This window comes from Macaca thibetana, chromosome 1, assembly GCF_024542745.1.
Source record: "Macaca thibetana thibetana isolate TM-01 chromosome 1, ASM2454274v1, whole genome shotgun sequence".
Classification (NCBI taxonomy): domain Eukaryota; kingdom Metazoa; phylum Chordata; class Mammalia; order Primates; family Cercopithecidae; genus Macaca; species Macaca thibetana.
Window position 1 is genome coordinate 130,536,678 of NC_065578.1, and position 142,834 is coordinate 130,679,511.

General features: G+C 48.8%; 2 protein-coding genes across 3 annotated transcripts; both read left to right on the top strand.

Moving 5' to 3' along the window:
• Positions 1–7,469: 7,469 nt before the first annotated feature.
• Positions 7,470–116,490, top strand: KIRREL1 (kirre like nephrin family adhesion molecule 1). Of its 2 annotated transcripts, none has more exons than XM_050779537.1 (15): positions 7,470–7,933; positions 92,307–92,456; positions 94,184–94,333; positions 100,452–100,609; positions 102,605–102,755; positions 103,749–103,854; positions 104,000–104,148; positions 104,862–104,989; positions 105,669–105,843; positions 105,933–106,033; positions 107,575–107,773; positions 109,570–109,677; positions 109,854–109,993; positions 110,551–110,628; positions 110,877–116,490. In XM_050779537.1, the coding sequence occupies exons 1-15, from the start codon at positions 7,882–7,884 to the stop codon at positions 111,351–111,353; spliced, it is 2,322 nt and encodes a 773-aa protein (XP_050635494.1). In that variant the 5' UTR covers positions 7,470–7,881; the 3' UTR covers positions 111,354–116,490. The 2 variants fall into 2 exon arrangements, with proteins under 2 accessions (XP_050635494.1, XP_050635502.1); XM_050779545.1 differs by having other exon boundaries at positions 7,820–7,933; positions 105,717–105,843.
• Positions 112,758–116,490, top strand: LOC126948302 (uncharacterized). Its single transcript, XM_050779903.1, is given in 3 exon segments — positions 112,758–113,199; positions 113,202–113,224; positions 113,226–116,490. Coding segments are annotated over 3 exon segments (624 nt in total). The 3' UTR covers positions 113,385–116,490.
• Positions 116,491–142,834: the final 26,344 nt, after the last annotated feature.

Sequence of the window (142,834 nt, forward strand, 5' to 3'; positions counted from 1 at the left end):
CATGGAGAAGTGGCATTTAGTGTGAGGTCTCAGGGATGAGTAGCACTTAGCTTAGGGGGCGAGGTTGGGGTAGAGCCCTCGGAGGAAAAGAACATTGCAGGCAAGGGAACCCCATGTGCCAAGACCCCAAACAATGAGAGAAATATGGCCAGTCCCTAAAACTTAGTGAAGCCTGGTGGAGTTGGAGTATAAAGGATAAGAAGGGGAGTGGAGAGCAGTGGGGTTGGGAGGGAAGGCAAACGTACTCCAGGCAGGCTCTAGGAACCAACGGGAAGTTGCTGTATCTGATCCTAAGGGCAATGAGAGCCCCGGTGAGTTTTAAAGAGTGGAGTCATGTGGTCAAATTTGAGCTTGAGAAAAATTATTAGGCTTGGGCTCATGCAGAAAGGCCTTGCTGGTGTTGAGGCAAGAGATAATACACATGGAGCAGGGTGGTGGCAATGAAGATGGAAGCAAATAGGCCACTACCTGGGAAAGCCAATCCACAGGATTTGGAGACTGTTTGAATGTGAATGGGGATGAAGAGAGTATGTACTCGCAGATGTCTGGTCTGAACAATAGAATGGAGGTTGGTGTCATTCTCGAAAGAGGACTGCTGAAGGAGTGGCCAGGGTTTGTTGTTGTTCTGTTTTGTTTTTTACTTGGGGGACAACATTTTCCTCTGAATTAGCTTTCCTCTGGATCTATTCCCAAATCCTAGACTAGGGCTTTGCATGAGGAAGACCTATGGATGTGGGAAGCATTGAGGCTCACGGCTAAGGGCTAGTAGAAAAGGGGAAAGTGCCAATACCTGGAAGAGAGGACTTGGTACCAGGTCCTGTTTGCTGGCTGTGTCTTGGAGGCTGGAATAGAAGCACTGGAGAGATATTAAACCAACATTCTCCATCTGTCCATTTAGGAAATGCCATCTGAGCCAGCAGCCAGACCCTGCCTGGCAGGTAGCATGAGGCCTGTTCCCTGGCACAGAAGCCGGAAAGCCAGTGGAAGTAGAGAGGAGTTCCACCGTCCTGGAGCTTGGCTGTCACAGGTAGGAAGGCACCAAGTCAGGTGAAAGGAGTAGGAGTCAGAAAATTGCTCCCCAACTCTGGACTTGGGGAAGAATCTTGGCTCTGGTTCCTTGAGAGGAAATGAGCCGAAAGTTTCCAGAAGTAGTTCTCAAACACAGAGAATTTGCAGAATGCCCTATGGGCCCTGATGGAACCCACTAAAAAGCATCCCCAGGGAATATCTCGTAATTCAATATTAGAGACAAATAATATTACAGTACCATGGGGGCATCAGAGTTAGCAGGAAACTGAGCCCAGAGAGGGGAGCCATCTAATCTAAAGCCACACTCAGACTCTGACTAAAGATCCTGAATCTCCATTTCTAGGAAACTTTTCTTGATGCCTGCAAGCTGAGTTGAGTGACTCCTGTTTTGCACTAAAAAACACAGGCATTTCTCTATCTGCACTTCCCAACTCTGTTGTAATTATCTGTCTGTCTTTCCCACTAGAGGACGAGGTTTTGGACAACAAGGGGGTGTGCTTCATTCTTCTTTATATCCCAAGTGCTTCTCCCAGTGCCTGGCATAGAGTGAGCTTTTAATACATGTTTGTGGGATGAATAGATGAATGAATGGGTGAATGGACTAATTACTTAATTAATCTCAACCCAAACCCTTAGCAAACCTCTACCAGGGGGTTATACGGGTTGGAGTGACATTGTTAAGAGTTGTGCTTTAAGTTAACGGGCTCTCTTATAGTTAGGGTTAAGTAAGCTTAGCCCTTATATTTCCACTCATATGAACCTTATTTAATTTCACTCTTCAACTGCCATGATGTTCAGTGTCCTTAATAGAACTTCAGGCCATAATCCTAGCTGCAAACTCAATCTCATTTCTAGCTTGGATGAAAACATAAAACATAACCCTCTAAACCAGTTCTGATACTAAATGGATCCAATGAGTGGGTGGTTTTAGGTCTTCAAGGAAGCACTGAGGAATGTTAAAGGCCAAGAAACTCTGGGCTTGGGGACAGAATCCAAGAAAACTAAAACCGAGAGCCAAAGGAAGATGAGAGACTTCTCCCTTTTCCTCAGTGTCCCTTGCTTCCTGCTCACTCGATTCTCTGCTTTCCAGACTCTTACAGAAGACTAGAGTCACATAATGGTCAGAGCCATTTAGGTATCAGGAGTGTCTTTGCTGAAAAAAGGCATTTGGAATGAGACTGGGGTACAGGGGTGGGAAAGATGGAGTTAGTGAGAAACACAGGTGAATCCTAACCTGAGTGGCCTGGGTTCTAGTCCCAGGTCTACTGTGCCTTCCCTTGCGACCTTTGACAGACCATTTTGCCACCTCTAAGGGGAATGGACTTCATGCTGTCTCCAGTTGTGCAGCTTCCCATCTGAGTTATTAATTCATTATTACTGTCTCCATTTTTTCCAAAAAGTCTATTTCCCACTGCCCTTCCCCCCCCCTCCCACATACCCACTCCCCATCTCAAGGCCTCTGCCTGAGTTGCTGAACGCTAACACTCTTCTCCTTTTATCTGAACAGGTCTCCTCAACCAGGCTACTCATTGGAAGCAGGGATCTTCCAATCCCCGTGATTCAGGCAATGAGATATTCATTAAACCTAATAAGAGATAACTGGTTCATTTAGTACAAATTGCCCTCCCCCTAACACTTCCCCTGCCATACTGGAGCTGGCATATGAAGCAATGGAAAGGGAAGGGCTGAAAATGGGTGGTGTGGAATGGATCCCAGTCATTCGCAGGCAATGCTGGCACACGGTATATATATACACTGGGAGCCTATCTTTGCCAAGGTCATTCTTTCTAAGTCCCTGCCTCTGAGCAGCTTCAACCCATCCAAAACATTTCTCCCTAAATATTTTGGATACTTCTCAGTAGACAGTCCTTTATGGTGGCTAGCGTCTAGTCTTTCTTGTTCAATAGCAGCACTGCTTCTTAAGTGTCCTCTGACACCCATGCCCCATCCATGCAGCCTGACCTCCTTCGTCTACCACCTTCCCCTTCTATAGGAGGCCTAAGATGGCCACTTAACCTCACTGCTGTCCCCGGTGCCTAGTCTCTGTTGCGCGTCTTACTGGCATCCTCATATCTTAATGTATCAGGGATCTGGGCCTCCTTGGAATATCTTCTTCACTCTGCACAGATGTCAGAGAGGGTGAACAACTATCATTTCAACCACTGAGATCCCTGTTCCTTGGCAAGATACCAAGCATAGGTGGCAAAACTGAGATGAGGAAACGCCAGTCCCCAGGCCCAGAATTCTTCTTCACTTTTTTTACAGGACCAGATACTCTTTACAGAGAGGCCAGCCTAGCCGGACCCAGGCTCAGGGCCCCCTGGCCACTAAGGAGAGGTCTGGGGCACTTTGACTGATGCTGTCTTTCCTCTTGCCCCACTCTCCCCTCACAGTGCAGATTGGAGACTTTTTTCACTGCCATATGGCAGTCCCTTACCCCTGCCCTTTTTCTTGTACGTCTCAAAAGCTGGGCATCTTAAGGAAAAGGAGCACAAGAGAAATAAACTGGTATAGCAGCAGGAAATCTCAAGGCTGAATATCTGGAAGGACTTACGCAGTTACCTGGGCTGGGAGATACAAAAGTGGAGAAGGGATGAAGAGCCCCCTTTGCTGGGAGGACTTCTGAACAAGGGGTACATCTCTCACTGTCACTTCTCTGGGCTATAGTCTGCAGCAGGGAAGAGACAAGGTGACCTCTGGTGATCCCTTACCCTTGGGACTCGAGGTTTCCTTTAGGGTCAGGATTATTTTCCAAGCTGAGAATAAGGATCTCACCCTTTCTCTCCTCTGTCTCTGGTAAGCAGCAGGGACACAATACTCCACCTCTCTAGGGGGAAAAAGGACAATTTATAGAATTGTTCTGCTGTTCTTAGCCCTCGTTGAGACAAAGAATACATTTCCGTCTCTCAAGGTGGCTTCTCCTGCTGATGGTCATAAATTGCCTTCCTGCTCACTCCCTGACCTCTTGATCTTTGTGCTTTTGTGCTCAAAAATTATTAATATTTCTCTTAACTCCATATATAACCTTTGGCTGTTTCTCTCCTTTTTTCCAGGTGAAGTAGCATCCTTAGGGATTACTTCCTCCGCCTCCGCGCCTGCCTGCTTCTGTTGGGGGCAGGGCTCTGTGCATGAGGATGAAGACAAATCCACAGGAGGAAGATTCAAAAGATCTCTGTTTGGGAAAGCTCCAAAACTGAAAAATAATCACAGCTAGCATTTACTGAGCATATGCTGTATGCCTAGTATTGTTCTAAGGGCTGTATGGATATGAACTCAATCCTCACAACTACTCCATAACATAAGTACTATTATTATCCCTGTTTTCATATCAAAGAAACAAGAGCTAGAGAGGTTAGCCACACAAAATGTCTAAGGTCACACAGAAAGGAAGGGGAAGAACCTAGATTTGAATCCCTGTCTGGTTTCAGGGCCCATGTGCTTTGCTGTCAACTACTCTGCCAGGTACCTCTCTGATAGGGAAAGGCTTACCCAGCTTTTGCTCTGCCCTCAGGGAGTTCCAGAACGGTGTGACATGCATGTGCCTTGCCCCACAAGAATCCCCAAGTTTGATAGGAGAGGCAGATATCCTGTCCTAGGAAGATATGTCCAGTCTGATGGAAAAGACACAAGCTTTATCTTTAGATCATCTGACTGATACTAGGGACTCAGTCCCAGGATGTCTACAGTTTGATGAGTTATGTTATTAGATTCTAAGAGACTCAGTTAATTTGACTAGACCAAATTGTGAGCATTAGTGTTAAAGAGATGAGGATGGAGCAAAGTTGGGGCAGCTTAATTGGGGTTGCCCCAGGAGGGGAGGGTGATACAAGATTGGCAATAAGCAGAAGAAATGCTAGTGGAGATAAGAGGGCAGGACACTTGTGTGGTGTGCAGGCTTGCTGAAGACAATGTCTGGAAAGCAGGCGTTTGCTTCGTTTAGCAGCTCTCTACTTTGGCTGTCTACTAGAATCACCTGGGGCTATGTCTAAAAATACTGATGCTTGAACTTCACCCCAGAACGATTAATCTTTAGGGATGAGGGAATGGCACTGGTGTTTTAAAAAAGCCCTCAGGGCAGGGCATGGTGGCTCATGCCTGTAACCCCAGCACTTTGGGAGGCCGAGGCGGGTGGATCACCTGAGGTCAGGAGTTCGAGACCAGCCTGGCCAAGATGGCAAAACGCTGTCTCTACTAAAAATGCAAAAACTAGCCAGGCATGGTGACACACACCTGTAATCTCAGCTACTTGGGAGGCTGAGGCAGGAGAATCTCTTGAACCCGGGAGGTGGAGGTTACAGTGAGCTGAGATCATGCCATGGCACTCCAGCCCAGGTGACAGATCTAAACACCAACTCAAAAAGTTAAAGAATACTAATAATAAAATTAAAGGCCCTCAGGAGATGCTGTGCACAACTGGTGTTGAGGACCACTAGCTGCGGATGAGGTCTATGGGGTCTTAAGCTCTGAGATCTGGGATGCTGGATGACTTATGTGGAAGAGATTCTAGAGACGTGAGTTTGCTATGGACTGAGCTGGTGAGGATTTGGAATTAAAGGAAAGGGGGAGAGAAAAGGGAAGCTAAAGGACCAGAGGAGACAGGCCAGATTGTTGTTTTGGCTCTTAGTGAGCCAGAGAAACTTGGCTCCTCTGTTTCTAGGAACCCTCAGTTCCTTCAGGTCTGTGCCCAAATGTGGCTTTAGCAGAACAGCTTTCTTTGACTACCTGTAAGAACAGTCATTCCTCCTTCTCTCCCTCTCCCTAATCTTTTATCCTGCTTTATTTGTCTCCCATAGCATTTACCATAACCTAGTGTATTTAATATTTTTTCTACTGCCTCTCACTTTCCTCCAGAATGGAACATTAATGAAGGACTTTGTCCTTTTTTTTTCATTATTGTCTCCCCAAAGCCTAGAATGGTGACTGGAAAATATCAGTCTGGAACTGAAGAAATATCTGTGGAATGTATGATTAATGAATGAACAAATGAAAAGCCCTATGTGTCTGTGTGTTGGTGTCTATCTGTGCACGTTCGGGATTGCAGTCCTATTTCTCTGGTCAAGGTATGGCTCTATTCTTAAACTGTGTTTGCCTGTGTTTTGGAACATATGAAGAATTCTCTGGGTCTGTGCATATGGGGCTTCCGCATATGAACTCGGGTGTTTTCCTGCCTTTCTCTGTCCTCTAGTTGTGTGTGGATGTGTCTGGACCACAGACTGATGTTAGGATCTGCGGAGGAAAGAGGAGCTGTGGCTGCTACACATCAACAGAGGGCACCAGAGAGCCACGCACCTACTTTCAGGGTCCGAAATTAAGAAATCTTGGCGGGGAGTGTTAGATACCCAGGAGATCTGGGATCTGAGAGGAAAGAAGTGGAGACCTCTTTGGACCAACACATTATCGTAAAATTGTGCAATTCCTGCAACTCCTCTGTTCATCCCCAGGGTCTAGACCTCTAGGCGCCCCCAGCCACCCTGTGAGCAGAAGTATCTGGTCACGGATGAGAGGAGGAACTGGTTGCCAAACTGGGCCCTTAAGAAAGCGGAGATCCCTCCTGAATGCTCTCACGATTCTCAAGAATTCCCTCCCTTCCTAGTTCCTCCATGTCCCTACCCTAAAAGATCTCAAACTCCAGAGTGCTTAGAGATCCTCTGGTGGCTGTCTTCTCCTCTGGCTTGCATTCAGGGAGGTGAGGCCAAGCCTTGGCCCTTCAAAGCCATCCAGTTGGCTACCTTCTCCTTCGGGGTGGGTGGGAGGCTAAGATGAACAAAGAAAGGAGTCAACTGTGCCTCTTCCAGGCCGTTAAGTCCTCCAACGCCTAGCCGTGCTAGACCTTGACTGGGTGAAGCCAAGGCAGGTCAAAGAGACAGCTCCCATTCACCAGCTCGGGCTTTTGTAGGTGGGGAGAGGCATGCATGCCTCTCCCCTCTCCAAGCATTCATTAGTCAATTGAGAATTCTTAATTTGGGGAATCTAGGGGTTAGGCTTTGGGTGTGGAATTTAAAAAGAAAGGTCTTTATGTTTATTTAACTCCCTGCCCCCCACCCCACTCCTAGACACACACACGGAAACACACACACACACACACACACACACACACACACACACACACTCTCTCTCTCTCTCTCTCTCTCTCTCTCCCCCCGCCCCCGTCACATCCTCTGAGCTAGAGGCTGATGTCCCTCAGCCCATGTTCCTCCTTCACTGCTTAGTTCCATAGCCTGCGACCAAGATTGCGTCTATAAATGGGAAGGGGTGGGGTGGCCAGGGGTCCTGTTGTGCCTGCCCCAGAACCCACGACGGTCACGTTTTTCACCCCCTTTTGCCTTTGCCCTCAATTCCTTTCTCTCTTTGCTCTCCTTCCATCTCAGTTCCAGCGAGGGGTGTGCATGTGTGCCCGCGCGTTGGGGGAGGCGGGGGCAGGGGGAGGGCTCGTGGAGGGAGGTGCCGTCGGAGGGAGAGTAGACGTCAGGCGGAGGGAGGGAGGGAGAGAGGCAGGCAGGGAGGCAGGGAGGGAGAGAGGGAAGGAAGAGAAGGGGAGAGAATGGGGGAGCAAAGACCGAAAGAGACCCAGAGAGATAAAGCTTGAGAGGAGAAATAATTAAACGGGGAGGGCGACCAGAACGAGAAAAAGGACGGGGAGGAAAGAGAGATAAAGAGAATCGGAGGGCAGGGAAGTGAGTTTGTGCGCGTGAGTGTGTGCGCGCGCGCGTGTGTGTGCAGGGGCGGGGGCGGGCGCGGGCGCGGGCGGGCGGGGGGCGGGCTCCAGGGCTCCCCTCCTCCCCAGCCCGCTCCTCTGGCTCGCTCGCCAACTCCGGGCCCCAGCCGCGGGCGGGCGCACGGCGGGCGGACAGCATGCTGAGCCTCCTCGTCTGGATCCTCACTCTCTCCGATACTTTCTCCCAAGGTAAGGGCCCCCAGCCCGCCCCCGGACGCTCGGCTTCCCCCCGGGGCCAGGGCACTGCTCCCCGCTAGGGGAGTGCTGGGGTGCCCGGCGGCCCGCGGCCAGTCCCTGGGTCCGGACGCCACGAGGCGGGGGCTCGGTCCGGGCTCAGAGCCCTGGGGGAGGGGGCGCTGAGTAACGGGGTCTGGGGAGAATGAGTTTGCCGTTGATTTGGCCAACTTGTTTCCTCTGGCTGCGCGGGAGAACCAAGCATTGGGGCCGCGAGGGCTGGAGGTCCGAGTGAAACCGGGAACCGAACGCTTTCTCTCACAGCCCTACAGTCCCTCGTCCTCTGAGGCCGGGGTTCCGGACGCTTGAGTCCAGGCTAAGGGGAAGGCTGGAATTTCGAATTTCGGGCTAGGGGGTGAGCGAAAAGCTGAGTCCCACCTCCCGAAGATGTTGCTAAGGGGATTCCCCCTACTCCAGCCCAGCCCCTCGGGGGTCTGAGTCTGAACCACGACTCCAGACTGCCTGGGGCTGCCCCCTCTAGAGGAAGGGAGGGGTGTCTCGGCGCCTCTAGTGGGGATTTGGAACCCCTGCCCGCGGAGGCTCTGGGTGGACAGTGGAGTTCCAAATACAGCTTCAGGCCCGCTTGATACAGTGGGGGGAACTCACGGGGGCGGGGGCGGGGGCGGAGGCGGTGGGGGGAGGGGGCTGACACTCTACTTGGGCTCAGGAAAGTGTTGCTGTCTGGGGCTTATTTGGAACTGGCAGGGGAGAGGCTGGGAGATGAGGGAGGTGGTTGAGAGAGATGAGGATGTCAGTGTATCCTGGGCAGGGCTGGGGTTGGGGGAGGGAAGAGGGCTGAGGGAACCAAGGGCCCAGACTGCAGCAGGGACTGGGGTCTGTGGGAGTTGGTTCTTGCCTCCCAGGTCTGACTCTAAGGAAGACTGAATCCTGCTGAACTCCCTCCCTCCCCAAAAATGGAGCTGACACACAGAAATTGACACACAAACACGGTAAAACATTCACAGACACTGAGACAGACTACTCACCTACTGAGACGGAGACATCCCCACAAACATCCTCCACACTGAGACAGACACATATACACAAAGACACTGAGACATCTGAGGAAGACAGATTCCTCCCCCAGATCGGCACACACTCACGCATTCATCCACCCGAACATTACAAGTATACACAGTACATGTATGCAGGCGTTTACAAGGACAGGACACACGCTCGCACGGAAACCAACCCTCTAGCAAACAAAGAAACTTGAACCGACATTCATATGGGCAGACACCTATGGAGATGTACAGACTGCAGATGGAGGAGGTGGTCTCTTTTAGGGGGTGTCTGGGAATGGATCTGGGTAGAACAGCCTCAGGCATGATTGCCCTGCTCTGTGTTCCCTTCCTGCATTTGTAGGTGGGGTGTTATGCTGGACCTTTCCTCTCCTTGCCAGGTCTCTTCCCAGCTCCGAAGGCAAAGCCTGGCTGAGTTGGTGGGGCCAGTCTTGATTCATCTCTCCGCACAGGGCACCCATGCCCGCCCCCCGGCACACACTATGATATAGGAAGGGCACACATCTGTGGTGTGAGCCAAGAGTGGGAGGTGGTGCTAAGGGAAAGGAGGAGGCCTGGCCCTGGGGTTGGCAGGCCAGGCCAGCCACTTGGCAGAAAGTTGGGAAGATGACTTAAGTTGACTGTTCAGCCAGGCTGTTGGCGTCGGGGAGGAAGTGGGTAGGCCATGGTGGTGGTGGAGGGGGGTCATGGTGGTGGTGGAGGAGGCCCCTGGGTCAGTATTGGTCTATGTTGGGGGCAAGCTTATGTCTGCCCCTTTCTTACAGCCTTACGTGTCAGCAACGTGGATACAAATGAGTGTTAAGGAACAAAAGGAGCAGTTAGCAAATAGGAGAGACATGTGGATTGAATTGGAGACAGAAAGAAGTGTGTGCTGTGTGCCTTTCTCTCTTTGGAAAGGAGTGAGTGGCTAGGGAATGCTGAGCTCCCACTTCTCAGCTCCAACAGGGGTGAAAGCAGGACCTGGTGAAAGTATCTGGGGTGGGGGGAGAGGATACCAGAGAAAAGAAAGGGAGAGACGAGACAGGAGGGGAGGGGAAATCACTAGTGAGTGTTGGGGGAAGCTTGGCAAGGGACTGGGGAGGAGGCAGAGAGGGAAGGAGAAGGGGTCTGGGGAGACTGGGACACACGTGGAGGTGGAGTGCTTGGCAGGACCCCCTTTCCTTAGCCTCCATCCTCAGAAAGGAGTTCTAGGTCAGGGACTGGGGCACGGAGAGAAGAAACAGAGGGGGGCGCTACAAGAGGGAGGAGGGATGATGGTGGGGAAATGGGGGTGGGGGAGTAGGTGTCAGCAGGAAGCCATAGAATTGAGGGGAGCAGAGAGGAGAGGGGAAGGGGAGATACAGCCTAGGCTGAGAAATAAAAATCGCATTTTAAAGAATTTCAATGGGCTTCATCAATTTTCATTTTTCACTAAATAATTTTCTGTATCTTATCTAAATGAAAACCATTATCCTTCCCCCCGTTTCCATCATGCGCCGGCTCCACAGACTGATTGCGCCGAAAATTGAAATATTTATTCATTTTCTGGGAGATTTTCTCGCTCCCTAGTCTCGGGGAGGAGAAATTGAAAAAGAAAGATTATAGCTAATCAGAGCAATGTGGGATGACAGGCCGGCTCGGGGCGGGAGCTGCCTCCAGAGGGGGGATGGATGTGGGGGCAGGAGAAAAATAAGCCCATCCAGCCCCCAGAGCTCCCCCTGGAATTCCTGCCACAGCTTTTGAGGGGAGTAAAGGGTAAAGGGAAGAGGCCCGAGGGCCTCCTAAATTCCCAGGATTCAACTCCCTGAGTACAGCTGAATCCTGGCAGAGAACAGCAGGTCTGGAGAGTAGCTGGGCTCTCCCCTCCCGGTGCTACACATACACACATAGACACATATACACACTTCAGATATTCCATTTCTGCCCAGAGCAGGGCACTGAGGTTGGGGAAGAGTCAGGGGAGACACGGCAGAAACCAGGACACTGGGTTCCTCTCCTTGACCTTGACTGGACTCCACTTTCTGCCATCTACTCACTTACACCCAAAGGGAGGGTGTGAACCAAGTACTCAGTGCCTCAGCCCTGGGCCCCAGAGCACCCGCTCAGGAGGAGGAGGAGGCGGCAGCACCCAGGCCTTCTCGCCTCCGCTCCTTCCCACAGGTGAGTGGTTGGTTGTTCTGGCTCTGCCTTTGGTGCTCCAGTGAGATGGGAGGAGGAAGCCCCACCTCTGCCCCCCTTACTCCTCTAGGACCTCTTTACATCCTTGCAGGGACTAAGTCTTAATTTCTTTTATTCTCTAGTTTCTGGCACAGTGCTAAGCATGTGGTAAGTGCCCCTTAAATATCTGATCAATTGATTGATTTGATGAGCGTGCTGCAGTGCTGGAAAGAGGCAGCATTCAATGGCGATTAAATCACAGACTCGCATCCAGCTCCCACCTCCACCATTTGGTAGTCGTAAGCTTGAACAAGTCATGTACCTTCTCTGTGCCTCAGCATGCTCTTCCAGAAGTGAGGATAGAAGTAATACCTCATAGGGTTGTGGTGGCACTTGAATATGTTAATCCACGTAAAGTACATGGAACTGTGTCTGGCACAGTGAGAAGTGCTCAGTAAATGCTTGCTATCTTGACTTTGAGGTGAGACATAGATAGATAGGCAACCGAATTGTCTGCGCTTCCTTTTCTTCTCCTTATGATTCTTTGTGGGGTGTGTGTGTGTGTGTGTGTGTGTGTGTGTGTGTGTGTGTGTTTTCTAGCCCCAGCTGCCCAGATTCTTGGTCCTGGGCTTAAGTAAGCGCCATCTTTGTATCTCTCATGGAAAGAACTGTGTTGTGGCAGACCCAGAAGGGGAAACTGACCCCCTCCTTGGAGACCTCAGAAAAGATCTGGGGAAGGGATTTGAGGGGAAGGGATTTGAGGAGAGAGAGCAAAAGTGGAGGAGGATGGCACTTGAATGAGAAGGAACCAGAACTCTTGTGTGAAATGAGGAGGGACACTAGCCCCGAGGTGGCAGCATTTCAGAGTCTGGAAACAATATGGATCATTTATTGAACCCTGTGTTAACTACTTCATATGCATTATCTAATTTAATCTATTCTATGGCCCACTGAGATTGGCTTTGTGAATTGTCCCCATTTCACGCATGAGAAACTGAGATTTATTTATTTCTTTTTAGATAGGGTCTTGCTTTGCCACCCAGGCTAGGGTGCAGTGGTGTGATTATGGCTCACTGCAACCTCTTCCTAGGCTCAAGCTATCCTCCTACCTCAGCCTCCTAAGTAGCTAGGACCACACACACCTGACTAATTTTTTTTTTTTCTTTTGGAGAGATGGGTCTTGCTAGATTGCACAAGCTAGTCTCAAACTCCAGGGCTCAAGCGCTCCTTCCACCTCGACCTCTCAAAGTGCTGGGATTATAGGTGTGAGCCACTGTACCTGGCCAAGAAACTGAGGTTTAGATACATTAAGTATATTATTGGTGGTTGTAGGAACCAGCTGATGCCACAGTCTGCACCCTTCTCCTTTGCCAGATCCTATATGCCAGCAGAGACTGATGCTGGGCTGGGACAGGGATTTTCCTGGTCCATAGCAGAATGAGAACTAGGAAGAAAAGGGAGTGAGTTTTTCATAAAGGTAAACTCATTCGAATTTGAAAAAACAATCTTTTATTCTGAGATTCTGCCCTACATTTTTTGGTGTTAAATTGTTTTTCTTTGATGATATGAGAAATCTAGTAAATGACTAGATTTTTTCAAGGGCTTGGCAAATAAAAAGGTTTGTTTCTAATATTAAACACAGCCTTACAGGTCCATGAACTACAAATTTGGAAATTACTCTTGTTCCATGCAAGGCTAGGGGATAATCCTGAGACCAAGATCTCTCCTAGTGTCAGCTTTCAAATTTGGTCCCTGGTAGGCTGCTAGGATTGGAGGCTAGGGTCTTAGATGGCTTGTTCTAACCTCCCTGGGGAGGTTGTCAACCCTCCTTCTTAGCCTGTGCCCTGGGGAACTGCCTGGCCTAGGGTGGTGAAAAGCAACTGTAGGAGGTCAACTCCATACCAAAGCATCAAAATTACCTTTTATTGAATTCCTACAGTGTGCTTTTCAGGTTAATGTTATTCCCATTTTACAGTTAAAGAAACCACAGTTGAGAGTTTAAGTAACTTGCTTAAGGGCATACCCGAGGTGTTAGATCCCAGATTCAACCCCTCTTTTGTCTCCCTACTAAGGGCCATGGGTGCCTTCAACCTGCCCAGAAGAGCCACACCCTGCCTCTCTTAGAGTTAAGGCAGCTGTGGAAGGATAGGAGGGAAGCCTAGGCCTTTTTTCCTCTCCCGGTGCCTCACTCAGCTCAGCCCCCTTCCCTAGTTCTCAGCCCAGAAATTCCAAGGCCACATCTATCTCCCTGCCTTGCTTTGATGATCATTTGTGAAGCAAAACTTAGATGTCGGGATACATGTTTTAATCAGTGGGGCTGGGACCAGTAAATAGTGCCCCTTGTCAGAAGGAGGTTTGGAAAGCCTCAATCCTTTTCCTCCTGCCTTTAGAGTCTTTAATCTTTGTACCTGTGTATGGTGCTTGTCAATTTTAGCAACTTTTTACATGTACCATTTGATAGATACAATCATCCTATGATGTAGGCAGGGTAGTTGTTTCTCCATTTAATAGATGAGAAGCAGAGACCTAGAGAAGTTAAAGAAATTGCAAAGGGGTGGCGGTTGGTATGGAGGGAAGAGATGGGGACAAATTCCTTAATCTCCCCAATTTCTGGGAGATGTTTCCATCTGAGGCTAGAGACATTTCTCTTCATATGTCCAGAGATGAGAAAGCTGTGCCCCTTCCCAACCTACCAGTTCCTGTCTGGTTTCTTCCCAGGGCCTCTGGATCAGTTTACTTGGCAATCTCCTGGAGCGTGCTTTGACCTGGAAAAGGATGGGGGTGTGGGGGTGGGTTGTCAGCAGTAGAGGAGAAAGAGGCTGTCATGTCCTTGATCCTCAAATGTGAAACCAGGGAGCAGGAAGAGGCAATTTCAGAAATCAGGAAAAATACTGGGCTCTGTCAGAGTTGGGGAGAAAGCTGTTCACTTTTGTGAAGGGCAGTTTTGTATTTTGCATATATTAGTAACTAATTTAATACTGACAATAATTGTTGAAGTTAGGTGTTATCCCCGTTTTACAGATGAACAAACAGGGATCCAAAGAAGTTAAGCAGATTGTCCAAGATGATCCAGCTAGTAAGTGACACAGCCAGAACTAGAACCCAAGCAGGGAAGTTGGGGTGGGGGCTGAGGATAACTCCTAGAAGGAAGACTGCACGTCTGCCTATTCTGCATTACTGCTGCATGCAAGGTGTGGATGCAGTCTCACTGCATGCGTACGCATATATATTTACACATGTCTTCATAGTGCAGCTATATATGCAACCACTTCTTATCCCCATCCCCGTACACATCTGGACAGATATCTCTCATCTGTACCCCAGCCCTTTCAGTCACCAGGGCACTAGTGTGCAACAGTAGTACATTTTTGTGAGTCATTTTTCTTCTAGCCATAGCAGCCCTCCTGTGTCTTTAAAGGCATTACTTTTTGCCTTGCCTTGCATGCTCTGCATCCTCTCTGATAGATGCACAAACTGAGATTATGGAAGTTGAGAAAGAAGCTTGGGGTTCCTCATTCTGTAACACTGGTGCCTCTCCATTCTGTAGCTCCAGCTCTTACATCTTCCCACATCTGACTGTCAGACAATGCGAACCTGATTAAGTTCTTGGAGCATCCAGGATAAAAGCTGCTCTAGCTCCCAGACACCACTGAAGATGACACTTTTCTTTCTTCTTTCTCTCCCACTTACTCTCCCTCTATCAGCTGACTCCATGCTCCCAGCTTGTCCTTCCCTCCATGTTTAATTTATTCAGCCACTTTTATTAACCTCTGTTGTCTCCAGGGATTGCAGTCCTCATCCCTCTCTGCCCTCCTTGAGCCCATTTAACAAAATAGGGATCGTATTGAAATAAATGAGCCTTGCAGCCAGCCAACCTTCTCAAGATTAAGGGTCTTAAATCCAGGGGTAGAAATCTCCAGAACTGTCTAGCAAATTCCATTAGTTTCCCAGGACAGAGTGCTGCCGCTTTATTCCTTTTGTGGTCTGGCTCTGGAAGGTGATGAGAGACTCACCCAGAATGCTGCGGGTCTTGGGTTTTGAGGCAGGGAAGGGATAACAGGAACCCGAGTGTCTGGAGGTATACACTGTGCCCAACAGGTTTATCCCAGGAGGCTGTCCTCTCCTAGGCCCACTTCGGAATTGACTAGGCCGTTGGATGCCTTTTATCTCTGCCCCTTCTTTCCTTCTGAGGCAGTCTGAGGAATATATCCTAACTGAAAGATGTGTGGAAAGAGGAAGGACTTTTGTTCCTTCATTCAGCGGAAGAGAATTGTGTGCTTACTGTGTGCCGGGCTCCAGTGTTGCAAAGTGAATAATGTACTAGATCTCTGCCCTTGAAGGTCTCATTTTGTGATTTCAGTGCAAATTACCTAATCTCAGAAGGCCTCAGTTTTCTCTTTCTCCAAGTGGGGAGAATTATTATTTTTTTAATCATAAACTGTACATTATTATATGCAAAACATACTGGTAGGCATTATGTGGACCAAAAAATATGACAGCAGGTGGTCCTTCCCTTTTAAGAAACTAAGATATACATACATGAAGACTGCTGGTGGTGCAAGGTGTGGAGTCATTGGTGCCATGATAGCAGTGTGCAGGTCAGAGCTGGAGAGTCCAGAGAAGGGAGTTTGCTGTGGACTGAAGTGAGCAGGAAGGGCTCCATGGAGGAAGTGGGGCCCAAGGATGGACAGGACACGCATGTGGCAGGAAGAGAGAGAGCCTTACCAGACAGGCCAGATTTCCTGAACCAAGATATTGTTGCTGGGATGTGTGGGGGACACTGAGGCCGTTTGGACTGAGGATTTGGGTTGGTTTGGGAGAAGTAGATGAGATGATCCAGAACGGTAGAATGGGGACAGACTGGAGGAGGCCTGGAAAAGCCAGGCTAAAGGCTTCTTACAAAGAATCCCCTGTAAGAACTAGAGAGCCATGGATTTCTGTTTTTTAAGCAGACAAAGCGTGTGTTAAAAACAGGTATAATCCCCATCTCGTTTCTCACCAAAGTCTCCCCTCCTCTTAAACACTTCCTCTACTGGAGACGCTATAGAAATTTGTAACCCCTCCAATTAAAAACATGAAAAAACAGATAACCAAGGTTTGGCCAGGCAGAAGTGAGCAGAAAACCTTAGAGAAACACCAGTTCTGCCTTGGGAAGTCTCAGATCTGTGACTTGAGCTAGAGAGACTTTGGAAGGATGAGGAAATCTTTTTCTCTGAGAATCCTTCGGTATAAGATAAAGATGCCTGGAGGCAGAGTTCAATGGCAATAACTGCGAGGAAACCTCTGAAGTCTGACTCTGAGGCCAGGCTCTTTGTTACCTGTCCCCGCCAAGCTTGGGCCATGTCTACACTGCCCAGAGTCAAGGGGAGCCATCTGGTTCCATCAGAGGGCCCATCCTGGTTTAGTCTCTTCAGGGTCAATTCTGGGCCATTTCCACTGGTCTGTGGCCTTAGATACATGTGCATTTAGGAGCTGAGCCTAAAGATTCTTAAAACCTCTGCTAGGAAGTGAGCTCTGGTTTTTCAAATGGAGTCCTTTGAAGAGGGTCCCACCAGGGGGGTGAGCGCATGTGTTCAACTTACAAGCATTGTTTTGTTAAATGGCTGTGCTGGGCCTAGGCCTGGGAATGAAAAGGTAGGTAAGATTTAGTCCCTGTTCTTGAGGCCCTCTCAGTATGGTGTGGGAGATGGATGTATAAACACATATTGACAATTTTATAAGATAAAGGTTGTGAGAGAGGTATGTGAAAAATGCTGAAGCCTAACTGTCCAGTGAGGGGGAGCGGAGTAGGGAGGGAGCGGGGGCGGGGAGGGGCCACAGATGTGAGGCTCAGGGGCTGCGGGGCCTCTGGAATGCGGTGCCACGAGATATCCAGGCTCTGGACAATCCTCAATTGTACCCCCTGCTCCTTGTACCCCCTGCTCTGGATGGAAGGAGCCGAGGAATCCGAAGGAGTGAACCCTGGTCCCTCCCAAGGATTATGATTTCCAGGAACAAAGGCAGTTTATATAAAGCACACTTCCCCCAAATCGAATCTCCCAACCTCTTGTGTCCAGTTCCGTACTCTCCACCCCCCACTCCCACCCAATAGAGCTGATTTCTAAATTAACTTTGTCCTTGTAATCAGCTTAGCTGAGTTTTTTTATTATTACTATTTTTCCTCCTCCTTCCTGAATTCTCCCAGGAGCAGCCCGGGGCCCTGCTCGCTCCATTACCCAGCATTGTCAAGCCATGAGGTGCTTTTAACTGCTTCTTCCCATTCGATTCGCTTAACTGGGAGGTTATTAAAAGGAAAGGAGCAGAGATGGGCAGGCAGGGCAGAGGAAGAGAGAACACAGTAGAGAGAGAAGGCTTTTCAAAGGAGCAGAAACCCAAGGCTAGGCAGGCTGGCAGAATGAAGCCTCTGAGAGAAGCTCAAGTTTTCATCTTGACTCCCGAGTCATCCAGAAGGACATTTCATCGAGACATTGGGACTCCTGGGTTTTAATCCAAAACCTTGAGGAACTGACTTGCTCCTCTTTGTCTCAGTCCTCCCCACTACTCCCCACTCTCCCTGGAAATCTACCAACTTGACACTGTGGGATGGGACAGGGGACTTCCAGAGGTCCCACACTCCCCTTGATGCCCGACCCTCCCACACACACACTCGTGGCTTGCTGTGCTGCCAGCGCCAGAACCCTCCAGCACTCACCCCCAGGGCAGCTACTTTGTGGTTGATGTTGGATCCCAGACTGACATGCCTATCACACAGCACACATCTGGGAAGTCTCCCTTCACCAGGCAGTGGGCGAAGTGAGAATGCAAGCTCATTTTAATGTCAGTTTGAGCCAAATATAATTAGAAAGGAAAATCTCTGACTTTGCAAAAAAAAAAACAAAAACAAAAACAAAAAAAAATCGAATGCATTTCAAAGCCAAGTTGAAATGACTTCTGGATTATCTGCACCGCTGCCGCTCTCCATTTATGCAGAAAATTGAGAGGGGAGCCTGTAAAACCTGTGCCTAAGGGATTTAGTTTGTGCACATTGCCTTCGGTTTCATGCCAGGGTCATGTTTTAAGACTGGCCTCTTTCAACACAACCCGGTTCCTGGAATTGGGAAGCACCTAGAGTGACCTCCTCACCAGGGGGCCTGTGGCAGAGTCAACCTCTTTCCCAGAGGGGCTGCTCCTGTGTAATCATGACCAAGTCACTTACTTGGAGCCTCAGTTTTCTCATCTCTAAAATGCAAATGATTACGTTTATCTTCGAGGGTTGTTGTGACGATTGAATGAGAGAATCTATATGAAGGAACAGTACCTGGAATACAGTAGGTACTCAATAAATTATAGTTGTTATTAATATTGTACAGTCCTTGCTTTTTACAGTTCAGTCCAAGGCAGATCTTGAGAAAACAGACAATAGAAATGAGAGATGAACAAAGAATAGGCCAAATACAGATCAGACTGTTAACTGGGCCAAGGAGGGTGACCAGTGATGTAGGTAATTCCTGAGCTCTGTTCTCTAGGGTTCAGTGCAGTGGGAACTTTGGGAGGCAGCACAGCGTAATGGAAAGCACTCTGGTTTAGAATTAGGTCTGTGTCTTAGATCTGGAAACTGAATGCCCTTTTGCCCTTTGCGAGTCTCAGTTTCCTTAACTGTAAAACAGAGTGATAGCACCCACTTTCCTCTTTTGTAAGTCCTGGAAAAGCACTCTCAGGACAGTGTACAGTAAGCTTAACCATCATTTTAAACCCTGTCTTTCAGCCAGGCACGGAGGCTCACACGTGTAATCCCAGCACTTTCGGAGGTCGAGACGGGCGGATCACTTTACATCAGGTGTTTGAGACCAGCCTTGCCAACAAAACACAAAAATTAGCCAGGCTACTTTTTGAGCCTGTAGTCCCAACTACTCTGGAGGCTGAGGTGGGAGGATCACTTGAACCCAGGAGGTGGAGGTTGCAGTGAGTGGAGATGGCATCAGTGCACTCCAGCCTGGGCCACAGAGCAAGACTCTGTCTCAAAAATAAATTAATTAATTTTTTAAAAAGCCCTTTCTTTCCAGGTTTCAACCCAGTATGTTAGAACAGTGATTCTCAAACTTTAACATGCTTACAAAACATCTGGGGATGTTGTTAAAATGCAGATTCTGACTCACACAGTCTGGGGTCAGATGGAAGTTCTGTATTTGCACCAAGCTCTCGGGTGATGCTGATGCTGCTTGTCCTAGGACCACACCTTGAGGTGTTAGGGGATGCTTTCCTTAGAGAAATAGATCTTCAGCGTTCTAATGAGAAACACAAGAAAATAGAATTCATTTAACTGAATTCACTTTTCAGCCCGCTTAGTTGTATAACAGCCCTGATGGATCATTGATTCGGCAGCATTGATATGTTTGTTTTCAGGAAGCAGCTGGTGGGACAAGAGAGTGCACAGAGCTTGCCAGCACGCCCATCCTTAGCCCCAAGATTGACCTATCCAAGCTCCTCCCTGCCACCTCACAAGCTCCATGCCATCCCACCCCACCCTGCCAAGTCTTCACTCAGGCTGCCAGCTGTGGAGTGGAAAAGCAACCTGCTAGTGTGCTGGTGGAAACTCATCCATACCGGAGCCAGTCATTTCCACTTTTTTTTTAAAGGAAAAAAGTCCTCATAATTCATCTCTCAATGGGAGATGTGGGGGAAAGCATTTGGACAGAGCTTCTGGTCTGGGCCTTCACCCTGTTGGCTTTGGCTTAAAAACTGGGTCATGAGCAAGTTGGGTGATTTGGGAAGGAAGGTAGGTCATAGACTTAATTGGGTGCATAATTTCGGGGAGCAGTGAGGAACTGTCTCTGGGCAGGACAGCATCTCACACTCACATAGACCTCATAATTGTTCAACCCACATGATGAGCAAACTCACTCTCTCCCGTGTGCAGAACCCCAGGCTGTAGAGGGAGATTCACAGGCCAAAGGAGAGAGACTGCCTGCCTTCAAGGTTCCCCTGATTCTGTGAGAGAAGCCTGGTCCTTATGCATAGTGAATCCTGGCCACTGGGGGAAACAGGAACTCCCATTAATTTTCCTTCACCTTCTCCTCTCCCCGAGAAAATCAACACACATTTAGCTATCTGCAAGTGTGAATGAGAACACAGGCAAAGTACAGATGGGGGTGAGATCAATAGATTGGGCTTCTTGGAACGCAGAACCTGCGGTGAGAAATGAAAGTGGAGTGATGATTCCTGAAACACCTCAAAATGGACTCTCAAAATGCCTCTCTTTAGGTAGGACTGATTTGAACCAACCCAGAGACATCAATGTTTGTCCTTTTTCTGAAGAGAAAGGAATTTCATTAGTACTCTCTGCTCACTCACTTTCATTTCAAATACTCCCCGGCAAGCAGGAAGTTCTTCTTTGTGTCTAATCTGAACCTTTCCTGCTCCCGCATGGAAATTGTCTAATGAGGTATTGTAACTGAATACGTCTCCAGTCTTCTGTATGTCTGGGTAAATAACATTTTCCCCAACAGGTTTATTTTCTCATACTTCAAGGCAAAGCTCCTTATAATAGAGAAGCAAGCCCAGAGAAGTCATAGGCAAGACTGCCTCCTGGGCCCACGTGAGCCCAAGAAGTTTTAGCTCATTAGGGGTCAGATTTGCTTTCCAGCAAACCACCAAAGCTGTCCTCCCACAGTATCCCCAGCCAGGGCCAGGAGAACGGTGTTCACAAGAACCTGGCTTAGTCACCGTGCCCTTACCTGTCTAGTGTCCCCTTCTCAGCCGCTCAGAGCAGCTGGGGGCTAGATGACTCCGGTGTCCTTCCCATCGTTTCTAGCCCATGACCTGAGGGCCCCTCCTCCTCTCTCCACGGGAGCCAGGCTGAGAGCAGTGCTGGCATCTGCTGCTGAAGCCAGCATGTAGGAAAGTGGGCATGGGCGTGATGGCAGAGGTAGGCCTGCCCCGCAGCCAGGGCCAGTTTTAGCTTAGGAGCAGGAACGTTTCCTCTTGGAATCACTCAGAGGTGTCCTTAGCCCTGCCTTGCCAGCTTGGATCCCAAGAGAAAGCAGTGTAAGCAGAGAGAGGAGGGGATGGGGTCTGTGGGATGGGGTGCCTGCCTTTGGGGATCTCCTAGTCTGATAAAGGAGTGTGGGTGTTTTCCTGGGATACTGGACCATATAAGTGCAAACTCAACTGTAAACTTGAACTTGAGGCAGGAGACTTGGTTTCTGTCACCAGCTAGCTAATTATAATGGGGGAACATGGGTTCCCATCTTCCCCAGTGTATAAACACCTATAAAGATCATTTAAATAAGGGACGATTTTGGACCCTGTTGTGCATCTGCACAGAAGAGGATAGAAATGACACTGGAGCTGGGTCATCAGTGAGGGAAGTTTCCTCAGAAGGGGTGGAGGGAAGGGAACCCGGGCCCAGGTGGAAGGAGGACACCCGGTGGAGCCCATGAGAGAAGTGAAGACTATTGTTATAGGCGGGCTCCTAGAAAGGGGTGGGGGTGGGGGCAGAAGGAGGTCCCCAGCGAGGGCTGTATGGGCTGGAGGATCTGGAGGCTGAGAGCTGCGGTATGGCTTTGTCAAATGTGGTCCCTGCTGCATTCACGCTGGCCGGGTGACATGCTTTCCACACGCACAGACAGAGCCCCTGCCAGCCCCGGCACCTCAGGAGAGGACTGGGGTGGAATGTAAGTCCTGTGAAGAAGAAGAGCTCATGTGTCTGGAAGGAGAGTGCAGCATGGGCAGCCTGTCCTGGAGTTAAACCGGGCTCCAGCTTGGAGCCTGCCTGTGGGCAGCCTGGGTTTGCTTGAGGGTAGTGCACCCTTCAAGGGTAGGAGGCTAGGACAGCCATGGCCCGGAGTCCTGGAAGTGCAGCTGGCCCTGCGGCTGGCGATCCACCAGCAGCCTCCGTGCCCTGGCTTCTCTCTGACCCCCAGCCAGATGCTCCCTGCTCCTGCTGTCCTTCCCTGTCTGTTGGTCTGTCACTCGGCGGGAGTGAAGTGCGCCCTGCTCCTGAAGCATTTGGAGCTTGATAATTTGTGGATTATAGCTAACTCTCGATAAAGATTCCCCTAATTGCTTGGCTCACCTCAGGTTCTATCATCAAAGCAAGGCCGGGAGGCCCCCCTCTCGCCCTCCTTTTCTTTTTATTATCTCTTAATTAATCATTCTGGCTTTCACACTTAGCAGATAATTACAGTCTCCTGGGCACGCAGCTCATTTTCATAACCTCCTGCTCCAAGCCGGCAGCTAGGGGGGTGGGGAGGAAGAGGGAGAGAAGGGGAGAGTGGGAAGAGACATGCTGGAGGAATGGGGGGGCCAGTGAGAAGAAAGGGACACTTGGGGTGGTGAGGCAGCATGGGAGCCAGGACCCCTGGGCTGCCCAGCAGGCCCCAGTGGACTCTGCCAGAAGGCAGGAGGCTCTGCCCCCTGGGGAGGCCTCACCTGATCCACAATGCCGGCTGCTGGCACAGGCTTTATCCCCTGAGCTCCCCCAACCTGCCCTAGGGGTACAGTAGGAGGTGTGTATAGGTTGGTGGCCAGAAAGCTTAGTGAAGAGCAGGAGATAGTCCCCAGTGAAGTTCAGTCAACTGTGTGCTGGGAAGTCGAGAATCGCTGTGATGGGGAAAGGAAGGGCAGGGCCACCATCACAACAGGACCTGGACCCTGGCCTGAGAACTTTTCTGTTTTGGGGGAGCAGGACACCTATCCTGAGGCCTGAGCCTGTGGAAATGACCAGGGAATGATCACTCAGTAGTATGGTCAGACGAAGAGGGAAAGGGCTCACCTTTACTCAGCACCATGTGGGAGCTGCGCCAAGTGCTTCCCAGTGTGCTCATCATGCCCGATGTAGAGATGAAGAAAACCGTGGCTCAGGGAGAGCCAGTCATCTGTTCGAGTCATAGCAAATTAAATCCAGGTCTGTCTGGTTAGTTGTAAAGGTCATGTTCATACCACCCAGTGGCCCTGTCTCCGTGGGGTCATAGCACAGGACAGGATGTGATGGAAAAAGGGAGGGAGGGGACACCATTCCTGCTGGGCCCTCCCCTCTGGACCCAGTAGACGGTCAGTTCTGCTGTCACCTTGGGGCTTTCCTTGGGCTTTCATCCCAGAGATAAACAGAAAGGACACCTGTCCAGATGACGAATCGAGAGGCCCACGACACAGAAACCTTTGCCCGTGAGTCGGACATAGAGTTGGACCAGGGACCCTAATCTCTAGTGTGTCTCGTGTCTGTCCCTCATTCCTGCTCCTCAGCAGTTGTTTGTAGCCTGAGCTTCTTCAGGTCCCTGAGAAGCGAATGGGGGACATGGAAAAGTCCTCCTTTCCCTGGACATACTGAATTTTCTTTCATGACCCTCGTCCAGTGTGCCTGGTTTTTAGAATTAAATGAGTTGGATCCTACTTCTTTGCCATTAACTAGCAGTGAGACCCTGGAATATAAACTTTGAGTCTCAATTTCTTCATCGGTAAATGGGAATCTTGACAAGACTGGGGACAGTATATGCAAAACAGAGCCTCTGACCCATGATAGGTGCTTCACAAATGGTGGCTGTTGTTACTGCTGCCATTATTATTACCACCATACATGAAAGCACCTTGCTTAGTAGAAAGCACAGAAAGCAAGTTAGTTTCTTAAAAAGTTGGTGAGGGAGGGAGGGTCCTTTTGTTCTACTTCCTTGAAAAAGGAGGGAGGGCACACAATTTCTGCCTTGTGCTACTTCAGGGGTGTGCCATTGAGAAAAGTCATGACAGCCTGTGCTAGTATAATTCTTCTTTCCACAAATAAATTGCCTGTTCAAGCTGGGGCTGCCTCTGGCTGAAAGCTCACTGGCACCCAGCTCCAAGCAAGGTTGATCTTGCCTCTGCCGCCTGCCAGACCTCAGATTGCCCATCTCAAGCCTGTGTGCCAAAGGGTTAAACATATGGAGTTAAACATAAAAGGGTTAAACATATCACATGGCTTGCAACTTCTGACTCAGCTTCTGGTTTCCTGGGCATTACAATGGGAACATCTATATTCAGGAGGCAGTATGGAAAGAGCACTGGATTAGAGGTCTAGATGTGGATTTTAGCCCCATGTGTGCCTGTACTAGAGAGACCTGACTCAGTGACCTGGGCCTGTTTTCTTATCATAAAATGAGAAGGTTAATTTCCAAGATTCTTTCTGGCTGCACAGTTTTCCAACTCTTTGCCATCCAGTGGGAGTTCATGAAAAGGACTGGCTCTTCCCAAGTGAGGCCCGGGATCTCTCTGATTTGGTTTGTGAGCCAAGGCCAGAGGCACTGATTTCAGAGGGCCGGAGCAGGGATATCCCAGGAGCAGCGTTTGCTCAGGAACCAGGGTGGAAGCAAACATTTCATGCATCTTCAGATCTAGTCTGAACTTGGGGTGAGGAGAGCAGCAGTCCCCACCACAAACACACACACACACACACACACATCACACACAACCACACCACACAGCCCTGAGAATGTCACACGCGCACACACACACACCCCACACAGCCCTGAGAATGTCACACACACACACACACACCACACGCAGCCCTGAGAATGTCACACACACACACCACACACACACACACCCACCACACACACACATCACACACACACACACCACACAGCCCTGAGAATGTCACACACGCACACACACACACCCCACACAGCCCTGAGAATGTCACACACACACACACCCCCCCCACATAGCCCTGAGAATGTCACACACACACACACACACTAACTACACAGCCCTGAGAATGTCACACACACACACACACCCCACACGCAGCCCTGAGAATGTCACATACACACACACACACACCTCACACAGCCCTGAGAATGTCACACACACTCACACACACACACCCCACACAGCCCTGAGAATGTCACACACACACACACCCCCCCCACATAGCCCTGAGAATGTCACACACATACACACCCCCCCACACAGCCCTGAGAATGTCACACACACACACACACCCCACACAGCCCTGAGAATGTCACACACACACACACCCCACACAGCCCTGAGAATGTCACACACACACACACACACACCCCCCCACACAGCCCTGAGAATGTCACACACACACACACCCCACACAGCCCTGAGAATGTCACACACACACACACACACCCCACACAGCCCTGAGAATGTCTCACACACACACACAGACACACGCACACCCCACACAGCCCTGAGAATGTCACACACACTGACACACACCCCACACAGCCCTGAGAATGTCACACACACTCACACACACCCCACACAGCCCTGAGAATGACACACACACACACCCCCCACACAGCCCTGAGAATGTCACACACACACACACCCCACACAGCCCTGAGAATGACACACACACACCCCCCACACAGCCCTGAGAATGTCACACACACACACACCCCACACAGCCCTGAGAATGACACACACACACCCCACACACAGCCCTGAGAATGTCACACACACACACACACCCCCCACACACAGCCCTGAGAATGTCACACACACACACACCACACAGCCCTGAGAATGTCACACACACACACACAACCCTGATAATGTCACACACACACACACACACACACTCCTGAGAATGTCCCAGCCTGCCCTGGAAGGTGGGGACCTGGACCAAGGGTGTGGGTGCTTGTGTATGCATGTCGATAAGAGTTTCTCCCTGAAGAAACATGCTCTGGCTTTGCCCTGAACTTTAGCTTTGGTCTATGAAAAGGTTTTGCAGAATCTTGTGGGAACATAAACATTCGGCAGATTTCTTTCCCTGAAAGCTATTTCTTCTCTTTTTCTGGGAACTTTTGCCAGCAAGATCAAGGGCCCTCCACCCTTCCCTCCTCCCTCCCTTTTGCCTGAGACACCCAACCCCCTTTCTCCTCCTCTCCAAAATGAAAACAAAGTTAACTGGTCTGTACTGGGAATCATTTCGGAGCAAACTGGGCCAGAAGAAAGGAGTAAAGCAAACAGATAGCTCTCCCAAGAGGAGAAATTATAAGAAGGGAAGGGAGGAGAGAGAGAGAGAATATAAGCCAATGGCATCAGTGGTGAAAAGTGAATTCCAGACATTTAAAATTCTTTTGGTTTTAATCATCTCAGAGGCTGACCAGAGCTGAGCTGGGGGGAAGGGAAAAAATGAAAACCAGGGCCCTCTGCTCGGAGCGGGCTGGAATCTCAGGCTGCCTGCAAAGACCCACAGTCTTCCTATGCAAGCTGCTCCCTCTTCTCAGCCCAGGCCCTCATGACCTCCCATGTCTGACCTCAGAAGGTTTACCTCCTCCAGAGAGCCCATCCTGACTAACCCTCTCTTTTTATCTCACTTTACACCGGTTTTCAAGCACTGACCTTTCAGTTTTCCAACCGGATTGCAAGTTCCCCAGGGCACTGGATTATGTTTTGTTAAAAGCAAAACTAACAGATGACAAACCAAAGCCTCTTTCATAATTATGCCTCAGTCCCCTGCGTGAGGGTCGGACCCTCCGAGAAGCCCCAAGACCTCTTCCTCATCTGTAAAATGGGCTGAAGAGCTGAGCCCAGCCTTGAAGAGACTCCAGAAGGAACCGAGAGCTGGGAGGAGCCTGGCGGCTGGTGCCTCCTCTGTGCTGTGCTCTATTGGCCACTTCAGGCTGCCCTGTGGGAGGGGTTGGAGGCATTTCGCTGAGGCATAGGGGAAGTAGAGGGTCTTATTGTCCCCTTTCTCAGGGGTAGGGCTGGTTGGCAGTGGGTGAAGCTCCTGGACACTGGTGGCTGGGAGATGGGATGAGGGATTCCAGGCTCTTTCCTTCCCTGGGTCACGGTGGGTTTTAAGGTGAAGGAGGGAACCAGGAAATCTTGCCAGCTGTGCAGGGGTGATCAGTGGGAGTTCCCAAGGGCAGCAGCGGGGGAAGGAGCCTGGAGGAGAAGCAGGAGGCCAGGCAGTGGCCACAAGGACATAGCCACACACAGAAGCCTCCTTTCCCTGGACTGGGTCCCCTCTGTGCTCAGCATCTTTCTTCCTTCCGAGCTCCCTGCCCCAGCTCTTCCCCCTCAATGTTGAGCTCTCAGTTTCTTTGTCCATCTGGAGGCAGCTCTCTTCATTCTCATGACTACCAGCTGTTTCTCCCACTTTCCCCCAAACTTTGATTCCTGGGCCTTTGGACTTTGGTCTGTTTTTTATAGTGTATCTCCCACCTCCTGCTTCCCTTCCCCAGTAAGATTAAAAAATGTAGAGCTTGAGGGTAGATTAGAGTTGACCTTAGAATGGGAGTCAGGTGACCTGGATTTTAATCTCAGCTCGTCTTCTTGGACTGCTTTCTCTTGGGCAAGACATGTGCTTTTTTTGGGCCTCGGTTTATTCAGTAGTAAAATGAGGAGCTCCGTAAATGATGCCTGAGGCCTCAAAAGTGCTTTTCAGCTTCTGGAAAGAAAGAGCAAGATCTGGAGTTCAGACTGCTCAGATTCAAGGACCTGTCATCTCCTACCCATGTGACCTTGTGTAAGTCACTTCACCTCTTTGTAGGAGAACAGTGGCATCTGCTTCATGGAGTGATGATAAAGACTGCATTAAATAACCTGCATAGAATGTGTGGCTTGGTACCCGAGACGCTGTCATCCAGTGGTATAAGTTAGCTCTTACTGTTTTAATCCTGACCTTTTTCTGGTGTGGTGTAATAAAGAGTCCTGGATTTGTAATCAGGGACCTGAATTCACATTCCGTCTTCCTTTCCAATTTTCTGTGTGACCTTGTGCAAGTCTGTTTCCTTAACACTTTATAACATGGAATTCATAAGTCCTGTTTTGCCCCTCGCTGGGAGTTGTGAATATAAGCTAATGTAAAGTCTATAGGGGCAAGGGCCTTCTTTGCCTCAGCCTCCCATTACCCCCCTAGTGCATGGGCACTCAGGAAATGTGAGATCAATGATAATTAGTGTAAAATACCAATCTATGAACAAAGAAACTGAGGCCCAGAATGGGGAAATGCCTTGCTTAAGCTGGACACAGCTAACCCTTTGTTGTGGGGGCCATCCTGTACATTGGAGGATGTTAAGCTGCATTCCTAACCTCTACCTACTGGAAGCCACTAGCACGCCAGTCTCCAGGTGTGACAATTTAAAATGTCTTCAGACATTTATTTCCACATGTCACCTGGGAAGTCAAATTGCCCCAAGTGAGAACCATTGAGCTAACCAGAGGAAAAGCTAGAACTGGAAATGAAGTCTTCTGACTCCCCTTCCATAGCTTTTTCTGAAATGCCACACTGTTGTCCATTTCTCCCTTTATCTCATACCCCATACAGTTAAGAGAGAGAGGTTTATGTTGTTGAGGATGAAGGATTGTATTTTGTCCTCTAGCCCATTTCAGAGGTAATTAATTTCCACATAAGCTACCACTGACCTGTCTGTCCAGAGTTGGGGCTAAGGAAGGAGAGGCAGGTGGCAAAGAGAGTCACCTGGGCAGTCCACTAAGCAGAGCAGACGGAGGACCTGACTTCCCCTAGAAGCATCTCATGTTTGTGTTGAGGATTGCTGCACGATCTACCACATCTCCACCCCAAGCAGATAAAAGCAGACTCCTTGTTATGCCAGACAGAACTGTTTTGGGTTTCAGGTGCCTACAGCTCCCTGTTTCTTCTCACCTTGCATAGCCCCCCATGCCCCACAGTAGCTCTGAGAGGACCTAGGGCATCTTAGAGTACAGTTTGAAAATTACAGACTTATTCAACCCTTGAATGTTACAAATGAAAACCCAGACTCAGAGGGTAAGTGACTCGCTGCCCCACAGCAGTGACCAGAGCCGCAAGTTCCACCTTAGTCCCCTGCCCTTGCTTTGCAACCAACACACACACCTCCCGCCAACTAGAAAACTGCCACTTCATCTAGGCTGTCTCCACAGACCTCCCTGCCTCCCCTACCATTCCCCACTGCACAGATCAAAAAGTCCTTTCTGAGGTGGGGTTGGGGATGGTGACTTAAGGAGCTTACTGTCCATTAATTGCTGGAGGAAGGTGGTGGTCCCTGGAGGATTTTAGGTGACACTGCTCCTGGGACTGTCAGTATATCCCCCACCTTCCCCAGAGATGCCCTTGTTTTTCAACCTCTGCCCCCATCCCTCCTAAGGGGCCTATTCTTGCTGTCATGGCAACCAGGGGATTAAGACCAGCTTGGAAGCCCAAAGATATGGGAGAGGGCTTAGTAAGAAGGCAGGTGGAAGGAGGAAATGAGAGAACGAGGTGATGATAAAAAAATAAAAAAAAACCAAAAAACAGAGCTAGGTGGGGGAAGTGGAGGGCAACGAGGAAGGCAGAGGGAAGGGGGAGATGAGAGAGACCTCACTAGAGTAAGAGAGAAAAATGAGGGAGGAGGGGGGGGGGAGAGAGAGAGAGAGAGAGAGAGAGAGAGAGAGAGAGAGAGAGAGAAACCTCAACTTTTATTTAAAATCAGAGAGCAGTTGTAAGCCTGGAGTTGTTGCCATGGCAACAGCAAAGAAAGAAGATAGAGAGCTTGTGAAGCCGTGAAAACCCAATAGGGGTAAATGTTTAAAGCCAGGAACAAAAACCATTCAGAGATAATTAAGTAACCGGCCGCAGGTTCCATACTCCTGCCCATTGTCCGGGACTCGGCCTGAGATCCTAGCCTCCTTCTCATCTTGCCTGCTTCTCCCACCCTTTACTCCTTCCCCTCACTCACAAGCATTTCAAACAGCAGCCAGGGAACACCCGACGACCCTCCCTGTAATCTTCTTTCCTTTAGCGAGGGACTGACCTGCTTACTCCGGTCCCAGCTCCTCAGACCGACACTGGGCAAGCTTTCTCTCCTTCACTATTAAGAGAAATATAGTCTTTATGGGGGGTGGAGGGGGGAAGGAGGTTTTAGTCAGATAAATGGAAGAACTCCTTGACGCTGAGTTACTAGATGAATAACTAAGATGTGGACTTTTCTTTCCTTCCTTGGATGCGACAGGCAAGGCCCACCTCTGTGTGAACTGCGGCCCTCCAGGTCTCTGAATTGCTGGAATTCTTGGGGTCCTCCTCAGAAGGGGAGGTGCGTACTCCTCCCGGTGCTTTACGGGGGCTGTTTAACTGTGTTTAATGCTACCACTAATTCCTCTTTGAATGCTTCTTAAGGATTTTTCCAGCAGGCTTAATCTTCCCAAGCCTCAGGATGGCCACAAGCTAAGCTGATATTTTAGGGGTTAGGTGTACTCTGAAGAAATTTTGTTTTAGTGCCAAAGTACTCTTTTCTTTTTTAAATGAGTTTCATAAAGTCACCTTACTCCTACCCCAGACATCACAACAGCTGGCTGGCCCTTCACCCCGTGTCCTCAGGGAAATAATCTTTTGAGTCCTGCCATACCTTCAGTGTCTCCTAAGAAACTGTGAATATCAGAGAGAGCTGTGATATCCTTTTCTTCCTCTCATCTCTGATGCAGCTCTGAACTGGGGGCCAAAATAGCTAAGTAGGAAGAGTCCTGTTTTGCACCTGCAGCACTCCCACACTCCTGCCCTCTGTTATCACCTACCTCCAGTCCCTTCCTGCAGACACTCTCAATTTTATCCTCAGACTAAGCCAGACCATTGGAGAGTTGAGAACCAAGATGGAATGGTTTTGGCCCCTTGAAGAATTGCTTTTACTGAACTGAGCATTTGGTGCTGTGCCACCAGCCCTCACTGAAGAATGCTTTAAGGAACAGCCCTGTGGGACTCCTTATTGCATTTATGGTAGGAATATTGTCCAGGACATGGTTCAACACATCACAGTGTCCTTTTATGAGGAGCCATGGGAGAAAGTTCCAGAGCTACTTTACCTAAGCCTCTGGTTCATTTTTATTTTATGGGTACTGTAAATTGTATCATGAATTTTGAACTTTTCCTCTTTGCACTGACTGCTTGGAAGCTCAGGGCTAAACCTCGTAGTGCATCTCTGATGAGGCATTTAGGATCTTACGGCATACATTTAGTATATTAGTTTTACTCCAGCCTCAATTTATTTCTCCTGTTTTTAGTCTCTTTCCCTGCTTCCCTAATCACCACCATCCCCATCCCAGTGTTAGTTTCTTCTCTTATTTTTAATATCATTGACCGAATCTATGTACACTGCTTCAGATTTTCTATGAAACAAGTAAACTAATTGAGTTAGATCTGTAAAACATAGAGCATAGTGCCTGACAAATATTAAGAAAGCAGGCTGGGCACGGTGGCTCACGCCTGTAATCCCAGCACTTTGGGAGGCTGAGGCAGGTGGATCACAAGGTCGGGAGTTTGAGACCAGCCTGGCCAACATGTTGAAACCCCATCTCTACTAAAAACACAAAAATTAGCCAGGCATGGTGGTGTGCGCATGTAGTCCCAGCTGCTCGGGAGGCCGGGGCAGAAGAATTGCTTGAACCCAGGGCACGGAGGTTGCAGTGAGCCGAAATTGCGCCACTGCGCTCCAGCCTGGGCGACAGAGCTAGACTCCATCTCAGAAAAAAAAAAAAAAAAAAAGAAAGAAAGAAAGATAGAAAAAAGAATAAGAGAAAAGAAAGCAAAGAAAATGTCAACTACTATTTTAAGTAAACAAATAATACAAATTGTTTCTAATCTTTATTTTAGAGATGTTGTAAATATGGACCAGAGACAGCAGAAAGCTAGCCATATCAAAAGTGGCCAGTTAAAGGCAGTAAATGTAGTTAACTCCCAGTTGACCCAATAGAAGGAAGAAACACCCAGCCACTGATTTTTTTTTAATCTTTTCTTTTTAACTTTGGGATGCATCATGGTGATAATAATGATGATAAATAATCAGATTTGCCTTGCTTATTAGAGTTGACTTGGTCTGCTATTTAAATGAGTTTCTAATTCCCTGCTCACATCAGACTGACAACCGAAACCTTCTGGGTGGCAAAGGGAATCAGCCTGCCTGGGATTAAGATTTTTCCATGGATAATCTCCAAACTGAGGAACCTATGTGTGAGTAATTGAGAGCTGACAGCATTTCGTTGGATCAGTTTTGCCTAGTCAGACAGGGAGAGAACTAAGCCTTGGAAAGACAATAGGGTAAGACAAGAGGAGGTTGACAGAGTGTGACTTCTATCTATTTCTCAGCCTTGCTTGCACAGCCTGCCCTAGCTCAGGTGAGGTTGGCCCTGCATTTTTTGTCTCTTATTTGCTCATTTCCAACCAACCTTTCATTTGGTCCAAGGGTAAAAGGAAAATGAAAAAAATTGCCATGACATCTCAGTTTTGTTCAACCCCACGTTCATGGCGCATTTACTGTATGTTAGGCACTGTTAGGTGCTCTGGATCTGTCAAGTCCCTGCAAGCTCCCTTTCCTGCGGAGGGCAGGTTCCGATGGAGACACTGCTTAGTGCACGCACAGCCCAGGAAATGGGCATCTCCCCGGGCAAGTGCTCCGCATTTTCCCCCTTTCCTGCTTCCTCCTGCATTTCTCAAGGGCCCTCTTCCTCTCACTCTTCTTTGTCATTCCCTCAAGGTCTTTCCAGCCCTTCTTTGTTTTCTCTCCTACCCTCTTTGCCTCTCCCTCCTTTTTAAGATCCTTCTTTTCCTTTTACATTTTCAAGGCCTTTCTCTTTTTTTTTTTTTTTTTCCTATTACAATAAATTTTTTGCCAAGCGCTGTGGCTCACGCCTTTAATCCCAGCACTTTGGGAAGCTGAGCAGGGCGGATCACCTGAGTACAGGAGTTCGAGACCAGTCTGGCCAATATGGGTGAAACCCTGTCTCTATTAAAAATAACACAAATTAGCTAGGCATGGCGGTGGCGCCTGTAATCCCAGCTACTTGGGAGGCTGAGGCAGGAGAATCGCTTCAATCCGGGAGGAGGAGGTTGCAGTGAGCCGAGACTGTGCTACTGCACTTCAGACTGGGTGACAGAGTGAGACTCCATTTCAAAAAAACAAAAATAATAAAAAATAAATTCCTGAGAAAGAAAATAGTTTCTTTTTTTAATATATTTTTTCTGTTTTTTTTTTTTTTTTAACTTCTTTCCTAATTACTTACAAGGAAAGAAAAGAAGGCAGCCCTCCCTCTCAATCTCTTAGTTCTTTTGCTTAGAAGACAAAAGATCCTTCAGAATTAGAGAGGAAGAGGGGAAAAGGGAAAAAAAAAAGATTCCAGTTAAAAATCTTAAAAATCTTCATCAGGGTCAAAAACCTGACAGAAAAGCTTTGTTTGAAGGGAATGTGAAAGGGGAGGAGGAGGGAACTGGCAACCGGCAACTCTCAACCTCAAAAGGCAAATATCTTGAGAGTTGAAGGAAATCTGGAGATAGTGAACACTCCCATTGAAGTAGTGGAATAGCTTTGATTTCCTTTTTAGCCAGAGAGTCTTGTCCTTTTGAGGCTGGTGGAATATGCTGAGAGGAAGAATTGGGGGGGTGGGAAGCATGGGGAAGCAGGAAACTGCCATTTTAATTTCACCCTGGGTCAGAATGGTCAGGAGTTAGGATGACTGCAAAGAAGCTGTAGGCCTGAAGCCTCAGGCCTTGGTGTGCCAGCATCTCAGGTCCCAGCCTAATATTTCCCAGAAAGGGAACCAAGCAGAGAGTAGGCAGAGTCAGGGTGCAGGGGAAGGGCCATGGGAACTGATGTAAAGAGCTGGTGATGGTGAAGCTGGTGAAGCCCCGGGAGAGACCTGTGGGAAGGTAGGAGGCAGCTGGCAGCCTAGCCATGGAGCCAGGAGACATCAGAGTGTGAGATGGTGCCAACCTGGTAATGCAGTGTGGCGTGTAGGGAAGCAAGGTTCTAACTGGTCAGCTGCTCTAGGACTTTGAGCAGAAAAGACTCAGAGATGTCCCTTGATTGAAGGAAGGGTGAAAGCAAAAAGTAGCATGAAGCATTATTGAAAGGGTGTCAAGAATGGGACTGCTAGAATGAGGAAGAAAACATAAAGCTGGAAACCCAGACAAGGAGGAACCCTGGAAAAAGAGGGGAAGGGGAAAGAGGAGGCCTCCTTCCCTGGAGGCCATCTGATGAGGGTCGATGGGCCAGTTTGAGAACCATTTGTGGCAAGCGTTTAAATCCCAGGCTGCTTTTTGCCCCAGCACCTGGTATCCAGCCATCGATTGATGTGCTATGAGAGAAGATGAACCAATTTTATTATTAGCCTGAACAAAACATAATTAGGAGGAGAAATTTGCTTCTGCTGTTGTAGTTGCTGCAGCAAAGAAGTTACATAAGGTTCATTTGGATGACCTGGGAACACCTTCCCTACTTCCCTATTCCTGTTCCCATTTATCTGGTTTGAACCAAGTAAATAGAGGCCCAGAGCCTCCACTCTGCCTTCTAGAAGTTCCCAAGACAGACGTGCGCTCAAGGAGCAGATCCAAGACCCTCAGCCTACAGCAGACACAGAGCAAGGGCAAAAATCAAATAAGTCAATGTATTGTCATGATGAACATGTGGATAAAGAGGAGAAAAGGGAGAAAGGACAAGAGAGAAGAGCAGACTGGAGGAGAAGGAATAAAGAGCTGAGGCATAGCTCGACTCCTGTGATGTTAGAGGAAGGGAAGGTGGAAAAAAAAAAGGCACTGAATTATTCTCAGACAATTTCAGAAGGACAAGATGGATTCTGAAAGGAATTAACTCTGTTATGTCCTGTACTAGTATCATTACTATACTCTAAGATGGGCAAACGAAAGGATTTGGAGCATTTTGGCAGACACTCTTTGAGTGATTGACAGGGGGAGGTAGGAGGGCATGACTGTTGGGGTGACTATATGGGGGTCACATTTGGGCTGAATGTTAAGGCCACAGACACATCCCAGGCTGAGCTCCATGCTGGACCCCCTAGACTGAGGCTTTCACTCAGGGCACTTAACTTGGGTGGAGGGAGGCAGGAGTGGAAACTCCAGGCCTAATTGCTAGGTCTCTCTCAGCTCTTCCAGGGAGCACGGGGCAGGAAATTCCTCAAATTCCAGGCTTGTAGGATCATTGCTGAGCTTAACCGCAGAGCAAGAGAAAGAGGCAGGAGAGGCAGAGAACTGCCTTCTCTCCATCTTTTTTTCCCTTGCAATTTTAAAGCTGCAGCAAATCAGAAGGGTTTGGAGGGGCTGATGGCTACGAGAGAGGCCCCAAACATAACACCCCCCGACCCTGGTAAAGAAAGTCCCAGGTCTGGGAATCCCAGAGAAATTAGCCCTGAATTGAGTAAGTTTGAAGTCAAAAATAGACTGCTGTGGCCCTGGATAAGCTTTTTTCCCAGGGTGAATTTTTTTTAGTTCTTCAGAATAGCCCGTGGAAAGGAACTTGGTTTAGGAGAACCTGAGCAAGAACTGTCTTGCTGAAATAAATGATGGCTGTGCAGGGAGCACATTGGAAGGGGTCTTGGGGTGGACAGGATTTCCTTTTGCTCTAAGGGTGAAACCAGTCAGGTCTCTCCCTTTCTGAGCTCTCCTCCCAGGGCACCTGGTCAGGATATCCCAGTCATCACCTCTGGGAAGATGATGTTCCCTGGACAGCCCGTACATTTTCTCACCTCCATACCTAGCTAACACTGCCGCGTCAGTCCCAACGACCCCACTTCCAGTCCTTTACTCTCTGAGGTCTGGATTTGCCTTCGAGATGCACCTCCCATGCCACTTTCTTACGGTAGTCTTCTCAACTCCCCCCAAAGAATGAACTATTCTTTCTGGGGGGCTTCCAAAGCAAATTGCTTTGAAATTCCAGAAGATCATACGTTCTGTTTTAATCATAATGGGTTGTTAAGCTCCTGCACTAGACCATAATGCTACTGGTGGATAGGGACTATGACTTGTTTATATCTGTAACTTTCATCTCTTGCCTCTTTTCCCCAGCATAGAGCAGAATGACAGAATGACTGCCACACAGTAAATAAAAAAAAAAAAAAAAAAAAAAAAAAAAAAAAAAAAAAAGCTGTTGAGTGAATATCCCAGTTATTTGAATGTGGATTATCCACTTGGTAGATCCCTATAATTAATGTTGAACTCAAAGTCTAGTTTCTCTCCCAGCTCAGCTCCTGGTACTATCACTTAATATGTGCTCAGAGAATGCAAACAGTTTTTAAATATTATCTTCAGTACAACATAATTAGGAGCTGCTAAAAATTCATTATCATGCTTTCCAAAGCCAAAAGAAATGACTTTTGTATTACCCACTCCACTGCCCTTCCTCAATGGTGTGGATAACTGAGACATAAACATTTTCATCATAATTGATGATGGGACCACCTTAAAGGGCAGTTGGATTTATTGGGTGCCAGGAGGAAGAAGCAGTGGCCCACATCCTCTGTAATTCTTTCTTCTCCAGTTGCTAAGCTCCTTGGATTTGCACAGAGCACTTAGAGTTGATGGTCCCACCCTCAGCAGCAACCTAAAAATGGCCAATGTGGGCTGGTATCGAGGAAGTATCTCGACCAAAACCTCAAACATTCACAGTAAAAAATGCTGTATCCTAGGGCTCTTAAATTTTTTTCTTGGAATTATAAAATCCTTTTGGTTGTTCTTCAGACCTATTTGTCCCTCTTTTGTTAACAGGATTATTTTCTGGTGACCCGGAGAGATTCTTTCACTGCACTACATTGCAGTTTCTCCACCAAAAACGCAGAACTCCGCTGGCTGCATGATGCCAAAATGACTCCCTGCTTTGGCTAATTCAGTTAGCTTGTGAAAGTATCATGGTATTATGGAAGGAGCCCTGTTCGAGGCATTACCCTCAGCTTAGTTTCATTCCCAATTCTGCTACTAATGAGCTGTGTGACTCTGAACAGGTTGCTTAACCTCTCTGAGCTTTGGTAATCATAATCCCTAACATGTAGAAGTTGGGCTAGGTAAAAGCAGAGGCTCTTTTTTAGCTATAACTCTTTGTGTAAGTCTGTAATTAAGGTTAAGAAGAAATGTGCACATACATGACTTTTGACTGAATACTATTTACTTTCTATAACAGGTTACAGGATATATATAAAATCATGTTTTCAGCCTCCCTCCCTTTCCTGGGGAAGACTGAATAGACCCTAGAGGTTCTGTGGGTGTGGCAGCTGTGGTGGGCTTTACAAAAGGGGTTTTTTTGGTCCCTTCTGTTCACTTGTAAGGTTTCAAAGAAAATTGTGCCTATACTTATCAGGATATATGTAAGCCACTGCAGAGAAATGTCATGCAACCTGAGGTGTTAAGTACTGAAGGGACAGGAAATAATACTGGGTGTGGTTATGGATAGTGCTAGTTTGGCCAGGCTTCCTTAAAGAGGTAAATCTGGAGCAGGGCTCAGCAGGAGGAGACATGGCATGGATTGCAAGGGGAGAAAGAAATCCACTCCAGGTGTGTGGGTGGGTGCGGTTGGGGTGGGGCTCGGTGGGTAGTTATTAAAGCCTTATGCACCTGGATTTTTAGTAGGCAGCTATTTTGGGTTCTGGAGAAGTGGGTCAACATAATGAAGTTTGAGAGGCTGCATTCTGATTTCTGGGCACATAAAAGTGGGGAAGGCATGAAGCAAGGAGGATACTGAAGGGCCATTATCATCCAAATGAGACCAGTGGTATGTAAAGGATAAGATCATTATAAACATCCCGAGAAAGAGAGTCTCAGAATTATTTCTATTTGAGCATTTAACTTGTGCTAAACACCTACTATGTTATGGGATGTCCGTTCTGGAAAGGACCTTAGCGGTGATCTGTTCTATGAATTATGAAACTGAAGATCAGAGAAGGGATGCAAACTGCCCAGTGCCACCCAGCGGATTCTGACAGAGGCAGGTCTAGAAGCCCTGATTCCTGACTCCCACTCTGCTGTTCTTTCTGCTACAGCTAAAAAACACTCATATTCTTTGACTTCACTTTCCCCATTGAATTTACATCTAGTGCCAAAGGGGCACCACTGGGTACATCCAGGACCCCTACTATAGATGTGCTTCCCACTATGGTTAAAAGTTAGGACTTGTCCCAGATCCTTTGCCAGCTGCCAAAATCCAGGCCCTGAGATTTAAACTCCCCAAACAGCCTCCAGAACAGATTGCATAATAACTTAATCGGAAGGGCAGGAGAGAGGGTCCAAGTGCTGCTCTGCCAGCTCCTCTCCACATCCGCATCTGTGGGCCTTCTGCTAAAGTGCCAGGGCCCTAGCCTGCTTCCAGCCTCTTCCTCCCACACACTCTTACCTGTGTATACTCAGTGTGGGTGCAAGTGAAGAGCGATCTGGGGTTGGGTGCAGGAGCAACCAGAGTGACCACCCTGGATGATGTGAGGGTCCACGGGTGTCTTCTGAAGTTCCTTTAGGAGCTGTATGTGGCCCCTGTTCTCCACAGGTTTTGCCTGCAGCCATGAAGCAAGCCAAACAAATGTAAAGGTCATGGCCTGGAAGGTTATGCCTTTTTCTTCAGGCCTTGGAAAGTGTAAAAAGTGCAAGTTGTGTCCCTAGGCATCATTCCAGGCCCCATTTTCCTTTGGGAGTGGTGGGGAGTGGCAGGAGAGAGAGCTGGCCCCCAGTGGACTGGGCCATGCCTTATCATTCTTGTCTACAAAAAACCTCCCTCACCCTCTTATTGATGGTGAGGGCTCTGTAGTTTTAGACAGTCAATAGTATGTTTTCATTTCAGTTAGTTTCAATTCAGCAAGCATTTACTGAGTGCCAGGCACTGTTCAGTCTGAGGAAACAGAGATGAATACAATATGGTTACTTGCCTTCCAGTTAAGTAAATTTTCACTTAAGAACAATAATATCAGTCTCAAATATAGCAAAGAGACAGACTACAGGGGAAAGTATTTTGAAGTAGAGAATAAGAGGCATAATTGCAGGAATCCCCACACCAGACAGGACCATCAATTCTCTATTCTGTTTAAAAGGCAGCTGGGTACCATGGAAAGAGCCCAAGCAGGGGGATCAGGAGACTTGTGTGTCTTCTACCAGCCTTGCCATTAATATCCTAGGTGCACTGGGCAAATCATTTTACTGCTCTAACATTCAGTGTCCTAACTCTGAATTGAGACAGGATTAAATAATTTCTTAGATCTCTTCCAGCTTTAAGATGAAGGACATCTTCCAGGACAGCTTCCTGAAAGAAATACAATTTCAGGAACTGTTTGGAACGTGGAAAGAAAACATTAAGTTAGTGTGCTGCGAAAGGTGTCCTGTTGTCAAACCTCTTGGGGAAATGGATATAGGAATGTGCGGTAGTGGGAAGGGCTGGAAGATACACAGGGTTTGTTTGTTTGTTTGTTTGTTTGTTTTCTTTTGATGAAATCTCACTCTGTCACCCAGGCTGGAGTGCAGTGGCATGATCTCGGCTAACCACAATCTCTGCCTTCCGGGTTCAAGTGATTCTCCTGCCTCAGCCTCCCGAGTAGCTGGGATTACAGGTACATGCCACTGTACCCGGCTAATTTTTTGTATTTTGGGAAGAGACCGGATTTCACCATGTTGGCCAGGCTAGTCTTGAACTCCTGACCTCAGGTAATCCGCCTGCCTGGGCCTCCCAAAGTGCTAGGATTACAGACATGAGCCACTGCGCCCAGCCTGGTGTTTGTTTGTTTGTTTGTTTGTTTTTGAGACAGAGTCTTGTTCTCTCAGGCTGGAGTGCAGTGGTGCGATCTCTGCTCACTGCAACCTCCACCTCCTGGCTATTTTCCTGCCTCAGCCTCCCTAGTAGCTGGGACTATAGGTGTGCACCACCACACCCGGCTAATTTTTGTATTTTTAGTAGAGACAGGGTTTTACCATGTTGGCCAGGCTGGTCTCGAACACCTGACCTCAGATGATCCACCCACCTCAGCCTCCCAAAGTGCTGGGATTACAGGTGTGAGCCACTGCGCCCAGCTGAGACACAGGGTTTTGAACAGGTACTGTGAACAGGTAGTGTAGGAAGTGGTAGACCCAGAGGATGAGGGTGGGAAGGCCCTTGGATCCAAATGTAGAAGGTCATACCTGAAAACATAACAGTTTATAGAGGAGAACTTGAAAGAAATCTGGCAAAGGGGATCCTGGTGTTTTCCCTGTGTCCCTTCCCCCACCCAGTTCCCCAGGGTCCACCCTGACCTCAGAATTGAAAGCAGCTCAGCACCAGTGGCATTTTTAGAAGGAGGGGAGGGGTGCGGCAAAACCAAATTAAGTAACTCCTCAGAGGTCGGCACTTCTTGCCCTAAGCTAAGGAAACCAGACCAAAAAAAGAGATCCTCCCTTCCGATTTCCTCAGCCACCACTGTCAGCAGCCCAGGTGTGGCTGGCAGACACCCTGTCCCTGAGGGACCCATGGACACTCAAAGCCTGTCCCTTTGTAGCTGTCTCCTCTGTGTGGAGAAAGCATCTTCAGTTTTCTTCTGACCCTGCAGACTGACCTGTCACCGGGTCTCACATTCTGGACTAACGCGTGGATTGAATGCAGGGGAGTGCTTTGGATGAGAACAGTCAGATGTGTCCTCCCCAGGTTCCCCCCATTCTCTCTTCCCGCCAGGAAAGGGAAAGAATGCACGCACAGATTTCTTTCAGGGTGGCGGAGACACCGACTAGAGCACCGACAGGCCCTGGTAGGCCCAGGAATGAAGAGGAATGGAGTAAGAAAAGGGGAAAGAGAAAACTCAGGGAACGACAGAGAAAGGGGAGCTGGGAATAAACAGAGCAGAGGCCAGAGTTGAAGCGAAAGGGCAGGAGAACTGAGGAACCGAAGACTCTGAGGAGGGACAAAGGCTAAGGGTGCCCCAGGGAGAAGGACTGCTGGAGACAGGATCTGAGAAAGGAAACAAAGGAGAGAGATGGGGGTGGAGGACTGCCGAAAAGTGGTCTAGAGAGGAAGGAGGAAGGAAAAGTCCAGAAGGAAAAACAGCCAGAGAAAGAAGAGAGGAAGGAGAGAGGATAAACAGAGCAAGACGAGGCCAGGCGGGAAGAGATACAGCCAAGAGCAGTACCGAAGAGGAGAAGCAGAGGCCAGAGGGTGACGAGATGGGAGAGGGAATGGAAGCAAAGGAGATGGAGAGGAGAGGGCAAGCAGAAGAGGCAGAACCCGGGGAGGGAGCAGCAGAAGAAGCACGCATGGCTAGTTTAATGAGCCACTCTTCTTTCCCACTCCCCAGGAGAGGCGGCTGCTAATTATGCCTTCATCCTCCCAGGCAGGAAGAGGTCAGGAGGCCTGAAGAAATGCCCTCCCCCAGCAGAAGGGCTGGGGGAGGTGGGGTGGAGAGAGGATGGGCTGGGGCAGGGGCAAGTAGGAGTGCTGAGCTGGCAGGACTGCAGATGGGGCCCTGCCCTGGTTGCTGTGGGCCTCTCTCCCTGCCAGCCCTGGTGGGGTGGTGGGAGGGGGCACACCTATTTAACTTGGCACTCTGGCACTGCCTTCCTCTTGGCTAAGTCATAAGAAGGCCAAAGGCTGAGTGGGAAGCACAGAAGGAGCTGCAGGCTGGGGTTTCTACTCCCCAGCACCTCCATGAGGCCTTTTTCTTTGCCCCATATTTCTGTCTGGTACTGATGCTTTGCCCTCTGAATCTCAGAGGCACAGAAAGCACACCAGGCGTAGGTGAAACTCTAGCCTCTGGCCAGTCTGGCTTTTTCCCTCTTCCTGTCCTGCCAGGTAATGTGTAGAAGCTAGGTCTAGTATATCTTCACTGTAGACTTGCTTATCTGGGCTCACTGACTGGACATCCTCTAGGCCCCCTGGAGGACACACCACTGTTAACCTAATGAGAACATGCGGGAGATGGGGACAGCATACTTAGAGAAATGCGAGGGAATGGGACGCTATGTGGAAAGGTGGAAACAACATGGTTTTGAAGGGAGACGTACTTGGTTATCATCCCAGCTATATCACTTACTAGGTCTTGGGCAAATGTCCAAGCATCAGTTGCTTTATTAACTAACCAAGTGCCAGATACCCTTATAAGTGATATTACTTTGTGTGATCTTCCCAATGATCCTACGAGGTAGATATTTTATCATCCCCATTTTACAGAACAGGAATCGGAGTCACAGAGAAGTAACTTGTCCAGTCTCACAGCTAAAATGTGACAGAGCAGCTGGGATTGGAGTCAGACAGTCTGGCCTGGAGACTGTGCTCCTAATCTCCATACTCCAAAGCTGAATGAAAAAAAGCGGCCGGGCACGGTGGCTCAAGCCTGTAATCCCAGCACTTTGGGAGGCCGAGACGGGCGGATCGCAAGGTCAGGAGATCGAGACCATCCTGGCTAACATGGTGAAACCCCGTCTCTACTAAAAAATAAAAAAAAAAAAATAGCCGGGCGAGGTGGCGGGCCCCTGTAGTCCCAGCTACTCGGGAGGCTGAGGCAGGAGAATGGCGTAAACCCGGGAGGCGGAGCTTGCAGTGAGCTGAGATCCGGCCACTGCACTCCAGCCTGGGCGACAGAGCGAGACTCCGTCTCAAAAAAAAAAAAAAAAAAAAAAAAAGAAAAAAAGCAAACTGTTTTCACAGTTTGGACCCCCCCGAACCCCAACAGTAGTCAACACAGAAGACTTCTGTGACCAAATGTGTGGGGTTTTCCCCACACTTCCAGCAAGCAGTCAGTCTTCCAGCAAGTGTTCTTCAATTCAACTCTGACACTGTCTACCTAGAGGTAGCATCAGATCCCCCAGGTTGAGGGCTCATTCCCACAAGACTGTCCCCCCCTTCCAATGTCAGTCGCAACCCCCACATTGTTTTACCTGTGTTTCTGACTGGCTGGCTATAAATTGGGGTTCCCAAGACCCCATCCTGAGGTTTTATTCCTTTTCTCTAGTGGCTCACAGAGGTAGGAAACACGTTTACCGGTTTTTTATAAAAGGACAGTAGAAAGGATATAGATAAAGAGATGCACGGGGCAAGGCACGTGGGAAGGAATGTGGAACTTCCATGCCTTCTCTGGGCGTGCTACCCTCCAGGGACCTCCCTGTGTTCAGCTACCTGGAAGATCTCAGAATCCTGTCCTTTTGGGGTTTTTGAAGGCTTCATTACATAGGCATGATTAATTAAACCATTGGTCATTGGTGATCCACTTAACCTTCAGCCCCTCTTCCCTCCCTAGAGGTTGGGGTATGGAGCTGAAGGTCCCAACTCACTACTCCTGCCTTGGTTTGTTGGGTGAACACCTCTCATACTGAAGCTACCAAGGGGCTGCCTGCCACCAGTCAATTCATTAGCATGCAGAAAGACACTTACCACTTGGGAGATTCCAAGGACTTTAGGAGTGTATGCCAAGAGCCAGGACCAAATATGTATTTCACAATATCACAAAAGCCTTTCTCAGAAATGAAGATAATACACAGGTATGTGGGGAAAATTAGATCAGCTGAAAGCACTTGGCACATAGTAGGTCCTCAATATGTTTGTGTTGTCTCAGAGCAAAGCAGTAGATGTTAAATTGCCTTGTGAGTAGCATAGCCAGGAAGCTCCCAGCAACAACAAATTACTTCTTATTAGGGTGCTTGGAGAAGGACTGACCTTCAGGAAGAATTAATAGGATTTCAGTCTTAGGGATAGTGCAGGGGCAGCCCCAGGGAAGGAATGATAATCTAGAGGCCACTTCAGAAAAGACCCACACCCCTCCCTCCCCATTATACTTCCCTGCAGGTTTTAATAATGCTGTTGCTCATCACCCCCTACACAACTCCTCCACTCCCCCACTCTACCATGTCCTGAGCTAGGGCCTGCTCATTCCTGCCCCCAGGCTTGGAACATGCCACTGTCTCTGCCAGAATGCCCTGTCTCTCTCCACAACTAACCTTGACCTTCACCTCTTGCCAAAGCAGCTGCAGCGGTCTGCAGGAACTGTGACTTTATTAGTCTTGTCTGCCTGCCCAGGAGCTGTTGGACACCGGGGTCCTCAAGGTGTACCTTTGCATGATAATTTGCACTAGCTGGTCTGTCACTTGAATAAACCCTCCTGAATGTTGCGGAGTGTGTAGCTGTGTGATGTGTCCCATCCACACAGTTAGAGAAGGGTTAATGCAACTTGAATGAAGTTTAGTGAGAATTTGGGTTGCTTCTTTCCTCTTAAGTTGTTCCCAAAGCTGGCTGTAAATTCTGCTTTTAATTGTAGCAACTAGCTTTTGCAAGGATCTCTGGAGTATTCATTCCATTTGCGATGATGTACCAGGCCTTATGCAAGGCATAGGGGCCATCGTTTCCACTGAGGCTGGAAAGCCCAGGAGGCATTTTCCTGGGATGCTTCCACATCTTAGGGGTTTGCTCAGTTGTTACTTTTTCATGTATTTCTTTCTACTTTTTCAACCTATGTAACTGAAAACTACATAGCACTTTTCAGTTTACTAGGGATTTCACAGTCTGTTTATTTAATTTTCACTACAGTCTTGTGAAGTAAGTATTATTATGTCCATTTCATAGGTGCACAAGCTAAACTGAGAACAAGATAAGGTCAGGATGCAGAACTTGACCTTCTCTAGGTATTAGTGTACATTTCACTGCACAACACTGTCTGGTGAAAATTACCCTACCTGGAGGGCTTATATCCCTTTAAGTTGAAATAAATGACCTTTATCTTTGTGGTCATCTGTTCAAACCTTTATTAAACACATAATTGTGTCTGACTCAGTATGGATGTAGTATAAAGAGATACATATGGTCCAGCCCCTGCCCTCTGGGGCCTGCAGTCTAAGTCAGAGGCATTGACATGGAAAAACCTGTACAGGGCATGTACAGCAGAATGAAAACAATAACCTATCATGAATCAACAGCAAAGTATTTACAAGACTGTGCAAGGCAAGGGTAAGCGCATTTCAGGCATAGACAGAAGGAATAACTCTTGCCAAGGTGCCTGGGCAGATCTCCACAGTGCCAGACCACAGAGTCCATCTTCAATAGCTGCCCTAATTCTTTCTCCCTGCTGCTGTAACAAAAGTCTATGTGTGTGTGTGCACGTGTGCACACATGCATGCATGTGCACATATGCACCTATGTATAATGCACATAAAATATGCATAATTTTTGAATATTATTCTTCAGGCTGCCAGTGCACAATTGGGTTGGTTAGAAGGTGAATAGTTATGGGAGTCTTATATTTAGATAATGATGGGGAAACTTTTAGCCCTCCTGTAGCAGTATAGTGAAATTTATTCTCTTCCAATGTACATCAAGTTTATCTCTTAACACTGAGCTTTTATGAGATGGAATGTAATATAGGGGAGAGAGAGAGAGAGAGAGAGAGAGAGAGAGAGAAGCAAATAGCAACTCTGAAATCAGAGAGATATGAACTTTAATCCTAGACCTGCTAATGTTCAGTCACAATTGTGACATTGCACAATTTATCTGAGCTTGCTGAGCCTCAGTTGCCTCACATGCAATTGGGAAAATTATCTCTACCTTGCAGGGCTGTTCAGAGAATTAAGTGAGATTGTATAAGTAAAGCACTCTATAACCTGATGGCTTAATGTATTTTTGTTAAATTTTTAATTTTATACTTTTAGTAGGTAATGTACATAGTACAAAGTATAAAAACTACAAAAAAAGAATAGTGAAAATAACTCTGTCTCCCGTCATTAGCTTCTAGCTACCATTTCTCTTAACCTTAAGTATTTTAGTCCTTACAAAATCCCTGTATATAAAGCAGGTCAGGGTTTTTGATTTTTATTTCTTGGGTATGGAAATTGATGCCCAGGGAGATTAAATGGTGACCTAAAGTTACCCATGAAAGTGGGTCACACATGAAAGTGGTGGGACTGGAACCCATGTCTTCTTGTTAGTACCCCAGCTTGTTGTATTTCATGTTTCACACTAGAAGATGTGGTTGGAGAATGATCCCAGCTGCTGAATCTTGTGACTTTGGGACCATAGACTCTTTCGAGAATCTTATGAAAGTTCTGGATCCTTTCTTTCTCACCCTCACATACACATGCCATTCAGACTTGCATATATTTTAGATGGTTTCTCAATCTCTAGAAGTTCAAAAGTGTAAACCATCCCAATACCTTTATATCATCACCAGGGTTTTAGCTCTATGGGACTTCTCTGGAGAGCAGTGGAGTGTGCTCAGTGACCTGCAAACCAAACCTGCTCCCCAGGGAGCCCAAGGTTCTGGAGTCAGAAGATCTGGGTTCTGCTCCAGGCCATGACATATCTTAGCTTTGTGACCTTGAGTGAGTCCTTCAATTTCTCTGAGCTTCATTTTCTTTGTCTGTTAAATGGGGTTGATATTCTGTGTCTCCAGGAGCTGTGAACTAACATTTATAAAGTCATTTTGCAAACTGTGAAATTACAAACAAATCTAAGATATTATTTCTCCCTGCTAGGCCTGGAGCAGGTGAGAAAACCGGAAAGAAGTAGTCTCATATACCTGGAATTTCATCCAGTAGCTGGAGTACCTGTCTTACGTGGTAGAGGCTGTCCAGCCACACACCCCCTCTGTGGATTTGGTACCCAGAGTCAAGATCCCCAGGACTAGGTGTGAATGCTGACTCATGTTGCATTGAACATCCAGTCATCAAATCTCAGCTCCATCTGCTCATCCTGGTCCAAAGTGGGCGATAATCCCATTGTTAAGACATGTCTCATTTAGACGTCTCTAAGATGGAGCCAACAAACAGCCCAGTAGCATCGAGGCTGCTGCCTGGGAAAGAGTCTCCTCCTCTCCCCTGTTCGTTAATGATTATGGGAGGTTTTATTCCCCCCAACAAAAGTGTTAATTAGACATCGTTTGGAACAGGGATATTACACAAATGAATTAAACTCAAACCAATCAACAAGCCGGCTGTGTGCTTCAGGTCCCCTGAACGAGAAGGGAATTGAAGGCTGTAATGGGAAACAAACGGTAAGATGTCTTCCCTAATATCAAATAATAAGTAGGAAGGCTGCCTTCACTTCTAGTACTTCTCTGTACTTATTCCTTTCTTTCTTCCCTCCACTACACACACACACACACACACACACACACACACACACACACACACACACACACGTACGTGCACACACGCACTACCATGAGACTTGGAGAGTTAGGGTTCCATTCTTGTGACTGAAACTGAAACTGGCTGGGACTGCCCAGTGGTACTTCTCAGCTGCCCTCTAGGCTCAGAGGCCCAGTGGGATGGAAGGAGTCAGAAGAGCCCAATTCTAGTCCCTCTCTGTCACTCACCACCTTCCTCATCAGAGAATAGTGTGTGTGATGCTCAGGAGTTCACAGGGATGCAGTAGGTACTCAATACTTACCTGTTGAGTCCAAATGGCTGGGTGACTTCTGGAAGCATTCTGCGTCCTGGCAGCAAATTCTTGAGGCTGATTTGCCCTGTGGGGAGAGTGGGAAGAACTGGAGGGAAAAGAGTTGTAGTCCTTGTATTTTGAGGGATCCCAGTTGCTTGGAGGGATAGATTAAAGAAGATTGAAAAGTCTTCTAAAAATGGACAGAAGAAGCCAGTGCAGTGGCTTATACCTGCAATCCCAGCACTTTGGGAGGCAGAAGTAGGAGGAGCACTTGAGCCCCAAAATTTGAGACTAGCCTGGGCAGTGTGGTTAGAAACCATTTCTACAAAAAAGAAAAAAAAAAATTAGCCTGGTGTGGTGGTGCACACCCTTGGCCCCAGCTACTTGGGAGACTAAGGTGGAAGGATTACTTGAGCCGAGGTGACTGAGTCTGCGGCTATGATCACACAACTGCACTCCAGCCTGGGCAACAGAGCCAGATCCTGTAAATGAGAAAAAGAAAAGAAAAGAAAAAAAGCCATGCAAATGAGAACAAGATAAGGCAAAATTAAGTATTAAGAACTTAATGTATGATGGGAACTGGGGACTGGCGTCTGTGGGGGAAACTAGAGCAGAGTTGAGAAGTCAGGGGCAGGGATTCTCATGGCTTCCCTAGGGCTGGGAGATGCTGGAGAGGATGAGGAGGAGCTGGGCCTGTCTGGCTGAATCAGGAAGTTCAGGCTTGGGAGCAGGGAGATGAGGTTGGGGTAATGAGAGGCGGGCTGTGCGTGGACTCCCTGAAGGCGGGGCTGACTTTCCCCTGTCGTCTCAATCTCGGGAACACAGTAGCTGCTTGAATGCATGTATGAAGTTGGCTTCTATGCAAATGGGCTGGAAGGGAACTTGTCTTTGGCATTAGTAGGAGTCAGAAGGCAATTGAAGGCAGAATTTTAAAACGATTTTTCTTGGGAACAGGATGCAGAGGGTGGAAGTGTGGAAAAGGAAGTCCGTTCAAAGGCCTCCCTGCAGGTCTGAGAAGAGATGAGCTCTGGATATCCCTCCCTTTAACTCCAGGCGTGTCCCAGTTGTAAGAACTGCCCCCCACCTCCTACCTTTCACTGCTTGTCCCCAGGCTCCTTATAAATTATCCCAGCCTGTGATGGGGAATCCCCACTTTTTCTTTTTGAGATAGAGTCTTGTTCTGTTGCCCAGGATGGATTGCAATGGCACAATCTTAGCTCACTGCAACCTCCGCCTCCCGGGTTCAAGCAATTCTCCTGTCTCAGCCTCCCAAGTAGCTGAGACCACAGGCATGTGCCACTGGCTAATTTTTGTATTTTTAGTAGAGACAGGGTTTCACCATGTTGGCCAGGCTGGTCTCAAACTCCTGACCCCAAGTGATCTGCCTGCCTTAGCCTCCCAAAGTGCTGGGATTACAGGCATGAGCCACTGCACCCGGCCGGGATCCTCACTTTCTTCTTTTTGAGATGGAGTTTCGCTGTTGTCACCCAGGTTGGAGTGCAATGGGGCGATCTCCCTGCAACCTCTGCCTTCCAGGTTCAAGCGATTCTCCTGCCTCAGCCTCCCCAGTAGCTGGAATCACAGGCGCCCATCACCATGCCCAGCTAATTTTGGTATTTTTAGTAAAGACGGGGTTTCGCCATGTTGACCAGGCTGGTCCCGGACTCCTGACCTCAGGTGATCCACTCGCCTCGGCCTCCCAAAGCTCTGGGATTACAGGCGTGAGCCGTTGTGCCCGGCCCCGAAAGGAAACATCAGGGCTTTCCGTGAGTGGCTGCCTTCCCTTTTGAGGAGCACCTTGAAGTTCTGGGCTGGATAGTGACTTTTTGGCATTAGCGCTCCACAGGGCCTTCTCTTCCTTGCTTTGCTGCTCATTTTACTGCTCCTTATGCCCCAATCAGGTTGTTTGATCCTTGTCTCAAAGCCTACTGCTGCAGAGTCCTCTTTCTTGTTTGGTCCTTGACCACATATCATGGAGCTAACATTTCAACGATAGAAAACGATGTTTTTGGCCGGGCACGGTGACTCACATCTGTAGTCCCAGCACTTTGGGAGGCCAAGGCAGGTGAATCACCTGAGATCAGGAGTTCAAGACCAGCCTGGCCAACATGGTGAAACCCCATCTGCACTAAAAATACAAAAATTAGCCAGGCATGGTGGTGCGTGCCTGTAATCCCAGCTACTAGGGAGGCTGAGGCAGGAGAATTGCTTGAACCTGAGAGGCAGAGGTTACAGTGAATGGAGATCGTGCCACTGCACTCCAGCCTGGGCAACAAAGTGAGACTCCATCGGAAAGAAAAAAAAAAGAAAATGAAATTTTTCTTTATCCTTCTCCTTTTTGATTTTAGATGCCTCAGTTTCCCATAGATTCCCCTTTCCCAATTTTCATTCCATTTTATATCCAAGTACTTGGCATTCTTTATATCCCTGAAACCCAAGCTTCAATAGGATTCTGAGCATGACCAAAATTGAAGGGTGTTGTTTTCTGGTCTCTGTTATCCAGTTACCTGGACCTTTTACTTTGTAATGTGACTTAGTGAAAGTGTGTATTAGGAGTCAGATGTGGGTTCAAGTTCAGAATCTCCTCCCGCCAGCTGTGAGACCTTAGGAAAGACATGAAACTCAGATTCAGCTTCCCAGAGCTGAGTTTTTTGTGGCTGAAGAAGTTAAATGAATATAAAAGTGATTTTTGAATTGTAAGCTGTTCATAGAACATAAGGGATTATTATTTGTTGCTAATTCCATCTTAGTGCAGTTACTTAGGCAATAGGGGTTGAGGGACGGGAGACCCTGGTGATCCACAACTTCGGTAGCTAGGGTAGATAATGTGGGGCCATCTAGTTATTATTGAAAAATCACACATTTGTTTCTCATGCTACCAGATATAAATGTGTATTTTTTTTTCAATAAAGAAATTGAGGCAAGCTAGAAAAAAAAAAACATTTAAATTATCTCTATATTTTCTGTCTAACAAACATCTATACTGAACTGGTCGTGTGTGTGTTCATGTGTGTGTGTGTGTGTGTGTGTGTGTGTGTATTTATTTTTGCCATTGTTCTGTTTTTCTTACCTCCTTTTCTTCCACCTCTTTGGTATGTATTTTATCTTGGAATCTGGGAATTGAAACAGGAACTGGTAGGAGCCATTCCCTTCACCCCCTGGCTAGGTAGCTATTCAGGCTCCCTCTCTGCCTCTTTTAAGAGATCAATTACTTACCATCCATCAGTTTCTTTTATCTTTTGGAAGGAAACCTGTTTAGAACAGCCCCCTTGGGACTAGGGCCCCAGGCAGTGAGTGTAGTAGAGAAGTGAGGTCCAGATGCTGTATGCTGATGGAAAGTTGCAACTGCACTCGTGGAGTCCGACAGCAAGGACTGCAGAGTTTTTCCCCATCATGGGAATCTTTCCTCCATCAGCAGAGGGTCCAGGGTATCAGGATAATGACAAGACCCTGCCCTGAACAGTAAAATGGTAGATGATACAAAGAAAGGAGAGAAATCAAGGGGGAGACAATTCATGTATAATGAGAACCTACTCTGCACAAGACACTGCTAGATATTCTACTTACTGTTGACCTATTTAATTTAATTCTCATGGAGCCCTGTTAAATAAGACTCATCCTATGTTCTGGATGAGGTGTTAAGGCTCAGAGAAGTGAAGGTGGAGCTGGGATTCAAACCCAGGCCTATCTGACCCCAAATCCTAGTATTTTTTTTTTTTTTTTTTTTTTTTTTTTTACCAGTCCATGATCTGTCAGGGCTTCAGAGAATCACTCTGATGGAGACAGGCCATGCCCCTGCTACCTGAGGACCATGTGGTTAATAACAGTGATTGGATGTTTGGGTGATTTTAGCCACAGTCTATGTTCTAGTAGCAGTAGTGTCAATAATTTGGGAGGAACATACCTTTACCCCTTAGAAAGGCATTTTACCACCCCAAAGTCCTAGAAACCTACAGAGTCCTACAGAACTACACAGAGCCGGGGGAACTGGTATTTAAGGGGGTGGATTTATGCATTGACAGAGTTTACCGTCATCCCTAAATTCTCATCAAATGCAGAGAGCCAGAGTGTGGACAGATACTTTCCTAAAGCAACAGTCAAAACCCAGGGATACTGGGGTTAACTAAAAGTGTTGTGGTCTGTTTATGTTTTGATATAGAAGGGACCTTGGGCCAATGCATATAGACTATGGTGCAAATGGCGCCCCCTGGAGCACAGAATTAGAATACAGAATTTCCATTCATTTATTCATTTATTCATTTCTTTCTTTATTACTGTTCCAGACTTATTTTCTGGTTGTAACTTATTCAGATAAATACTGCAGTGAACTTGTAGCACCAAGTGGACAGATCAGCTGGAGGCGCTGGGCAGTGATAGACAGTTTAGGTGGCTTAGGGAGCTAAACTCACGTGGAGAATATGCAGCTTTTTTGCAGACTAGGTAATAAGGGAAGGTGCATGATGCTTAGGTAATAGAAGGCAGTCCACTATGTAACCTGTATTTACAAATGGGGAAAGGACATGGAGAATGAGAGCAATTCGAGAGGGCTGCTAGACCTTTCCAGGTTTTGGCAGGACCTTCAAGGAGAGCGGCAAGGTTCATGGAGGAGGATGGCGTAAGTTCTCTCGAAGCAGTCACAACCCGGCAAAGAGAGGCAGCTTGATGGAGGAGATAAACATCCATGGACCGCGATGCTTGGTGCAGCGTCAGTCAGCTCACTGGGACTGATATCCTCGTCTACAGTGAAAGGCTTGGGCTGGATTATACCTGAGGCCTCCTGATGCTTATGGTTTTCATATTTTCTGGCCTGAAGTAGGGGATAGAGAGGGCAGTTTGAGGTGGACAGCAAGCTGTCTGGAGAAGAAAGACTGGGAGAGCAGATGAATGACGGTCGTCAGACAGAAGTGAGGACAGCCGATGATTGGGCTGTGGGCTTCAATCAGCCGGAGAAGCCTTGGCAGGCAGGTCTGGAGTGAACCACCAGGAGTCTTGGACTTCGATGGAGCCTGAGATGGGACAGTCTCAGCTGGGCCCTTCAGGGCCTCCCGTGTCTCCTTTGGTTCTCGTATGGTAAAGAAATCCCAGAGGCTGCTGTGGGCCCATGGGTGTCATGCAGCAGCGAGTCCAGATTTGGAGTCCTGGACACCTGGGTTCTAGTCCCACTGCTTCCACGACTAGCACTGGACCTTGGCCTAGTTGCTTCATCCCTCTGGGCTTGTTGAAAGGCATCAATCGGCCGGGCGCTGTGGCTCACGTCTGTAATCCCAACACTTTGGGAGGTTGAGGCTGGTGGATCACAAGGTCAGGAGTTTGAGACCAGCCTGGCCAATATGGTGAAATCCTGTCTCTACTAAAAATACCAAAATTAGCTGGACGTGGCGCACCCGTAGTCCCAGCTGCTCAGGAGGCTGAGGCAGGAGAATCGCTTGAACCTGGGAGGCAGAGGTTGCAGTGAGCTGAGATTGTGCCACTACACTCCAGTCTGGTGACACTACACTCCAGTCTGGTGACAGAGCAAGACTCTGGCAAAAAAAAAAAAAAAAAAAAAAAAAAAAAAGAAAGGGGTGAATCACACCTATTTCTCAGGAGTCATGAGCATTAAGTGAATCGATGTCTGTAAAATGGTTAGCAGCATGCCTGGCTTATATACATGTTCAATAAATGACCATTATTTTAATTATTATTACCTATCAAGTCCCATCTCTCCTTCCAAACCCTGTTTCTAGTTCCCTCCTCCAGGAAGCATCCTCTGATTAAGCTCACAGGACTCCAGTTGCTCCTACACACTGCACCCAGGCTCTTGCAGCCTCACTGTGGGGTTCCCAGGTGGCAGTTGGCTTGTTGTCCTGAGAGTCCTAGGAACATGGTCTTTAGGGTGGGGACCTGTCTCCTTTCCTCCCCAGATTCCTCATGGCCCATTGCAGATTTTGGCCCACAGGGCACTGGGCTGAGCCCAGGATGCCTGGCTGATGGACTTCCTGCGACTCATACCTATTTCCTCAACAGGAAACACCCCCAGGCCCAGTGTCAGCTAGACTTGGGGCAGGACCAGCCTGCCAGCGGCTCAGTGGCTCTAGCTAAGTTAGGGTCTGGCTCTGTGCCCACGAACCTTCCTGGGAAGCTCATCTCAGGCCTGCCACCCATCTGCCTGGCTGCTGAGGGAAGAAAGCCAGCTCTTTCTTCCTGCTGGAGGAATAGAGGTCTGTGTGGTGACTCCATCCATTCTCCTCATGTGTGAGCCGAGTCCTGTGCATTCATCTGTTTAGTTCTCAATTCAGCAAATGTTTATTGAGTCTTCCACTCTGTGACCCCGACTGCTCTGGTCCCTGGAGACCCGGTAGGGGTCGCTGTAACGAGGCATTGCCCTTATAGCTGCAGGGGGTCAGTCAGTGGTGGTGGGAGGGGACAGAGGACAATAGCAAGTAAACAAGAACATATGGACTGTGAATGAGTGTTGTGATGTTAAAGATAAAACAGAGTGGCATGAAAAAAACTGATGTCTTCCAGTCCTTTTACAGCTGGCTCTTCTTTTTTTTTTTTTTTTTTTTTTTTTTTGTGGAGGCAGGGTCTCTTTATGTTGTCTGGGCTGGTCTTAAACTCCTGGCCTCAAGCGATTCTTGCCTTGGCCCCCACAAAACACTGAGATTACAGACGTGATCCACTGTGCCCAGCCATTGTCTCTTCCTCTTTTAAGGAATGCTTCCTGGTGTGTGGTAGGAGTGATTATTCTTAGCCCTGGGGGATCTCACAAACTGACGACTGAACACAAATAGGGTTCCAAAGGGTCAGAGGAGATGTGAAAAATTCTGTGTCTTGTCAAAGAAACAGTAGACTTGCCCACGAGGGGCTTTGTTTTGTTCATGGCTGTAACTTCAGAATCCAGAGTAGTGGTACGTAGTAGGTCTTCAATAAACATTGATTGGCTCCAGAGGGCTAAACGAGGATGAATGGATGTGAATGTTACAGAAAGGCAGAGTTCCACAGACTGTAAAGAACGGCTTTTTAATAGCCGTAGCTCTCAGCAGATAGAAAGGGCTGCTTCATGAGGCAGTAAGCCCCGCAGCCCGGGAGGGTTCAGGAAGAGTCAGGCTGACCACATGCTGGGCACGCTGGACCGGAGACTTCTGATTGAGAGGAAGGTTGGACAAGGTGACCGCCATTGTCCCTTCCAACACTAAGGCTCTGCCATTTCAGCACCCCTCCTTCGCAGGCCCAGCCTGCCTAGGATTTTGCATCATAAATGCCTGGACTTTGCTGACAATGCCTGTGTCTTGCTTGCCATAGAATTGTCCACGAAGAGGAGCCCTGACTGCTCAGCAGTAAAAGGGAAAATCACTTGGAAATATACTTCCCTTTACTGACCCTGTAGCTCTGTCCTCATTTTATTTTTCTGTATCAAATTGCCAACAGTAAAATTGCTGGATGCAAGGCATGTGCTGTTTGCTTCCTTTATGGCCCCTCGTTCCCACCAGTTGGCCAGTGGAGAAAACAATTAGTGGTATTGGCTCGAGTCTCAAGCTGGAGGACATGAAAGCAGCAAAGGCTGAGCGGGATGTGAGAGCTGGGCAAGCTGGGGTGACCAGAGCCGGGATATGCGCCTGCACTCACATTACCATATGTCTAGAACCTCCCACCCCACACTTACTCATCAAGCCAGCTTTTTCCCCAATCATGCCAATTGTTCCTGAACCTACTGTCCTGCGGCGACATCTTTGCCTGAGCGCAGTTCTTTCCTTTTCCAACCCAGTCCTTCATGTCTCCTATCGGGCCTGTGATGTAAATACAGTCTGGTCATGTATTGATTGTCTATTTCTAGGCCTTCTTTGCAAATGGCCTAGATGTTGCTACCTGTGTTGGTGTACTGGTCTCTGAGGGAGGTCCCAGAAGGCAGAGAGCATGTCTGTCTTGTTCTTTATACGGAGCTGCTCTTGTCATCTCTGGGCGTTGTTGTTATGTTTTTCAGTTTGTTTTGATGTGTTTGGTTTTTTGTTTTTTGGCAACCATGCCATCTCCTTGTGGGCTGTTGATCTGCTCATAATGCAGAGCTCTGAGGAGAGGAGACGGTTGATGCACAAGGGGTTCTCCAGCAGAGAGCATGAGACTGGGCCTCCCATGTGTATTTTTCCTCTGGACAAATTGTTGCCTTCCTTCATTATTGCTCATGTCTAGGGAAATAACATAATCCTCAGTTTGTTCATTCATTCATTCATTCACTCATGCATTCACTCACTTGTTTGTTAAATTAACCACAGTTATTGAGACTCTTCTGTAAGACCATTCCTGGGCTTGACCTCCAGGATATAGATATAAGTAGGAACCAGCCTCTGACCACACATCTAACAGGGGAAACAGACATGTGGGCTGAGAAATGCCATAAAACATAGCAAGCAAGTCCCATAATAGAGGTCAGAGACATGGAGAAGAAAAAAACTAGGACTTTAGAGTCAGACAGACCAGGGTTGAAATTCTGACCCCAGCTTTTATTGGTTTTATACCTATTCCAGCAAAGGTTTGATGGAATAACATCTATCTTCCAAGATTGTTGTGAGGGAGAATTAAATTAGGTAATACATAGTCAGCATTCTATAAATATGGATTCTTCCTCTCCATTGTCTAGGAGAATATAAAAGGAGTTACTCACTTTGCCTAGGCAAGTTAGGAGGGCTTCACAGTGGAGGTGGTTTTTGAGCTTGATTTTATAACACAGAGAGCAGTTTTCTAGCTGAAAATGGAGGGAGAAAACATCTCAGAAAATGGGCACAGGCATTTCCTTAATACCAACCCTAGTAATGAAAAGGCTGGTCTATTCAGAGGAGGAGGGCTGGAGCATGTGCTAAGGTGGTGGTTGGTGGGGGGCTGAAGATAAGGTGGAAAGGAAGTTGGGAACCTGGTTATGAAGGGCCTTGGGTGTCCAGCTAAGGATTTTGAATTTTATTATCAACAACAAGGACATAATGAATCAATCTTGTGTTTTAGGATAACTCTGGGGGGTGGAGGGGGGGTGCTGGGTGAGTGTGGAAATAGGAATGGAACAGAGGAGAGAGAGCAGGTAGATGTGCATCCAGGAGAGACTACAAGCAGTCAAGCAACAAATGTTTATTGAGCAGCTGTTATGTGCCAGGCACTCCACTGAGCATTTGGAATACAAAGATGAATTGAATAGGATCCCTGGGGTAAACAGATAAACAGGGAACACAATAAACCGTGGTAAGAGTTGTGCTAGAGGGAAGAACAGGTCCTGTAGAGGCCTTGGGGAGGGTCAGCTAATAAAAGATGCCGTGGACAGGCCACTCATTTATCTGCATAGGTGTGCATAAATCACACAACTCTCGTGTGACACTCACAGACAACTTCGTAAGGTGGTCCTGGTCTTGAAATTATCCAGGAGAGAAAAAATGCAGGTTTGAACCAAGGGAGAGACAATTCGGGAGGGGAAGCATTTAATTCAAAAAGTGTTCTGGAGTTGAAATGGACAATCAATTGGAGATAAGGATTAAAGGAGAGGAAGGGATCCAGGCTTGTAACAGTCCCTCTGAAGCTGCTGCGGCTTGAGTGTCTAAGGGGAAAGGAAAACCAGCAGAGCAGCTAATGGGAATGACCAGAAACCTGAGGGAGCCCGCCCTCTGAGCCTCCTTCTCCTCATCTAAGAACCTAACCCAGAGGGAATGACTTCTCTCCAGGACCCTCCCTTGGGCTTTCCCACCTCTCCCTTCAGATTCCTATCTCAGTCCTCTCCCAGAAGAACCAGGTTCAACTCTCAGTTCCCTTACCTACTGTGCATGATGGTGAACAAGTCTCCCCTCTGGTTTGTGCGGTGGGAGAATGGGGGTGCTTTGTACTCTAAAGTCCTAGGCTGATGCTAGGATATTAACTGTCATCATTGCAGGCAGCAGGTTGGCTTGGGTGGAGTGGAAGGGCATGGATTTGGTGAGCTAGAGATGGCGAGGAGGGTTAGGCAGTTGGTCTGGTTCAGAGATTCTTTCTGGGGAAAGAGGTGAGAGGAACAAAGTGGACCTCAGAAGTTCAAGGACCTTCACAGGAACTCAGAGAACTTGTTACATTGCCGGAGCACTTCCAGAGCTCTCGATGTCAGAGGAGGCCTGGAGGGAGGGACAAGAGAGGAAGAGAGCTCCACCAACACCAGAATGGAGGAGGAGGCAGGCCCAGGGCCGTGAGTAGCTTCGTGATGTGGATCTTCTCCAGGGTGTGTGTGTGTGTGTGTGTGTGTGTGTTTGACTCAGACCTGGTAACTAAATAAGGTTTCCAGGTGAATGTGCAGGTAAGGGGGGCCCAGCCTAGATGCTCAGGGCACCAGTTGAGAGTGACCTTTGTGCCCTCCTATTGCTTCCGTTTTCTTTTTTCTTTTCTTTTCTTTTCTTTTTTTTTTTTTTTTTGAGACAGAGTCTCGCTCGGTCACCCCAGCTGGAGTGCAGTGGTGCATTCTCGGCTCACTGCAAGCTCCCCCTCCAGGGTTCACGCCATTCTCCTGCCTCAGCCTCCTGAGTAGCTGGGACTACAAGCACCCGCCACCACGCCCTGCTAGTTTTTTGTATTTTTAGTAGAGACGGGGTTTCACCATGTTAGCCAGGATGATCTCGATCTCCTGACCTTGTGATCCACCCGCCTCGGCCTCCCAAAGTGCTGGGATTACAGGCGTGAGCCACCGTGCCCGACCCCCTGCTTCGGTTTTCATTGGGGGACAGCTAAGATATTTGGAAGAATCTTTAACATGAGCCCAGAAGCATTTGCTTCTTTGGTTACGCTATTACCTCATTCTCTGTTACCTGAGCCTCAGTTTCCACGTGTGTAGTATGGGACCAGTGCCTCCCTTGCAGAGCTATTATGAGATGAGGTGAGATTATGGAAGCAGAGCTCCACACTGCTGTAACACTGGCTAGTGTTTATTGAGGCCAAGCACTGGTCTATGTACTTTGCAGATGCATATTGCCTCATTAAAACCTTCACGACAACCTGAGGTAGGTACAACTGTTCCACAGTTTTGTAGATGAGAAAATGGATGCAGACTGGCCGTGCCCTGGCCTGTGCTCTTAACCACCTGCTGCACCCTCTGTGATGGTATTATCTATGCCTTATAAATTAGCTTTGCCGGCCGGGTGCGGTGGCTCACACCTGTAATCCCAGCACTTTGAGAGGCCGAGGCGGGAGGATCACGAGGTCAGGAGATCAAGACCATCCTGGCTAACACGGTGAAACCCCATCTCTACTAAAAAAAAAAATACAAAAAAATTAGCCGGGTGTGGTGGTGGGTGCCTGTAGTCCCAGCTACTCGGGAGGCTAAGACAGGAGAATGGCACGAACTTGGGAGGTGGAGCTTGCAGTGAGCCGAGATCATGCCACTGCAATCCAGCCTGGGCAACAGAGTGAGACTCCATCTCAAAAAATAAAAAATAAAAAAAAATTAGCTTTGCCCTTCATCATGAGAGTGAGGACACTCCAACATCTACTGCGAGGAAGCAGTGATGGAGAGAGGGAGAAGTTGCTTTTTGAGTGGACCGTGAGATCCACACTGGGAGAGGCTACAGATGGGAAAAGAGAGTGGATGGAAAGCTCCTGAAAACTGAAAATGGTGACATAGGCATGGGATATTGTTGTCCCAGCCAGCACCTCATTCCCCCTTTATGGAAAGAGGGGAGTAAGAATGCTGACTCCAGGCCACCCCTCCTCCATTCCTGCTCAGATGTGCTCAACCCTCTCTTGGCCCCGCTGCACGCCTCCCTTCCCCCAACCTGTGGCCTCCACCCCAGGCGGGATCAGATATGGTCTTTGTCTTTCTGCCTGGCTGCTCCCTTTCAGGGGATAAAGGCCTCTGTGTCTGGGAACACTGATAGTTAGGGGAGCTTGAGGGACAGCTTTGGGAAGTCAGACAGGACTCCCTAAATAAACGCCTTTCCTCTCCATCCAGCGGCCATATCTCCCCATTACCTTCCCCTAGGCTGGGTACCCCATTACCATGAGTTCTAGGGGCTGTGGAGAAAGCCTTTGCTTTCTTGGGCCCCTGCTTAGGGGGAAAGAGGAAAACAGGAGAAAATGTGCCTGCCTGGAGAGGCACTGGGGGTGGGGGTGCGGCGGTGGTGGGCTGTGCCATGGCAGTGAGCCGTGAACAGCAGCATCATGGTGAGGCCCCCTCCCCGCTCTCTCCATGTGCTCCCACCAAGACCAGCCATGGCCTCAGCAGTGCCAAGAGGAGGTGGGGGCTCCTGACAGCCCATGCCGGGTTGAAAGGTAGCGGTTTCCATGAGGACGTCAGGCAGTCCCTGCCAGGGGAAGACAGGTACTAACTATTGCCTTGCTTAAGGTAAGCTGAGAATCATAGTGTGGAGGACAAAAAGGCCAATGCAATTTTATGTCATTTTATAATCATCATTGTTACTAATAGCTACTGTTTACATGACATTTACTATGGCTAAGCACTTTACATACTTTAAGTTCATCTAATCTTTACAGTCATATTTTACAGATGAAGAAACTGAGGCTCAGAGGGTTACTTCACTTATCCATGGCAACATTACAATAGTAATACCACAGTGAGCCAATACCACAGTGAGATCAGGGTCATGCCCTTTGACGCCAAAAAGGACCCCATGTTTAATCCTATTTTTCCAGCTTCACCCTGCAAATTACGAGCTTTGTGACATTAGGCAAATTACTTAATTTCTCTTAGCCTCCACATTTCCATCTGTAAAATGGGGTTAACAATAGGTATCTTAATGGTGGGTGTGGAGGATTCAGTGAGGCAATCCACATAAAAGAGCAAGCTCAGTGTTTTGGACACTCACTCATTCATTTAGATGTGAACTGGATGCCAGCCGCATACCAGGGACTGTGCTGCATGCTAGATATGCAAAAGTGAGCAGCTGGACATGGCCCCTGCCTTTATGAAAACAAGCAGTCTGCAAGGCATGGTGGGTGCCAGATATAAGAAGCATTACATAAAAGGCAGCCGTAAAAAATGGCAGAAGGAGGTGAGCCCCCTTCTGTCTGCCTCCAAAGCCAAGTCGGGCTTAATGCAAAATCCCGCATCTGGGAGGGGACAGTCATCTGTACTGACTGGGAGGTCCATGCCCAGAGAGAGCTTCCATCTTCTCTGGATACTCACTTTAATGAGAAGTGGACAAACTGGACTTCCCTAATGGAGGACAGTGGTGAAACTTCCAGAAATTATACCAGATTCATTTATTTATTCAATATTGTTAAAGTATTAGGCATTTTTTGTTTGTTCGCTTGTTTGTTTGTTTTGAGACGTCTTGCTCTGTCACCCAGGCTGGAGTGCAGTGGCACGAACTCGGCTTACGGCAATCTTTGCCTCCCGGGTTCAAGCGATTCTCATGCCTCAGCCTCCTGAGTCAATGGAATTACAAGCGTGCACCACCATGCCCTGCTAATTTTTGCATTTTTAGTTGAGATGGGGTTTAGCCATGTTGGCCAGGCTGGTCTCGAACTCCTGGCCTCAAGTGATCCGCCCATCCCAAAGTGCCAGGCACTTTTTCTAAGTGCTGAGTATACAACAGTGAACAAAATGAAAAAGGAAAATCTCTACCCTCATGGACCTTATATGGCTTCTGTCAGAGAGAGGGAGAATAAGCTATTTAATCGGTAAGATATCAGTTAGTTGGATATTGATAAAATGAAAAATAATTAAGTGAAGGGGAATCTGAAGTCTGGTGGGGCAGTGATCCAATTTTAAGTAGTGCAGTTAGTAAAGAACTTACTCAGAAGGTGGTAACAAGAAAAGAGTTGAAGGAGTTCAGGGAGTAGGCACGTTAAGGGGAAGAAGCATTCCAGGCAGAAGGAACAGCAGAGGCAGAGGTCCTGAGGGGCAAATGCACCTGGCGTGTTTGAGGAAAAGTCAGTGTGGATGGAGGGAAGTGAGCAGGGAACTGGTGATAGAAGTGAGGAGTGTGCCTACACATGTGCACAAATCATGAGGGGCTACAACACGGCCATATGACGCTAATGGGAACGCCCAGAATCCACAGGTTAGGTAAGGGCACAGTCCCCAACAAGATTGCCCTCGTTTCAGATGTCAGCTTCAAATTTGGGAGTCCCCAGGCCACCTGCACTTCTAACCAACTGGCTATAAATTCAGTGGTTCCCACAACCCCTTTGGGATCAATAATTTGACAGAATGACTCTCAGAACTCAGGAAAGTGCTGTACTGTTACAGTTTTATTATACAGGATATAAATCTGGACGAACCAAATGAAGAGACACACTGGACCAGCTGTGAGAGGGTCCCAAGCATGGAGCTTCCGTGCCCTCTCCCTTTGGAGTCAAGATGTTTCACCCACTCTGCACATCAATGTGTGCACCATCCAGGAGGTTCCATGACTCTAGGTGTCCAGAGTTTTTACTGCAGTTTTATTATTGAATCATTTGGCCATGTGATTGAATTCAGTCTCCAACCTCCCTCTCCTCTCTGGAAACTGGTGTCATGTGGCTCAGTGCCCTAACCTTCTAGTCACGTGGTTGATCTTTCCAGCATCCTCAGCCCTAATCTGGAGTCACCTCATTAGTATAAACCCAAGTGTGCAATGAATAACAAAGACATTCTTATCACTTGGAAAGTTCCACAAGTTTAGAACCTCTGTCCTGGGAATCTGGACCAAGGCCAGAAAAATTCTTCCTTATTGGACCAGAGCCTTGAAGGGATCATAGGACTTAGGCTTTTACTTTGAATGAAATCAGAAGTCATTGGTAGGTTTTGAGCACAGGAGTGACATGGTATAATTCATGTTTTCACAGAATTGCTTTGGGTACCGTGTCAAGAATAGATTGTGTGAGGAAAGGGCAGGAGCGGGAAGACCCGTTAAGCAGCTACTGCAGTAATCCAGGCACAAGATGATGGCTTGGGCACTGTTGGCACACCTAAAGGCCACAAAGAGTGGTCCATTTCCGGGATTATTTGGAAATTAGAACCAGCAGGACTTCCTTATGGATTGGACAAATGGTGAGAGCGAAAGATGAGTCAAGGATGACACTGAGGCTTTGTCTTACGGACCTGGAGGAATGAAGCTGGCTTTGACTGAGAAGACCAAGTTTGGGGGTGGAAGATCAGGAGCTCAGTTTTGGACACATTAACTATGAGAGGCCAATGAGACAGCCAAGTGGGGGTGTCCAGTAAGCAGTCTGAGCGATGCCACTGCGGCTGGAGGGAAAGGTCTGAGCTGGGATAGAACATCAAGTTAGAGATGATGTTTAAAGCTGTGCAACTGGTTGACTTCAACAAGGGAGCGAACCGAGAGGGAGGAGAGGGCCAGTCAGGACCCTTCAACAAGAAGAGGAGGAGGAGCTATCAAAGGAGGTTGTGGAGCAGGCAAGAGAGGAGGAGGAAAACCAAAAGACTGTGGGGTCCTGCAAGACCAGGTGGGGAAGGTCTTTGAGGAGGGAGGGATCATCCGTAACAAGTGCTGCTGATCCATTAAGCAAGATAAGGATGAAGATGAGGGCCAGTGTTGGATTTATCAACTTGTAGGTCATTGGTAACTCAGCACTAAAAGTTCTGGTGTGAGTTCATGAGCGAATGGGAGGAGAAGAATTGTGGGTACTACTGTGCTTCAGTACTTTTGCTCTAGAGGAGAACAGAGCGTGGAGGGGGTTGCTGGGCACAGGGTCAACAGAGGGGTTTTAAGAGAGGAGAGAATGCAGCCCCTTTGTATGCAGATGCTTGTGGAAACAGCAGGTTAAGAAACTAGGGATGTTTGGTCATGAGATGAGGAGACTCCAGGGACATGTCATAACTCTCCTCACGTGCTTAAAGGAGTGTCATATGGAAGAGAATTAGATTCATTTTATGTGACTCCAGAGAGAAGAACTAGGACCAATGGCTACAAGCTACAAAGAGGATGATTGTAGCACAGCCTAAGTAAGAATTTTGTGCATCCCTGTATTTCCTCATTCGAGAAGTCAGTATTGCTGCATGTCTGCATGTCTGACACTCACCTAGGCACCAGGGGTCGACATGATGAGGATTCAGCCCGTTCTGGCTAATGGAAGAGAGCAACATAGACAAACAATGGTTGTGCCATGTGGAAAGTGCTGACAAGGCCCCTGTGTCTGACTGGGGTGGGGAATGGGGGTTCAGGGGAAGGTCAGGCTGGGTGGAGAAGTCATCATTGTTGGCTGAGGATATTCCACCTTCTGATAACCGAGAACCTATTTGGCCTAAATAAATGAGGCTTAAAAAGGCACTTGAACCTCAGTGATCAGGTACATTTTCTGGATGGCTAGGCCATGTAGATATAGCCTTCATAAAAATGATGTCCGATAGATGGGCAGTGCTTTATCATTTACAGAGAATTTCTGATCCTTCCAACAGCCTGCCAGGATCATTCTGTTTTCCCTGTTTTATATTGGGTTAACCGAGGCTCAGAGCAGTGAGCCTTGCCTAAGGTCACATCATTATTACAAACAAGATGGAGCTGGGGCCAGAACCCGGTTCATGAGTCCTTGGTCCAATGAGCACATCCTCCTAGAGCTGTGAAATGCTGACCATAATTTACCATCTCCCTTCTCTGAGCCATGCACAAAAGTACGTTGGGGCCAGGATTTGGGTCTCAGCTGAAACATTTCCTAACCTCATACCCCTTCCCCTGATTTCTCGGAGCTTTCCCTAGTCTGGTTTCTGCAAAAGAATCTGCTCTGATGAAGCCACTTTCCTGTCCTCTCCCTGGAGCTTTCTCCCCTGCTCTTTCTCTTTGGTTCCAACCCTTCTCTTTTGCTTGATCTTACATCACATTCTCTTACTTTAAGAAGATCTCTGGACTTCATTGTGGTCTAAAATTGTGAGATTCCTCATACTTCCTAGGCCAGCAGTCCTTGGGTTCCTCTGATGTTGGTGAGACCTACTGCGTCCAAATATTAGGGGAGTTAGATATGTAAACACTGTAAATAAGAAGGATGGAAGGAAGGAGGATAGGGCAAAAATAATAGTGATTATTAAAACTTATGTCAGCACTTTGGGAGGCCGAGGCAGGCAGATCACGAGGTCAGGAGATCAAGACCATCCTGGCTAACACGGTGAAACCCCGTCTCTACTGAAAAATACAAAAAAATAGCCAGGCTGGTGGCGGGCACCTGTAGTCCCAGCTACTCGGGAGGCTGAGGCAGGAGAATGGTGTGAACCCGGGAGGCGGAGCTTGCAGTGAGCTGAGATCGCGCCACTGCACTCCAGCCTGGGTGACAGAGCGAGACTCCATCTCAAAAAACAAAACAAAACAAAGCAAAAACTTACGTCAGGCTTACTACCTATGAAGAATTATTTATGTTATCTCCACTTTACAGTTGAGGAAACTGAGGCACAGAGAGCTAAAGCAGGTTGCTCCAGGTTGAGTAGCAGAGCTGGTTACCAAATGGCCAGGCTTAGCTGCTGTGCTCCACTGCTTCCCTTAAGAAGGAAAGGAGGAGAGAAACAAGACTAGGAAAGGCTTTTTTTCAGCCTGATTGTTTTGAGCCGGCAGTGTGCTGAAGCTGTGGGGGAAGAAATAGATCTAGTCCTTGCCCACAGTGAACTCACAGCTACAGAATTACAGAACATCAAAGTTGGAAGAGACCATGGAGATGTCATCCAAATTGGGACACAGGGAGGTGAAGTGAAACACCTACGAAGGAAAAGGGAACACATACTTTTGCACACATACAAAAATAGCATAAAACATACAAGTCAGTGGTTCAAGGCAGGCCATTAAAAACTGAAGTTGAGCACCTGTTACAGTAAATACATGTCTGGGTGCTGCAGCAGGAGTGAAGTAAAGTCTTTGCCCTCCAGCTGAGGGGAAATTGCAAGAGTAGGAAATAGGATGACATTGACCGAGAGAGTGTAAAGTATTTAAAGGGTTTGAAAAATAACGAGCAGTCCAATTTGGTAGGAGTTGAGCTCACTTTTGAGAGAGAATTGAAAGGTAAGGTGGAGATGCTAAGGGAGGTAGTACAAACTGAGCTCAGAGATTTCTGAGAAGCAGTCAGGTGGGGCTTATCAGGAAAAGCTTTCTGGAAGAGGGAGCATTTGGATTGCACTAAAGAAGAAAAACTTGCATTTGCAAGTGTGGAGATGGAATGAATAAGGTATTTGCAGAAGATGGTGTGGGAAGCAGAAAAGGAGCTTTTGCTGCAAATGTAAGTTGAGTGTCTACTAAGAGCCAGACATCCTTGATCAGTACAAAAATGAATTTAAAAAGTAGTGCCTATCTTCAAGGAGCTTATAGTTCAGGCCTTCACAGAGTTAGAGGATGCACAAGTACTATGGGAATTCACGTGGGGCCCTTGGCTTAGACTGTGGGTTTAAGGGAGGTTCTGGGGCCCTAAGCTGGAACTGTGTCTTGAAGGATGGAGAGGAGTGAGCCAAGTGATGGGAGCACGGGAGCATCCTGAGGGGGAGCACTGAGAGGATGGTTTGGCATGTGCACACACCTCTGATAGTCTGGGATTTCTAGAAGGTAAAGTGCACGTTGGAGAGAGCAAAAGAGGATGCTAAACCAGGTAAACAGCAGCTAGATTGACCAGGGTCTAACCCAATTTGAACTTCATCTGAAGTCAATGGAGAGCCATTGAAGAATTTTTCACAGGGCAATGTTATCATTAGATTTGTGTTTCAGAAAGATCATTCTGGCAACTTTGTTGGGAGTGGACTTAAAGGAAGCAGTGCTGCTGGTGACAGGGGAACCCATTAGGAGGTTATTGCAATAGTTCAGGGGAGTGAGGATAAAGACCTGAAACAAAGTGGTAGGGTGGAGAGGGAGGGATAGAATCCAGACCTATTTAGGGGGGATATTCAGTGGTGCCTGCTATGAGGTAAGAGAAGAAAGTCTGGGATGAGTACCAGGTTTAAACGAGGGTAGGGAGGTAGCAGCGTTGGTGAGCAGAAAGACTTACAAAAATGCAGCTGAAAAGACCCATATCACAGCAGCCATGGCCCCTCAGTGAGTCGGGGAGGGTCATCAGAGCCAGAGTCCACAAGTTTTGTGGACTGAGCTGGTCTTCGAGTGATGGTGAGCAATTCCTGGAAATCCCTGGGTGAGGACCAAGGACTTGGCAGTTTTTCAGGTTTAAAATAAAAAATCAGTGTCTGGAAGTGGAGAGTGGAGGAGAGAGGGGTATGTGTGTGCACACGCGTGTGAGATGCGGTTGGAGATTATCTACAACATTTGGCAAGGAATTTCCGGGTTCCAGGGACTACTGCACTTCTGAAGTCCCAGGCAGCAGTACCGCCTCACCCCGACAGCCTCCGAGTGAACATAGACTCGGTCCAATTCTCCCCATCCCAGAGTTCTGCAAGGGGCCAAGGAAATTTCCTTGACTCCTTGATTTAATCCAGTCCTCTTATTTCACAGATGAAATACCTGAGGCCCAGAGAGGTGAAGTCAGTTCCCTGAGGTCACACAACTGGTCAACAGTAAAGCCAGAATCGTAACTCTGGTCTCTCTGGACTTCTACTCAAGTGCTATTTTCACTCCGCCCTTTCCTCCTCAGTTCCCATTCACGATAAACATCCCTGGAACACTGAACATTGGAAACTTCCTTGACTCCTTACAGAACTGTGGGATGGGGGGGGAATTAGATTCTGCCCATTAAAGCCAGAAGCCACTTGTTTAAGGGACCACTGAGCACTGCAGTACAGTGTGTGTTCAGTGTTCCGGGGACCTGAACTGTGAAGGGGAACTGGGGAGGGAAGTGGGGAGTGGAGATGACACCTGATTAGAAGTCCAGAGAGACCACAGTTATCCTTCTGGCTTTACTATTGACCAGCTGTGTGACCTCAGGAGATTCACTTCATCTCTCTGGGCCTCAGGTATTTCATCTGTGAAATAAGAGGATTGGATTAAATAACCTCACGTAGGTTTCTTCCAGGTCTAAGATTCCATTATTCTGAAGAATGCAGTCAGATATTTGCCCTAAGATTAGTCCGTTTGATCCTTCCCTGGTCTCACTATCTACCCTTTACCAAAATCCTACTTTTTCTGGATTCTTGAAAACTTAAGAGCAAGAAGTTCTTCCTCATGTCTACCTTCCATTTCTCCTGCTTCAGCATAAACCTTACTGGGGAGAAAAGACATCTGTCCACTGTTGCTCAGAACGAAGGTCTCCTCCTCATACTTCAGTGCTGGCTCCATTGAATGGACTATTCTGATGGCGGACGTGGTGCATGGAGGCCGAGAAGCAATGGGCAGCCCGGTGTAGTTGCAAGGTTTTCTCACACTCAGTCCATACTCGGTGCCTTCCCCTGTCCCCTTGCCTTTGTGCCTGTGCTTATGCTGTTCCCTGGAAGATCTTCCTTTCCTTCCTGTGGTCTTTCCTGAAGCAAGGGGAGATACAAGAACCCTGACTCCCAGATCCTACTTCTAGTTCTATCATCTATAATGACAGATGATCAGTTATTATTATTAGGGGTTCATGGTCACACAACGAATACCTATAGATGACAGAAGTGGCATTATTGAAATAATAACAGTGGCTAATATTTTAAAATACTTGCTACATATATATTTCATTTAGTCAACACTACCAATAACCAGCATGTAGCCACATCAACATCAACACTAGAGTAACTATCACTATATTTAACTTCTTGTTTCCTACTTTTTGTAGAGACATAGTGAATGGATACCTGATCTGTTCTCCCTTCCACTCTCTTCCTTCTTCCAACTTAATTCTCCTCTCTTGCTTACTCTATTCTGGGGAAAAATGCAAGAATAATTTTTCTAAAATCTTCTCTTCAGTGGGTCCCCATCATCTACAGGATGAAGTTCATACTCCTTGGAATGACCTTAGATGGCCACCAGGCCACTTGCCATTGACTTTTGCCTCCCCATCACCACACCCTTTTCTCCAGGATTCCTGTACATGCCTTCACCTCCTCTCTGGTTACACAAACTGAAAATGACCCCCCTTCCTCTCAGCTTCCACATTCTAATCATTAAATCCTGTTGATTCTACCTCTTCATTTATTTTATACCTATTTCATTTCTCTTTATCCACCGTCTTAGTTTTATATCCTTATAATTTTTCTCCAGGAGCAGTACAGTAGCTCCCTGCTGTGCCTACCCTCCCTCTAACTACTGGCGGAGTGTTCTGCCTAATCACTTCTCTTAACTACTCTGATAAAATCCAAACTCCTGATCCAGCTTATAAAACTCTACATCATCTGGCCCCAACCTACCTCCATTGCCCCATCTCTCTTCCCTCTCTTCTCTTGAACTCTAGCTAATCAGAGCCACTTGCATATGCAGCAGTCCACAAACGTCCATGGCCCCTGAGCCCTTGCTAACATTTATCTCCTGCCTGGAGGAACTGCCCCGCTCCCAGCCAACTCACCCAAAATTCCCCTTATCTGTTTGGTTAACACCTATTATACTTCAAATCTTAGTCTAAGTAATATGTTCTCTATGAAGCCTACCTGACCACCAAGCTTCCTTACTTTTATCATTGTACCGTGTATTAGTCCGTTTTGTGTTTCTATAAAGGAATACCGGAGGCTGGATAATTTATAAAGAAAAGAGATTTATGCAGGGTGCGGTGGCTCACGCCTGTAATCTCAGCACTTTGGGAGGGCGGGCGGATCACGACGTCAGGAGATCGAGACCATCCTGGCTAACACAGTGAAACCCCGTCTCTACTAAAAATACAAAAAAAAAAAAAAAATTAGCTGGGCATGGTGGCGGGCCCCTGTAGTCCCAGCAACTCTGGAGGCTGAGGCAGGAAAATGGCATGAGCCCGAGAGGCGGAGCTTGCAGTGAGCCAAGATCGCGCCACTGCACTCCAGCCTGGGTGACAGAGCTAGACTCCGTTTCAAAACAAAAGAGAGAGAGATTTATTTGGCTCACCGTTCTGCAGGCACCAATATCCACTCAGCTTCTGGTGAGGCCTCAGGAAGCTTTTACTCATGGCAGAAGGCAGAGTGGGGAGCTGGTGTGTCACATGACGAGAGAGGGAGCAAGAGAGAGAGGAGGAGGTGCCAGTTCCTTTCAACAACCAGCTCATGTGTGAACTAACAGAGAGAGAACTCACTCATTACCTTGGGGAGGGCACCAAATCATTCATGGAGATGGAGATCTGCCCCCATTACCCAAACACCTCCCACTAGGCCCTCCTCCAACAATGAGGATCACATTTCCACAGGAGATTTGGAGGGGACAAACTTCCAAACCATATCACACCTATAACTGCATGTTTTGTTTATGTGTGTAAGTCTGTACTCACCTGTACGTTCCTTGAGAGCAGGAGGCGTGTGGGATTCTACTTCCTGTCTCCATCCCCCAGCACAGCCCCTGACACACAGTAGGGTAAAGGTGCATTAAATATTGAGTGGATAAATGAATGAATGACATTCAGGATCTGGCACAATCTGGTCAGAGTCTAGCTGTCCTTTCTTATCTTTCATAAACAATAAAAATGCAGCATCTTAAGGTTGCCATGCACAAGTAGCTTGCAAGTGTATTTAAGGGGATTATCACTTTTAATCCTTACAACCCTGGCCTTCCACAAATACCCAGTGACTCAGCCACACCAGACTCTTCCCCAGACACACCACAGGCTTCTCTGCCCATGTCTTTTCTGTTCTTTGTGCCCAGAATCCCTTTACTGCCACATTTCCTGGTTTGAGGCTTAATTTTGCCCTTTACACAGACCCTTCTCAGATTCACCCTCTCCTCTTTTCCCATTGTTGGAATTGATCATTTTTCTCCTAAACACCACAGCTGATGGTTGACCTGAGCCTCATATTTCGCTGAAGCTATTTAATATAAATTCCTCAAGGACACAGCTATTCCTTATTAATCCCCCTTATTCTATGGCACTCAGCATAAACTCTGGCACAGAGTAGGTCCCCAGTGCTTGTTTGCTAGTTAGAATAGAATGGAATCAAACTGAATCGATTGTTTAGGTTTCAGAGTTCTTCCAGTTTTTGCTGGAACCACAGGACAGAAGAAATCAAGAAAGTGGTGGGGATGGGCCAGGCGCAGTGGCTCACACCTGTAATCCCAGTACTTTGGGAGGCCGAGGCGGGTGGATCACGAGGTCAGGAGTTCGAGACCAGCCTGACCAACTTGGAGAAACCCCGTATCTACTAAAAATACAAAAATTAGCCAGGTGTGGTGGTACATGCTTGTAATCCTAGCTACTCAGGAGGCTGAGGCAAGAGAATCGCTTGAAGCTGGGAGGCGGAGGTTGCAGTGAGCCGAGATCGTACCACTGTACTCCAGCCTGGGTGACAGAGCAAGACTCCATCTCAAAAATAAATAAATAAGTAAAAGAAAGTGGTGGGGCTGGGTTGAGACTGAGGGTGGTAAGGGCAGGACCAAAGGGGAGGCTGCTTAACCGTGATGGGATCTCTTTCGTAGAAGTTATATAAACAAAATTTCTTGCCAACAAGTTGCCTGTGGATATTTATGGAAGCATCATCATTACTATTATTTAATTTTTTATTATCCCAAACAGCATGCTGAGCTTTGAGTAAAGTGCTGATGGCCAACCTATGCCTGTGCCAGGAACTTGTCAGGACATTTTCTCAAAATGGTTCTCCAAGCCCTCTCCCTGTCCTCAAAGAACTCACACCATCTTGAGATTCGGAAGGCCTCTTCCATGTCTTCTGTCCAACCATTCACTTTACAGATGGGGAGCCGGGCCTACAGCCGTGTGCCTCACCCATGGTCTCCCTGGCAGTAAGCGGCAGAGCTGGAGTTCAGATCCAGTTCTGATTACCAGCTGGTATGTTTTCTGTTGCTCTCTCTAGCAAAACCTGCCTCTACCAAAATGTCATTAGAATCCCTCATATTCTATCTTCCTCGGTTCTGTTCAGTTCAACAGATATTTATTTTATCGAGTACCTACTCCAGCAGAGAGACCTGTGCTGGGGGATATTGAAACAATAGAGCGACAGGGAAGATGGAAGTTCCTGATCTTGACAAATTTACTACCTACACTGTGGGTGGAGGTGGGAGGTGACTGGGGGGTGCGTTTTTATTGAGCACGGCACCAAGCATCTTCAGACTCATTTCTTTGGGCTTTCTTGCTTCTCCCTTTTTTGGGTCATCCACCATCAGTCACCATTTTACTGTGGATGAAACTGGGACTCCGAGAGGCTGCACTGGCACCTGATTGACACTAAGCACCTGCACTTGTGACTCTGCTGCCTGCCTTCCCCTGTGAATGAATGAGAACAAAGAAGCCTGGGGTTGCCTAGCCTATTCTTGGCCCACCTGAAGAAGGTGGGAGCACAGAAAGAGATTAAACCAAGGAAGGGGAGGCGGCCTCTCCAGAGTTCCTAGAGCCTGACTTTCCCTGTCATCACTAACAGCTGTTTGCATCTTGCCAGCTCCACTCTCTTTGGTCCCTCTGGCCCCCTCCACTCCCTTCTGGACTAAACACAGGTTAAGTCCTTTACTTTTGCAGCTGTCACTGAGCAGGGGGTTTAAGAGAGAGAAGTTGGCAGGTCTGGGGGACCTGAATATGGGATATCTTTGTTAAGAAACAGGAGAATTATGTATCAGTAGCCTCAGTTTCCCCAACCTCATGGGCAAGAGCGGCAGCCCCCCTTCCTGTGCTCTGGCCATCCAAGTGCCATCTCTGGAATGCCAACACATTGTTAATTTGTGTGCCTTGCAAACGCTTTATTGGCATCTCGTGGTGTTGAAAGTCATGTAATTATGAGCAGAATTTATATGTCGCCAGGGCTGCCTGGGCGCCCTCCCTGCGTCTCCTTCCAGGCACTGCAAATATTGAAGGCTGGCTTAGAAAAGAATCAAACCTACCCGCCTTGATATCTATGCACCCCGTAGATAAGGTTTTAATTGAAAATCGGTTCATCTGTTCCCCATGCCTAATTACAAGGTGCTTGCACTGCCAATGGAGCATAAGGACAGGAGCCCAGCACCCTCCAGGAAGGCCTGGGGTTGGGGTCCCACATGGGGACAGCAGTGACTTTGGCAGTTTTACCTCTTCCACATCTACCACCTGAGGCCTTCTGGTTTCTTACCCATGAGCAGGCACTGGTGTTTGCAGGGAGGACTCTCCCTCAACCCCATCCCCCTCCCTCTCTGGCTGGTGCTTCTGCAGTGAGGACAGGATGCAGCTCACTGCCTGCTTCCTCCCTTCTGCCCTGCCAGGGATATACTCCTCGCCCCCCCTCATCCTGCCCACTCCTTTCCTTTCACCTAAATGGGCAAAACCAGTCCCTGTTTGTCAACACCATTCCCTTTCACACCTCTGGGCCTGCCTGGAGGCCACTTGCTCCCTTCCAGGGCACTCCTTCCCCATCCTGCTTTGTACCCTCCTCTCCCGAGAAGCCCCTGCAGTGGTGATGACAGATCTTCTGCCCTTGGGTCTGTCTCCCAAGGACTTGCCTTTCCCATCAGGCTGGAGCATCCACCACCGTCTGCAATTCCTCCTCACAGGGCAGGACAAGGCTCTGCACCTGGGGAGTGATCAACAGGGGTCTAGGGGTGAGGGAGCAGGCCAAAGAGCCCCCGAAGGCTGATGCTCATGACCGGGAGAGGCAGGGGTCAGGTTGGCTGTCTTGCCCGGTTGGGGCTCTAGGAAGAAGAGGAGCACCCAGCACCTGCCTCAGGTGTGTACCTATGGCCTTCGCCCTCAGCCACCCCTCCCTTGGCCCTGGTCACATGTCACTGCTGTCACATTTGGCTCCAACGATAATTCCCCTGTTGGAGAGCAGGAGGAAGAATTCATTTTCCAGCTCCAGCCGGGCGGCTGTGAAATATGATTTCTAAAGTGTTAATAATGCATCACGTTTAGATAGCGCTTTACATCTTCCAGAGCAGCTGGCTGGGCGGGGGTGCTGGCAGCCTGGGTGTGGAGCTGTGGGGCTGACTCTTGGGTTTCATTTCTGAACTTCTCATGTGGAACTTGTGCCTACTCCTTGGTGCCTTAGTTTCTCCTTCTAAAACGGGGACAGAATCATTCCGTCTTGGCCTTCTGCCAGGATATGGAGGTGCCATATCCCGGCATCTTTGCCACTCCCATCTCCTTCTTCCAAACCTTCATTTATCCTTTTTTCATCTTCATCTAGAAGGATCCCAGCATTCCTTCCTTCATTCATTCATCAAACCCTAATTAAGTGCCTGTTGTGTGCCAGGACCTGAGGTGCAGAGATGTTACTGCTTTTGGGGACTCTCGGGAGTAGATAGGATAGAGGTGTGAGTCCCCTGTCCCCAGCACTGTGGCCTAACGTGAAGAGAGCTGAGGGTTGACACCTCCACTCAGCTTTATTTGGGGTTTGGGGACACGTGGGATGGTCTCTGCAGGATGCCAGAGCTTCCAGGAAATCCCAGCCAGCTCGTTCTGTTATCCCAGAAAGGAACCCCTGCCTTGTCTTTGGTGGTCTGCTCAGAGCCACTAACCCTTTAGGGCCCTTGACTTCCTAAGACCTGAAATCTTTCTCAGTCCTCTCTCCTGTGCCTTCACTTGTGTGCAAGATACGTACTCCTGTCTTTTAATTTGTCTCCAGGGCTTTTCACAGACATAGAATATTCCTCTCTATTCATGCCACTGAGCTCTTTCCCACCATCACCTAAAGGCTTGGGAACTACTTCTCCATTAGTCAGTTCATATCCATAGCCACTGCTTCCAGGAAGGCCACCTAGGATGATCTGAGGAAAAGAGAAGATGTGTAATAGTTTTTTGGGGTCACCCTAGTTCTCCCCATTGCTCTCACTCAAAAGACAGTTGCCCTTGAAATGCCAGAGTACCCAGGTACTCCACTCTTTGCAGCAATCAGTCCCCTGAAAAGTACATGGAAATTCTGTTTTTGTTGGTAAAATCATATTAATTTCCAAAAGACCTGGATTTCTAGTTTCTAGCAGTCCTGGTTCTGCCACCAACTGTTTGCAATGTCGTTGGACCTCATTGTCCTTATCTGAAAAACGAGGCCATTGAAAAGGTAGTCACTAGGGGCTTTCTCTAACCTTCCTTGATGACACTGCTACTTCAAACAAATCCTTGGTGAATTATTAGGTAAAGAGAAGAAGCCCTTTGATAAGCATTTAATTGCCTTTCAGTTGATTGATTTCACAGGGTGAGTTGGGGGCTTGTGATTTTCCGGAGGGGCAGCTTGGCTGTGCTCAGTAATGTCCTCATAGATTGCTTGTGTCTTCAGCTGCGTCTGTGGCCTGCGGGTCTGGCCAGAGTGGAAGCTCCCAGAGGGCCAAGCCTTGGGTTCTGTAATTCTGTTTGCACTCTGTCCTGCACCACCAGCTGGAGGCTGACTCAAAGTTTTGAGGCGCCTGGGATGAGGAAGACACTTCCTCCCTGCCCTCAGCCCCTCTGACTCCTCTCACTTCCTAGGAAGACAATTCCTCACCGAGTTTTCCCAACGGGTTGCACCGCCACTGCTGTTCAGCTGACACCATAGCTGACGAGTTATTAAAAATCCTTCATTATTATTCTGTGCTGTCTCTCTCCCTCCTCCCTCCCTGCCCTGCCCCAGGCTTCCAAGGCCCATGGCTGTCACTGAGAAATGCCTGGAGGCCCCTAGCCAAGAGCTGAGGCAAGCTTTTCCACCCCCTCCTTCAAAGTGGCCCCCATGGATGTTGGCAGCCAGCCAGAAGCAATGGGTCTCACCCAGGGTTAGGGATTCTGACACCTAGGTTTCTGATCCTGCTTTCTGCAGGTCTCGAGGAGCTAGTGCAGGTACTCTGAAGCTCGAAGGTCTTTATATCAAGAAATAGTTGGAAGCCAGAGAGGGATGTTCAGTCCCTCAGGGATCTTGGTTAGGGAGACATCTCTTAGGTATGCACATTGCAGACGACATCTGGGACCCGATGCTTCATCCCCTGGGGAGAGAGTGACAGGCCAACTCCATCATCCCATTCCTGAGCTGGGGGTCCAAACCCAGCTCATCCATCACCCGTCCTGATAATCAGATTTGGCTGCGGCAAGAACAGAACATAATACTCAGCTCCTCGCCCAGACACCACAGCCGACATGTCCTGAGAGATGTGGAGGGCCTTGCTCTTTGGAGATGCAGGGAGGGAGTGGCAGGGCCCAGGGGAGAGATCCCTGCTCCTGAGTTGTGGGGCAGATAGGAAGTGTCTCCAGAGCAGTTCCACACCCTTCTCAGCACCCTTCCTGCTGCGTGTTTCCCATGGGCACCCGACGGAGCACTCCTGCACCCTGTGTCTGGGCAAGGGATCCCAGGGTCAGGGCTGTGGATGGGGAGATGTTTTCGTTCTGCCTTCCTTCCAAACTGGAGTCTTTTCACTTACTCCCTGTCAGATTTCTCTCTGCAAGAACGCGCCTCTTCAGATCTAACTCATTCTTATTGTTGTCTAAAGCATCAAGTCCCTTTTTCCGGAGCCTCACAGCCTTGGCCCAGCCCTCAAACCCATGTTCAGCCCCAGTTTCTAGCACCCAGCCCCTGGGACAAGAATAGGATTGTAGGGGAGAACGCGCTGGGTGTCTGGGTTAGAGACAAGGGTAAGCGTCCACAATTAGCTTGAGAATTCAGGGGCCAACATATCCACCTTGGCTTGGCCTCCAGGTTGAGTTGACACTTTGTTTGTCTCTACCTTTGTTTGCCTAGATGAATTCTAACTGAGGACCCGCATCTATCCAGAGGTGGGGGCAGAAAAAAACTGGGATTAGAGTTAGGCCAACTGAGATTGGGGTTGGGAAAGTGGCCTTTAGGATTAGGGTAGGGAATACTCAGGTGGGGTGTGGGACTTACTAGTGCTCAGTATAAGCGTCGGGGTAGGCAGGGGTGGGGGCTCAGGCTTTAAGCAGTGACTACTGTTAAGGACAGAGGTAAAGTTTGGCTTATTATGTTCTCATTTATTCATTAAGCACCTATTGACCACTTATGCTGTAACTGGCTCTGAGGAGACTTGAGATGCTGTGCCTCTTTAAAAGAGCTCATGTTCCAGTTAGGATTTGGGGTTAGAGTGATTGCTAGGATTAGGTTTGGATTGAAATTCGTGTTGAGGTGGAGGCTGGGTTCGGGGTTACTGTTTGGGGTTAGGGTTGAAGTGGGAATACGTTTCGATTATATGTAAACACACAGGTTGGTGTGAGGTTTCTGTGTAAGTTCCTTCCTCCAAGTCTGTGCTCCTTAATTCTCTCCTCCCACTGCTTACCCAAGCTTGTCTGTGCTGTCTAAGGCTTCCTGGACTTACTGGAATCCGTTTAATGACAGCGACCATCTGCCACCCCTCCTAGTGATCAGCCCCTTCCCCTTTCCTCCCTGCTCCTCCTTAGCCTTTCCCAGCAGGGACTCTGCATCCTGCATTCCTGGGCAGGGTTCTGATGATGTCTGTCCTGTTTCACAGCTCACATTCTGGGGGTCTTTGACCTTTGCCCCTCCTTCTCAATCTCCCTGTCTGTAACCACCAGGATGAGCCATTTGCACCCATTCCCACCCTCCTTCCCTTCTACCATTGCCCAGCACAGCTTAAGGCCCTCACACTTCTATCTTTCGTGCATGGGACACTTCTGTCTTTAGCTGAGGTCTGCTTATTACTCTGTCTCTCTTCCTTTGATCCCTTTCCCATGTCCTTCCAGAAGTCCCCTGGTCTCTTACTTCAATCTGCCTGTTCTCCCTCCGCTTCACCTTTCTGCAGCGCCTTCCTTCTCCGTTAACTCCCTTCTGAAAAGACTCCCAACCCATCCCTCCAACAGCCTCTGCTTGCCTCTTGGGCTGGAGAAATTTCTTCTCATCTCCCCTCATGAGTCATATGGGGCAGATCCCTCAGAATTCCTGCTATTCCTGGCAGCGCAGCCAGGAGCCAGTGATTTTGTAGGAAGAGTCCACTTCCATGGGATACAAGGTATTGAGGAACGCTGGAGTGGGGACTTGAAGCAGGGAAGTGTCTCTGCTGCTCACATCTTATTCCAGGGTGAAATAGCATGACTCCAGTGCTATCTCCTAGCCCAGAGTTTAGGGCGAGTTTAAGGGGTGGCTGGATTAAATACCCACATTTCAGGAGTGGTTTGGGAAGGAAGTTCCAAAACTACCTAAGCAGAGGTTAAACTGCTCCTGTCCCCACCTTCCATTTCAGAGAATTCTGCCCGTAAACCCACTGAGGGATGGGTTTTCGGAGGCTTCCCTGTGCCCTGCTCCGTCCTCTACCTCTTCCTTGTTCTTGGAGCCCTCCTGTGCCCCCCTGAGAACCTAACCCCCCATCCATCTATCCATCAGAGGGCTGTGAGCTTGATTGATTCTGATATCAGGAAGCAAAGGCTGCTCGTTAGAATGCATGGCACCCTGTCCCTCTTGCTGGGAGATAATCGAGGAGGAATATTGCCTCGTCCAGGAAACGAGGTGCTAAATTTGTTGTGAGATAGGTGTCACAAGCAATCAAAACGAGCCTTTCTGCATCCAGCCCTGGACAACTAAATGAGAAATCATTAGGTTATTGCAGAGACCAGGGACAACAGAGGCAGAGGAATGAGAGATCCCCTCCCTATTCCTTGGGGGTGGGCAACACAGGGAGATCAAAAAGGGAAAGGAAGAATCAGAGATGGAGTGAAAGAGTGTGAGGGAAGAGGCAGGCTGCTTTCTCAAGGTTTCTCCTTCACCTGGATGCGGGGTATCCTCTTTGCCACACCTGCATCCAGCTCCTCTCTAGGCAGTTTTGTGTGAAGCTTTAGTGGGCACCTTCATCAGTCACATGCTTCTGGCCCCTCCTCTGGCATCTGGGGTGGTTCTGAGGCTGAGATGTACTGACACAGGACAGAGAGACAAGTGAGCAGAGTTGGGTGCCCCCAGATCAGCAGAATTTGGGGTGAGTAGAAAAGCTGAGACAGGCTCACGTGGGAGGCTGATGAGGGCACAGTTCAGGGTGGCTGGTTTTGGTAGGATGGGAAAGGCAACTGAATACTCCTTTACAGCCCCTCTGGGAAGACTGCCTGGAGGACGGGGATTTGAAGGTTGTATCGCAGGCTGTGGATGGATGTAGGTCTGCTAGGAGATGGTGGAGTGGCTGGCATGTGGACACGTAGGTTGCTCTCTCTTTCTGCTAAATATTTGCCTCCTTCATGGAAATGAGGGCACAGAGCTGCCCTGGTGTTCACATGCTTTGGGGTCCCAGGAACAATCATTAGTGTGCATGCCCTAAAGAGAGTCTCTCTGTGTGCCCACACCGCAGGCTTGCAACTGGTCACTAAAATCATGCCCCCATCAATACCCTGTAAATTTCTGAGAGTGGTAAGATGAGTGGTTTTGGCTTCCTTGGCCTCCTCTGCTCTTGGGGCGTTTGTTTTCTGCCTGATGAGGAAACTGAGCCAGGCAGAGGAGGGAAGAACAAGAGTTCCAGCGTCATCAACCCTGAAGTTCTACCTCTGGATGCTCCCTCCTCTATGCAAGTCTCTGCCTATTGAATGCTGCCATATTGAGACCTGCTCCTACAGCTCTTAATTATGGAGCCTCCACTCCAGGCTTCCTCAGCTCCCTGCGCAAATTAACATTCTGTGCCCCTTGCACGTGTAGAATGAACCGAGTTAGATGGATCGATTCAGCAGCCGGTTGGAACTGCTTTTACTTTACGCAGAATTGATCCAGATGACCCCAACCTGGGGATTCTAGGAGCGCCTTTGCAGGAAATATTTTTAATGGAGATTAATTGGAAAACTCTAGCATGTCCTGCTTATGTGCAGAAAGTGCCTCGTTCTCCCTTTTGGTGGCTGTATACTGACACTAGTATGTCGACGTGTGCTAACACATGCACGCTTACCTAGACAGGTGAATGCAAACAAGGACACATGTGTCCCCCCTTGCACGCAGATACAAAACACACTCACATCACCATAGGCAGCCTCTTCCTTTTCTGATTCTTCTCAAGCCTGTCCCCAAACCTTATCAGCTGACACACATGGCCCAGTGCAGCTTAGATGTGCCACAGCTTCCACTTTCGTCTTTCTGAATCTGGACCTCTTTCTTTGTCTGTGTCCATTCTCTCCATAGCCCAGAAGTTTCTGGAGTGCAGAGCCAGAGAAATGTCCAGAAAGAGAAGGTGTTGGGTTTTTAAAGATGCCTGATTTACGTGCACTTTATTTATGTGCCTGAAACCCAGCCACTTCTAACTGCTCACTGGACTTTTATGTTTCTGTGTCTTGGCTCATGCTGTTCCCTTTGTTTGAAATACTTTTCCCCTAGTTCTCTGGCTGTTGAAATATTTCTTGTCTTCAAGGCTCACTGCCATTCTTGCCCATAAATGTGCATTTATTGAATACCTACTCTGTGCCAAGCAAGACCACCCATGTCCAACTTACGAGGCTATAGTAAGGACCCAGAGCTATAAAAGGCTAACATGAGTCTCAACCCAAGGGAAGACCAGTTTGGAAGTCAGATATGAAAAAAAATGCAACGTATTTCTTCATTCAACAAACATCAATTAAGATATTCATTCAACAAGCATCTATTAAGGCTGTAAGCTCCTGAGTGGAATAAGACCCCCATGTCCATGTCCTCAGGAGTATTCAGATGCACTGGTTCCAGATCATTGCCCCCCACCAAGTCGGCCCTGATTTCATCTCATCAGCATGGGCTACTACTGCATGACACTGGTAGAGTCTCTCAGCACTTAATTATTTGTTAACTAATTTGTCTCCCCTGATAGAATGTGAGAGCAGGCAACTTCCCATTTTCCAGCTTGCGCATCCCATCAAGCACACTGTTTGGCTTCCAGAAGAGCTGTGCTCAATATACCAGCCAGGCTGAACTGTTTCTAGGATCCTAAAAGGCCTCGCTTTCCCAGCTTCACACTGCTGTCTATGCCCTCTGCCTTCCCAGGACAGTTTCTTCTCCCTTCTCTCTCTGCTTACCAGGAAAACTCTTATTCATCCCTCAGAGCTTGTCATAGACATCACTTCCTACAGGATTTCTTCCTGCACCTTAGGTACTTTCCTCCATGTTGCCCCATCATGGCCACCATCACACTGTATGGACTTGGTGCTTGAGTATGTCTACTGGACTTGAAGCTGGATGACGGCAGGACTAGATCTGTCGTGTTTACCTTGGCATTCCAGGGTCCAGGACAGTGCACAGTATGTGAGGCATTCAATAAGTATTACATGAATAAATGTATATTGAATTGAGTTTCTTTTCCCTGGAGGATGGTGTTTTATACATTCATCCTCAATTCAGATAAACAAACAATAAGCATTTACTGAGCACCTATGGTGTGCATGGATGATGCGTGACTAAGATTACATTTATTGCTTCAAGAAGTTTGCCATCTATTCATCTGGAAAAGGAGCCAGAATAAAATAAGGTATAGCTGCAGACTAAACTCCAGGTCTAAATCCATATGATTATGTTCAAGTCCCATTACCATGTCTTTGGCATCATGGTTAACCGCCATGGGGAAAAGGTTTTACTTATTCCTTTGACTTCCATCCTAGACTGTTTTTTTGACCTGTTATTTCCCCTTCAGATGGCCCTGTTTAAAGAATTCCTTCCTTTAAACTTCGAGTTCACCCTAATTGACCTGTTACAAATTATTTGATGGGTGTAAGTCTGAAGTAAGAAGAAAATATATGGTGTGTAAATAGAATGCTAAAGCACCAGAGTTGGAAGGAATCCTAAATATTACCTAGAACCCTCTGGAGCATTGCTGTCAGGTGGCCATCCAGCCTTATCTTGAATGCCTCTAGTGATGGAAAGCCTCTGCTATGTGCTATTAGACAATTATTATGTAAATAACAATATCTATTCCTTGGGATCTACAACTGTTAATGTGTATCCTAGGGCTTGTATGGAAGGTGCAGTGATGGGGTCTGGGGACACACCTGTGTTATGGGCATGTCTAGTGTCTGCCAAGCCAGCCTTTCTTAGAGGCACTAGTGGAGAGCCAGGGAGGGTGGATGTCTAGAGCATTCATCAGAGCCCCGCACCTTCCCGTATTAGTTGCTTACCTGGCTCGTAGACTCAGATGGTCCATCTGGAAATGCTAGAGAAATCTACAAGTCATCTGTGGCAATGGGTTCTAGCCTCTGGAAGGAGAATAATGTCTAATACCTAAACCTGCTGGTCTTTTTTTTTTTTTTTTTAATTTTGAGGCGAGAAAGAGGGACAAGAGTTGGGGGGTGGGAGGTGAGGGGGCATAGAAATGTAATAAAGCTTGTTAAAATTAGAAACAGAGAGATGTCCTTCAGAGCGCTTGCCTGGTATCAGAAGATCTGGATTTACTTCCAGTTCTTTTGGTTTCAGGGTCAAGGAGAGAATGCCCTCCTTACTGTTGCCCAACCCTTTGTGGATTTCTGAGTCAAGGCTGTTTATTCAGGAGACTGTTCCTAAAAGTGCCAGAAGACCTCTAGAGAGGGTCTGGGACCAGCCTGCATTTCTTCCTGGGCTTCCAGTCTGTTGCGGGGACCCAGGCACCATTCTGACTCTTCTCAGATTGTGCTTAGAAGCTCTGTTGGTAGCAGTGGTAACTGAGAATGTTGAAGCAAGCAGTGGGAGGTTTTCAGAGCAGAACTTACACTTTCCTTAATTATGGAGCCTGTAGGGAGGTGTCATGCCCAGAGGGGATGGATTTTACATAAAAGAAGGGAATGGGGTTAGACCCCAGGAAAAATTTTGTGCCCGCCCAGGAGAAGGCAAGGTGGCAGGAGATGAAGGAGTAACTGATTGACCTCTCTTCTAAGAGGGTGAGGTTAGAGAGCCCTTTGAGGACGCCTGTGCGAGGGAGGTGAGCTGTGAGCCAGTCTTGGTTTGTGGGGAGACACAAAGGCCCTGTCCTCTGTTGCCTTCTGTGCTACCTCATATATTGCCCACCTCATTCTCTTCTCTCCCTCCTTGGCTAATCCTTTCAAAGCTCCCTTCCATTTCCCAAGGACTTTCCTCCTTTTCTTTGACCTGGAAGCTGAAGACCTTCAGATGGGGCCAGAGGGTGGGAATCGCAACCCGGATTTCTGCCTGTGGGACCCCACTGCCTCTGCCACCCGCACTCTTTCCCCTCAGCCTTCTCCAGTTTCTTCTCTCTTGCTCTTCTGTCCTTCTTACCTTCATTCTCATTTTCCTCTCCCAGATGGTCTCCTTACTTTTTCTCTTGATTCTCACTTCTCATTTTTAATCAAATTTCCCAACCTTCTCTTCTCTAACTCCTCTCTCATCACCTTTTTTTTTTCTTTTCAGTGAAGGAGGGTTTCCAGGAAGAGCCTCTTCTTGCCTCACCATCAGGGCAGGAAGAGTAGGCTTTGGGGTGTGCCCTGCCTCTAGAGAGGAGCCCTCTGTCATTGTGAGGCTAGTGCCAAAGCCACCAGGAATTTGGAGACATGCCCACCCCACATACCTCCCTCCCTCACTGACCCTCAGCTCCTTCAAAATAAAGAATGTTGGAGTGGTGACCATCAAGGCCTTTCCCATCCACCTCCAGTCATCATTCTAATTCAGTTCTCTTCTCTTCCCCTTGCTTGTCTCTCTGTCCTGTCCTCTGTTTCTTTCATACCGTAGTGTCCTCTTAGCACCTTTCTTCCTTACCTGACCTTAAAACCATCTTTAACAGCCTCTTGCTTACTTTTCCCACAACTAGCTTTCTCTTTTATTTCCTTTGCTCTCTATTTCTGCCTATGACTCTTTCTTCTCATCCTTTTTCTCTTCCCAGTCTGCCTTTGCACATTGAGGCATCTCCTTCAATGTCCTGTGTCTTGGGTTCCTTCCCTCCCACTGTGTGGACCCTGGGGATTGCTGGAAATCCAAGTCTTGGACCCTGCCTCCATGTGCTCCTGTAGGTCGGGGAGGCAGGTGCAGGGCCTGGATGGGGAGGCTCCCCTTCTCTTTCTGCTTTCCCACCCCAGCTTCTGATGCCTTTCTCCGTCTCTTGCAGCCTTCCCTGGCCCTGGCCTAGTTTCTGCACTCTTGCCTCCTTCCCGCTCTGTCTTTTGCTCTTCTTCCTCTTAGCCTCCTATCTGAACTAAGTCCCTGCCTGCCACCTGCCTCCTGTCTCCCCCACCTCCATTTCCTTGCCCACTAAAGCCAGATTGAAATTCAGGTTTTCGCAGAACCATCCACCAGCCCTGCCACCCCCTTTCTACTCCCACCTGTCAGTCGTATCTGCTATAGCCAACACATTTAGGCTCCCCATGCCATTGTCCATCCCCTAAAACATTCTCAGGAGCCCCTGCCAGGACACATTTGCATAGAGCCGCCCTACTAGGTCTGGCCCAGGTGCCTTGAGCTGGAGGTTCAAATAGGGCAGGTGGGAGTGTTTCCAGCCACCACTGCCAGCCTTTTCCATGTAGAGCTCAAAGTCCTGTGAGTGGGTGTGGGCTCGCAGGTCGCTTCAGGGACCCCAGCCTGCCTGACCTCTATCCTCTATGCACCACCATGAGCCTGTTGGAAGGGATGTGAGAAAATCTGATGGGAGCTTCTAATGAGAAGAGAAAGGACGGCCTCTCTTTTCCTATGCTGGATACCTCATCTGGGTCCTCAGTCTCTGTCTTAGTGACACAAACCTACAGACCTCCCTCCACATCCCTGTAGGATGAGGGAGGAAACGCCCCAGGGAATGCCAAGATGGGCCCAGGTACACTAGTTCCTCCCAGCAGTTGGTGCTGAGTCCTTAAGTGTCCTCAAGGTTTGACCGAGGCCCCAGGACAGCAGGAGGCCAGGGTGCGATCTGAGGACATTAGAGATGGGAAGATTCTTGGGGGTCAAGTGAATCTTCTCCTCCCTTTTACAGGCTAAGGAGTCTGAGACTCAGATAAGTGAAATGACCTCTCCAAGTCAAACAGCAAGTTGGTGGCAGAGCCAGGACCAGACAAGCCCACATCTCCTAACTTCTGGCTTAGAGTACTTTTGTCCCTTCCTGGCAGGGCTGTGCTGAGCTGATCCCTCTTGCATTTTTCAGGGCTCTGTTCCTGCCTCTTGGGGTGACTACTCCATGGGCCCAGAACAGTAAACTTTCTTGCCCTGTCACTATGAGCACCCGCCAGCCCCTCCAGCCAGCCGCTGCAGCTGGCCTCTGTGGTCTGCTCAGATGCAAGGAAACCAGGCCAGACCATGGCCACTTGTAAAATCCCATCTGGTCCCTGGAAAGATTCCCCTATAGCTGTCCCTACCATACCCCCAGCCTTAGAGATGGACATCAGGGAGGCGGTGGCCAAGCTGCTTTGGGTGAGGGAGGAGAGATTGATTCTTCTGCCCATGGCTTCGGCTTCCTGGGATGAGAAAGGACCAGCAGTGGGAAGACAGTAAAGGTGGATCCAGTCTGGGCATTTGAGGCTCCTACTGTTCAGTGTCTTTTTCACTGCAAACTGTGAAATGAAGCCAGAGCGCTTTGGTGGCAGAGAGAGGAGGTGATAATAGTCCTTAAATGTTTGGAAACTTGTCTTTGGGGAATGCCGTTTGTCATTTCCCTGTCTTCGTCTGATGCCCATATCACCTGACATCTACGCATAGTCATTCCTCTGAGATTATCCATTGAGAGCAAGGCAATGGAGTTTTCTGACCTCTGATGCCTCATCTGTCAAAGGAGGTGGTTAAGAGTCTCTAAAGTCATCACATCAAAATTTGACATTTTAGGATTCCAGGCTGGGCTGTGTATAAGGCAAAATCAACAGACCCAGACCCCTCATGTGCAGTAGCTGGGCAGGCACAGAGCTTTACTGTGGGGAGCCTCTCCTGCCTCCGTGACCCTTGCCAAGTTTCTTTCTCTGGGCGTCCTCACCCTGCCCAGCCCCAGCCCAGCACTCCCCTCCCTTCCTCTCTCCTTCTTGCCTTCTCTCCTCCTCTATCAGAAGTGCCAATCTCTCCTTTCTTCTCTCCTTCCCCTTTCGGCGGCCCAGTCTAGAGAATTGAAATCCTCTTTTTTATGAGGGAACTCAATGTGAGGGGACCTCTCTGGCTGTTGTATTTTTCATAGAGTGAGAAGGGAATGACTGGGGTAGGGGGGAAAAGAGTCCTGTGGGGGTGGAGAGAGCCAAGATGTGAGAGCAGAGAGGGAGGGAGAGTGGAGTGTGGAGAGATTTAGTTCCATCTGAAAGCTGTCGGTGCGAATCAAAGGCTTCCCTTTGAACCAGCAGCACGATCTGGAGTGGAGAGCGTGGGGACTGCTCTGGCCCAGGGGGTTCATTACTGCTCGTTTGATAAATCCGGGGAGACAGGGCCTGTCCTCCACCACCCCCCTCTTCTGCCGCCTGGTCCCCTGGCATCTCATGTGCTTGGCCCCATTCCCTCTCTGGTTCCGGGCTGGCCTGGCAGCCCAGGCTCTGGGAACATGACCATCAGGGCACGTGTGCAGAGACACGGAAGCAGACGGGCATCCATGGGTGCAGAGACAAGTACTTGAATGTGGGAGGGGTGTGTTTGCGCATGTGCTTGCTGGTAAATGCGTGTGCTTGTGTGTTATGGTACATGTGTCCCTATAAGAAGTGTATGGTGTGTATGTGTGCGTGTGTGTGTGTGTGTGTGTATGTGAGTGAATCTAAGCATTTCCAGCCTCTCTAGGATAGATTTAGAGGTCAATTCCTAGTTCTTCATCAAAAATGGGATCGACCTCATTGTCCTCCCAGGTCTTTACAGAAGCAGGAAGTGTGTTCACACACAGAGACTGGCCTGGCTCTGGCCCCCAGTGCTGTGATGAGGATGGAGCAGGGAGCTGGAGAACAGGGATAGTTGCCCCGGGAAGATCAGTGTTAAGAGGCAGAGTGCTCCAGGTGAGGGGACAGTATTAAGGGGTGGTGGAGAGGCCCCTGGGGACTGGTTTTGCACAGTGACCTGAATCTGACCTGGGAGGTTCCAAGAGAAGACAGCAGTAGCCAGGCTGCTGAGATGGCATTCCAAGGAAGCCAGTGGTCTGGCTGCTCGCTGTGTTCTCTGTCCGATACTTACTAGCTGTGTGACTAGATGGAAGTTTCTTAATGTCCCTGAGCCTTAGCTTTTTTTATTAAGGATAGTAATTGTGCCTACCTCGTTGGGTTTTTGTGTATAAAAGTGGCAGTGGATCAGTGAGCTGCACAGAACAGTCATTGGCCCTTTATAAGCAGGGGCTACTTCTGCTGGTAGCCACTGGTGGCCTGAAGGTTGGTGCTTTATGAATCACCAAAATCTCTCTGGATGCTGTTGACAGTCATTCCAGCCTTGGCTACCGCTCTTCCCTTTGTATAGGAACATCTAGACCAAGCCTTCTATATTGTTGGCAGCATGTGGGGCAAGTCCTGCGTGGCTACAGAGTGCTGGCCAGCCCAGACCTGAAGAGTGCAGCCTCCCAGGAGGTAAACAGGGTTAAGATGGGAGTCCAAGCTGTAGGGCAGGAAGCAGAAGTGGTAGATGGGCAGAACTTGGGGTCACTGATAGTTCTCTTCCGGGTAGAGGTCAGGAATCTCGTCCATTCAGGAGAGACATCCTGGATATCCCTGTAACAGAAAATACCTGAGTTCACATCCCATCTCTGCCACTTAACAGCTGCACCTTAAGCACCCTGAGCCTTATTTCCCTTTTCTATAAAATGGAGATAATAATAGTGGATTACTACTCAGAAACAATGACTACAAGGCATCTGCCTCAGTGCCTGGCACACAGTTGGCATCTTATAATTGGGAGTGTTTATTATTAAGGAACATTGCTGGGGTTGAAGAGTCAAGGAAGGCAAGTCAAAGCATCTCTGTTATCCAGGGGCTCCCAGGAGTGTGGGGGAGACAGAAACACACACATATGGGTAACTTTTAATCCAAGGCAGGCTGTGATAAAATGTTATAACCAGAGGTCCCGACAATGCAGTAGGAGAATAGAGAGGGAATGATTCCCAGTCTGAGGCTAGAGGAGCTTTGCCCTATAGGGTGCGGGTGGTGAGGGTTGTGGGCTAACCTGAAACGACAGATGTCTGAGAGAGAGGCAGAGAGGAAGCTGGTGGACGACTGGGGTTTTCTCTTCTCTCACCTCTCCTCGTCTGGGGAAGAAGCACAGAGCTGCCACGCCAAATTCCCTATTGCTCTCCTAATTTCTCCCCAGTGTCCCTCTGTGCTCCTCTCACCCCTCAAGGCTCTGATCTCCACCTAATCAGGCTATCCACCTGCCTGCAAAGCCTGGCTGGGCCTCCTTGTAATTTCCTATCCTGGTGAGAAAAATGGAGTGTCCAACCCTGGGGCAGGAGATGGGGTGCTGCTAGGGCCCCCATCTCCCCTCCCACCTCTGTCTTTCTCCTGGTCTCCATCTCTCTGTCTTCCTTCCCCCTTGCTTTGCCTTGGGTCTCTATTACTCCATGGGTGTGTTTGTCTCACTGGCTCCTCCTAGTGCTTTTTTCTCTGGATTTCTGCCGGCCTGCGTCTTTTCCACCCTGGGCTCTTTCCCAGTGAGCTCGCCTCTTCCCTTCTCACTCTAGTCTCCTTTCCCTCCTCGCTCTCCCTCTGCCTCTGTGTGGGTGTCTGTCTTTGTCTCTGTTTCTTAGCGTTGTCTGCGCCTCTGTCAGCCTTCTGGGTACGTGTGGGTGCGTGTGAGTATGTGTGAGTGTGCGTGCCCTGGCACACCAGTGTGCTGCTCAGTTTTTCTCTGGCTGTCTTCACAATGACTGCTTAAGAGCTCACCACAGCTGTGATGGTGTCTGAAGGCAGGGAGGGAGCAAGATCAAAGCAGGTGGGAATACACTTAAAACATACGCGCGGAATCTCACTGGCTGGCCCCAGGCTGGAGGTGCCAGGATTTGACCCAGCAATGGTCTGTTTTCACTTTATGTCGGTGGTCAGGACCTTCCTGGTTCCCTTCCCACCTGGCCCCCCGAGGCCACCTCCCCACCCCACATAGAGCAGTTTCCTTGTGTTTCTGTTTGGCACCGGTTTTATTTCCTGGAAGGGGGCGCAGGCATAGGAACGGGATTGAAATGTCACCCCCAGTCCAGGGCAGGCTCTGCTCTGTGGCATGGATGATGGACGGCCAGGCAACCAGGACCTGAGAGGCAGGTGTGCACACGGATGTGTGCCTAGGCCACTTGCTAGGCCATTTGTCTTGGCTTCTTGGTGGCTTCTTGACACTCAAGGGCAAACCAACACCTCATCCCCCTTTTACACTGTAATGCTACTGGGTCCCCTCTCCCCTTCCTGCTAACTGAGCAGCCATGCCCTGTCTGAGGCCTGCACCTCACTGCTCACTTTCTAGGCTTCCTCTGCTCTCCCACACCCCCCTCGCCACCACCACATGTCAGGACCGTCCAGAGCCTGTTTCCCTTGCCCTTCCCTTCTCTGCTCCATGTTCTGTTTTTCAGGGAGTTTCCCAGGACCGACTGCAAGTTCCACCCAGCATTGTTCCTCCTCTTGCTGGGAGGAGGGTTCTGTCCCCTTCACTAGCCGGGCCTGTCTCTGCCTCTGTGGAAGTCTGTGCGCCTCCCCTGGGGTCAGGGGCATGCTCTGCCTCCTTTTCTGGATGGTGGTTTCACAGGCAGGACCGTGGACTCGGATTTGCTCACTCTCACTCCCTCAGTCAACAGACATATTTGGAACACCTGTAGTGCACCAGACAGCAGGCCCTGCACCTGGTGATGGGCTTGACTATGAGTGACATGGTCCAGACCCCTGGAGACGCCCCTGGGGCCCAGCAGGAATGGGGAGACCAGTGCAGTATGGGCCCTACTACAGCAGAAGTGAGACGTGAGTAGGAAGGCCTTGAGGGTCTACACGAAAGTCACGGGAGACTTCCCAGAGGAGGTGACTGTTTTTTTTTTTTTTTTTTTTTTTTTTTTTTTGTTGAGACAGAGTCTCGCTTTGTCGCCCAGACTGGAGTGCAGTGGCCGGATCTCAGCTCACTGCAAGCTCCGCCTCCCGGGTTCACGCCATTCTCCTGCCTCAGCCTCCCGAGTAGCTGGGACTACAGACGCCCGCCACCTCGCCCGGCTAGGTTTTTGTATTTTTTAGTAGAAACGGGGTTTCACCGTGTTAGCCAGGATGGTCTCGATCTCCTGACCTTGTGATCCGCCCGTCTCGGCCTCCCAAAGTGCTGGGATTACAGGCTTGAGCCACCGCGCCCGGCCCGTGGTGACTGTTTCAATCCCAAGGGAGCAGGGGAGCAATGTCCTCCCCAGGGAAAGGCCTGCACAAGGGCTTGAAGAGGTGACAAAGGCCTAATGTGTACAGATCAGAGAGAACAGCACTTGGTGAGGGCACACTTGGGGCATTCCCGTAATCATAAGCCAGGTCGGCATAACCCAGGGGCATCTGAACTCTATTTGGGATTCTGTGTTGGCTTCAGGGGCTGTGTTGGGACCAGAAGACATTGCCTGTGGCTTTAGTAGGCTCAGGATCTAGGGCCACCTTTCCATCGAATTAAATTCCCGAGATGTCTTTACTTCCCCCTCTTTCTGGACTCTCTGCAGGGCTATTACTTCCATCCCCCTGTGTCTGGACTGAATTGCTTCAGTCAGACCTAAACCAAGAGAAAACTTCAAAACTCCCAGAAAGTCAGATACCAACTTCTTTGTCATGTTCCTGTTCCGGTTTCGAGTTGTCCCTCTAACTGTCTAACTGCTCAGGAGAAATAATGATCATAGCTGCCATTTAGTGCATATAGGCAAGGGACTGTGCCGAGCATAATATACACCTCATCTCATTTGACTTTGACGGCAATCCAGAAATAGACATTAACATTCCCCAGTTTACCAGGGAGGAAAATGAAGCTTAGCAAGTAACTTGGCCAAGGTCACTGGGTGAGGAAGCCACACAGGCAATATGTAAACCATAGTCTGTCTCCTAAACCTATACTCTTAGTATTTGGGCACAGAGGGATTTGGCACTCCTCAGTCCAGGCTTGTCATTGTGCAGGTGAGCAAATGGGGGCCCAGATGAGGAATTGACACGCCCAAGGTCATACCACTCCTCACCTCCACAAGACCCCAGTCTCCTGATTCTTACTTCAAGTGCTTCTCATCTCCATCTTGCCGCAGGGTCAGCTTCCTCTTCATTCCAAGTGGACAAGGAGCCAGCTGCTCACTGTCCTTGAGAGACTTCAGCGAGAGACCAGGGTGTCCAGGCTCCATGCAGGAAAGCTATGCATATAAATTCCACCTCTGAGCCAGGGCTCACCAGCAACCCCACTCTTAAGCCCTTGACTTGGGCTCCAGGGGGCATGGGAAGGAGAAACGTGAGTGTGGAGAGTTTGCAGCATGTAGCTGCACTAGAGAAATGCGCAAGGATATGAATAAATTTGAATAATAATGAGGGCAATGCTTGAATTAATAATGTTGGCTGCTCACCTGACCCACCCCTCCCCCAGGATCTCAGCACCTGCCACCCTGATCTCTCGAAAGGGATTATCCTTTAGAAGACATGAATGAGAGATCAGGTCAGCAGACTTGAGGAGCCACTCATGGAGTATGGGAGACCCTGTTTCTAACATCCTGACCCCTGCAGACCCAAAGAGATAAATTTGCACACTTAATCAAGAGTAAAGGGTCTGTCTCATGCTAGATCACATTCTGGTTATCAGTCCACTCTAGGCCCCGGCCACCTCTTTTTCAGACCCCTTTGTGTGCAACAACCAATGGTGATGGATGTAGGATGTTCAGGGAGATTCAGATGGAGAAGAGAGCTTGGCCCTCTGCCTTAGAGGATATGTTCCCATTCTGCTGGAACAGATAGGGCAAATGCCCTCACTTACCAGCTGCCCTCTATCCTGTGACAAACAAAATGCTGGGCATAACCCTTGATCGTTTGAGACAGGAAACCCTGTACATAGTGATGACAGCAGGGCTGAGTGATGCGACCGGTTACATTTGCCCAAGAGGCCAAGGAATGGGGCTAGAAGGGCTTCCTGGAAGAGGGACATGTAGAGCATGTTTGGGAAGAAAAGGAGAAATGGGACTGGTGAAGAAAAAGGAAGGGAGGAGACGAGACTAGGATCCCACTTCTGTGGGGGCTTAGAGGGAGATCTTGGAGTGGGGAGGGGTGAGTTAAGTTTGCTTACACACAGGAGGGATGATGGGTCAGAGAAATTTTAGAAAGCTGTGTTAGGAAAAGGTCAGATTTGGGGATTGTGGCCTCTGTGCAGGTTCATGAGCTGTGGAGGGAAAGAAGAAGGAGGAGGCTGTGACTTTTGGGGAGAGCTGATTTCAGTTACCTGGTGTGACAGGTTGGGAGCATGGCAAGGAAGTCCCAGAACTCTCCTTTGCTGTCCTCCAGTCACTCTCTTGTCCCCCTTCTTTTTTCCCCACAACCTGGCAAAGGAAGCTGAGCCCCATAGCTCACATAGCTCTGCAAGGAGCCTAGGCCTGCCCCACCACTGGGGCCGACCGGTGCTGGTTGGAACCGGCGGGTGGGAGTGGTGGGGAGAAAAAACCCGCAATGCAATTCCCTGCTCCATTTAGGCTCCACAATTAAAGGCAATTACTCTGCAGTTCTCTAATCAAATGCTCCCGGCCGAGCTGCCAGCCGGGCAGCCATGTGTAGCTCCCACAGCCGGAGGGAGAGTGGAACAAAGTCACGTGGCTGCTCAGCTCCCACGGTGAGGGAGGTGGGGTGTGTGCAGGTGTGTTCATGTGTACACACTCAGGGCCCCCTGCACTTGGAAGCAAAGGATGAACACACGGAGCAGGGCACATGTGCCGAGAAGTGGGTTCAGAGCTACTTTGTTTTGGATACACTTTCCACCCAGGAAGCTTCCATACGCACGTGTGGACATGCCGGCTCCGTAGTATCTACCCTGATGTTTTCATGGAGGAATTGGACCTGGCATAGTTGCATGTGTGTGTTGGTTCACAATGACTCCCATCAGCTCACATGACACATGTCTAAACAGGAGTCATTAATGTGGGGGTGGGCTGGTGCAGTGGGTAGTAGAGGAATGGCCAGGACCTGGATGCAGGGGCTCAGGTTCTAATCCCAGCTCTGTCATTAACTTGCCCTTGAGTAAGTTGCTCTCCTCCCTGAAACTCAGGGTCCTTCTCTGTAAAAGGAGAGGGTTGGACTAGGCCTATTTCTAAGGCCTTTATATAACAGTGCACCGTTTTCTGTGTGATTGCTGAGCACTTTAGCTCCTGAACTCCATTCCCATGGGCCTTAAAGGGAGGAAAGAATAAAGGATGAGGACGTGGCATCTTAGAACAAAGGAGTTGAGGCTGAAGGGGGGCAGGGACCAGAGAGTCCCCATCCCCAACTGGAGGCTCTCTCCCTCCCTCCTCCTGCATGGGGAGCGGGACCTCTTAGAGGAGCCCCTCTCCTTACTCATCTTACCCAGTGCCAGCTTTGGCTTTGCAGGGACCCAGACCCGCTTCAGCCAGGAGCCGGCTGACCAGACGGTGGTGGCCGGACAGCGGGCCGTGCTCCCCTGTGTGCTGCTCAACTACTCTGGAATTGTGCAATGGACCAAGGACGGACTGGCCCTGGGCATGGGACAGGGCCTCAAAGGTGAGTGGCTGGCTACCCAACGTCCAAACTATCCCATCTTCTCCGCCATTCCCCACTTTCAGCATAGACTCCTGGACTCACCATCCCTTAGTTCCCTCACCACCCTTCTCTGTGCCACAGCCTCCCCTCTGTCTCTGCTACTGAGCTCCATCTCTATAGCTTTCCCACCCTGCAGCTCTGCCTTTCCTGCCACCGAGGACTGACTTGAGGAAGGCAGTACAAACCTGAGAGGTCAAGGGAAACCAGGAGACCTTTATATAAGATAGCTTCAACCAGACACAGATCTCGTGAGGGGCGCTGCAGGCAGACAGTCATCTAGCAGGAGGTGCTGGGAGACCCCAGAGTCTGCAGCAAGGGTAGGAGAGGGCACGGGCAACTTCTGTGTCCCGCAAGTGTCTCATGCCAGCCTGGCTCCGCTCCAGCCTCTCTCCTCCCTGCTGCCCAGGCGATGTCTGCTCAGAGGCCAAAAACTCATTTTAATATCAGCCTGAGCATTCATTTATTTATTCATTCAACAAGCCTTTATTAAGAACTGGCTATGTAGCTGGTGCTGAAGCAAACATAATGAGTCAGTCAAACACAATAAAACCAACCTCCTATATTCTAAAGCAAGTAAAGAGACCCTTGGAAAGGCTGCCTGGCAGAGTGGACACCTGGGTTCTAGTCCTGCCTCCACCACCTGCCAGCTGGGTGACCTTAGGAAAGCCACTTCACCTCTCTGGACCTTCATTTACTGATGTGTGAAACAGGCATAGTGGTTGCAGGCCTGTCTGCCTTAGAAGTGCATTTGTGAGTTTTGAGCCAAATGAGAGAAGAGATTTATAAAAACACGTTTTAGCTTTAAAGAACTGTAATGAAGTAAGTATGGGTGTGGGGGATGGGCTGTGTATTTTTATTCTTATTATTGTTGAGGGAGTTGAGATTATTTGCTGTGAGTTCCGTGTGTTAGTAGAGGTAGGGGAAATTTGTCTGTGTAGAGCAATCCATATAAGGAAAAGAGATGGGTCTGGTAGATCTATCGATGATAGAAAGAGAAAGAAACTGGGAGAGAGAGTGAGATCAATAGATATGGAGTGAGAAGAATCGATAGCCTCTGGACAGAGGGAGATCATGGGAAGGAGCTGATGGTGGGAACGTGAGGGGTGGGCTGGGAAGCAAGAAGCCGGTGAGGGAGCCTGGAGGAAGGAGGGCAAGGCCCACTGCCTCAGCCACTGCTTCTGCAGGAAACCAGCACTCTTTCGTTTACGGGCTTCTCCAGGGAGCCGGCGGGCCCCTGCCTCATCCTTCCTCCCTGGGTCTGCCTTGGGCTTCCCTCTGCCTTATGAGTCCCGCAGAGGTGCTCCAGTGAGCTCATGTCTGTGCTGCGATGCCCTATATTTCCTGGCGCCCACACACTTGCTCTCCCTCTCTCCCCCTCTCCTTTGCTCCCTGCTGTGTGCCTTTTTCTCTCCTATTATTATGAGAGGCATTTGTCTGCAAACAGCCTTGGAGATTTCATCTGCTCCTGCTGGTCTCCCTGCTTCAGCTGCCCTCCTGTCCGCTCCTCCGGCTATATGGCTCCCAGCCTCGCCGTGGGGTGTCGTGGCATCAGGTGTCTGTGTCTGGTGCCTCACCTTCTCACCTGCCAGTGGTGTCCCAGAAGAGGGCAGAGGGAGGAATACTGGTGTGGGATGGCTGAGGATGTGTCCTTGTTTCAAGGTTGGGCCTCATTCTTTCTGTTTCTGCAGCCTGGCCACGGTACCGGGTCGTGGGCTCCGCAGACGCTGGGCAGTACAACCTGGAAATCACAGATGCTGAGCTCTCTGACGACGCCTCTTACGAGTGCCAGGCCACAGAGGCCGCCCTGCGCTCCCGGCGGGCCAAACTCACCGTGCTCAGTAAGGACCCCAATGCCCTTCAGTACTTCAAGGCCCCGTCTCTCCGTATGCTGGCAGTCTCTCCCAGTCTCCAATTCCCTCTTTAATTTCCCAGCTTCTCCCTCTCTGTTACTGGCCTCATCCCTGCCCTAATGCTCAAGTCCAGGTTGAAGAAAGTAAACCAGGCATGCGGGAGATGTGGGGTGCTGGCGGGGCGTGGACTGTGTGAGGCCCAGCATCCTCTCTGCTCCAGCCGGTGCCTCGGCCACTCAGGGACAGGGCCTTCTGCCTTTTAGAAACAAGGCTGTGGAGACCAGGAACAGGGAAGTATGGAGTGATGGAGACCCGGGCCCTCCTCTCCCAGCTGTCCTGGCTGGCAGGCTTGTTGGTGATGAGGCGACTGCCTTCTACTTTCCTCTCAGCTGCCTTGGAGACCCCAAAGGGCCCTTGCGCCCCTCCTCCACCTCACCCCAGCCTCACACAGCCCTTCTTCCCTTCAGCTGCCTCCTTTCCTCCCTCAGCGCTCACCCTTCCTCTCAGATTCACCTGGAGGCCTCCTCCAGGAACAGGGGATTAGGACTGGAAGGAATGGGCCTTGAGGCTGAGAACTGGGGTGGGGGGTGGCAGGGCTGGGGTCCTGCTGTCTCTGGATGGCTGCTGGCTCTTGGAAGCCCTGCAGCTCTTGGAAGTCCTGCGCCAGCCACCCACTGGGGGACCAAGCAGATGTCCCTCTATGGTAACCCCCGAGGCCATTTGCATAATGAGGGGACTCTCTCCTGCAGCAGTGCCACAGAACCGGAATGAGGCCAGCTCCAGCACACCCCTTCCCCCGCTGCCCACTCAGCCTCCAGCCTCACTCTTGCAATACCTCTGAATCCGCCAGTCTTCCTGTTCTCTCCAGCCCTGTTGTCTCACTGGGCCTCTGCCTCTGTTGTGCTTTCTGTCTTGGGCTTGGACTCTGTCCGTCTGTGACTCTCTTTCTTCCCTATTTACATTGACTCTGTCCCTTTTTTTCTGCCTCCATTTGATATGTTTTGCCTCTCTTCCTTTCCTTCCCTGTAACTTGAAATCACTGAATTTGTGGGGAGCCCCCAAGATGGATGGGAGAAAGGAAAGAGGAGCTGAGATGAGGGAGCTCGGGCACAAGGAAGGTTTTCTGTTGGTTGGTTGGTTGGTTGGTTGGTTGGTTGGTTGGTTGGTTGGTTTTTTTGAGACAGAGTCTCTGTCGCCCAGGCTGGAGTGCAGTGGTGTGATCTCGGCTCACTGCAATCTCCACCTCCCGGGTTCAAGCTATTCTTGTGCCTAAGCCTCCTGAGTGGCTGAGATTACAAGTGCCTGCCACCATGCCTGGCTAATTTTTGTATTTTTTAGTAGAGACCGTGTTTCACCATGTTGGCCAGGCTGGTCTCGAAATCCATTCATCCAGGTGATCCATTCATCTTGGCCTCCCAAAGTTCTGGGATTACAGGCGTGAGCCACTGCGCCCAGCCTGTTGTTTTTTTGTTTTTTGTTTTTTGTTTGTTTTGTTTTGTTTTTGTTTGTTTGTTTTTGCAAGGAGGGAGGTGAGAACATGAGAAGTCCTCAGAGCATAGTGGGAAGAGAGAGTCTTAGACTGCTGGTGGTTAGGAGACCTGGGCACCTTGGCCATTTTGGCATCATGATCCTAAAGAGGTGACAACCTCTGGGCATGAGTGTTCTCATCAGTAACATGGCATAATGACACCAGCCTTTTCTTAGTAACTGCTGCTTTGCTGCATGGGGACTTGTAAGCTGTGAAGGTCTGGGTGAATGTGAGGTGTCAGAATAAGTGAGGACTGGAGGGACCCAACAGCCAATTTCATTGGATGTAAAGGCCCTGAAGGACCAGGATTCAAGGCTGTGGGATGATTTGCTTTTCCTCCCTAGGACTAAAATGGGAAGAATTAGCAAGGAGCAGGAATGAGGTTAGACAGCAAAAATTAGAGGGTGAGCATGAATGCCAAGATATCATCTTTCATTCCTCACTGAAGTGTGTCAGCCCCATGCTCAACCAAGCATTTCAAGGAACCATGAGACTTTTAGGAAACCTTCTTCCTTCTTTTTTCCTCCGTAACTGCCTCTATCGTAGGCCCTGGAAGGTGCTACTGCTGCCCTGGAGAACTCCCATCCTAATGAGTGGACCTTGATACTCTTCTCTCTCCTACCTTATCACAGAGACAGAGAGAGATGAAGAAAGGCCAACTAAGCTACCAAGTGTTGCTGTAACAATGTCTTATAATGGCACTTAGTGGCCTGGTTCAATCCAGGAAGAACCTGGAAAAGGAGAATATCAATGGGAACCCTAGATGGAAGAGTGCCTTGTTTAAAGGCTTGCAGGCCAATGAGGGAGAGCTACATAGCAGGGGAGCTGACTGACTTGTTTCGAGGGCATGGTGGGTCCTTGCTGGCCTGCCTGGGAGACTTGGATGGATGAGAGATCAGGGAGGGGCCCCAGGAGTAACTTTAACCTGAAAGGGAGACAGGGACGGATAGTCCAGCTGCTCTTCTCCCCTCACTCTCTCCTCTCCTGCCACCTGCAGCACACGGAGGCAATAAGAAGGCATGACACTTCCTGCATCCCTGCGTACCTGCTTACCTACAGCCTTTGCTCACGGCAGCTGGGGGACCCAGAGACTAGGCAGGGCAGAAATGAGGAGAGGGCTGTGCCCAGTGCCTGGTACCAGCCTCTCTGCATGACATCAGCCTCATAGACTTCCCTCCTCCCCAGCCATCCCCCTCAGTGACCCCCCAGCTCCCCAGGACAGCCTTCTTCACAGAATGGCTTCTGTCATTCTTCCTTAGGGTAGGACTTTGAATGGATGCCTCCTACTTCCCCACAGATGCAGACATAACATAGATATACAGACCTCCAAAACCATGGTGATGAGCGTGGCTTCTGGGTCCAGCAAGCCTGGTCCACATCCCAGCTCTGCCCTCTAACTCACTCTCCTGTCTCTGAGCACATTTGTTTATCCTCTTCGAGCCTCTGTTCCTTATCTGTAAATTGGGGTTAATGATATTTACCATGAAAGGAGTAAAGAAATATACTTTGTGGTAAGGATTAAATGAAGTCACACACAGGAGGCACTTTGGCTGACACAAGGTGAGCGTTCACTGAATGGTAGAAATTATTGTCGATCCCACCACCATTTATGGTTGGCTTCACCTTCTTGATTTTCCTTTGCCTCCACAATAACAACTCGTGGGAGTAGGTGTCCATGTTATTTTTGAAGTTTTATAAACAAGGAAACTGAGGTCTTGTTTTGACCACAGACTCAGGGGCATATGAGTGTGGGGAGGCACATGAGCATATTGATATACAGATTTAAGTCACGAACCATAAAAACTTGCTTATAAACACATGCACACATGGACGCATGCCCTCTAACAGCTGGCTCAGCAGGCACCTTAACAGCTTTACTGTTGTTTGCCCCAGATATGAGGGGCAGGGATGAGCTCATGGAGGATAGGCAAAGAGTCTGGAAAATTCCAGAGAAAGGTGGACTGCTGGCAGAGGTGGCAGATGGGTAGTCTTTGCGTGAACAAAGGGGCAGGGAGCATTACCAGGGCAGAGGAAGCTGATGCCTTCCCAGTGGAGGGGCTTCACACGCCTGGGCACACACCTGGGCATGGCGTCTCCTCGGGGCTCTGCCCATGCAGGATCTTCCTCCCGGGTGTGGCAGCAACATGTGACCTTAGAGGGGCCTGAGCAGACCAGGAGGCCCTGAGCAGCAACTCTTTATTTGTTTCTCTCCAACTTTCTCTACTTTTCAAGCTGCTCCCCATCCCCATCCTCAAACCTGTCCTCATCTGGCATTGGAACCAGATACACCACAGAACAATGAGGAGGAGCCAGGGACTCAGAGGATAATTAGCCAGGCAGGCGTTGGAGCCACTGCTACTCTCATCCAGGCAGTAAGGCTAATACATTCCATACCTCACACATGCCCTGCACACCGTAGTCTATGTACAGTATCTCATCTGATCTTCACGAGGTTCTAGTGAGTAGGCATTGTTATGTCTTGGTTTCTTCTCTGATGAAGAAACTGAGACTCAGGGACTTTAGGAACTCATCTGAGATCACAGGGCAGGTGAACAAAGGTACCAGGATTTGAAACCAGGCAGTCTGAATCCAAGTTTTATTCTTTTTCCACTATACCACTAGGCACACATGAATTGAACAGAATGCTAAGACAGGTTTCGAGTAGTTTCTACTGGAAACCCCAGCATAGAGACCTTCATTGTGTAAATTCTAGAACAGCCCTGCCCACCACCAGGCACCATGGGTCTCCCAGGGTCTCCTCTCGAGTGTTCCCTCTGGACCCTCCTCTGAGTCTTTCTTGTCTTTCTCACAAGAAGCAAACAAAATCTTTTATCGGTGGGGCATGCTGGCTCATGCTTGTAATCCCAGCACTTTGGGAGGCTGAGGTAGGAGAATTGCTTGAGCCCAGGAATTTCAGACCAGCCTCGGCAACATAGTGAAACCTCGTCTCTACAAAAAGTAGAAATTAGCCAGGCATGATGGTGTGTACCTGTAATTTCTGATACTTGGGAAACTGAGGTGGGAGGATTGCTTGAGCCCAGGAGTTCCTTTCTCATTTATGGTTGATGAACACTGGGTGGACCAGAAAAATTATAATCAAAATCCTTCTGCCTTTATTTCATCAGCATCCATTCATTAATTCAGCAAATATCCCTGAGCACCTGTGATCACCCAAGCACTGGGCTGGACATTGAAGTGCTGATAGTATATCAGCAGCAGACGCTACCCTCAGGGAACTTACAGTGTGGTTTGTCTTAGAAGCCTAGGGAGATAGGGCAGGGAGAGCCCCCCTTGTTTGCTAGCATCAGACATCGGTCAATTCAATTCTTTAAACATTTAGCAAGAGCCTACTTTGGTCACATTCTAGGCACTGGTGACCATATAAACATTAGTGAGACAGGGTTGCTGTTTTCCCAGGGGATAACAGTTTTGGTTGGGGCAGGGTTAGATAACTGTTATAAGTAAACAAAATCCAAGGCAGATGGCGCTAAGAGCTCTGAGTGACTGGTGGGGGCCACCATGATGGGGGTGGGCTACTCATGGAAAGCCTTGTGCATCAACTGGGATTTGAACAGGATGAGAAGCACTTCAAAAGAAGCTGTGGGAGAAGGGCATGCCATATGGAAAGCACTGCATTGCAGGTCTTGGCTTGAGGACCCTGAACAGGAGGCTGAAATGTTTGGAACTTATGCCCTAGGCAGTTGTAGCCATTGAAGGTGCTTGAGCAGGGAAGTGGCACATAGTTAGCTGTGCTGTAGGGAAAAATAACCTGCTCGCAGTGTGACATGGAGGTTACTGTAACAGGACAGCCCATCTGGCTGCTCCAGGGTAGAGGAGCAGACAGGAGGGAGGATGCAAGAAGTCCTATGGAGGTAGCCACATTTCCAAGCTGGACTCTGAAGGGTATGAGCTGTACTCAGAGCCTGAGCTAGCCCAGCCCTTCCCTAAGTTTGAGGCTTCCATCTGTAGTGTGTAGCTCTGAGCAACTGTACGGGTATGGAGCCAGGCACAGTGGCTCACACCTGTAATCCCAGCACTTTGGGAGGCTGAGGCAGGCAGATCACTTGAGAGGTCAGGAGTTCGAGACCAGTCTGGCCAACATGGTGAAACCCCTACTCTCTACTAAAAATACAAAAATTAGCCGGGAGCAGTGGTGGGCGCCTATAATCCCAGCCACTTGGGAGGCTGGGGCAGGAGAATCATTTGAACCCAGGAGGCGGAGGTTGCAGTGAGCCAAGATGGCACCACTACACTCCAGCCTGGGCGACAGAGCGAGACTCCATTTCAAAATCAAACAAACAACAACAACAACAAAACCAATAGGGGCATGGAGTACCAGAAAATATTATAGGCCAGCAAAGAAAAACAGACAAGGACTGGGAAAGATGTGTGAGCTGAGGACCTAGGTGAAGCCACCACAAAAGCAACGGAGACAGTGGTTGGAGGTGGGGGTAGGGTGGTACTGCCTACCTAGAGGCGCACGTGCAGGTGGAAGGATGCTTCCAGAGGCAGGAGTTTTGGTCATCAGGAAAGTGTTAGCCACACCCTGCACTGACTTTGCTCTGCTTTCTCCCACAGTCCCCCCAGATGACACCAGGATTGACGGAGGCCCCGTGATTCTACTGCAGGCAGGCACCCCCCACAACCTCACATGCCGGGCCTTCAATGCGAAGCCTGCTGCCACCATCATCTGGTTCCGGGACGGGACGCAGCAGGAGGGCGCTGTGGCCAGCACGGTGAGCTCCGGCCAGCTCCCCCAGCTCCTCCTGGGCCTAGCCCAGCTCACCTCTCCTTTCCCACAGGGGTTTGACCACAGACTCAGGAGCACACAGACGTGAGAGGGGCTTAGAGGTCATCTGGTTCAGCCCTCTCATTCTACAGTTGGGAAAACTGAAACCCAGAGAAGAGAAATGAATTCCCAGGTTTACTGTGTCATTCAGTAGCTGAGCAGAGATTAATAGTAATAGTAAGTTGCCATGGGTTAAACACCTACTGAATGCCAGACACTGTGCACGCTAAGCACTTTATGGACAGTCTCTCTTAATCTTCATAGGAGTCCCATAAAGGAGGCATTATTTCCAACTCACAAAGGAGGAAACTGGTGCTCAGAGGGGTTGAGTGACTTGTCCAAGGTCACACAGCTGGCACAGAGCTGGGGTTTGTACCTGGGTCTGACTGTGCTTTCTCTCCACTGATCACTTCTACCTCTTTCCTTCAGCATCTGTTTGTCAGATTATTCCAGTCATCACAACAAAGGGGCTGGGGAAGCAGGGATCCTTGTATACATTTTATAGACGAGGAAGCCATGAAAGATATCAAGTGACTTGCCCAGGATTACATAGCACAGTGGACAGTACAGCTGGAATTGAAATCCAGATTTCCTGTTTGGGGTTACCCTGCCAGCTGTGGGTGAACATATGTGTATCTAGCCCTTTGCTGGTGCTGCAGGAGCAATTCTCAGTGTGGGGAGGGAGATGTTCCCATGCTCCTCAGTGTGTAATCCCAGGATACCTGGCTTCTGGCTTCAGTTCTGCCCTCAACACACTGTGTGACCTTGAAAAATTCACTTCACTTTTTTCTGGCCTTAGTTTCTCATTTGACAAATGATAATTCGGCCTCAGTGGTACTTAACCTTTTCACAACCAAAAACTGTTATTTTTCTTCATCAGGGCTACATTTTGGCAACGAAACAAGTTGGTTTGTTAATATCCATTTGTCATCCACCCCCATTTTTCATATTCATTAAAGACAATGGAGCTTCGAAGCAGCACGAGGGAGCCAATGTTACTGCACTGGCCCTGAACTGTGCCTGTCCAGCAAAGCTGCATGCATGGTGGTCAAACCATGGGCCCTTACTTTGATTAATAATATGACTTCCCTCAGGCAGTTTGCAGTATAGAAAACAGCTCAAGGGTTCCTGTGACCATATTTAGGGACCCCTGGCTGTCACTGAGCAAGTGTAAGACTTCGAGCCTGTGAGTCCCTTCCCTGCCCTCAAGGAGTTTACAGTTTAGCAGAAGAAACCCAATCTTGAAATACTCACACATGGTGCCTACAAGCAAGACTGGATGTGCCTAGAGCTGTGAGCAGGACACACTGACTATAAGGGCATACATTCAGGCTGGGAGAGAGTTCTGAGGGCTGGGCTGGCTGCAGAAGGCTTTCCAGAAGAGAAGGGATTTGCGCTGGACTCACAAAGAGTGAACTCTAATGTAAACTGTGGCCTTAATAATAATATGTTAGTTTTGGTCCATCAGTTGTAACAGACTTATCACTCTAATGCAAGGTGTTAGGAATGGGGGAAACTGTAAGGTCAGGGAGGAGGATATATGGAAACCCCCTGTACTTTTTGCTCAATTTTTCTGTAAACTTAAAACTGCTCCAAAAGATAGTCTGTGATGTGGGCATTGTGGCACACACTCCTGTAGTCGCTGCTACTCAGAAGGCTCGGGCAGGAGGATTGCTTGAGTCCAGGCTTTGGAGGCCAGCCTGGGCAACATAGCAAGACCCTAAAAATATATAATTTTAATTAAAAGATAATTAATAGTCTATTGATTAAACACACACACACAGACACACACACACACACACAGGGAAGAGGTTGTGGGAGTGAAGGGGGTTGAGCTTTAAAGTATCCCTGCAGCTCAAGCCCACCTCTGAGTGAGGTCGCCTTAAGAGAAGTGGAGGGGGCTTTTAGCTTGACCATATCTCCCACCCTTGTCATGTTCCAGGAATTGCTGAAGGATGGGAAGAGGGAGACCACCGTGAGCCAACTGCTCATTAACCCCACAGACCTGGACATTGGGCGTGTCTTCACCTGCCGAAGCATGAACGAGGCCATCCCTAGTGGCAAGGAGACTTCCATTGAGCTGGACGTGCACCGTGAGTGGGCTGGGGGGAGCAGTCTGGAGCAGTGGGGTAGGAGGGGAATGTAGGCAGCTTTTTGAGAAGCACAAACTAAGAGTCCCCCTACGGTCCCCAGGACAAACACTTGCCTTTGTCACATCTTTCATTCCCTGGATTGAACTGTGGGGACTAAGGGCTGGTAGAGCATTGGCTGTGGAGTCAGGCATTCCCCAGGTCTAAACCAGCCTGTTATTAGTCAATGATTTATACTCTCTGGGCCTCCGTTTCCAATTCTGTATACTGTATATTGCAAAAGATAAAATACTGGCCTACAGTCCCTTATTCAAACTAAAAGTGATTTGGTGGCAAAGCCTCAACCAAGGCTCTTCATAGTCTTTTATTTAATTTAGTCTTAAGTTTCACTGCATATGTATTCATATGTGACTATGGGATGTAGCCCAGACGCTGCTGGGGATCTTACACAGTAAACGCTCTATGCACAGCATTGCCTTTCTAAATTTGAAAAATTCTGAATTCTGAAATGCATCTAGTCCTAAGGATTTCAAATAAGGGACTGTGGACCTGGACCTGCTTCCTGGGGTTGTGAGCATTAAATGAGATATAGCAGAAGAGCATCTAGCATGGAGTATTCTTACCTGGTAGGTGTGTAATAAATTGTCTCTGCCCAGGGAGCCATGGGGGTGTGGGCAGCAACTGGGGATGCCCACACCCCATGCCTTTTAGTGAGCCAAGAAAGCTCACACTGACGCCTGGCGGCCACAGTGGGTCATTAGTCCATTGCGTTATTTGTCCCTTTGGTGCCTTCATTGGTGGTCACCCTAGCAGGCCCCCTAGAGGCTCCATGTGGAAAAGGTGAGGAAGACAGCGTGTTAATTGGAGCTGATACACTGCAACCTCAAATTCCCAGATCCCCCCTGAGAGTGGTCGGGTCTGAGTGTATGTGTTAGGGAGGGAAAAAGAAACTCAAGGGACAGAAAAGACCCTGACTCCCTGTGCTCTACTTTGCAGACCCTCCTACAGTGACCCTGTCCGTTGAGCCACAGACGGTGCAGGAGGGTGAGCGTGTTGTCTTTACCTGCCAGGCCACAGCCAACCCCGAGATCTTGGGCTACAGGTGAGGGGGTCAGAGGCTGGGAGCACTCCAGTGAGTGATACAGAAGAGGTTGGGATCGGAGGCTGTACTGGGGAGGCCAAGCATCATGGATGTAGTTGAGAGGGTCTGAGGCCTGATCCCACCTCTGTGTTGCCTCCTCCCCCAGGTGGGCCAAAGGGGGTTTCTTGATTGAAGACGCCCACGAGAGTCGCTATGAGACAAATGTGGATTATTCCTTTTTCACGGAGCCTGTGTCTTGTGAGGTTCACAACAAAGTGGGGAGCACCAATGTCAGCACTTTAGTAAATGTCCACTGTGAGTAGCTGGGAGGGCAGGGACGGGGACAGAGAGCAGGCGGGCAGGGACGGGGACAGAGAGCGGGAGGGCAGGGACGGGGACAGAGAGCAGGAGGGCAGGGACGGGGACAGAGAGCGGGAGGGCAGGACCAGGGACAGAGAGCGGGAGGGCAGGGACGGGGACAGAGAGCGGGAGGGCAGGGACGGGGACAGAGAGCGGGAGGGCAGGGACGGGGACAGAGAGCGGGAGGGCAGGGACGGGGACAGAGAGCGGGAGGGCAGGACCGGGGACAGAGAGCGGGAGGGCAGGGACGGGGACAGAGAGCGGGAGGGCAGGGACGGGGACAGAGAGCGGGAGGGCAGGACCGGGGACAGAGAGCGGGAGGGCAGGGACGGGGACAGAGAGCGGGAGGGCAGGACCGGGGACAGAGAGCGGGAGGGCAGGACCGGGGACAGAGAGCGGGAGGGCAGGGACGGGGACAGAGAGCGGGAGGGCAGGGACGGGGACAGAGAGCGGGAGGGCAGGGACGGGGACAGAGAGCGGGAGGGCAGGGACAGGGACAGAGAGCGGGAGGGCAGGGACGGGGACAGAGAGCAGGGCCCTGGAGGGCCTGGGGCAGAGTCGGGGACGGCTCCATGAATGGGGAGGTAGCAGGGCAGGAGGAAGAAGATTGATTGGAGTTAACCCCGTGAGCTTGAGACCCTAACGAGTGGCTTCTTTCTCCCTCACAGTCGCCCCCCGGATTGTAGTCGACCCCAAACCCACAACTACAGACATTGGCTCTGATGTGACCCTCACCTGTGTCTGGGTTGGGAATCCCCCCCTCACTCTCACCTGGACCAAAAAGGACTCAAACATGGTAAGACTCTTACTGCCTATTCTGAATGCTGGGAGGAAGGGGTGTGGCCACAGATGGGAGTAGATGGGGGGCTGCAGCATCATCTTTGAACCTGGGCTATTTCTAGGGTCTTGGGATTTGAAGGAGAAGGTGCTTACAGTTATCCCCACCTCTTCTCACAGGACAGCTGCCCAGTTCAGAAGCACTTGGGGGACAAACTCAGCTATGCATGGGAAGCAGGGTGGGATGGGAGGAAGGGAGAGGGCCTGGGATGGGCCTGCTGTAGTGGCAAAGGTCTGGTAAATAATGCTGCACAGGGGCGTGGGGAAGCTGAGGCGATTCGCTAGAGAAGGCTGGAGTCTATAGCTCTGCAGAGATGCCCATTAGACCATTTGGGCCAGAACTGCAGGAAGAGGAATCTCAGAGTAAAACGTCCTACTTCATTTGGCAATGAAAACACGACAGATCATCAGAAGAGGCTGCATCCTCCTAAAATGATTGCAGCCTTCACCTGCCCTCTCTGGCCTCCACCCCATCCCTGCCCACTCTTGCAGAGATGGGGTATTTACGTGCCAACCTGTGTAGAGTCACAGCATGGACCAAAATGGACTCGGGAATCCCTTTTCCTTTCTGGGAATTCACTTGTGGCCCTTCCTGCTTTCTTTCCAATGCCTCCGATGTGGGGCCCTCATGGACCTAGGGGCCCAGGCCTCCTGGCTCCCCACCCGAGGCTGCTCTCTCTGCCCAGGTCCTGAGTAACAGCAACCAGCTGCTGCTGAAGTCGGTGACTCAGGCAGACGCTGGCACCTACACCTGCCGGGCCATTGTGCCTCGAATCGGAGTGGCTGAGAGGGAGGTGCCGCTCTATGTGAACGGTGAGTCAGTGGCCTGAGAGGCAGCCGGGCCTGGGTGGGCGGACACTGCAGTTTTTAACTGGTTCTGATGTGTGTCTTCTTGCTTGCAGGGCCCCCCATCATCTCCAGTGAGGCGGTGCAGTACGCTGTGAGGGGTGACGGTGGCAAGGTGGAGTGTTTCATTGGGAGCACACCACCCCCAGACCGCATAGTGAGTGGTGGGCCTGCCTGCGGACAGCCAGCCCTCCCTGCTTCTTTGCCCAGGCCCAGTCTCCTCTCACCTCTGCTGGTTTTGCTCCTTCAACTTCCCTGTCCCGTTTCCATCTTCGAATCTTCTGCTTTCTGTCCCTCTGTCCCTTTACCTGCTCAAATCCCACCTCCTCCCTTACTTGTTATGTGTCCCTGAGCAGATCACTTAATGTTTTGAACCTCAGTTTATTCATCTACAAAACAGGGCCAGTAAATCCTACCTAATAGAGTTGCTGTGAGAAGTCATGGCAGCAACAGGTATGAGACGCCTAGGCCAGCACTCAATTCATGTTAGTTCCCCGCTCTCTCCCCTGGGCTAACACTTCCCCTCTTTTCTCCCTCATCTGCCCTGTCATTGACCTCCTGCTCTTTTCCTTGTTCCCTCCCCTTCCCTGTCTCCTCCTCCTCTGGCTCCTGCCCTCTCCCTCCCATCCCATCAGTTCTTCTGCCTGCCTGGCCCACTCTTCTCTCCCTCCTCTTGCCTTCCTCCTACCAGCCCCTTTGCCTTGCCACTCTCCTCCCTCCTTTCTCCTCTCCCCCACACCATGAGCCATTAATTCCTTCCGTGACCATTAACTGTCAAACCCCTCATCACATTTAATGACCATTTGGCTAACTCCAGGGCTGCCCAGGGACACTTCATTACCACGGCTGCCCGGGCAGCAGGCGGCTGGGCTCCCGGGGGGCTTTCCTTGCAGATCTAGGAGGATTGATCCCTGGAAAGGAGCCAGTTCTCGGCTGCTCCCCTCCCCTTAGGCTCCACTCTGAGGAAGGGGCCACGCAGGGGAATGGCCCAGCTGAGAGGTCAGGGACGGAACGGTCCAGGGATACCCCGTTGTGGGTTCTGCCTATTATAAGTCTGTGGATCAGTCTCAGAGCCAGTCAGGCAGGTCGTGTGGGTTGGTTAACGTTATGCCTAAAGATTGAGTTACGCTTAGTTAGAATCACAGACTATCAGAGCTGAAAGAAATCTTGAGCATTGTCTGGCCCTAGCCTGGTTCTTTCATTGTATAGATGAAGAAAATGAGGCCTAGAGAGGGACGGGGAGGCCACACAGGAGCTCGATGGGCAGAGGAGCCCAGCGTTCTTGAGGACCCATGCAGAACTTTTTCTACAACATCTGGGGCTCCCAGTGTCGGTTCATTGCATCAGCTGCATCCACATCACATGTGATCATTATGAAAATAGAGATTCTCCTCCTCCCTGGAGATTCCTATGTAGGACATAAGTCCCAAAAATCTACATTTGAAAGAATCTCCCTAGGTAAATCTGATGTCAGCCATGCTTGGGAGCCACTGCTCCTCCTTGAGTGGAGAGTCAGTGCCGAGGGTGTGAGGCAGCAGGTGTGACTTAAGTTTGTTACAGGGAGGTGTTAGGCTGGACTCGTGGGGCACACATGGCACATAGGGGTGAGGGTGCCTTGAGGGTGGATCAGGGGACACGTGGGCATGGGCTTCTGCCACCTGCCCCTTTCTTACCTCCTTCCTGCCCTCTCCACTGCAGGCGTGGGCATGGAAGGAGAACTTCTTGGAGGTGGGGACCCTGGAACGCTATACAGTGGAGAGGACCAACTCAGGCAGTGGGGTGCTATCCACGCTCACCATCAACAATGTCATGGAGGCCGACTTTCAGACCCACTACAACTGCACCGCCTGGAACAGCTTCGGGCCAGGCACAGCCATCATCCAGCTGGAAGAGCGAGGTGACTGGCAGTGCTGCCTGCCAGCTGGGGTGCAGGGAAGCCTGAGGATTCTGCTCCCTCTTTTCTCCAGGGGCAGGGCTCAGCTGCTCCCCTTCCCTTGGGCTCTGCTCTGAGGGAGGTGACACACAGAGGGATGTCCCGGCTGAGAGATAAGGAGTGAAGGGGTTTGGGGCTACTCCCGTCTGATTCCTGCCTATTATAAGAGTCTGTGCATCAAGGAAAGAACTCTCTTGGGCCTTCCCACCAGAACCTGGCCTCCATATGCTCAACTGGGGAAATTCCCTCACTTTGTTAAAGTGTATTGAGCATTTGCTGTGTGCCAGGCTCTGCCCCAGGGTCTGCAGGAAGAGCCGTGAACAAGACACAGTCCCTGACCTCAAGAAACTTTCAGTGTAGTGGAGGGACTTACAGAGTGGTAGCAAATTAATATTCAGATGGAGAATAATCATATGAACTGCAAAAGGGAATAATGCTGCCCATTTCATTGGGCTGCTGTGAGGATTAAATGAGAGAATGTTTACAAAATGCCTGGCATATAATAGGTGTTCAGTAAGTATGGGTTCCCCTACCTCTTCAAGAATTGTCACTCTGATAGCAGAAAAGTGCTCTCTCCTTTAAGGCACTTCTCACATGTCACATGATAAAAGAGGTATTCCTTTGACTTTTGGAAGCTACCAAGTCCAAAGAGGAAAAGCACTTTTTTGTTGTTGTTTTATTTTTTGAGAACTAACCATTTGACATAGGAGATGGGGCACCGCATGGAAAATGACAGCATCCCATCACTTCCGCTTTTTTTTTTTTTTTTTTTTTTTTTTTTTTTTTTGAGACGGAGTCTCGCTCTGTCACCCATACTGGAGTACAGTGGTGCGATCTTGGCTTACTGCAACCCATGCCTCCCAGGTTCAAATGAGTCTCCTACCTCAGCCTCCCGCGGAGCTGGGACTACAGGTGCGTGCCATCACGCCCCCGGCTAATTTTTTGTATTTTTAGTGGAGACGGGGTTTCACCATGTTGGCCAAGATGGTCTCGATCTCCTGATCTCAGGATCCACCCACCTCAGCCTCCCAAAGTGCTGGGATTACAGGCGTGAGCCACTGCGCCTGGTCCATCACTTTGGTCTTAACTGAGGATGCCAGCAAGGGGGTTGGGGGTAGGGAAGAAAGGAGTAGATACAGTAATGTGGAGCTCCACAGGGAAGGATCTCACAGAGGAAAAGCTATAAGCAGGATCTGGATTCAGCTAGAGCTGCTAGGAAGAGAGAGAAGATTGGAAGCAGGATTCCTGAGCTCCTCCTCAGCTCTGGGAAGCAGAGGAAACCAAGGAAAACTGTTGGAGCCCTGGGTAGATAGGTGCACATGGGGCAGTCACAGTGGTATCATGGATGGCACGGTGATGAAAGATGTCGGAATATGGGTGGCAGATTGGAGAGTCTGGAGACAGCTGACCTCAAACAAGAGCGAAGGGCCAAGCATCATAGTCAGGTGGGCTGAAAGACAGAGATCGACAGAACCAAGGCCAGGGGCAAACTCCTGCCCCAGCTGCAGGGACGAGACATGACCATGATCTCCATTCTGATGGAGCTGGATCACAGACCAAAATCCAACTACAATGCAGACCTTCCTCTGTAATCCAACCTTGACTTAAACTGAATGCTGTTCCCAGGCTCAGTCAAAACTTAGCCCTGTACACAAGCCAAGGTTGCCTCTGTAGCTGTGGCCTAGCCTTCAGCCAGCACTGAGCTTAGCTCCCAGTATAACTCCAGCCTCATGCCTCCACCTTTCCTTCCCCATCGAAAGAGGTGTTACCTGTGGGCATCATAGCTGGGGCCACCATCGGTGCGAGCATCCTGCTCATCTTCTTCTTCATCGCCTTGGTATTCTTCCTCTACCGGCGCCGCAAAGGCAGTGAGTATGGGCCCTGTGCAGCCCACAGCCTTCCCCTGGCCCTTCCAGGGCTGTGACAGGCAGTGTTGGGATGGATGGGGGGGTTGGCCGTTGAGCTCCAGCCCAGAGGGAGCCTGAAGCAACCACTGCAGAGGCCAGCAGGAAGCACTTAGTCCAAGCTGCCTCTCCTATCCCAGGTCGCAAAGACGTTACCCTGAGGAAGCTGGATATCAAGGTGGAGACAGTGAACCGAGAGCCACTTACAATGCATTCTGACCGGGAGGATGACACTGCCAGCGTCTCCACAGCGACCCGGGTCATGAAGGCCATCTACTCGGTGAGGGTCCTGCTCCTCGCTGGCCTCCTGCCTTCTCCACCCTCTGAGGAACAGCTCCATCCCAGATCTCTAATAACCGTGGTCATTCTCTCCTTCCTCAATCGGCCTTCCCTGGTCCTGCCACACACACTCTCCCACACTCACACACATACTCTCTCTCTCACACACACCCCAGGCTAGTTTCCTCCAGCAGAGGATAGGCAGCTGGGGTTCTCCAAAGACTTCCTTTGCCCCACAGAGTGTGAAAGTTGGAAGCCCCCAGAGGCTTTCTGGTCCATCTGCCTCATTGCTGAGGTGAGGAAACAGCCCTGGAGGGGGGCAATGACATATACAAGGTCCCATTACATGTTAGCAACCAAACTAGTGCTCGAACCGAGGTCTCTGGTCTCTTCCCACCACATCCTAGAGCCTCTGCCTAGAGAACCGAGAACTCAAGTCTGCCCTTGACCTCAGACCCCTCCTGTGAGCAGGTGGCCTCTGAGTGTGGGGAGGGGTTGGTGAGAGTCGAAAAGAGCAGGGCTTCTGTCTGCTGACGCCCCACTCCTGCTGCTCTGCAGTCGTTTAAGGATGATGTGGATCTGAAGCAGGACCTGCGCTGCGACACTATTGACACCCGGGAGGAGTATGAGATGAAGGTGGGAAAGGGGGAAGGGGCCAGGGCACGAGGGCTGGTGGACCAGTGGGTTTCTGAGGGCCTGTAGCAGGGAGGTGAGGACAGACTCGGGGAGGAGTGGTTGGGAGGGATTTTGAAGGAGCAGAGGAGGTGGAATGCTAGATGGGGACATAGGGAGAGCCAGAGGAGGAAGCCCAGAAGGCCATGGTGAGACTTGATCTCCAACCAAGAGGGAACACTGCCTCCATCCTCTTCTCTCATTGCCCCCAGGACCCCACCAATGGCTACTACAACGTGCGTGCCCATGAAGACCGCCCATCTTCCAGGGCAGTGCTCTATGCTGACTACCGTGCCCCTGGCCCTGCCCGCTTCGACGGCCGCCCCTCATCCCGTCTCTCCCACTCCAGCGGCTATGCCCAGCTCAACACCTATAGCCGGGCCCCTGCCTCTGACTATGGCCCTGAGCCCACACCCCCCGGCCCTGCTGCCCCAGCTGGCACCGACACAACCAGTCAGCTGTCCTACGAGAACTATGAGAAGTTCAACTCCCATCCCTTCCCTGGGGCAGCCGGGTACCCCACCTACCGACTGGGCTACCCCCAGGCCCCACCCTCTGGCCTGGAGCGGACCCCATATGAGGCGTATGACCCCATTGGCAAGTACGCCACAGCCACTCGATTCTCCTACACCTCCCAGCACTCGGACTACGGCCAGCGATTCCAGCAGCGCATGCAGACTCACGTGTAGGGGCCAGAGCCTGGCTGGGGCATCTCTGCGGGGCAGAGGAGAAGGCTTTCACAGCTGTTCCCTGATATTCAGGGGCATTGCTCATTGCTCCCTTCTCGGACCAGCCTTCTTCCTCCCACCGTGGCAGGTGGGGAGCAGGTCTCCCAGAAACACCCCGTCCCGAGGATGGTGCTCTTTGCATGCCCCAGCCTCCTGGGCCTGCCCTTCCCTCTTCTTCGGGAGGATGTGTCTCTTCTGACCTGCACTCTTGCCTGACCCTAGAATGGGGACAGGGAAAGTGAAGGTTGGGGAGAGCAGAGGGGGCACTTTTTAGCATTCCCTTTCTATCCCACCCCTCTGATCTCCCATAAGTGGAAATGGGGGTACCCAGGGTGGGCAGGCTTTGGCCTAGGGACATGAAGTATGGGAGTGGGTGGCTGTGGCACAGACAGGTGGAAAACAGGATAGCCTGGCCAGTCCCTGTGTTGTTTGCATTCGTGCCCTGGGTGCATCTCTCCTTCCTCAGGGTACTGCAGAAGGGAGCTTGGATTTATGTTCGCTCTTGTCTACAGAACAGCCCTGGCACTGCATTCAAATCCAGCCTTCATTCAGCTGGGATCAAAATGCCAGTCACCTTGGCCCACTGTGGACAGCTGTCTGTCAGCATGCAGAGGGATCCAGGAATCCCCGGCAGCACTGCCCGCTTTCCTTCTCGTCTATGCTGGGCCAGCCAAATAAGTCAGGGTCCTGGTGGAGAAAGAAAGGCCAGGACCATGTCCCGATTGACCCAGAGACCTCTGTGTGCTGCGCAGCAGTTTCCAGAACCAACACTAGAGGGAGCCACACAGGCCTCCTCTCCCCAGTCTGCCCCACTTCCTGGCTTTAACTCTTGAGCTGGTTTGAGGAGTGGTGAGGTAGGGGTGGGGGTGTTGTATAATTTTTCAAAGGAAACAAAAAACAATGAAAACCTCATTTGGGAAGAAAAGATGTAGGGATTCCCCCACCCAAATACAAGTCCCATTGGAAAGGAAAGGTGGTACCTATTCTTCTCCATGGGGTTTCTAACACCCTCCATTATTCTTTCAGTCTCCAAGCACTTTGAATCCATTTTTAAACATTCAGGTTGCCAGACCTGTCACACAGCGGGCTCCGATAGGGTTAGGGAGGGGGCCTGGCTCTCCGGCTCTACTCTCCTACCCTAGGTACCATCAGTTGGTTGGAGGCCACTTTCCAGGGGGTGTGGGAGACAGGTTTTGGTTTTTTAAGTGTCTTTTTTTTTTTCTTGGACCAATCAGATTCCTTCTTCCACTTTCAGTGCCTTGAGTGTCAAGCTTTGGATGACCGACCCTACGTGGGCGGTTGTGCAGGGAGCCGGTACTTGTGAGCCTCGGACACACTGTTAAGTGTTACAGTGTTAGGAGAGAGATGGGTGAGGGGACCTGGAGAGGTAAGGGGCCTGGAAATGGCCCTGACAGAGAACTTGTGCTGACCGGGAGAAGGTGGCGCGGAAGGGCACCACAGGCATTCCACGGGCCATTCCTCCTCCTCCATGTGCACGCACATCCAACACACACCTTCCATGTGACTGCTTCTCAGCCACCACCTTCTGACCAAAGAGAACAGGAGCTCCAAGGAGAACCTGTACCCCTGCCCCAGCCACGCCTCCCTAAGAAGCAGTGTCTGGAGTTGGCTGTTTCCCACCTCCCCAACTGCATGTGCAGCCCAGTGGTAGGCAGGGCCTCTGGTGCAGTTCCCAAAATGTTCCTCGCCCTTTCTCCGTGGTCACCATTCATAACTCATGTTCGCTTTAATGAGTTACATGCTTATCAGCCACAGGCCATTACCGCCCTTACAGATGGGTCTGGGGGCGACATTCCTGGCCAACCCCTTGCTAGGAAGGACCAGATGATACCCAGGAAGCAAGTAGCTCTGGTTTTAACCTCGCAGGAAGCCTCTGCATCCTCCCTCATTTCAGCAGGGAAAACTCCTGTGGACTGGGCCCTACCTGGGGCATTTACAGGCTTCCAGCTGTATTCCATCCCTGGAAGCTGATACCTTTCTATAGAGTCTTTTTATGAGAGCTCAGTGGGAAGGTCTGTCAAGAAATTCAGGTTCTTGTACAGACAAATTCATGCAAATTTATATTATTTTCACAAAAACCAGAAGCCATGGGTAATCCAAAGACTTAAAGTCTAAAGATGGTGGCTTTTTAAACATGAACATTCCAAAAAAATCGTTCTTGTTTTGGGTTTGGCTAGATTCTCTTATTTGTCCCTTTTTGGCTTAAGTATCAGTTTCATTCTACTGAAATGATGGAGAGAGGGCCTAAGGCTACTAGGTAATTGAGCTAATGGTGCAGGGAAAATGGTTGAGAAAGGAAGCCTAGTTTTCAGAAGCCTGACACAGAGCTAGTTCACTGTTCTCTATTCCTTAACACATTAACCAGAGCCTCTTGGGTGTCAAGCAGGCACCCAGGAAGGCACAGGGAAGCATCAGCAACCAAGGTCGTCTCTGCCCTCTGTAACTGACATGTTGGTGCCGTCAGAATCTGAATTGGAACCTACCTGAAGGGCCCAGTGGAATAGCTCTTCTGGGGAGTGGAAGGCATCCTTGATCACAGAGCTTTGCTGTTGAATCCTGGAGTCCTGCAACATGGCGGTGCCTCCGTAGTTGGTGATCCTGATCACCTTTGACGGCTTGTTTTAGTGGAAAGAGCAAGGGACTAGAGGTCAGGAGACCCAGGACCCAGTCCTGAAGCTGCCAAGGTTAGATCTTGGCCTAACTTTCTGTTCATTGCCCCCAATTTGTCTGGCCTGTAAAATGAAGGGGGAGAGTTGCACAAACCTAAAACTATTCTGGTTTTGTTATACCCATTGTGCTGCCAGTAGGGGTGGGACTGCCCATTGCTGGCAAGGAACTGGGAACAGTAGCAAGCATGGTGAGTGCTGGGGAGCTGGTCGGGGGGTTCTCTCCTGTTCGAAGAAGCAGCTTTCACCATGGGCTTCATTATCTTGTCAGACGTGTTGTGAATTAGTTTCCACCAGGGACCCCTTTATCCCAAACAACAACACAAAATACACCCTAAGTCTCAGAGTAAAGTTGATGTGGGGCTATCCTTTGGCTATTGGGTCATCTGTGCTGCTCCCCACTCATTTCTGATTGGTTTGCAAATGTGTCTTTTGCCAGGGCAGGGCATAGTATGCACATAGGCATATTATGTGCCTAGGTTTCAGGCACTGCTTCTGTAAGGGAAAATGGGAGTAGCCTTCCTCCACCCTGATCCTTAGGAACGTTCCTCCGGCCCAGGGACAGCTTGCTCTTCTTACCAAACAGGTGAAGGCTGCGGTCCAAGGTGCCTGGAGCCAGAGGTCGGGGAGTATGCACAGCTGCTCCCGCCTGAGAAGGAGCAGCTTGCCAGGGGAGCCAGTGGAGGGAAAGGGGTACAACAGTTTTGGAATACATTCTGGATCTTGAAAAGGATCTTGTGATTTTGGCTGAGCCATGGTCACTTCCCTCGTAAAGGGCCCGCCCTATATCCTAAATTCTGGATCCCTCAAAGTCCAGCCACAGAATTTGCATGAAGCAAAAAGCCTAGTCAGTGAGAAAGGCAAGGGTCCAAGATGGGAGCAGTGCTGTGCTCTCATCACTGTCTTGCTTGGAGTGAAAATGTTCATGTGAGCACCCTGTCTTCAGGCAGTGTGCTCTCCCCTTATCCCAGCAGGGCTACTTTCCTCTTCACTCTGAGGGGAGCTTTAGCTGCTTTCAAAATGGAGCACGTTGCACTGGAGTTTCGTGCCCTCTCGTTAACCTGTCAGGAGCCACAGTCCCAGGCTCCATAAAACGGAATCGATGTCTCAGTATACATGACCCACGTTCATAGCAATGTTCAGCCATTTGGGTTTGAAGAAAGCCGCATTAAAGCCAAGACCCCATTTGGAGCGAACTGCCTTGTTCTTTGCTGTGTGGAAGGTTCTGTCCCCACAGCTAAGCTCCAGTTCCTCCCCAAGCATCCTGGCCTCAGAAATCCTGGCTTCCCCAAGTTAGTGCTGTCTGACCTGAGCCAGGCCACCGCTTGGTGCCTCTGCAGGCCACTGTGCATGTTGATAATCGCCCAAAAGGATTAGTGAAGCTCCTGACCCTGGCAAGGCCGTAATGAACACTGAAGTGCACAGGCCAAGGGATGTAATTGAAAGGCATTTATTTTTGTGAAGACGCTATAAAATTAGCATTTAAATATCCCATTCCCTTCTCTTGGCCTCCTCCTATCCCCCTATGGTATTTCTCCTCCTCTCCTCAAGGCCAGGCTTTTTGTGAAAGGCATTGGCTCACCTTTGTCAGCGTGGTCCCGATGCTCACTTCTGGGCTGCTGAGAGATGTGTGATTTGGTAGGAAGGAGGTGTGTGGGGGGGGTTAGTGGGGAATCCCATTTCTTTGCATCACTGTGAGGGAGCTCCAGGCCCTGTCCCTGGAGAAATAATTGCTGCGCAGAAGTCACAGGCCATACTGGGCAGTTCTGGTACAAACCTGCCCTTAATAATAATAAAATAATAATAATAACTCCATTTGCATAGAACTGTCACTCGTTCCTGCCAGTCTGCTGTCCCTACCCTGGTTTTTTGCTGGCCCCAACCACCGGCCTTGTTGAGTACTGATGGGCCCTGAGCTCTTCTGTTTGCTTCTGGAGCTCTTCAGATGCTGCCCCCCTGAGAATACCCTAACTCTGGGGAGAGAGCAGCCAAAATCCCAATACAATGAAACTCCACACAATCTTGTTAGCAACAGTGACCCAGAAAATTTTGAGGTGTCCAATTTCACCAGAAGAGGCCCAGGGCTCCCTTTGGTCACATTTTCTACCCAGCCATTCTTGGGATTGCAACATCCATTTCTAGCTCCAGTTGAATTTTCTCCACCCAGACCCCAGAAATAAATGGATCCATGATGATAATTAAGAGAAGAGAAAAAAAAGATATTATTTTTGTTAGGACAAACCATCGTAGGTTTTTAGCAATGTGTATCTGTGTGTCCCTCACACCTTTTCCTATTCTACTTTTTTTCTTTTTTTTAAAATATTATGTACTATATTTTTAGTCTCAAACACACTATATATTATATATATTTAATTTTTTTATATATATAAATATAAATGTTTTAAAAAGTACCATGTTTTGTGTTGTTTAATGCATTAACGGCTAGTTACTTAAAAGCCTGCCTGACTCTGGGTGATAGTTCTGGTTTGGGGAAAAAACAGGTTTGGACTGAAATTGCAGAAACAGTGTTTGTGCCACCTCCAGGCCATGGGGCAAAAATGTATTCTCTAGTTTGCCACTTGTGCAGAACCCTGAGGCCAATTATGGCAGTTCAGGGACAAACAGCTGGAGGCCCCCTGCTATTGGAACACAGCATCCAAATGTTCTGTGCCAGATCACATTATGGGAATGGGAAAGGGGGAGACTTTTCAATCCGAGTTCCAGATCCCAAAGGAATTGGGACAGGTGTGTAAGAATGGCTGGTTTTGTTTATTTAAAATGCTGTGGTTTGGGTAAAAAGCAAAGTTACGAGGTCTCCAACCTTTTGAACTTGTAGTGAAGCAGAATGAAAAAACAGATGGTGCAGGAGTGCACACACACACAGGCCATCCTGCTGAGAAATCCTAAATTCCCTGAGTTGAGTTCCCATGGGTTTCACTTTCCTCATTTCTCAGGAGTGTTTGCAGATACCTGAAATTGTTTTCAGATAATGCTTTTTCAGATAATGTTTTGTTTTATTTTGTTTTGGACTTTTATTTTGTTTTGTTGTAGAGACTGTGTTGCCCAGGCTGATCTCGAACTCCTGAGTTCAAGTAATCCACCCACCTCGGCCTCTGGAGTCGCTGGGATTACAGGTGTGATCCACTGCGCTTGGCCCATATAATGTTTTTTAAAGCTATAAATCATTAGAGAAATAGGGTTTATTGTTTTCTTCAGTTAACAACCAAGCAAACTCAAGACAGTTTACAGTAGCCTTTTTTGTACATAAGGGACACCCAACATAGAGAGGAAGACAGGATGTAAGAGCTGTCTGGATGAAAAAATACTTTCGAAATAATGCAACCCATTTCCAAGAGGGCTTGAAGTCACAGCACAGGAGCTGCAGCTGAGGGAGGGTGCAAGGTGCTGTGGGGCCTGGGGTTTGGAGGCATGTAGCCAGGACCAAGAACCTATAGGTAGCCCAAGGTGAATCCAACCTGGATGGGAATGAGAGGCCAAGGTACAGTTATATTTGGAGGCTGCATTGAGGTAAGTTGCACTGGCATAGGTAAAAATGGCATTGATAGAATACAAAAGCAAATAGGAAACAGTAGGGAAAAAAGAAAAAACCAGGACAGGAAGCAAAGTTGTGCAAATGTGGAGGCACAGGTGAATACTATCAGGCCAAGTGGTGCTGGGTGGGGTGCTTCCTATGTTATGTGTCCACCTGGGATACATTTATTCATCTCCACATCTCCAGACCCCAGCACAGGGCCAGCAGGTTCTTTGGGACAAGTCTTTGTAGGGCACTACATAAGGCTCCAAGGGCCTAAACCAAATCTCAGCCACAAGAAAGGCCACAGGACCTCGTCCCTGCATATTAGGCCTCTTCCTGTGATGGGAGCCCCAGCCCCTCTAAGTCACCTCCAGCCTGAGGATAAGTAATAATGACACAGCCCCTTTATCATCTGGCTTTGCAAAGTTGTAAAAGCCACCGCCTCATTGTGAGGCTTTGGCGTCACAACAGCAGCTATTGGCCTAGGCGTAAACACAGTCCTGTGTGAGTTCAGATTTCTCCATGAGATAACCCCACATCTTTCACTTACTTCACAACCCTCCCCTGCACTTACCCTACATTTCAACACAGTTAAATGGAATTGTGCCTTGTTTGTGGTGTGCCCCTGAACTTTCCTCCCTCTGTGCTTTTGACCAAGCTCTTTTCCCTGCCTGGAGTTCCTTTGCTTTCCCATTTCTAAGTTTTATTTATCTTCAAGGCCCAGCCCAAAGGCCATCTCCTCCAGGAAGCCTTGCCTGACTCATTACTCACCTTCTCTTCCTCCCTGGAAGTCTCGTGGGTTAGCTGTTATCTCACTGATCTCATCTCATTTATAGCCTTTCTGCTTTGATAACAGGATGTTGTGTGTGACACATTAGCACTTTTCTCCTAAAAGAAGGTCACTGAAAGGCGGAGAGCATGTATCATTTATTTTAGTATCCATCACCCAACAGAGTGCATGTAGTTTCTCAGCATGTGCTGGAGGAATGCAGGCATGGAGGGAAGGAAAGCGGGAGGGGAAGCAAACCCATAAACACAATACATAAAAGGAATTTAACCTAGAGGAGTTCATGCTTGATAAAGTAGTGTAGCATGGTGATTAAAAGCATGGACGTTCGAGTCAGTCTACCAAGCCGATAGACATGACCAGTACTTATTGATATTGAATTCTCTCTTTCTGAGTTCCCTGGCTGTTAGACAAGGCCAAGCTGACTATAAACAGAAGTGGCATGTCACTTCCAGACCAAGGCATTTAATTGCCTGTGTGAGACCCTCCAGCATTGTCTTCCTCTGCCCTAGCGACAGGAGCCCATTTATTCCAAATGGTACGGCTTTGTCATAGTGGAATCTGTCTGGCTGGGTCCCTGAGCCCTTTAGCCAACCCATGGTGAATATGTAGTTTGAGGGAGAAATGAATTTTTGTTAAGATATTGAAATTTTATGGTTATTTGTTACTGCCACACAGTATATCCTATCCTGATTAGTACGGACAGTGCTAAAACCCTGCCTTCACCGTTTGCTCCTTGGGTAAGTTACTTTACCTCTCTGCATCTCTCTTTTCTCCTCTGTGAAGTGGACTAGTAATAGTTACTATCCCACGGAAAATGCGTAGTGGGAAAATTCCTAGCCAGTGAATACCCAGTAAAGGTGAGCTTTGTTAGCCTAGAGAAAGGGGAGTAGTGGGCATCTGTCACTTTCCCTCCTTTGCCTCTTCCTTAGAGACATCAGGAAAGATGTCTACATTTGCCCAAGGGGTATGGAAAGAACAAGGATTTTGGAATGAGAATATTTAGCTTAAAATCCCAGCAAAGCCTCCTGTAACTGCAGTGCATGGCAGGTCAGCACACCTTTCTGAGCTACCGTTTCTTTATATTTAAAATGGTGCAAAAACTCAATGAGATGAGATACACAAAAGCCTTTTGTAAATTGCCAAATGCTATTCAAATGTGAGTTGATTACTTTGGTCTATTAACTCTCTGAAGCATCTTACCCCCCAACCCCACGCGCCCCACTCTCTAGCATCCCACGCTACACACCTCGCTGCCACAAACACAACACGAATGCTGCTCTAGCAGTGACCTGATATTAGGAGAATGTGCCTATCCAGCTGGGTGGGATAGAGCCCATCTTGCCAGCCCCCAGGGTTCTAAAACCAAAAGACTGGCTCTTTGTAAAGCAGGAACCTGGGGGAGGAGAAAGATCACTTCATTGGCACTCACTTTCCCATTTCCTTTACTCATTGTAATTAGCTACACAGAGGCAACCTCCCGGGGAGAGCAGAGCCATCAGCTCCCCAGATTGAACCAGGGAGCTTTGTCTTTTTGTTCCTCTCCACATAATACTGCTCTCTTGGTGGTCGCTATGCAAACACATCCTGCATTCATTTGCAAACTGGGGAATATTTCATATTTTGAGGATCAGATTAATGTTCTACCTCCCCAAAAGAGACACTGGTTGGGACTTCTATTCGAACAGTATCATGTCAGCACTTCTAGCAAAGGGTCTGGCTCCCAGAATCAGGTGGTCACCTGAGGGATGACTTTTTTTTCTCAGAGCCTCTATGATTCCCTCACTAAAACAGACCCCTAACAGTGGATAATCGGATCTCAAAAATTGAAGGCACCTCTGGGGTCATCTGGCCCTGTTATGGACCCAAAGCAGAAGCCCCAATTCAGCTTCAGAGACAAATGGGCTCTGCGTCAAGACCAACAGGGCACCAGAAAGCAGGGTGACTTTTATGGGGTCCGGACTTTGGGATCTGAATGTTTGATTCCCCTGAGCTTCTGCAGGCACCAACTCTGTGCCTTTGGGGAAACCATTTGCCTTCTCTGGGCCTCGGTTGTCTCATCCATAAAAATCTTTCATTCGCCGGGCGCAGTGGCTCGCGCCTGTAATCCCAGCACTTTGGGAGGCCAAGGTGGGCTGATCACAAGGTCAGGAGATCGAGACCACCCTGGCTAACTCGGTGAAACCCCGTCCCTACTAAAAATACAAAAAATTAGCCGGGCGTGGTGGCGGGCGCCTGTAGTCCCAGCTACTCAGGAGGCTGAGGCAGGAGAATGGTGTGAACCCGGGAAGCGGAGCTTGCAGTGAGCCGAGATCGCGCCACTGCACTCCAGCCTGGGCGACAGAGCGAGACTCCATCTCAAAAAAAAAAAAAAAAGTCTTTCATTCATGCAAAAAGTATTTATTGAACATTTTCCATGTGTCTGAAACTACACCAAAACTTGGGGATACAGGAGGAAACAAAACAACGTCCCTGCTTTCATGGGACTGCGCACCTAAAAGGAAGAAGCTGAGGCAAAATTAATACACATGGAAAGTTTATTTGGGTCAAGCTTGAGGATTGCAACCTGGGAGCATGGACTCAAGTTGCCCTGAATATACACTCCAATTAGCAGCAGTTACAGGTGGATTTTTAAAGGCAAAAAAAGCAGACTGGGAGTGGACTGCTACCAAGTTGTTTGTCAGGAATTCTTACTGGTTTACAGAAATAACATTGGTTAGTGATTGGCTATACATTGTTAAACTATGGGGAGTGGGTTATAGTGTTCTGTATGGCAGTATTAGGTTAATTTATAGCTCCTTGTGGCAAAAGTAAGCAGTTTCAAGAGATGAGTACATAGCTCAAAGGGAAGAGTGAGGCATGATTGTGATCTCTTTTAATGTGTCTCTGGGTCTGATAATTAAAAGGACTTGCATTCCTCAAATGAAAGTTCTTTTCTTTTCTCAGAACTTAAACACTGTAATGATGGGAGATAGACAATGAACAAACAAATGAATGTCAGAGAGGAGAGAGGAGAGACACACGGCTGGGTAGAGTGGGACACTGGGAAGAGAGATGTGCTATTTTATGTTGGATGGTCAAAGAGTGTCCAGGATAAAAGAACAGTAGGCTGGGCTTATATCTGGGGAAAGAATATACTAGTCTGAGGGAACAGCACCTGCAAAGATCTTAGGCAGAAATTAGTTAGAGAGTCAATGGCCAGCAAGGAATGTGGCTGGGGGAACAGTACGAGCAGAGGGCGGTGAGAAATCCGGAGAGGGGTGAGATGCAACAGATCCTGTGGGAACTGCAGGCCATTGAAAGGGCTTTGAAAATTACTGTGAGATGAGAGGACGTAGTAAATCAAGCCATATGAACTGTTTTTGTAGGTCAAAAATGGGTGAACAGCAGCAATTTTATATGGTTCAACCTAATGCATGTAAAAGTACAGTACTGTTGATTTATTATTACCACCTTTAAAAAACAAGCCTTTCTCTTATGTTGGCAGGATTAATTGAAAAGCATTTCTTCCTCCTATTGAGGCTGAGCAGGCCTCTTTATTATTTTTACCCAGTGGCTGTAGCTCTGCCTTCAGGACAGTGCTGTCTGGGTAGTCTGCCCCCTTCCCCTCCCTCTCCATGCAGTTCTTTTGATATTGAAATGTAGTTGTCATGATATCATGTCTCTTCTAAGAAGTTTCTTTTCTCAGTTAAATATTTCCGATTCTTCAAACCCGTTCTCTTAGGATATGTTGTTTTTCAGATTCTTCCCTTTGTGCTTACCCTTTCTTCTGGGTGAACTCTGAACACACATTAAGAAATTCAGCGTCTCCCACTTCAACCTACCAGTCTGAGGGACAGTTCCCCATCTGAGTCCATTAAGATCCTCTATGTTGAGGCCAGGCGCAGTGGCTCAAGCCTGTAATCCCAGCACTTTGGGAGGCCGAGACGGGCGGATCACAAGGTCAGGGGATTGAGACTATCCTGGCTAACATGGTGAAACCCCGTCTCTACTAAAAATACAAAAAACTAGCCGGGCGAGGTGGCGGGCGCCTGTAGTCCCAGCTACTCGGGAGGCTGAGGCAGGAGAATGGCGTAAACCCGGGAGGCGGAGCTTGCAGTGAGCTGAGATCCGGCCACTGCACTCCAGCCTGGGCGACAGAGCGAGACTCCGTCTCAAAAAAAAAAAAAAAAAAAAAAAAAAAAGATCCTCTATGTTCCTTCACCTCCTAATCTTCAGTAAATACAGACACTGAATTCTGGCTTTTCCCCAGGAGGGAGTGGTGGCCCCTTTACCTCCCAAAGGTCCTGATACCCATCCCCTCCAATGAAGTAGGAATGGTGCCAGATTCTCAGGCAGAAATCCCGGGGAGATGAAATGAGAGGGGTTTCCAGGTCCAGCAGCTCAGCTATGGCCGTGCCAGGCACTGCAACCTAGATTCTCCAGGGGTATCCCAAGATACTTAATGTGCTCTATGTAGCGGGTCCACTGTTAATTTTTTAACAACATGGTCAGCATCACAATGACCCAGATCTTTTCTGCTCTCAGAATCTAGGTCTGTTTTCTCTTTGGTTTTTACATCAAAACATGAGTTCTAGTCTAAACTCCACTTATTAGCCATTTGACTTTGGACCAGTTACTGGAAATTTCTGGGTCTTAGCTTTCTTATCCATAAAATGAGAATAATGATACTACCCCACTAGCAGAAGGAGGAGCTAGCACAGTCAGGTACTGAGCGTGTAGCCCAAATCCTACCACTGCACAAGGCCTCTGTTGCTATCCCTAAGTCCAAGGGTCCATCAGCTCTCCCTCGACTCCTGCAGTGGCTAAGTGGTTTCTGCTTCCAGTCTTTGTGCCCCAGGGGTCTGTTCTCCACAGCAGAGCATTGGTAGCAGTCCCCTACCTATTGTTAGTTTCATTATCAATACTAAAATTCATTCGATTTTGTCTTGGTCTGTTTGAACTGCTATAACAAAATACCAGAAGCCAGGTGTCTTATAAACAATAGAAATTACTTCTCACAGTTCTGGAAGCTGCAAAGTCCAGTGTCTCGTGAGGGCCCATTTCCTTGTTCATAGATGGCACCTTCTTGCTGTGTTCCCACATGGTGGATGGGACATGGCAGCTCTACAGGGCCACTTTTTCTGTTGTTGTTTGAGATGGAGTCTCGCTCTGTCACCAGGCTGGAGTGCGGTGGCACAATCTCAGCTCGCTGCAGCCTCTGCGTCCTGGGTTCAAGCGATTCTCCTGCCTCAGCCTCCCAAATAGCTGGGATTACAGGTGTGCACCACCATTCCCAGCTAATTTTTGTATTTTTAGTAGAGACAGGGTTTTACCATGTTGGCCAGGATGGTCTCAATCTCTTGACCTTGTGATCCACCCACCTTGGCCTCTCAAAGTGCTGAGATTACAGGCATCAGCCACCATGTATAGGGCCTCTTTTATAAGAGCACTAATCCTATTCATGAGGGCTCCAACCTCATGACCTATTCATCTCCCAAAAGGCCTCTCCTAATACCATCACCTTGGGGTTAGGATTTCAACATAGACACTTTGGGGGGACACAAGCATTCAAGCTATAGAAGACTTTAACAACAATAAAATGCAACCTTTTTGTATGACAACAACAGAGTAATCCTTTAAAAATGTAAATCACATCAAATCACTCCTCTGTTTCAGACTTTATGGTTTCCTATCCCACTTAGAATAAAATCCATACTTCTTTCATTTCCTACAAGCCCTGCCTTAGCTGGCTCCTGCCCACCTTCTCTCCATTCTTACTTTGCCACCTGCCATTCCAGCTTCACTGACCTTGCTGTCTGTGACACTCTATCATGGGATAAAATGCCAAACCCTCTTACGGAGATGCTCAGGTTGGGGGCTTGCAATAGGGAAAGAGTTAATATTTAATAAGTGAGCCAGGCACTTTCATAGATGTGATTACATGCAATTTTCAGTATAATGGGCCTCTGAAGTTAGACCTTACAGGGAATTCCCCTGTCCTCCATCCCCAGTACCCAGTGAGCCAGCTAGAAGAAAAGCTCAGCAAATAAACCTAAGAGGCTTCCAGCCTCAGGGCCCCCGAAGCTCCAACTTTCTCCTCCTAATAACCTAAAGGGTTATGAACAGTCTCTTCACTTATTAAAACAATGTTTTTTGTAGACTGTCCCTTAGGTCTTGGCTACATGCCAAAAAAAAAAAAAAAAAAAAAAAAAAAAAAGGCCTGAAATCCCAGATCCTCCTTTTAAAAGGACAGCGTACATAAAGGAAAACAGACCTCATTGCTCAAGAATCAGTCTGTTTCTGATGGGAGGACACAGACCCTCACTTCTGGGCACAGGTTCCTCTTGCATTTAAAATCTTCAGAGGGGGCCGGGCGCGGTGGCTCAAGCCTGTAATCCCAGCACTTTGGGAGGCCGAGACGGGTGGATCACGAGGTCAGGAGATCGAGACCATCCTGGCTAACACGGTGAAACCCCATCTCTACTAAAAAATACAAAAAAAAAAACTAGCCGGGCGAGGTGGCGGGCGCCTGTAGTCCCAGCTACTCAGGAGGCTGAGGCAGGAGAATGGCGTAAACCCGGGAGGTGGAGCTTGCAGTGAGCTGAGATCCGGCCACTGCACCCCAGCCTGGGCAACAGAGCAAGACTCCGTCTCAAAAAAAAAAAAAAAAAAAAAAAATCTTCAGAGGGGTAAAAGATCTTAAAGGCAAGTGTAGAACCACTGGGATTTTGGTGGATTGAGGAGAAAAAACAAAAACTAGTGTTCAAGTTTAGGCCAATGGGCTGGTTAAGCATGTCTAATTCAGATATGTAGGGTCCATCAATAACACTGAAGCACTCTCAGGGTAGGGAAACACCTGCATGTCTTTTTATCTGCAAAAAGTTGGGGGTCTGAAATTTAAAGTAAAGGACTAGAATTGCATTTTTAAAAGGGAATTGGATCAATGATTTCTAATTTCTCTCTAAACACTAACATGTAGGATTCCATGATTCTGATCTCTTTTAGGGATGTCAAAGTGGTGGCAACTAAGCCACTTGAATTTTCAGAAAAGTACAATTCCAAATGTTCTGCACCAATTTTCCCTTCAGAACTCAGTTTCTGTATCTACAGTGTTGATGGCAAATCAGTGGCAAGAGCAAGGATCTAGGTCTTTTGGCTCTAAGGCTTTCCCTCCACAGCTTGCTTTCTTCGTAACACGGATTAATCTGTTCTCACACTGCTATAAAGAAATGCCTGAGTCTGGGTCATTTATGAAGAAAAGAGATTTAATTGGCTCGCGGTTCTGCAGGCTAGCTTCTGCTCTGCTTCTGGGGAGGCCTCAGGAAACTTACAATCACAGCAGAAGGTGAAGGGGAAGCAGGTATGTCTTACACGGCTGGAGCAGGAGGAAGCAAGAGAGGGGAAAGTGCCACACACTTTTAAACAACCAGATCTCCTGAGAACTCACTATCATGAGAACAGCCCCCAGGGGGAAATCCACCCACACAATCCAATCACCTACCACCAGGTCACACTTCCAACAATGGGGATTACAATTCAACCTCAGATTTGGGCAGCGACACAGATCCAAACTATATCATTTGGTACTGACTTTGTGCAATATCTCTGACTCTTTTTGAGCCTCCATAAATGTCATTTAAAAAGACAACAAGGCTCATTCTTGTTTTCTTTTTTTGAGACATGGTCTTGCTCTGTCATCCAGGCTGGAGTGCTGTGGCATGATCATGGCTCACTGCAGCCTTGGCCCCCTGGGCTCAAGTGATCCTCCCACTTTAGCCTCCTGAGTACATGGGACTACAGGTATGTTCCACCATGCCTGGCTTGGCTCATTCTTATTTAAACACTCAAATCAGGCATTATCTCCTCACAGAAGGTCTGCGCCCCACCATGCCAAATTAAGTGTTCCTCCTTTGTCATCTCCTGGTGCCCCCTCCCTATTGTCTCATGTGCCTCTGTTATTGTTTTTATACCCAGCACAGCTTACTAAGTTATTGACAATTTAAAGAGGAATTGTAGTGCCAGCTGTCATCTACATCATGAAGTCATGCCCGTTTTTTAAAAACAAATCTTGGCTTGGTGCAGTGGCTCACACCTGTAATCCCAACACTTTGGGAGGCCGAGGTGGGCAGATCACTTGAGGTCAGGTGTTTAAGACCAGCCTGGACAACATGGTGAAACCCTGTCTCTACTAAAAATACAAAAATCAGCCCAGCATAGTGGCGTGCCTGTAATGCCAGCTACTGGGGAGGCGTGACAGAGTGAGACTTCATCTCCAAAAAAAAAAAATTTTCCTGTCTAAAAGAAAGAAGAAAATGCCCTACAGCTAAGGTCCAATCTCTCTCCTTCCCTCCACATCTAAGCTTTTGGAAAGCCATTGTCTTTATTTGCTCATTTCATTCTCTCCCTTCTCAACACAGTACAATCTGTCTTCTGTTCATCTCAACCTTCCCACAGAGACATTGTTCCAGTGGTCAAATCCAGTGGTCACTTTTCAGTTATTTTCTTCTGTTTTGGAATTTTTAAACTTTTTTTTTTTTTTTTTTTGAGATGGAGTCTGGCTCTGTCACCCAGGCTGGAGTGCAGTGTTATAATCTCAGCTCACTGTAACCTTCATCTCCCAGGTTCCAGTGATTCTCCTGCCTCAGCCTCCTGAGTAGCTGGGATTACAGGTGCATACCACCACACCCAGCTAATTTTTGTATTTTTAGTAGAGACAGGGTTTCACCATGTTGGCCAGGCTGGTCTCAAACTCCTGACCTCGTGATCCACCTGCCTTGGCCTCCCAAAGTGCTGGGATTACAGGTGTGAGCCACTGTGCCCAGCTACACAAATTTTATATCACAACTTTCATACAGATATAAAATGAACACATGTCAAAAACTGCATTTGATCCATTAATTAATGAGGATTCCAGTAACATATTTCAACTAACTTCAAAGGAAAATTCAAAGTACCACACTTATATAGGTCAACCAGGAATTTAGAAATGAATTTCCAAATAGTCATAAAACTGGTTTATCCACAGGGCACTAATCAATTGCATTCCACTAGACACAACTAATTTGCATTTATTTGGGCAAAAATCATCTGCATTATTATCAGTTTCTCCAATTTACATAGTTGTAAAATAGCTCATAGACAATGTAAGGCAGAGATAACCCTGATGGGTAAATTAGACCGGACACTCAGTAATCTTTTTTGGTCCATTTTAAAGTCTTTCCTGACAATTTTTCCTGACATTTCCTTGACCTATCTTCAGCATTTCACACTAATTACCATTCCTTGAAACTCCTCTTTTGCTCTGTGGTGTCACCTCAGATTCCCCCCTCACCTCTCTATCTATCCTTCGCAGAAGTGGACTCCTCTTCTTCTGTCTGTCTCTCTCTCTCTCTCTCTTTTTTTTTTTTTGAGATAGATTTTCACTCTTGTTTCCCAGGCTGGAGTGCAATGGCATGATCTCATCTCAGCTCACTGCAACCTCTGCTCCCAGGTTCAAGAGATTCTCCTGTCTCAGCCTCCTGAGTAGCTGGGATTACAGGCATGTGCCACCATGCCCAGCTAATTTTTGTATTTTTAGTAGAGATGGGGTTTCACCATGTTGGTCACACTGGTCTTGAACTCCTAACCTCAAGTGATCCAACTGCTTCGGCCTCCCAAAGTGCTGAGATTACAGGTGTGAGCCACCGTGCCCAGCCAGTCTTTCTCTTAAATATAAATATTTTCTAGTGTTTTATCCTGGGCTCTCTCTCCTTGTACTCACACTTTTGAGGGTAATCTCATCTACTTTTTGTCTTCAAACCACCAAAATCATGCTGAAAACTCTTAAACTTCTATCTCCAGCACAGCTTCCTTCTGAGCTTAGAACCACATTTAATTTTTTTATATCCCTGCAGTACCTCAAAACAACATATCTTACCTACAAAACACACATTTTCTTCCTGGGGTGGTAAGACCTTTTACCCAGGTCTTTTTTTTTTTAATTTTTTTTTTTATTATTTATTTATTTATTTATTTTTTTGAGACGGAGTCTTGCTCTGTCACCCAGGCTGGAGTGCAGTGGCCAGATCTCAGCTCACTGCAAGCTCCGCCTCCCGGGTTCCCGCCATTCTCCTGCCTCAGCCTCCCGAGTAGCTGGGACCACAGGCGCCGCCACCTCGCCCGGCTAATTTTTTGTGTTTTTAGTAGAGACGGGGTTTCGCCGTGTTAGCCAGGATGGTCTCAATCTCCTGACCTAGTGATCTGCCCATCTCGGCCTCCCAAAGTACTGGGATTACAGGCTTGAGCCACCGCGCCCGGCCTCCTTTTTTTTTTTAGAGGCAGGGTCTTGTTTTGTCACCGAAGCTGGAGTGCAGTGGCCATTACAGCTCATGGCAGCCTCAAGTGAGCTCATGGCAGCCTCAAGTGATCCTCTAACCTCAGCCTCCTGAGTAGCTGAGACTATAGGCATGAGCCACATGCTTGGCTAATTTTTTTTTTTTTTTTTTTTTGTAGAGACAGGTCATGTTGCCCAGATTGGGTGTTAAACTCCTGGTCTCAAACGATTCTCCTACCTCAGCTTCCCAAAGTGTTGGGATTACAGGTGTGAGTTACCATGTCCACATGTCCTTAATCTAAACTCTTCACAGCCAGGCTTATTTCTTTCTCCTTCCTCACTCCTCATGTCCAATCAGTCACCTTCTGGTACATGCCTTCTGTCTTCTCACTCACCCTTCAGCCTGACTGCTTCTCTCCATTTCTACTATGCCTGCCTTGGTTCAGACTTTCCTCACTTCTCGTCTGGATTAATACCAGAACCTCCTATCTGATCTGTCTTCAGTCTGACCCCATGTAATCCATCCTTGACTCTGCTGCTTCTGAAATAATCCTTCTAAAATGCAAATCTGATATGATATTCTCATCTCTGAAATCATTCCTTGGCTCTCTGTCAAGGTCGGGATAAAATTAAGCCCACTGGCAAGTTGGTTGAAGGCCTCCTTAAACTGACCTCAGTACCCCTTTCTGTGGCCTCACCTCTTGTTGAATCCCTTCATAGGGTTTTAGGAGGTCACCTGAGTCTACTTAACAGTTCTCCATGATGTGGGCCATGCCATTTCTTGCCTTTCTCAGCTCCTTGGAATGGATCCTCGAAACACTTTTATCTACCCCCATTTATCTCTTCCTGACTCATGGTCATCCTACAGAACTATATCAGGCTTCACCTCCTCCCAGATTTCCTTCTCTCCTGCTCCTGTCTGGATTGTGGGCTTGTCCTAGGTGCTACCCCATCCTTGCACTCGAGTCACACACAAGTTTGTGGCTGTTGGCTTATCTCAGGAACAGCTGTGGTCCCTTGCTTTTCTCTTTCTATGCACTTAGCATGCTGGGTTGTCACTGTCTACTTGCCTGGCTTCCTTATGAGAGTAGGAGCTCCTTGAAGGCAGGCACTGGACTCAATATATACTCCTCTCTGCCCTCTTCAATGTTCTCCTTCTACACAGTTCCTGAGAATGTCTAAATCCCCTGAGGAGGCTTCATCCAAAGACCCTCAACCGTATACAGCATCTTAGGGGAGAACAGGAATTGCAAGAAGGGTATAATAGTAGGTGGAGGAGACAAACCTGTGATAGGTTGGTGATTCGAGACTCTAGGTTCTTCTTTTAAAACTCATTCATTCATACATTCGGTACTGGACATGGTGCTAAGTCTCTGAGGTATGGCGATAAGTAAATTATGGTTTCTGTCCTTTAGGAATGTGTAGTCCAATAGCAGAGACGTAACTGTATACAAATAACTCTAAACGTGATGTCATTGCTAAATACTAGGAGTCTGAACAAAGTACTACCTTAGCAGGAAGAGGAAGCGATTACTTCTGACTGCCGAATTCAAAGTGAGACTGTAACCTCCGAGAAGGATGAGAAGGGCAGCCGGCTTTCTCTCATGAAGAAAGCCATCCCGGGCAAAGGCACCGAGCGCTTGGTGTGGTTCTCCTGGGATAAGCCTACAGGCACAAACTTGTGCAGGGATGGGGGCACCGGGAAGCAGCCCGGTGTTCCAAGCCTTTTGAGATTATCCGAACCTGCGCGCCGCCGGCTCCGCAGGGGGCTCGGCCGGCGCGGGCGGGGCGTGGGGGCGGGAGGCTCTGCCTGCCCGGTGGTGGCCGCGGCCTCCTCCGCGCTGCTCTCCACGCCTGGTTTATTATGCACGAGGCAGGCAATTTGCCTTCCTCCCGGGGGACCCATCTCGGAGACAAGAAGGTAGTTTGTTCTCTGTAATGGCTTCTGCTGGAGTGTGGCGGGGCCCAGGCGCGAGCGGGGGCGCGGCCGGGGCGAGGGTAGCGAAGGATGCACCCGGCGCCCCCCGGCGGCAGCCCGGAGCCCGAGGTCGGTGCGGGAGGAGCGCAGACTCCGCGGGCCGAGCCCTCCCCTGCCCTCCTCTGCCTTCCTCTGCCCTCCTCTGCCCTCCTCTGCCCTCCTCTGCTCCTCCGTAACTCCTGAGCCGTGGCCCGCCTTTCTGCCGCCTCCACGTCTCTACTCTTCCTTTCTGCCCCCACTGTTTGCATCGTAAGGGTTGTCCTTTGTTTCTGCCATTTCCCCTGTCTTTTAGCTTCATATTCGTTGGGTGCCCCCATCCCTTCCCCCGCATCACTCTCTCCTTAGTGCTGGGGACCTGGGGATGAGGAAGGAGGCAGGAGGGATACAGAGATGACTGAAATAGGCATCTCTTCCTTCACGGAACTCAGGCTGGCGGAAACTTAGCTGGCTCCCTGCCTGTCCTAGGCCATCTCTCCTTTTCCTTCTGGTCTCCTCATTGCCTTTTTCTCAGCCGACCCTGGCCTTTGTCCATTTGCCCACAGAAAGACACCCCCATCACCCCTCCCATCGTTTCCGGGTGATGAAGATTGTCTGAGACAGATTCCTAGAATGAACAACCTTCTCTCCTGAGGTCTCGCCCATTGCCTCCTTATTCACCAGAAATGTTTCCTTCCCTGAAGCTGAGAGAGAGAAACAGAGAGACAGATCCGAAGATGGCCAAGCCAGGCCAGCATCTCCTGGGGAGATCTTTGGGGTGTGGGGTGACTGATTCATCCAGTTGACCAGTTGACTATCTTCCCAGCTGTAAGATTCCCAGAAAGGCTCAGAAAGAAGTTGAGGAGTGCACACAAAAATTTTAAAAATTGGCCTGGCATGATGGCTCATGCTTGTAATCCCAGCACTTTGGGAGGCTGAGGCGGGTGGATCATGAAGTCAGGAGTTGGAGACCAGCCTGGCCAACACAGTGAAACCCTGTCTCTACTAAAAATACAAAAAGTAGCCAGGCATAGTGGCAGGCGCCTGTAGTCCCAGCTACTTGGGAGGCTGAGACAGGAGAATCACTTGAACCTGGGAGGTTCACTGCAGAGGTTGCAGTGAGCCGAGATCGTGCCACTGCACTCCAGCCTGGGCAACAGAGTGAGACTCTATCTCAAAAAAAGTCAGTAAATATAAAATAAAAAATTGGAAAAGGGGGCCAGGGGCCGGCCGCAGTGGCTCACTACTGTAATCCCAGCACATTTGGGAGGCCGAGGCTGTCAGATAACCTGAGGTGAGGAGTTCGAGACCAGCCTGGCCAACATGGAGAAATCCCATCTCCACTAAAAGTACACAAATTAGCCGGGCGTGGTGGTAGGTGCCTGTAATCCCAGCTGCTCCGGAGGCTGAGGTAGGAGAATCACTTGAACTCAGGAGGTGAAGGTTGCAGTGAGCTGAGACTGCTCTCCAGCCTGGGTGACAGAGCGAGACTCTATCTCAAAAAATGAACAAATAAATGAAAATTAAGAAGAACTGAGGAGACTCAGCCTGTCTCCCAGGAGTCCCACGAAGAATTATTCCCCACTCTCACCCCCCACCCATACTCTCACCATCACACCAGGCCATGGATGAGTGTCTGTGCAGATGTCTGTATAAAGGTGTATGAGCACTGAACGGAGTGAGTGGCAGCATGCCATTTACATACAGATGACTGAGCTGTGGGCCCTTGGTTACTTACCTCATCTCTCAAGTCTCAGTTCTTTTCTATAAAATAAGGAGGTTGTATTCCATGGACTCAGAAGTCTACAGCTATGTTAATCTATGACTATTTTAGGGGTAGAGACCAAGGAGAATATCCCAACAAGAGAGTGTCCTCTGTGTCTGTGGATTTAGGAAGGTTCTCTGAGAAGAGAGTGGTTGAGTAGGCTGGGGTAGGAAAGGAAGAGGAGCAGGTAACGCTTGGGGTAGGTGTGTATCTAACGGATCTGGACAAGAGGGACTGGGCTGGAATGTCAGGGGAGCCACAAGAAGAATATGGGGACTGGGTTGGGAGTTGATGCCCAGAGCTTCAGGACACCCCAGAGGTGATATCCTCAATGCAGAAGAAGTTGAAAGGCTCTCAGGGAGCAAGGAGCTGGGAGGGTGTCAGACAGAACCAGAAGGACCTGTGCTGGTTGGAAGAAAGACATCTGAGGAGCAGTGATCAGGCCAAGCCTTGACCAGGGACCACTGGACCAGGAGCCTCCAGGACACATGGCTTTCAATGTAGGGAAGAGCTGTATTGTGGGGGACCTTGTCCTTCTGTGCTGAATCTCCTCCAAACCTGTTGACATCTGAGGACCCTGTTCCTTGAAGTTTCCTGGAATTTTCAGTAGTACAGGGGGTGTCCTCCAAAGAACTTGTGGGTTTACCCTCAAGATATCCATGTCCTTTACCCCTTTTTAGGAGTGCAGAAGTGGCTCCTCACTGAAAGACTGACGGTCCCCAGGTATGTATGTTTGGATGGGAGCACTTGTGTGCACAATGACATCTGTGTTAGGGAATGGGCATGTGTATGGACTCGGCTGTGCCTAGATGGGAATTTGTGGGTGGGGGTCTGTGCAGGAATGGGGTTGCTGCTGACGCTGGGTGGGGCTTGGGAACACCTGTGAAAGCTTAGCCCCTAGCTCTGGGGAAAGAGGGAGGAGCCTGGAGAAGATACAGGACCACAGCGAGAGAAGTGTTTCAAAGAGAGCCGGCCTAGGCCAGGGAGGAGAATGAATGGGCCTGACGAGGAGTGAGAATCTTTCCTCAGTTACAGATCTTAACAAGAACAAAGGAGCAGGGAGGAGGCGTGGCAGAGAGGGAGAGCGGAGGGTGAGCAGAAGCCAAATGGAGAAGGAGGACAGAGTGGAGAGGGAAAGCAGGAAGGACAGAGCCAGAGGAGACTGATTCAAGGAGAGGCCCAGTCAGTTCAGCTGTGGTTGTGAACCCGGTCTGTGCTGGAGTGGGTCCTGCAGCTCGGGAAGGAGGAAACCCTCCCTGCTCTTAGGTCCAGGGGTCTTATAGGGGACCGCATACAACCCCAGGTAATTTCACCGTGAGCTAAAGGTCGTTTGTGTGGGGTTGTGGGAGCAGAGATGGGTTGCTAATCTTGCCTGGGGTTTCAGAGAAAGCCGGAGGGGAGGATGAGTGAGAGACTGAGATACATTATATAGATATAGTGAGAGAGGGAGTCTGGCAGGGAGCAATCTATTTTGAGGGACTAGAAGAGGCCAAGCTCTGGGCTCAAGAAAATGGCCCAAGAGATAAGTATTGATCACAAAGCCTCCTCACTGAAGCTCTCCCTGACCCCCTCAGTGGACGACATCAATCACTTCTGCCTTGGTGGCTCCTCCCAGAAGACCCTTACATATTCAACTTTTCTCTTTGATGATACAGACTAAATTATGTCATGCCTAGTGCCAGGCATTCCATTGGTGCTTAACAGATGCTCCATGAATAAATGAGTAAATGAAGTAGTGTGCCTTGCACCCAGGAAGAGCCCTCCCTCATCCATTTCATTGATGAGGAAGCTGAGGCTGTCCTTCAGCTTTGGGAGGATTTAAAACTAAAATCTTAGCATCTCTGGGCTCGAACAGTCTGCTTTTCTAAATAAAAAAAAAAAAAAAAAAAAAAAAAAAAAAAAAAAAAAAAAAAAGCTTAATATGCTTTTAGGCTTGATGACTTGATTTATTTCTATATTTCTATTAGCGTCTATGTTGGTCAACATAAATCAATTATAAATTAAAAATTACTGTGAAGGCCTGGCACCGTGGCTTATGCCTGTAATCCCAGCACTTTGGGAGGCCGAGGCAGGCAGATCACCTGAGGTCAGGAGTTGGAGACCAGCTTGGCCAACATGGTGAAACCTTATCTCTACTAAAAATACAAAAATTAGCCAGGCGTGGTGCCACGTGGCTGTAATCCTAACTACTCTGGAGGCTGAGGCAGGAGAATCACTTGAGCCCTGGAGGCAGAGGTTGCAGTGAGGCAAGATTCACCACTGCTCTCCAGCCTGGGTGACAGAGTGAGACTCTGTCTCAAAAAAAAAAAAAAAAAATTACAGTGAAAATAACTACCATTTGAATTTCTTTTTTAAAAGGTAGGTTTGGAGGCTATATATACCATCTTTCAGGTTTTCACCCAGGAACATTTTTTAAAAATCTTACTAGGCAACAATAACAAAAATGGGAAGGATCAGGGAGAAGAGAGTAGGAGTGGAAAGAGTCTGGGCAGGAATGTAGGGCATGAGAGAAACCTGGTGAGAAACTAGAATTCTGTCAGCTCCTAGATCAGGACCAGGAGCGGGGGCTGGGCTCCTCCACGCTCTGCACTGCTTCTCCCCCAGGGGGAGCTGCAGAGAATCCTGTGCCGGGGCAGCACAGCCCTGAGTGATCTGGTTCTGGTTCTGGTTCTGGTTCTGGCTTCCCACAAAGCAAACAACTTTGAACCAGGCACCAGCGCCCCCTGCGTCTGTCATCCTTTAAGGGAGCCACTACTCAGTCCCGAGAAGTGTTTGTGCTTCAGTTAGAGCTCGCCCCAGTTCTTCCTGACTCCTTAGTCTGCCCCAGCTTGCTGCCAGCTTGGCCCGGCTCCTGCCCTCCCACAGTTCAGCACCCACTGCCTTCCACATCCCCTACCCCCATCCCCAACACACGCAGTCTGGAGGTTGCCATACTGGGAGAAGGGTAAGGCAGGACACAATTTGTCTTCGTGTAATTATCTGTCAGGTACAGCTCGTGAAACCTCAGCCACCTCCCTGCAACCATGCAGGAAAATAAATGACACACGAGCACGCAGAGACACGGCGGCACCATCTTCCCCCGGGCCCCCAGCGAGCTTGCGGGAAGAAACTCAGCTCAGCCGAGCCCAGGGGTGCTGATACCCGCATTGGAGCCGGCCACCCACCTTCCCCTCTTCCAGGCCCTGCCACTGAAGCTTTCATCTTTTCAGCGTGTTCCTTGCTGTGGAGGAGGGGAAGTCCATTTGGTTTCTAAGAAGTCATGAATGCCCAGAGAGAAAGAAAACAAAGTCTTGGCTATTTCTGATTAGCGTTGTTGGAGGTGGGAGAGAGGCCTTAGGATTTCTTATAATTTCTAAAATGGACTGTAATGCAGCTACACATGCAATATACTCAGTGCCTGCTCTATGATAGTGATAGTGATGACAGTTTTTAGGAGCCAGCCTGTAGGTCCCAGGCACCACGCTGTGCTCTTTGCACATGCCTTCTTGTTGGGCCCACACAATAAAACCCCGTGGAATGGACGCGTTTATCATCATTGTGGTGATGAGGACTTAGAGGCTCAGAGACGTCGACTGACTTGCCCCCAGACACACAGCTGGTTGTACCTAACTCCCAGATTTTTCACCATTAGCAGATGGGGCTCTACGTTCGGTGGGGGGTGGAGGTGGTGGTGAATGGGAGGCGGGACCCTTGACTGCAGAGTGGAAGGGGGTGGGCTGGGGTAGCTGTTGCTCACTTCCTGATGAGCTTCAGTTTCTTCCTCTTGAGATCTTTTTGGATCTTTGTGAGAATTAAACGAAATGCAACTCTTGGTCCTTATTGGAGCTCAAGAAATTAGGTGGCTCATCCTTCGGCCCTCCATTGTCCCGCTGCACGCAGAGGAGCTTGGTGCTGGGGGCTTGGCCGGCCCCTGAGGACTCAGGGGGCATTCTGGGTCAGGGGATCCTGACTGTTTCTGTGCCCAGGCCCCCTTTGGCAGTCTGGTGAAGCCTGTGGACCCCTTACAGTGTTCCCAAATGCAGAAGCTGAAATATATAGGATTACAAAGAAAGCCAATTTTACTGAAATACGTTATTGAAAGCATCAAAAAGCAAATTTGTGACATAGTAATCTACTGCCTTCTTTAACAATGCATTCAATAACCAGATCTAGTGGCAGATCTAATAACTACTATAATTTCCAAGTTGTGATGAGTATAAACAATATTTCAAGAGACTACAACAACTGATAGGATATGAAAACATTTTGATTTCTATTAGTGACAGAGACATAGGTATTGCTAATACTATTGGGGCTTGTAATAAACACATACTAAGTTCACTCAGAGGTTAGTGAAAATCTAGTCATCCTCCCATCCAAGTACTAAGAACCCTCAAAACATATCCATGGATCCCAGGTTTAGAGTAGAAGTAACTGGTTGAAATCCATGTTAATGTAAATTTTAAAAGTACAAGTTAGAGGTATTTTTTAAAGGAATAGATACTTGGGGAGATCAAGTAAAGCCTTTCTTCAGACAGAGAGGATTTGACAGTAAGTGTGCCTACCTTTTGCTTTGTTCTACTCCAAAGAGCTTTTTGGAATATATAGGGCATTTTTATGGACCTGGGACCATTTTTATGGCCCAGGGTGGTGACCTGTCCAAGAGCCCTAAGGGGTAAGCACTGGAAGCAGGGCTCAAATCCTTCAGTGCCCCTGACTCTGATCCTCTGTGACCTCCGCCTCCCTGGGCAGGGTGTCTCGGGTCCCCCTCTTCCTCTGCCCACTCAGTTGCTCGCCCTGCTCCCCTACTCCTCCACACTGTGCAATACCTCCTGTGTGGCTCACTGTGAGGAAACCTTGCTTGGGATATTTGTCTGGGTGGCAGTGGGGAGCCGGCCTCAGAGGAGCTGTGGCAGCCCCTTCAAGCTGAAGAGAAAGGCAGGGTTACCATTCATTTGGGATGAAAAAAACAGTGGCATTTACTGGGGATGAGGGAGTGGCGGTCAGAGGCCCTCTTGGTTCTCCTCTGGCAGACTGGGTAAATTGGGTTGTACAAAGCCAGTGGTGACTAGAGCTGCCCACATCATCTCACTGGGAATTGAGGTGGTGTCTTCTGGGGTCGAACAGTAGAAAGAATGCAAACCTTAGACTCAGCAGATCTGGCTGCACCTCTGACTTGCTTTGAAACCTTTAGCAGGTTACTTTACTTCTCTGAGCCTGTTCTTGTAGAAAAAAGACTAGCTTCCTCTCAGTATTCTTAGAAGGAGTTGGGATAATGTAGGTGAAATCATTTTTAAACTCTAAAGTGTTAAATAGGCACTCATTATTATTAACAGGAAAGTACAGTTTTTCCCAAATCACATTTGTATGGCTGTCTTCTAGAACCATTTTACTCGGATTGAGCATTAATTGAATCAAGGAGACCAACTAAACTCCAAGGAACATGCTCTTGCTAAATCACTGCTCCTTTCTGAACCCAAGCCAGGCATATTGATTTTTCTGCATATATTAAAAAGGATGTAACTATTTAGCTTTTCCTGCCTGGGACAGTTACAGTAAGAAATACTGAAGGGCACTTTAGACTTCACAAAGATTCTGTCTGTCTATTTCCTTAGCTCCTTACAATCCTATGAGATGTGTGTATTTCTTTTCCTCTCCATTTTACGCAGGAGGAAACTGAAGCTCACTTACACAGGGAATTAGTGGCCGGGTCAGTCTAGGAGTCCATCTTCTGACTCCTTCCAGTATCTAATTAGAATTAAGACAGACTCATTCAGCTGGGGGGCGTTGGCTCATGCCTATAATCCCAGCACTTTGGGAGGCTGAGGCGGGTGGATCACTTGAGGTTAGGAGTTTGAGACCAGCCTGGCCAACATGGCGAAACCCTGTCTCTACCAAAAATGCCAAAAGTTAGCCTGGCATGGTAGCACATGCCTGCAATTCCAGCTACTCGGAAGGCTGAGGCAGGAGAATCGCTTGAACCCGGGAGGCGAAGGTTGCAGTGAGCCGAGATCACACCTTTGCACCTCTGCCTGGGCGACAGAACGAGACTCCATCTCAAAAAAAGAGACAGACTCATTCAGGAGATTCGGGGGGTGGAGGCAGCAGTAATTAAAAATAAATAAATAAATAAAAAAAGCCTGGGGAGGCATTACAATATGAAAATCATTCTTGCTTAAAGGAAGACTGGTAACTGGGACTCTGCATGGATGTGTCACCTATTCCCCTATTCTTGGTGTTTATCATCCCCATAGCCGGGTCAGCTGCCCCTATTTACTCATAGTTGGAAGATGTCACAGCTCCTAAAACAGCTGTTTAAGGGACACATTATCTGAAGTGACTTTTCCTGTTCTGGAAGTGACCATTTTCGGAAGAGCTTATTTTGCTTTTTGTCCTGAGCCCACTCTGCTGTTCTATTTGTGCGGGGTTTCTGCCCTCAGGTGGTGAGAGAGGTGAGCTACAGGTGCGCTAACAGGTTCTGGGAACTCAGCTGTTGCCGATAGGCACCTTACTGTGGTGTGTCTAGAAGGACTGTCACTCACTGTGTGGTGCTCTTGACACAGGGGTCTTCCCCAAGTACAGATGGGACCTTGTGCACGCAGATCTCGGCTTCCAGCAGGAAAGCATCTTTGTCCCTTCACAAAGTTTTGTTTCCCAGACACTAGATCTTGACTCTGAATGCCAGAGAAAGCCAAGAACTGCTCTGAGCTGATGTTGGAGAAAGCAGTGTTTCAAAAACCTTGCCTAGGCATTTTATATGAGGTGTCTTTTTAAAGCCTCAACTATCCTGTGAGGTAAGTGTTGTGTCCATTTTACAGATAAAGAGATGGATAAGATAAGGAAATTTGTTTATTTATTTATTTATTTTTTTTGAGACGGAGTCTCACGCTGTTGTCCAGGCTGGAGTGCAGTGGCGCGATCTCGGCTCACTGCAAGCTCCGCCTCCTGGGTTCACGCCATCCTCCTGCCTCAGCCTCCTGAGTAGCTGGGACTACAGGCGCCCGCCACCGCGCCCGGCTAATTTTTTGTATTTTTAGTAGAGACGGGGTTTCACTGTGGTCTCGATCTCCTGACCTTGTGATCCGCCCGCCTCGGCCTCCCAAAGTGCTGGGATTACAGGCTTGAGCCACCGCGCCCGGCAAGATAAGGAAGTTTAAACTAAAGAGTTTAAATCAGCGGTTCTGAAACTTTTCAAGTCTGCCTTTACAATCTTAAAAATTATGGAGGATCCCAGGCCATACACGGTGGCTTACGCCTGTAATCACAGCACTTTGGGAGGCTGGGCAGGTGGATCACGAGGTCAGGAGTTCGAGACCAGCCTGTCCAATATGGTGAACCCTCGTCTCTACTAAAAAATACAAAAATTAGCCAGGCGTGGTGGTGCATGCCTGTAGTCCCAGCTACTCAGGAGGCTGAGGCAGGAGAATCACTGAACCCAGGAGGCGGAGGTTGCAGTGAGGTGAGATCATACCTGCACTCTAGCCTGGGCAACAGAGTGAGACTCTGTCTCAAAAAAAAAAAAAAAAAATTGTGGAGGACCCCAAGGAGCTTCTGTTTGTTAGAAATTAGCACTAAACTTTTAAAAATACTTATTTCATGTAAAAATAACTATGATAAACTTATTATATATTAACAGAAATAACATTTGGAAAGAAGAATGACAGTGTTTTTACATGTTTGCAAATCTCTTTAAAATGCGTGATGTAGTCTTTCAAAAGCTCTTCTGTACACTCATGAAATTAGAGTGAAAAATATCAATATTTTTATTAAAACAGTTTCCAGTTCATGGATCCCTTGAAAGGGTCTTGGGGTATCCCTAGGGATCCCAGAACCGTACATTGAGAACCACTGGCTTAGGTAATTTGCTGTGGATGCACAGCTGGTATGTATTTGCTGTGGATGCACAGCTGGTATGAAGGGTGGAGCCAGTATTCCACTCCCAGTTTCTCTGAGCCACGCCTCCACACTCAGGCCTCCCCCACCTGCCCCCTCTGGGCACCAGAGGCCTCTGTAAAGTGAGAGTGAAATTCTGGGTGGGTCAAGGACCTTCTGGCTCTGACACTCCATCAGTCTGTCTGGATGATGGCAGCTCTGGGCAGTGCTGATTCTAGGGCTGCTGCCCCTGCCCACTTAGGGAATCCACAGTTTTTGAGCTTCAGTGGTCTGGAACAGTTAGAGAGCATCTCACAATCGCATGAGAAGACAGCTCTGTGAGTCCCAAACTTTTCTAAGTTTCTCACCCCACCCCCAGTTTGTGGCATCACCTGTTTCAGCTACTGACCCAGCCAGCTGGCACTCCAAGTTAGAAACATGGGAGTGAGCAAAGGTCCTTATTGCTATTGCCTGCTTTTTGACAAAGTTCTGAAGATGGACCCCTTTGAATTCAACTTTTACCTCTCCACACACACTCTTTAAAAACTATTGAACAGACTGGGCGCAGTGTCTCATGCTTGTAATTCCAGCACTTTAGGGGGCCAAGATAGGCGGATCGCCTGAGGTCAGGAGTTCAAGACCAGCCTGGCCAACATGGTGAAACCCCATCTCTACTAAAAATACAAAAATTAACCAGGTGTTTTGGTTCATGCCTGTAATCCCAGCTACTTGGGAGGCTGAGGCATGAGAATCACTTGAACCTGGGAGGCGGATATTGCAGTGAGCGCAGATGGCACCACTCTACTCCAGCCTGGGCAACAGAGTGAGACTCTGTCTCAAAAAACAAAAACAAAACAAAACAAAAAACAAAAACAAAAAACTACTGAGCAGAGAAATGTTTACAAAAGGGCAATTCAGGTGGAAAATATACAACAGGCAAAGTCAGAGAAACAGGAAAAAACCAGGAAGTTTGGAACGTTTTATGATAAAACTATAGCATTTTAGCCTATCTTCTTACCAAAGGGTAAGAAATCGGGAGAAATTAGGGAACTTAGGAAAGTTTTTGATAAACTTTGGAAACCTTTATGATAAAACTATAGCATTGTAGCCTATCTTCTTAATTTTTCCCTATTCCTATTCATCAACCATGCCAGATTAACCTTGATTGTTTATTTCATGTGTCACTTTCCTTCCCTGGCTCCCTCTAACTTGAAACTGAACACCCTAGCCTGATATGCAAGGTCTCTACCATGGGTGGGTGCTATTTTCTCACCTGACTCCCCATTGTTCGCCTGCATGCATCATGCAGCTGGCTCACTGCCCCCTTGTCATGCCTCGTGAACTCCCTTCCACTATTAAGTCTATCCTGACTGTTTCCCTAACATTGCAGCTGCTTCAGGATGCTTTCCCTGATTGCTGTAGCCCACAAGGGCCCTTCAGGCTCTAGAATGCCAACACCCCATCCTTGACCTGTCTCAGAAACCGCCTGTGGCTGCTGTTAGCCCAAGGGAAGCCCTTAGCCACATCTGGAACGAAAGCTCCTCAAAGATGGGATTAACATCCAGCCAGGCATGGTGGCTCACACCTGTAATCCTAGCACTTTGGGAGGCTGAGGCGGGTGGATCACCTGAGGTCAGGAGTTTGAGACCAGCCTGGCCAACACGGTGAAATCCCGTCTCTACTAAAAATACAAAAATTAGCCGGGCGTGGTGGCAAGTGCCTATAATCCCAGCTACTTGGGAGGCTGAGGTGAGATAATCGCTTGAACCTGGAAGGTGGTGGTTGCAGTGAGCCGAGATCGTGCCACTGCACTCCAGCCTGGGCGACAGAATGAGACTCCGTCTAAAAAAAAAAAAAAAAAAAAAAAAGAAGGGATTAACATCTCATTGCTCTTCACCACCTTCTCTCTGCTGCCCATTGCTCACTGGCTGCTTCATGATGGTCAGTGCTTGTTGACTTGGTGCCTGAAGGTACAGGAGCTGGAGCTGCCAATAGACCTCTAGGAGGGTGTTGGAGAAAAGCCATAGGAGACAAGGGAGGCAGACACAAGACATCCCTGGCAGAGGATCTCCCTAAAGAGAATATTATAAACTCATGCCAGCAGCATTTTAGAGCAAAATGATTTCTGATAGAGAAAGAAGAGCTTCCTCAAAGCTGAGGATGTCTTATTCCATGATGAATGCAGGGAGCAGCATGGGAGAGGAAAATAATACAGGCTCTGCTATGGGCCTTTGAACAGATAACCAGCCTCCCTGATGCTCTGAGCCTCAATTTTCCTTGTATAGGAGGGATAATGCCCTTTTCACAGCATAGCTAGGTAGCAAAAAGATACCATAGGCTAAGAACAAGTGTATAATTGATGCTCAATATATAATACATGTTTTTAAAATTCTGAAATTTCCAGCCCAGGAGATCTTCTGGAAAAGCGATTCCCATTATGGTGGACGACTTGATTATAGTCCTTTATGGAGGTGGAGGGAGGGACTGACTATCCGGCTGAATCCCTTTACCTTTGCGGTTGCTACAAGGATCAGGTTTGCTGATCTTTTGCTGCCATCTGATGGCCATA

Bases quoted from the DNA above. Each gene is read 5' to 3' on its own strand.
- KIRREL1 (XM_050779537.1), top strand. From the start codon at position 7,882: ATGCTGAGCCTCCTCGTCTGGATCCTCACTCTCTCCGATACTTTCTCC. The intron at 92,457-94,183 runs GTGAGTGGCTGG...CTGTTTCTGCAG, and splicing joins CATGGGACAGGGCCTCAAAG to CCTGGCCACGGTACCGGGTC. The intron at 103,855-103,999 runs GTGAGGGGGTCA...CTCCTCCCCCAG, and splicing joins CCCGAGATCTTGGGCTACAG to GTGGGCCAAAGGGGGTTTCT.